This window comes from Schistocerca serialis, chromosome 3 (genome assembly GCF_023864345.2).
Source record: "Schistocerca serialis cubense isolate TAMUIC-IGC-003099 chromosome 3, iqSchSeri2.2, whole genome shotgun sequence".
Classification (NCBI taxonomy): Eukaryota; Metazoa; Arthropoda; class Insecta; order Orthoptera; family Acrididae; genus Schistocerca; species Schistocerca serialis.
The window spans coordinates 471989998-472134176 of NC_064640.1; positions in this window are offsets into that span (position 1 = coordinate 471989998).

The window sequence follows — 144179 nt, forward strand, 5'->3', positions numbered from 1 at the left end:
AACAGGGCTCCTGGCTCAGGCAGGAAGAGAGTGATCTCACAGCAGGAAGACAGGGACTTAGTGTCTAGGAGCAGAGAAAATCCCTTTCTGAACGCGAAGCAGTTGAGGCGGGAGACCAGCTTCCCCGGCTCCAGTGACACGATTCGCCGAAGGCTGAGGGACGCTGGACTGCATGCACGACGATCCGCCGTGAAACAAGAGTTCAGCGAAGACAACGTTTTATACCGGCTATCATTTGCGGAGCTCCATCTGAGAGTGTCGTGGGACAACGTCATTTTCACTGATGAGAAGGTGTTTTCCACCAATACCTGCTGGGGTTGGAAATTCGCAAGAGGGGCGAGATTTCTTCACACGATAGAAGGAACTTTGGACAGCGCGCAGTATGCCCACATATTGGAAATTGTGATACTTCTGTCAGAGCGAATGCTGTACGCAGAAGGGGACGTCACACTGGAAGAGGACCATTCTCGCATTCACAAGTCTGCATTTGTTCAGCAGCGGCTCTCCACAACTGGCGTCAACGTCATGGACTGGACGCCACGGGTGGCTGATATGAACTCCATGGAAAACATGTGGGCTGAGGTCGCCAGAACATTAACAGAGAACTGGCCACGAAACCAACCAACTACTGCGGATACTCTTTGGGACTGCGTCCTGGAAACCTGGGACGAAGTTGCTTCTTCAGGCTGTTACGTCCGACGGTTTATACGTTCTATGCCAAGACGCATGATAGAAGTACAAAATAATGAAGGATTATGGATAAAATATTAGAGTTCTTAAAATGTTTTGTTATGTCTTATTTTTCGTCATGTTTCCTCATTGGGAGCTAGTGGAAGATCGCGTGGCAACAGAAAAGATACAATTTGGGTTAGCTTTCCTTTGAGTTGCTCTTTTAATTCAAGTGGGTTTCTTTTGAATATACAGTTTGTTAAGTATTCTATTTTGATTTCATTTACACGCTGTCTACATACTTATAAACTAATCAGTGTAGATGGACTCTGCCACAGTAGTTTTTGTTATTTCAAATACATGTCTCTCTTCCCCTCCACCCATGAATACACCCTCCGTCCTCCACACAATACGCCCACGATATCATATTATGTTTACTCGCCGCCCGGGATTAGCCGAGCGGTCTAAGGCGCTGCAGTCATGGTCTGTGAGGCTGGTCCTTACGGAGGTTCGAGACCTCTCTCGGGCATGGGTGTGTATGTTTGTCCTTAGGATAATTTAGGTTAAGTAGTGTGTAAGATTAGGGACTGATGACCTTAGCAATTAAGTCCCATAAGATTTCACACACATTTGAACATGTATGTTTACTCGTTGTTAATATCTCTTCTATTCTCTCTCACACTCTCTCTCTCTGACACTATCGCTGGAAACGCCCTTCTGTTACACTCCCCCAAAACTTTGTAAACAAATCTAGCGGTTTCCAATGACGTTACATTTTCTCTTTTAATTGCTGCTATCTTTACTCTCGATCATTCCTCTTACCGCCTATGAAACCGTATTCTTTGATCTCCCCTTCCCTATAACCCATTCTTCGTTCTGAGAAGAGTCCTTCCTTATCTCTCGGTCCTAAGATAAAACGAACTGTGGCACACATCTAAGTAAGAAACACTTTGCAAGTATTTCACGCTTATACTCGTATTTTGCACTTCTGCTCTTCTATCCATTCCCAGATCCCGCCCTCTTTCCTCTTACGCGTCCCTTGACATCTGCATCTACATCTAAATGAATACTCTGCAATTCATAATTATGTGCTTGGCATGGGGTTCTGTGGTCTGGTGGATTAATCTTGTATTGATGTGTAAAACGTGTAGGTTCAAATCTCACGTCACGCGTAGGTTTTTAACACACACAAGTAGCTCTCCTTCACCCCTAGTAACGCCAAGTGCAGAACGCCAGTAAGCTTTGTAGTTCAATATCCGCAGTAAAGATAACATCCCTTCGCTGCCGACTGGGCATTCGGTTGAGCTGTGACAGATGCAGAAACCCCGTAAGGCAGAGACTCTGTCACCAGCAAGCCGTCGTAAACTTGAAAACGTATTTCATTTAATGAACCAATGACCATGTAAGTTCACAAGGCTCTTACTTTATTTGAAACTAAGACGTTGAAAATTGTGGTGCTGGACTGGGATTAGAATTCGATTTCACTGAGTTCCCGAAGATTGCAAACTCTTCTAGGCGTCTTCGAACGGCCCCTATCTGGTTTCGAATCCTGATCAGCACAAAATATTCATTATTTCATTTCAAGCCCTAGCATTTGCACTCCGAACTACTGGTGAAAAATAGTTGCATTTTAACGTCTCTTTGTGCGTTGTCAGCTGTAACATGTTTGTTTCAACTCACAGCCACATGATGAGCTTTTAATCACAACATTACAAGACCAAACGTTTCCTTACATCTTTTCAAGTTCAGACATTCCTCTCTATCCTACTGGTGAAAACGGATTTGGGTTTGACGTTGTGTTCGTTGTGATCACCAACGACGACATGTTGTGGATTCAACTTCGAGCCACAAGAGTATTTTCCATCTCATCATTGAAAGTACAAACATGCCATTCCCAGCTATTATTGGAAAAGAATTTGATAGTTAAAGTTTCTTCACGACCACGTGTGCGGGTTTTGAATTCTAGTCAGCACAGAACCTTTCGTCGCCTGATGTCTAGATAAACATGCGCCCATCTCGCTACTGGTGAACCAACAATATCTATTTATCGACTGTTCCTGGCTAGAAAACGACGGTGCTAGATGCTAGGTTCAAATCCCAGTCAGGCAAAAACATTTCTAACGTCAATTAAGGTTCCAGCATATCGCTATTGGTGAAAACATTTGATATTTAACTTCTGATTTTATGTACAGTCGCGCTCAATAGTATCCGAACGACCTGAACTGCATTTCAACTGATTCCCATGCGACCTATATAACGCAGCTGTCTAGCAGGTCCTCTAATCGCTCCTTGGTACAGTCGTTTGACTATTGAAAATGGTTCCAACAAATCACCACTAGAAAACACTACTCTGTATCGCAATAAATCAAGATGTAAAGTAATACCACTATACTACAAATATCAGGGAACACCTCATCACAGATAAGACTGTTCTTAAGGCTTGTAAGCTCACATTTATTGCAATAAATGTCATACCTGAAATGTTAGCACTCTCACTATTACGTCAGATAGGTAATGCACGTAGTAAGTTCGTCGTATTCATGATTTCCTCTTCAAAGTAACATACCAAACTTGTTATTTAACACAAAATGTCATTAAAAATTTAAGTTATTCACGAGCAGCTAGTTGAGAATATGTTGTTGTTGTTGTGGTCTTCAGTCCTGAGACTGGTTTGATGCAGCTCTCCATGCTACTCTATCCTGTGCAAGCTTTTTCATCTCCCAGTACCTACTGCAACCTACATCCTTCTGAATCTGCTTAGTGTATTCATCTCTTGGTCTCCCTCTACGATTTTTACCCTCCACGCTGCCCTCCAATACTAAATTGGTGATCCCTTGATGCCTCAGAACATGTCCTACCAACCGATCCCTTCTTCTGGTCAAGTTGTGCCACAAACTTCTCTTCTCCCCAATCCTATTCAATACTTCCTCATTAGTTATGTGATCTACCCATCTAATCTTCAGCATTCTTCTGTAGCACCACATTTCGAAAGCTTCTATTCTCTTCTTGTCCAAACTATTTATCGTCCATGTTTCACTTCCATACATGGCTACACTCCATACGAATACTTTCAGAAATGACTTCCTGACACTTAAATCAATACTGGATGTTAACAAATTTCTCTTCTTCAGAAACGCTTTCCTTGCCATTGCCAGCCTACATTTTATATCCTCTCTACTTCGACCATCATCAGTTATTTTGCTCCCCAAATAGCAAAACTCCTTTACTACTTTAAGTGCCTCATTTCCTAATCTAATTCCCTCAGCATCACCCGACTTAATTAGACTACATTCCATTATCCTTGTTTTGCTTTTGTTGATGTTCATCTTATATCCTCCTTTCAAGACACTGTCCATTCCATTCAACTGCTCTTCCAAGTCCTTTGCTGTCTCTGACAGAATTACAATGTCATCGGCGAACCTCAAAGTTTTTATTTCTTCTCCATGAATTTTAATACCTACTCCGAATTTTTCTTTTGTTTCCTTTACTGCTTGCTCAATATACAGATTGAACAACATCGGGGAGAGGCTACAACCCTGTCTTACTCCCTTCCCAACCACTGCTTCCCTTTCATGTCCCTCGACTCTTATAACTGCCATCTGGTTTCTGTACAAATTGTAAATAGCCTTTCGCTCCCTGTATTTTACCCCTGCCACCTTTAGAATTTGAAAGAGAGTATTCCAGTCAACATTGTCAAAAGCTTTCTCTAAGTCTACAAATGCTAGAAATGTAGGTTTGCCTTTCCTTAATCTTTCTTCTAAGATAAGTCGTAAGGTCAGTATTGCCTCACGTGTTCCAGTGTTTCTACGGAATCCAAACTGATCTTCCCCGAGGTTGGCTTCTACTAGTTTTTCCATTCGTCTGTAAAGAATTCGTGTTAGTATTTTGCAGCTGTGACTTATTAAACTGATAGTTCGGTAATTTTCACATCTGTCAACACCTGCTTTCTTTGGGATTGGAATTATTATATTCTTCTTGAAGTCTGAGGGAATTTCGCCTGTTTCATACATCTTGCTCACCAGATGGTAGAGTTTTGTCAGGACTGGCTCTCCCACGGCCGTCAGTAGTTCCAATGGAATATTGTCTACTCCGGGGGCCTTGTTTTGACTCAGGTCTTTCAGTGCTCTGTCAAACTCTTCACGCAGTATCGTATCTCCCATTTCATCCTCATCTACATCCTCTTCCATTTCCATAATATTGTCCTCAAGTACATTGCCCTTGTATAGACCCTCTATATGTATGTATGAATATGTATGAATTTCAAATGACACGACGAACCGACTCGTTCTGCATATGGATTCAAATCCAGGTCATGCAAAGTAAGATTTCGTGACTGCAGGAAATTAACGGTCATTCCTGACTATGCATAGAGAGAGTAATATACCTCGATTTTAGACAGTCATGCAGGCTAGGCTGCGGTGCACATGCGGTTCTAGGCACTTCAGTCCGGAACTGCGGGACTACTACGATCGCAGGTTCGAATCCTGCCTCGGGCATGAGTATGTGTGATGTCCTTCGGTTAGTTAGGTTTAAGTAGTTCTCGGTTCTAGGGGACTGATGACCTCAGATGTTGAGTCCCATAGTCCCTAGAGCCATTTGAACCAATCATGCCTGCTAAGATTTCGTTGCTCACAGAAATTAACAGTCATTCCTGACTAGGCATAAAGAGAGTGATATACCTCATTTTTGGACAGTATCAGTTAGCAAATATCAACTTTAAATTAAATAACGTAACATTTTTAACGGACGCGAATTCCTACCCATCATCTATTGTCCCTGTTAACGAACTACGAGAGATGTTAAACATTGCTACTTCACAAGTAACTTACTTGAAATACAGTGAGGTAAAGCTTTGTGTTGGACAGGGATTCGAACCCAGAACCTAATCGGATAGTTATCCAAGCAGAATCAGCTTTGACATATCGGATTTTCTCGGCAGTGGCTGGATGTATTAACTCAAATGACGAGACGAAACATTAATTTTTCCTTCCCAGGACTCGAACCCGGCACGTATCGCTGTTATATTCTAGAGAAAAGGAACGTTAAGAATGGGTTTGTTACACCAGCAGCGACATGTGAGCATGTTTGAATTAGAATTAATATAACGAATTGATATGTGCTGACTGATAATCGAACCCCAAATATATCGTTGTTGACTATACACAAAGGGACGACACTTACCGAATTTTTCTCCACCAGCAGCTCGGAATAATATCCTTGAACTTACAGTGATATCGCCAATAGTTCTGTGTCTCACTGGGAGTTAAAAACGTCAGATATCGTTAGTGTTGACAACGAATGAAAATGCATTACAAATAAAAATTATTATCCATCAGCAGATAGGTGTTCTCATGCTAGAGCTTGATAACACATAGTGAAAAGTTTAGTGCTGGGCCAGGATTCCAACCCATTCATGCGCAATATGTGGAGATGATGAGGAATCTGCAGTTTTGAACAAACAACAAGTTGTAGTCGAGCTGTATTGTCCCGAAGGGATCAAATTCTGCCTTAAGGGCGGCCTGAGTTGCATTCCCAGTTCAGAACCAATTTTATCGACATACAGAAGGTCAAATAAAAGATGAAATAAGTGTCCTGTGACCATACACAGCGTTTGTTTCGTCACTAGAAATAAGTAACTAGTATAAGAAAGGTTACTGGTGATAGAGTTCCTACATGTCGCCACTCCTTACTTTATTGTGGTTCCCCCTAACGTCTACTTGGTAGAGAAGGAATATCATGTTTAATGTGATTTTCAGACCACAATGCCATTATACCATCTTTACTTGGCGTAGCCAGAAGAGAATAGAATCTGCCTCTCCCTATCAAAAAACGTCGGCAGTTAGAATCGAACCGAGACCAACATCGTACGAAACTATCATCATTCCAACAGACAGCCAAACCCTCTTCTCTACTACTCATTTCTCTACCATAACACCGGCACACAAGATGAGAATTCTGACACACTGGCTGCCTGTTGTGGTTTGCTGGATGTTCTGTACATTCATTTACTTGGTTGACCGAATCGCCATGAACTAGCTGCCTTGGCTATCCAGTGCATACATTCGACTCTATTTTGTAATCGCCGAAATAAAATAACGTAACGGCCACCTACACAGAACTGCCAACAGTGTAGGATTCGGAAATTTAAATAGGAAATGTTCCTTTCCATTTGAGCTACTGTATTGCGCTATCTGTTTGTTGAAACCATCGTGCAGTGCAAAAGAAATGCTGTAACTGTCTGTCTCTCAGAAGTCTATATCCGGCCATATGCACTATCTCACATCACTGTAGAATGCCGAAGTTCTGGAGGATCTGTCGTTCACTTCCAGAGGTGCTGTAGCTACCTCGCAGCTAGTAGCGTAGCCGTAAGCGTCGCGCACAGTTCATAAGATGTCGCGTGTTCTATTACATTTGCTACTTCATTTTTGTAAAACGCAATTCTGCTGTCTGCTGAAGTTATCAATTTAATGGAACTTTGAACATAATTCTCTTCACTTCTCAACCCAAAATAGTTCCATGTGGAAAAAAGGCTAACTACTGCGTCATTTCGTTCTTTTCAGGTTTAATAGACGGCCAGGCAGCAGATGCGCTCGAAGCTTTTGTATTATGTATGGGGAGAGTGCATCGTGCCAAAATAGTCAGAAAAGTATTTTCTACATTAGCTGTAGTCTGGTATTGGCATTTTATTCGTCTTCTAACCTTGTTTGACAGCTTTAACCTAGAAAAAGTTTTCTACATGCGTGTAATCAATGAACTGCATGTGCATTGTCAAACGGTTATAGATAACATCAGAGAATTCGCATATATCGTTGATGATTAATTTCTCTCTCATGGTTAGTATTGTTTCAACAACACTAAAGGAAACCTTACGAGAACTGTGCACTGTATTGTAAGAAATGAAATAAAACTACCCACGATAACCTTACGACGAAAGTAAGTCTGTTTTGACAAAACTGAGTATCTGTACACAAGAGTGTCTCTATCTGCACGAATTAGTAAAATACTGCTCACTTAGATTTCGATTGGGTCTGTGTTTAAATGGTATGCTGTGTCATACTCAAAAGGTATGCAAACGTGTCATTTCATAAATAAAGTTACTTATTCCTAGAAACATAAAATTTGCTTGTCAGCAGCGGAAAGAGGAGTTACCTGTTGTGCAGCATTGTAAGTTTTTCACCATTGCACTTTGAGCTGAAAGTATTTTCTTGCGATTTGCTAATCAATTTGTTTCCTTAATACTTATCAACCTGGTATGGGAGTCTTAAGTGAAGAACATTATTGAATTTCGTATCGTTGACGGTCGATTCGAATTTCTTCAGAGACGATTTTATTGTATAGCAGCTTGACAGTCAGAAAGCCGAGATCTACGACCATTAACACAACTTACTGAGTCGAGTTGCCAGGAGGATTTGATGTGTATATGTTTTCTTCTGATTTTGTTACAGAATGTTTTCTGGGAATTCGCAGCTCCATGAAACAATACATAAAAAAAGCTCGCACGCTCTGTCCCTACCACAGGTAGGACTGACTATTTTCTTAACTGTTGGAACACGAGAGACGGGCGGTACCACGGGGCTACGGACACACTGCAGCTAGCATGCCACTCTCGTCATGGTATTGGTCGCTCAGCCTCATAACGCATCGTGAAAGATATTAAAAGTTGTCACTTATGTGAAGAATAGCATTTCTTTAGCCAAATAATTGAAATTTCGGTCTCAGTGTCTTAGTTTACGTGAGGATTATATACCACTAGTCATTCAGATGGAAAGGGAATATCAAGTGAATTTAGCGAGTCAGTTCAGTACCATACGCGGAAGTGATTGCACTGTCACAGTGTTACCAAATGTTTGTGACGATGTTGCCAATTCTCAGCTGTGCTAGGAACAGCTCTGCAGCGTTATAGGAGGAGAATCCTGTGCTCGTAACATAGTAGGACACGGAGAGAAGGCGCGGGTTTGGTTATAACGCAGCGTTTTCTCCTACCAGCTGTGTCAAACATTCAGGTGTGTAATCTTCCATCACGATTAGAGTTTCCCACAAAATATATACGAATAAAACACTTACCTTGTTACTTTGTTACAAAATGTTATTTCAGTACAATAAAAAGTCTTTTTAAATTAACTTTGCCAACCTGTCTCGAAAAGTAAGATAACAAACACTTTGCACCTCGAAATCGATTGCACCTATGTGCAGTCTTGTGATCATACAAGTAGAATTTCATGAATTGCACGAGAATGTAGAAAAATGTTGGTGCGAATGGAAGTTATAAGAAACACAATTACCTAATTATTCTGTACCACGTAATAATCAATTCATTTGATAATTCAGAAGAGAAGAAACTAAAAATTACGCCCGTTAAGGCAGAAGCTAAAGTGCAGATGCGGGCACTGTGCAGATCTGCGCTTTTTCATCTTCAGATCTATACAAATAATGTATACTAACCAGCGTATTCATTGCTTTCGAATAGTTTCCCTCTTGTTTAGTCTTCTTATGATGAACTGGATCCACACCCTTGAGTCTGATTTTTTCTTTGTATCCTTCCATCTACTATCTTTGTGTGTTATTGTTTGGTGTTGAAAAAGCAAAATATTATTCCTGCTCCCACGAGGTATTAAATTGAGGTGGCAAAAATGCTAACGAATTATAATCAATGCAGTGAGACGCCAATTTGTCTGTCGTCATGGTGTTAAGTGGACAGAAATAGTTGGGTGTTATTGTCGTCTTTTCTTATTGAGATTTTCATATTACCCTGACACAAGACGCCGAGATCAATGTGTATAATCTCCTTGACGGAACAGCCCACATCGGCGACAATGAGTGATAGGAAAGCTGTTGTGGGGTGACGAATAACAATAACAATGGTAGTAATTATAAATCAATAATCAAGGATGTTTACTGCATTACAGACGATTAACAAAATAACTAAGAATGGCTGAGTGTTTAATTGGCGCACTGAGTAGGTGTTCTTACCACTTTGATACTGAATTCTGTTCTAGTTGTTTGCAGAGAGAAAACAAAGAACGCTGTAGCCAAACATATCGCTAGTAGAACGAGATATTTCCTATCAAATATCCTTGCTTTACATCACGAGACGAACATGGCGTCATTGAGTTGATATTTGAAATACATTTCCGTTTTCTCTCTCTCTTTACTTTTATTTTCATTTTTTGAGGAAAGCATCGAGAAGCGCGATAATAAGCAAGTAGGCATATAACCTGTTTACAGTTACTTTCAGCTGGATACATAATGGAAAAATACAACTTTTAAGTCTGCTATTGCGTGATTCCAGTTATTGACAGTCTATTCGTGAGCTTGGTCGCATTTGGTGGGGTGAAACCTATCACAGAAGCAAGCAAAACACAAATATTTCTTGCACCATGCGCAACACATAAACGAAATCTCGCTGCACTTACGTGTTGTCCGATATATTGCACGGAAAACATAACTGATTCATGTTGCTAAATACACCTCTATCAGATATCAATTTGGAAGCGTACCAAGTGTATAAAAGTGTATCTAGAAATACGCAGAAAGGCCCATAGAGGTATTCGACTGAAACATAGTCATGACCAAAATTGTAACTGGGGTCGACAGCATCGTCGTCTACCACCTTGACAACTCAAACGGTGACAGTGCTCGGCCGGTTACTTACGTTTACTGGTATCAAAGCTACAGCATGAAAACACAAAAATGTTAATAACCCGAAGATCGTTAGTTTTGGAATCCATAGAAAGTAAAGCAGTCATCAGTCGCAAGAGTGGTTTGAACACCACAGTGCTTTAATAGGCACGGACTTGTTGGAGGTAGTATGCTGTTGCTTTCATCCGACCTTTGAGTTGACTTACCTAGCCAGTTAATAGGGGAACCTACAATTTTACGTGGCTTTCGGACCGCAGTGCAGCTCGGCATTTTTCACATCAACAAACACTGCCCCAGGGAAAATATGTGTAAAACGCCATATAAAAATCGTCGGACTGGTGAGGGATCGAACCTTAGACCTTCCCATCCATAGTCTTGCTCTTTACCACCTTGCCACCACACAGCCAACACTGTGGTTTCTACTTGCCATTAAAATTAAGGATCTCTCGTTGGTGCCTGTGTTTGCAGTTGCATGTCCCTTAGGAGACCTTACCTTTGGGATTACCCTCGTATACGTGTGTGTAAACGCCTTCCAATGCCCACTCACGGTAGACAAGGATACCTAGTCTAGCTTCAATATTACAATTACGCCTCTGTTTGTGGATGAACGCAGACTTAGGTTGATAATCATTTTGAATATTTATCAGTACTGTTCGCATTGGTGTGAAACTCGTTTTCTATCAATGATTCCCACAGCTACAGGAACACTACTTTAATACCTCTTACACAAAATACTTACGCAGTGCTATCAGACGAAAAGATCAACCTGACACAAACTGTGGGAAGTTTGTTTTACAACCTTCGTACCTGTGATAAAGAGCTTTTCCTATTTGAGATATCTGTGAACGTTGCTGCATAAGACGATTTAAGAAGAAACTAAATTCCTTCAGCTACGCCAATGTTTAAAGAAATCGTGTTAACGGCACTAAATCGTGGTTTGTAAATCGTTTACCAGCCGTACTCTGCCGCATTTCGCTGGTTCGAAGACAAAAAGCTTACTGACAAGTTTCAGAGAAGGAAAAGGGGGACGTAATGTCTCCCACTCGAAGGTCATGTTGTTTTACTTAAATGATTACAAAATCGGGTAAAATGAACAATGAGGTTGTCAGTATAAGCATATTACTGTTGTTAATATGATGTTGCACCGCCCAGGGCCTGTAATGATAAAGGGCCCGTTTAGGTCAGTCATATTGTATACAGAAGTGGAAGAGAGACCACCACTAAATTCTACAATCCGTATGCATTGCATACACACAGAAATTACTGTAACAGTGTACTTATGGAACTCAATGAGTGAATTGCATGTTTTCCGGTGAGAAACCGCACAGGCAAACAGTCTTCACTACATTAGGTTACTTAAACTGACGTCACTTTGAGCTAGAATTTATGGCCAGCGACTAAGTGTAAGGACAGTGAGTCGGATGCGGGTTTTGCAACTGTGAAATACTTTCCTTACGTTATGGAAGCGAATGTTAAATTTGAACTAATGTTGCGAAAATTTTGGACTTGGATAGCTTAGAATGAAAATATTTGTGTTTATTGCAAAGGAAAATAATTGATTTTCTAAAACAATCTGTGTCATACACAACTTGAGACGGGTCACGTCGACCAAATCATATGGAAGAACCGACAGCGACGTATATTGGAAGGCAGTAAGATCCCTCGGCTTTAGGTTTGGCAGCATTCGACGGCCATTTCTAGGCGCAAGTAAATGGAGGAAGGCAGCACGTTTTCTTTATCAAGTAACGTCTTCATCAATTACTTTAGTTTTAATGTGATCCACGAGTAATTGCTGATGTTTGATATTAACATGAAAAGAATTCCGTAGACAGGGAAAGAACTTGTTCTTGGGCAACTACTTCTATAATGACCAAAAGGACTTAAATGGTCTTCAGGCACATGTGTTCCAGCCCCCCCTCTCTCTCTCTCTCTCTCACACACACACACACATACAAACACCCACATTCTCTTTTTGTTTTTATAAGTTTGTTGTGCTCGACTATCGGCGAGGCACGAAAACGTCCGTGAATGAGTTACTTAGTTTTGAGTACAGTTACGAAAGAAATGTAAAAACAACTATGAGAGTTACTGATTTATGATGCTTAGTAGCAGTCAGTTCTGACTATTATTAGAAACTAAGCTCCAGTCCCTAAACCTAGTTACAGAAATGCGAATCAGACGCATTACGTACTCCAGGCCGTAGCAAGTCTTTGAGGCGCCAGCTATGGTCACTTCCCAGCCCGCTGTAGGATCACATCGGTTCGTCTTCTTCCTGCTGGTAAGGTAACTGAGATTTGGCAACAACACAAGGTATGTTTGACAACTCTGTGATCGACGAGTTACTTCCTGGTGTGCACGGAATTAAGCGTCAAAGTTCACTTGATTTCTCGTGTCATTTCCATTGATTAACTTGAGTTGTTATCGCTTGAGGTGTAACAGAAGATTGTAAATTTACGGTTTTCAACCCAGAAAAGTCATTGAACGTGGCAATCGCCACTAATCTTGTCCCGTAAATAACCGTTTTGAGTTCTAGCTACTATTGCTCTCGTAAGAGGAAGGCACAAACCATATCTATCCGCTAGCTATGTGTTGACGTGCTTACCTGTGAAAACGCGACTGTTATGGTTCGCGATTTTAGCCTCGCTGAATGCAACGTTTTTATCCCTTCTGTATAAGAACTGTAAGCAGTCAGATCAAACATCGATAAGCAAATCGTAACAAAATACTTTCAGCTCAAAGTGCAATGGTGAAAACTTACTATGCTGCACAACAGGTAACGCCTCTTTCCGCTGCTGACAAGCAAATTTTGGGTTTCTAGGAATACTTAACTTTATTTATGAAATGACACGTTTGCATACCTGTTGAGTATGACACAGCATACAATTTAAACGCAGACTCAATCGACATCTAAGTGAATAGTTTTTTTCTATTTCGTGCAGATAGAGGCACGCCTGTGTACAGATACTCAGTTTTTTTTAAAACAGACTTACTTTCGTCGTAAGGTTATCGTGGGTAGTTTTATTTCATTTCTTACAATACAGTGCACACTTTTCGTAAGGTTTCTTTCAGCGTTGTTAAATCAATACTAAACATGAGAGAGAAATCAATCATCAACGATATATGCGAATTCTCTGATGTTATCTATAACAGACTGACAGTGCACATGCAGTTTATTGATTACATTCATATAGGAAACTTGTTCTGAGTTAAAGCTGTCAAACAAGGTTTGAAGAAGAATAAAATGCCAATACCAGACGACAGCTAATGTAGAAAATACTTTTCTGACTATTCTGGCACGATGCACTCTCCCCATACATAATACAGAAGCTTCGAGCGCATCTGCTGCCTGGCCGTCTATTAAACCTGAAAAGAACAAAATGACGGAGAAGTTAGCCTTTTTTCCACATGGGACTATTTTGGGTTGAGAAGTGAAGAGAATTTATGTTCAAAATTCCATTAAATTGATAACTTCAGCAGACAGCAGAATTGCGTTTTACAAAAATGTTGTAGCAAATGTAATAGATCACGAGACGTCTTATCAACAGTGCGCAATGCTTACCGTTACGCTACTAGCTGTGACGTAGGTACGGTACCTCTGGATGTGAACAAGAGTTCCTCCAGAACTTCGGCGTTCCACAGTGACGTGAGATAGTGCATATGGCCGGATATAGACTTCTGAGAGACAGACAGTTATAGCAAATCTTTTGCACTGCACGATGGTTTCAACAAACAGATAGCGCAATAGAGTAGCTCAAATGGAAAGGAACATTTCCTATTTAAATTTCTGCATCCTACAGTGTTGGCAGTTCTGTGTAGGTGGCGGTTACATTATTTTGTTTCGGTGATTACAAAATAGAGTCGAATGTATGCATTGGGTAGCCAAGGCAGCTAGTTCATGGCGATTCGGTCAACCAAGTAAGTGAATGTACTGAACATCCAGCAAACCACTACAGGGAGCCTGTGTGTAAGAATTCTCATCTTGTGTGCCGCAACGGTGCTGTGATAGAGAATTGGATAGTAGAGAAGAGGAATTGGTGATCTGCTGGAATGATGATAGTTTCATACGATGTTGGTCTCGGTTCGATTCCAACTTCTGCCGATGTTTTTTGATAGGGAGAGGCAGATTCTATTCTCTTCTGGCTACGCCAAGTGAAGAAGGTAAAATGGCATTGTGGTCTGAAAATCACATTAAACATGATATTCCTTCTCTACCAAGTAGACGTTAGGTTGAACCACAATAAAGTAAGGAGTGGCGACATGTAGAAACTCTATCACCAGTAACCTGTCTTATACTAGTTACTTACTTCTAGGGACGAAACAAACCCTGTGTATGGTCACAGGACACTTATTCCATCTTTTATTTGACCTTCTGTATGTCGATAAACTTGGTTCTGAAATGGGATTGCAACTCAGACCGCCCTTAAGGCAGAATTTGATCCCTTCGGGACAATACAGCTCGACTACAACTTGTTGTTTGTCCAAAACCGCAGATTCATCAACATCTCCACATATTGCGCATGAATGGGTTGGAATCCTGGCCTAGCACTAAACTTTTCACTATGTATTATCAAGCTCTAGCATGAGAACACCTGTCTGCCGATGGATAATAATTTTTATTTTTAATGCATTTTCATTCGTTGTCAACACTAACGATATCTGACGTTTTTGACTCCCAGTGAGACACAAAACTATTTGCGAGATCACTGTAAGTTCAAGGATATTATTCCGAGTTGCTGGTGGAGAAAAAATCGGTAGCTGACGTCTCTTTGTGTGTAGTCAACAACGATATATTTGGGGTTCGATTCTCAGTCAGCACTGATCACTTCGACATATTATTTCTAGTTCAAACATGCTCACATGTCGCTGCTGGTAAACAAACCCATACTTAACGTTCCGTTTCTCTATAATACAACAGCGATACGTGAAGGGTTGGAGTCCTGGGAAGGAAAAAATTAATGTTTCGTCTCGTCATTTCAGTTAATACATTTAGCTACTTTCGAGAAAATGCGATATGTCAAGGTTGATTGTACTGGGATAACTACCCGATTAGGTTCTGGGTTCGAATCCCTGTCCAACACAAAGCTTTACCTCACTGTATTTCAAGTAACTAGTGAAGTAGCAATATTTAACCTCTCTCGTAGTTCGTTAACAGGGACAATAGATGCTGGGTAGGAATTCCCGATGGTTAAAACTGTTTACATTATGTAATTTAAAGTTGATATTTGTTAACTGGTACTGTCTAAAATCGAGATATATTACTCTCTCTATGCGTAGTCCGGAATGACTGTTAATTTCCCGCAGTCACGAAATCTTACTTTGCATGCCCTGGGTTTGAATCATATGCAGAACGAGTCGGTTCGTCGTGTTATTTGAAATTTATACATTTTCTCAACTAGCTGCTCGTGAATAACTTAAATTTTTAATGACATTTTGTGTTAAATAACAAGTATGATATGTTACTCTGAAGAGGAAATCATGAATACGACGAACTTACTACGTGTATTACCTATCTGACGTAATAATGAGAGTGCTAACATTTCAGGTATGTCAGTTATTGCAATAAATGCGAGCTTACAAGCCTTTAGGACAGTCTTATCTGTGATGAGGTGTTCTCTGAAATTTATAGTATCGTGGTATTACTTTACATCCTGAGTTATTGCGACACAGTGCAGTGTTTTCTAGTGGTGACTTGTTGGAACCATTTTCAATAGTCAAACGACTGTATGAAGGAGCAATTACAGGACCTGCTAGACAGCTGCGTAATGTGGGTTGCATGGGAATCAGGCGAAATGCAATCCAGGTCGTTCAGATAATTTTGAGCATAACTGTACTTTGTATACAATCCGATTAGGTGCTGGGTTCGCATCCCCGTCAAAAGCTTTATATGATGCCATTTCAATTTTAAACATGAGCATACCTTGTTCCTTGTGAATGACACCATATTAAACGTCGTTGGGTGTAGTTCCCAGGACGGTAACTGTTATGACAGGCTTGCAAATTCAGTACAAACATTTTCGTCATTTATTTTCAAGGTCTGAATTGATAACCGATAATGGTGCAAACGCCTATACTTCACGTCTCTTTATGCCTAGTGATCCGGTCTCAATAAGGCACAAACAAAGCTTAGCTTAGTTAGCAATGGCTATAGGTGCTGGGTTTGAATCTTGGTCCAGAAGGACGACGTTGCTCATGTCATTTAAAGTTCAAATTTGTGTACACGTAGCTGTTGATGTGTTACGAGAACAATGATATTACTGGTGATTCACTGTTAATGTAGAGATTTCCTTACAGTGCTTGTTGCCGTTAATCACGTTTTTCTACTGGTTCGTCCAATACCCAGTTTCCACAGCCACTCGCCGTTGAGCGACCTTCAGCACGTGGATGGAAAACCTTTTAGAGAGCGAAAAACTTCTTCCAATTGTCGTACAGCTTTGTAACTCCATACATTGTCTCCAGTATTTAATTTTGACTAATGATTACTGTACGATATATGTAAAATAATCAGTTTTCTCAGAACTTTTGGAATGCCACTTGTAATTGAGGTTAGTTTATGAGTGTTATGGGGTGTCTCATAGCTAAGAACGTGTTTTCTAATATGTTTTGTATGACGATATTAGTTGACGCTTAGAGTGACTGCCATAAAGACCTTTGGTCTCTTAGTAGTCTCTTGCGGTACCCATTGTGTGTAGTCAAACGACTGTACCCCATGGGGTTTTGGTGTTTAGAGGACCTGCAACACAGCTACGTTATGTTGGTTGTATTCGGCAGTGACCCACTTTTTTTGTTGTCAAGTGTACATCCTCAGATATTTGCTGTATATATTGCTATCTCTGGCCTCCTCTACAGGTTTTGCACTCTGCAGCTCCCTATAGTTCACGGAAGTCTTTCCCTGAGGTCTTAACTGATGTTCTATCATCCTGACCCTTCTCCTTGTCTGAGTTTTCCACATGTTCCTTTCATCTCAGATTCTGTGCAGAACTTCCTCATTCCATCTGATTTTCAAAATTCGTCTGTAGCATCACATCTCTGATTTAATGAGTTTAATTATTAGTGTATTAGTAATGTAGTAAATGAATATTGTTAAGTCTATTAACTGAATATACGCTAAGCTATGGCTGTTTAGTGAGACTGTCCAAATGGCTCTGAGCGCTATGCGACTTAACTTCTAAGGTCATCAGTCGCCGAGAACTTAGAACTAATTAAACCTAGCTAACCTAAGGACATCGCACACATCCATCCCCGAGGCAGGATTCAAACCTGCGACCGTAGCAGTCGCTCGGCTCCACACTGTAGCGCCTAGAACCGCACAGCCACTCCGGCCGACTAGTGAGACTGTATCGTAATATCAGAGGAACAGCGTAAATTACAGTTAGCAAGTTTTTGGTACTAAGAAACAACAAACATTTTACGATAAGTGAGTCATTTTTAAAGAGAAGATAGTTTGATGTTTGTGGATTTCTTGATTTTATTCATTTCATACATTGTTCATAGAACCTGTTAAGGTGCGACTGATCAAATGTAAAAGACGCAAGAATGGACGGTTTGATGCTGATATCGGGCTGATTATGATGCTCTCCAGATAATTAGACGACAGTACGTTCGCGCGTTTTTTTTTTGTTTTTTTTTTAGCTAAAGAGCTGCATTCTAAAAGTCTAAATTCAGTTTGGCGCTCAGTCATCGTCATGTTCTGACGTGCAAATGAGGGGCTCTAAACAGCTGTAACAATTTTGTGAAGTAGTGAGTTAAACCTGATGATAGGGTGCCATAAAGTAACGAGAACGTATGTGAATGACGAAAACGCGAGACTTCGATTTTTATGTGCAAGTTGTGACTTTTAAGTAACCGAAATTCACTCGGTGTACTGTGCACGTCCTGACCGCAAACTGAACGTTCCAAGCGATCACTTTGTATGATATTTGAACGAGCATCTGTCACTGACAGTTCTTTTTGTTACCTTTTAGAATGAAGGTGTGGTTAGTCTGGCGTGAAGTCGAATGAATTGAGCACGGGTGCAAGCCTTCAGGTCCTCAGTTGCTTAACGGTGCGCTTCGTGTGGGCCAGCCAGTCGCCGGCGCGCCGTAAGTCACGGAATCTATCACTAGGGAGTACCGCTTCTAGTCGGGCGTGCCCGCGACAGGCCTCACATATGGAAGTGATGCGTCATACATAGCCTCTCCTTCCCAAGTGGCTCTTTCCGCCTTCCCGTGGTGCCAGGCGTCAAGCTCGGCATTTCCCGAGCCCGCCCGGATGTTGCCTTGCGTCAAAAGGGAGAGCTGCGACCCTACCCGATGCGAAAGCGAAGGGTGTGTGGCACAGGGGGAGCTGTGTCCAGGGACCGGAGATCTGTCCCTTGTGGGGGAGGTTTGAGCGGGGCTGCTAGGCTACAGAGGGTGTTGCTCACTTAGTGTGCGACCCTTCTGCACTGGACAGCTGTTGCTCCTCTCCCTCTATCTGCACAGAGCACAGACCAACAGGTGCTCTTTAAGCCGGCGACCTCGTTTGTCGGCGTGGGATCTCGGCGCGAGTCGGCAAGGGCACTGCGCCGCGCCCGTGGGTAACCAGGGCGGATTCCGCCGAACCCAGAAGGTGATGACATCGCCTGGGCCAGGTTAAGTAAGTCCAGACCCCTGAACGACTGGGTGACCGGCCCACCACCTAAATAGATGTGGGTCCTTGGCCGAGAGGCGGAAGCTCGGGCTAGTAAGCGGCCAAGGACGAGAGGTGCATCAGCCTCTTCGGAGTGCGGGGTGCACTTACCGAGGAGCGATGAGTGAAATCATCGAGACGGGGCCACCGAGGGTGACCAGTACGTTGGCGACAGCGTGCTAAACCCGGCAGCTCAGGAGTTCAAAAACGGCTCTGAGCACTATGGGACTTAACATCTTAGGTCATCAGTCCCCTAGAACTTAGAACTACTTAAACCTAACTAACCGAAGGACATCACACACATCCATGCCCGAGGCAGGATTCGAACCTGCGACTGTAGCAGTCGCGCGGTTCCGGACTGAGCGCCTAGAACCGCGAGACCACCGCGGTCGGCAGCTGAGGAGTGCCCTTGGCCTTGGGGCGAGCCCGGTGGCCGACCAGCAGTCGCCCCCCCCCCCATCGCCCCGCCCCCCTCCTATGCCAGAGGAGCCGGTTAGAGGCAAGAGACGGGTTTCAATCTTTTTCACTCGTCTATACATCATAGCTGACCAAGAGGCGAGTGATTCGAGTTGATTTCGAGGACTTCTATGTCTACTGCTCCTACCTTACAAGAGAATCTGAGAAAGAAAAATGAAAATGATTTAGAGAGACATACTAGAATTAACCAGATACTGGACTCTAGTGTTAAGAATGGAAAAATAGGCCAGGCTGCAGTCCTGGCAATGAAAAATGAACTTGTTGCCTGATCTATAGCCAGCGCGGAGCTCGAGGGGCAATTAGATGATTTGAAGAAAAGGAATTAAGGACTCCGTCAGCAACCGGTCAAAACATGGGCTGCAGTGGCCGCGCTAGCAGCCACGAAAACATAGACCACCAAAGAGACTATTGCCAAAATTTCGAAAAGAGTGGACACGGCCATCTTCCTGAGACCCCTGCCCAGTCAGAGCATTAAGAAGGTCCAGGAGATCTTCACTATTACTACAGACCCGGCGAAGGATAGAAACAAAATTAATGAAGTAAAGGCGACAAAAAACGTTGTCATTGTAGATGTAGCCTCTGAGGATGACAGGAACAAAATTCTGAACAATACAGAACTAAACAAGGCAAGATCCAAGAATTACTCTCCGAAATAAACAGTAGCAATGCCAATATTGTATTAGGTACCGAAAGCTGGTTAAAACCCGACATAAATAGCTGTAAAGTCTTGAACACGGATTGGACAATGTTTAGGAAGTTTAGGAATGATGCTATGGGAGGTGGTGTGTTCACTGCAGTTAAAAGTTGCTTAAACGCAGTTGAGATCGATACTGGGTCGCACTGTGAAATAGTCGGGATAAAGTTGTCAATCAGACAACGGTTGACCATTGTATTAGGATGTTTTTATAGACCGCCAGCATCCGGCACAAATGCCGCAGAACGTTTCAAGGAAAGTCTTGGGAACATGGGAAATAAAGTTCCAAATTATCCAGTAGTTATGGGTGGAGACTTTAATCTGGCATCCATTGACTGGGAAAATTACACGTTTATCTCAGGGTGCAGAAGCAAAAACTCGTGTGAAGCTATTCTGCGAGCGCTCTCAACATACAACCTTGAGCAATTGGTTAGAAAACCAACTGGAGACCAGAACACATTAGATATCTTTGCGACAAACAGACCCGATCTTTTTGAGGAAGTTAATCTAGAAGAAGGTATTAGCGTCCATAATGTCAGTGGAAGTTGCAAACAAACCAAAGAAACAGCTTAGCGTTTTCTTATTTGGGAAGGCAAATAAAAGTGTCATTAATGGATATCTACATAGTCAGCTCCTACAGGGTGTTTCAAAAATGACCGGTATATTTGAAATGGCAATAAAAACTAAACGAGCAGCGATAGAAATACACCGTTTGTTGCAATATGCTTGGGACAACAGTACATTTTCAGGCGGACAAACTTTCGAAATTACAGTAGTTACAATTTTCAACAACAGATGGCGCTGCAAGTGATGTGAAAGATATGGAAGACAACGCAGTCTTTGGGTGCGCCATTCTGTACGTCGTCTTTCTGCTGTAAGCGTGTGCTGTTCACAACGTGCAAGTGTGCTGTAGACAACATGGTTTATTCCTCAGAACAGAGGATTTTTCTGGTGTTGGAATTCCACCGCCTAGAACACAGTGTTGTTGCAACAAGACGAAGTTTTCAACGGAGGTTTAATGTAACCACAGGACCGAAAAGCGATACAATAAAGGATCTGTTTGAAAAATTTCAACGGACTGGGAACGTGACGGATGGACGTGCTGGAAAGGTAGGGCGACCGCGTACGGCAGCCACAGAGGGCAACGCGCAGCTTGTGCAGCAGGTGATCCAACAGCGGCCTCGGGTTTCCGTTCGCCGTGTTGCAGCTGCGGTCAAAATGACGCCAACGTCCACGTATCGTCTCATGCGCCAGAGTTTACACTCCTATCCATACAAAATTCAAACGCGGCAACCCCTCAGCGCCGATACCATTGCTGCACGAGAGACATTCGCTAATGATATAGTACACAGGATTGATGACGGCGATATGCATGTGGGCAGCATTTGGTTTACTGACGAAGCTTATTTTTACCTGGACGGCTTCGTCAATAAACAGAACTGGCGCATATGGGGAACCGAAAAGCCCCATGTTGCAGTCCCATCGTCCCTGCATCCTCAAAAAGTACTGGTCTGGGCCGCCATTTCTTCCAAAGGAATCATTGGCCCATTTTTCAGATCCGAAAGGATTACTGCATCACGCTATCTGGACATTCTTCGTGAATTTGTGGCGGTACAAACTGCCTTAGACGACACTGCGAACACCTCGTGGTTTATGCAAGATGGTGCCCGGCCACATCGCACGGCCGACGTCTTTAATTTCCTGAATGAATATTTCGATGATCGTGTGATTGCTTTGGGCTATCCGAAACATACAGGAGGCGGCGTGGATTGGCCTCCCTATTCGCCAGACATGAACCCCTGTGACTTCTTTCTGTGGGGACACTTGAAAGACCAGGTGTGCCGCCAGAATCCAGAAACAATTGAACAGCTGAAGCAGTACATCTCATCTGCATGTGAAGCCATTCCGCCAGACACGTTGTCAAAGGTTTCGGGTAATTTCATTCAGAGACTACGCCATATTATTGCTACGCATGGTGGATATGTGGAAAATATCGTACTATAGAGTTTCCCAGACCGCAGCGCCATCTGTTGTTGAAAATTGTAATTACTTTAATTTCGAAAGTTTGTCTGCCTGAAAATGTATTGTTATCCCAAGTATATTGCAACAAACGGTGTATTTCTATCGCTGCTCGTTTAGTTTTTATTGCCGTTTCAAATATACCGGTCATTTTTGAAACACCCTGTAGCATTCACTGCGGAATTCGAAATATTGAGCATCTTTGGTCGGAGTTTAGAGGAATTGCCCACCACGTGCTAGATAAGTATGTGCCTAGCTAAAATATAGCGGAGGGAAAGGATCCGCCTTGGTACAACAAACATATTAGGAAGTTGTTGAGATAGTAGAGAACTCTGCATAGTTTCTTTAAGCGTCGTCACTGCCCCGTTGACAAACCGAAATTATGCGATATGAAAGCAGCTGTTAAAAGGTCAGTGAGACATTCTTTTAACGAATTTGAAAGCAATATTTTATCTGCAGATTCTAAAAATAACCCCAAAAAATTCTGTTTGTACGTAAATTCTATGAAACCTACAAACAAACCAATACCTTCTCTTGCTGAGAGTACGGAAATGTAACGGATGATGATCAACAGAAGGCCGAAATCCTAAACCTAGCTTTCAAAAACTCGTTTACGGTAGAGGACTGCAGCACCATTCCCCCTTTCAATTATCGAACAAACCCAAGGAAGGCTGATATAGTGGCTAGTGTATCGAGGATTGTTAAACAGTTAATATCCTTGGACGGCAGGAAAGCATCTGGCCCACACGGTATCGCCGTTAGATTATATGTTGACTATACTACAAATATAGCAGCATTTTTATCCATCATCTATCAGAGATCAGTGGAGCAGCAGCAAGTTCCACGGGACAGGATGAAGACCCTGTTAATAGCAATCTATAAAAAGGGTAGAAAATCGGATACACATAATTACTGCCCAATTTCACCGACGTCGATTTGTTGTACAATCATGGAACATATTTTCGGTTCAGACATAATGACCTTTCTTGACTCTGAGAAGCTGATCTGCAGAAACCAGCACGGTTTTAGGAAACAACGGTCATGGGAGACACAGCTGGCCCTCTTTGTGCGTGATATACAACCGGTTCTAGATACCGGCTCCCAGGTTGTTGCCATATATCTCGACTTTCGAAAGGCGTTCGACTCAGTTCAGCAGGCCGCGGTGGCCGAGAGGTTCTAGGCGCTACAGGCTGGAACCGCGTGAACGCTACGGTCGCAGTTTCGAATCCTGCCTCGGGCATGGATGTGTGTGATGTCCTTAGGTTAGTTAGGTTTAAGTAGTTCTAAGTTCTAGGGGACTGATGACCTCAGAAATTAAGTCCCATAGTGCTCAGAGCCATTTGAACCATTTGAACTCAGTTCAGTACTGTCGCTTCCTCCAAAAAGTGCTCGCTTACGGTCTATCCGATGACATTTGCAGTTGGATAGAAAGATTTCTAACAGAGAGCATTATGTCGTCCTGAATTGGGTGACTTCAATAGAAACAAGCTTAACTTCAGGTGTGCCCCATGGCAGCGTAATAGATCCGCTACTTTTTACGAATTACGTAAACGATCTAGTAGATGGTATTGACAGCGGCATTAGACTGTTCGCGGATGATGCTGTGGCCTACAGGAAAGCAGTATCACACGAAAGTTGTGAACAAATCAATGAGGATTAGCAGAAAATAAATGCATGGTGTAGTTATCTCTCAATATTAATAAGTGTAACCTACCGCGTATAACAAGACGAAAATCCCCATTGATGTACGAGTACAAAATAAATGACCAGTGTTTGCTAGCGGTAACGTCCGTCAAGTATTTGGGCGTGACTGTTCGAAATGATCTCGAATGGAATGATCAGATTACACAAGTAACGGCAAGGCGAACTCTAGATTGCGGGATTGGTAGGATACTGAAGCAATGCAGTTCTTCAACAAAGGAATTTGCTTACAATACGTTACTTTGTCCAGTCTTAGAGTATTGTTCGTCAGTATGGGACCCTTACCAGTTGGGTCTGATTCAAGAGATTGAGAAGGTCCAAAGAAGAGTGGTAAGATTCGTGATTGGTACATTTAGCCATCGCGAGAGCGTTACAAATCTCATTGAAAGTGTGAAGTGGGACACACTTGCAGATAGACGACGCGCTAAGCGGAAGGGGCTGCTCACTAAATTCCGAAATCCAATGTTCGCCGAGGATGTAGAGCATATATTATTACCACCAAAGCATATATTATTACCACCAACTTTCAAATCACGCAATGATCACCATTCAAAGATAAGGGAAATTAGAGCTCGCACTGAGGCGTTCTGACAATCGTTTTTCCCTCGTGCGATCCGCCAGTGGAACAGGGAAGGGGGAGTATGACTCTGGCGCGAATTGTGCCCTCCGCCACACACCACTTGGTGGCTAGCTGAATATAAATATAGATGCAGATGTAGAAAATGCGAACCAAAACAAGCGAAAGCCTCTGGTGATGCTCTGTGAAGTACCAGTCGCATTGAAAGATTACGATATTTATGAGACAATGTATCATCAAAAGTTTGATTACATGGATTGTGATACTTTTTAAAATGAGTTCAAGATACGCTTTAAAACTGGGCCCCGGGATCGCGATGTAGTACATGACGTTGCCGAGGTCTCTGGAAAAATGTGGCGTAGGCTCACCACTATCGGCAGAATCTATATAGGCTTCCATGCCATCAACGTTCGAGATTACTTAGTGGTTCCCCGATGCCCCAACTGTGGCGACTAGGACCACGTGCATAAGCACTATGAACGACAGCCGGCTTGCTTCAGTTGTGGCGCTGAGGATCACGTTAGGAAAAACTGTGGCAAAGCTGGTATTAGCATCCACTGCACAAGGAGAGGAAAGGAAACCTGTAACACCACCGGAAGAAACTGCCCTACATACAGAATGTTAGAGCAAAGGCTTATTGCCCGAACTGAGACATGGGGATGGAAATACTGTTTCATTACAACAAGACCGACTGGGACCGCTTATCGAGGAAGTTCGACATACCGATGTTGCCAGAGGGTGATGAGAATGTAGAGGGGTACGCCGAAGAACTGATGAAAGCGGTTACCAGGGCGGTGAGAGCAGCTATACCAACCAGGGGGAGAGCCGTTGCTGCCTCCCATTTAGCATGGTCAGCCGAACTGGGACAGATGCGCCAGTCTGTAAGGAGGACGAGGAGATGTTACCAGTGAAGTGTCGTCTGGGAAAAAAAAGCAACGATGGCTGCAAGCGTACAGAGAAGCCAAAGAACAGTTCCAACAGGAGATCAGGGCAGTCAGGCTGAGGAGCTGGGACAAGCACGTACAAAGCCAGTTAGCTACTGACCCTTGGGGTATCCCGTACAAGTTAGTACGGGAAAAAATAAGGTCGACTATGGTGTTACCTACCGTCAGGGACGGGGACCGGTTGACTGGGACATGGCGGGAAACTGCCAAGGTCCTCCTCCGGGTCCTGGTGCCTAACGATAGAGAGCAAGACGACTCAGATGAACAACAAAGGATCAGGAATGAAAACCAACGGGTCTACGTAAATAGTAACATGGTTTATCCCTTCTCCAAAGAGGAGGTACGTGCCCAAATAAAGGCCTTAAGAAGGGCAAGGCTTCTCGCCCAGACGGCATTACAGTGGAGGTGGTGCAATTCCTGGCCCCCCAGCTGGTGGCACCTCTCACTAAGTTATACAATGAGTGTCTACGGCTTAAAAAATTTCACTCTGTTTGGAAAAAAGCAAATGTGGTAATAATCAAAAAAAGTCCGGATAAATACACTAAAGAAATGAAATCTTACAGACCCATCTGCTCACTGGACCTGTTGGGCAAACTTTTTGAGAGGTTGCTAGTAGACAGACTGACAGCATACCGCGTGCTTTATGGGGTGAGTGACAGACAATTCGGCTTCCAGTCGGTGCGATCAGCGTCTGACGCAATCGCCCTGGCTGCGGATGTCTGTTAATCTGTCCCGCACAAGTACATTGTCGGCATCGTGGTGGACATCAGTGGTGCCTTTGACAACCTGTGGTGGTCTGCGCTCTTCTCCTGCTTGAACTGTCCAGGGCCGCTATATGGCTCTCTTAGGAGCTATTATGAAGACAGGAAGGTCTAGATATCGGCCCTTAACGGAAGAATTAGCAAGAAAATAACAAAGATGTGTTCTCAGGGCTCTGTCCTGGGGCCTCTCTTTTGGAATATCGACATGGAACCGCTTCTGGATGAGTTAAAGAGCAGTGACGATGTGCTAGAGGTCATAGGCTACGAAGATGGCCTCCTCCAGGTGATGGGCGGCCAAAGCCGCGAGGACTTAGAGCCTAAATTAGAAGGAGCTATCTATTTTGACTGGATGGTGCCACAAGGCCAAAATGACAATTGCGCCAAGCAAGTCCACATACTTGCTATTAAAAGGACTATTTGTTAGGAATCCAACAATTAGAAATAACTGGTCACCAGTTCTTCGGCGCCGTGAGGCCCGATATCTAGATGTAGTCATCGACGAGAGGTTGAACTGTGCATCATACATTGTCACCGTAACACAAAGATCATTAGAAACGCAAAACAGTCTAACAGGAATTGGTCACAAACGCTTCTGTCTCCCACCCTACCTAGTTAAATTGTACCATAACAGCATCCTAACCTCAATCATAGGTTACGGGTCAGGAGTCTGGGCACACAGGCTCACAAGGGTTATACCTACCACAGCCATGAGAAGGGTGTAACGAAACATGCTCCTGAGCTCGGTAGGGGCATACAGAACAACACCTGGGGCGGGGGGGGGGGGGCTTCTCGTTCTCGTGCTAATGGGGATCGGTCCCCTTTGAAGCAAAAATCAGGGAACAGGCCGCCTGGTACTGGGTGAAGAAGGAAAGGAGGGAAGATAGTGGAAATAATGGGGGTATACGCTGGGGATAAGCCTGGAATAAAAAGAAGGAGGGAAGAAGTTTGGCAAGAGCGGTGGGACAATGATGAAACAGGGCGAAGAACGTATGAGTTGCTGCCACACACTGAGGAACGATTACAGCTTACATACCTTAAACCAATCAGAGGACTTCAGCACTTTCTTAGTGGACATGGACCCTACCCGACTTACCTATGTCTGTATGGGAAGCGAGCTACACCAACATGTCACTGTGGTGCCTTGCAAGGCACTCTAGACTAAGTGGTGTATGAGTGCCTCCTCTTCGACGACGCTGCAGATCAACTTAGACAACAACTTCCTAACCATGACACGCATAACCTGTTCAGGCATTAAAAAACCTTTCACATCCTGAACAAACTCTCAGATGCAATACCCAGTAAAGTTCTTAAAGAATTTTTAAGGAACAATCGATTATAATTAATACCCAAATTAGACTCCGTGCAACTATCCTGTTCCGCTGGGGCGTGGACTTGGCCAGACGCTTCACGGCTGGGATCCACCGTGTCTCGGACTGAGGGGGGGGGGGGGAGTACACCTACATCGATCGTTACACGCACCGACCATGGCAGTATAAATACGAAATAGGTTGGTTGTAGGATAAGGTCGGAAAATCCCTTAGGATAGGACTGCGGTGATTAACGTCTCTGGCCAGCCCAGTGCCAGGGGCACGCCCACTGGGGTTAGCTCGTTGAGCAATGCCACCAACAACATAGGTTTGTTAAACGCAGGTACATCTGTTACGCTGCAGGTAGTTTAGATAAGTTAGGTACAGATAAAGTTGCATATACATCATACAATATTAACTGTAGAGAAGCACTCACAATCAACCAGCAATCAAGATATACGTACAACAGAGTAATAGTAGAATAGAAATGCCTGTAGTGGTGAAATAATAGTACGAGCAGCATTAACATACCTGTGGTGTTAGCAATTAAGCTTCAGTAATTGTAATATGATTGTAAATTAGGACTCATTAATGTAGTAAGGTACTGGGTTGATATGTATCTTTGTAGTTAACTCTGAATACAGAATTTTCTTTACATAAAATAAGGTTTGGTTAAGTACCATGAGCTGACTGTTATGAGTGTAATTGTGAGTGTTGTATGTGTGTGTGTGTGTGTGTGTGTGTGTGTGTGTGTGTGTGTGTGTGTGAGTGTGTGTGTGTGTGGGTGTGTGTGTGTGTGTGTGTGTGCCGAAATCGTAACTTCAATTAACACGGAAGTGGCGGTGTTATGTATAAAAAAAGGTTCAAATGGCTCTGAGCACTATGGGACCTAACATCTGAGGTCATCAGTCCCCTAGAACTTAGTACTACTTAAACCTAACTAACCTAAGGACATCACACACATCCATGCCCGAGGCAGGATTCGAACCTGCTACCGTAGCGGTCGCGCGGTTCCAGACTGAAGCCTCTAGAACCGTTCGGCCTCAGGTGCCGGCGTTATGTATAAGGGAAGTGATAGTATAAGTAAGTTTTCATTCACTGACTGCCTTTCATTTAATATCTCAGTAATCATGAAACTGGAAAAATATTAATGCAACCTAACCTTCAGGTACAGTTAGTGCGACTGGGTCTACTACAGCCCAATTAATCACTGAAAAGTAATTGTTCTGTAACAGGTCAGGTGTGTGAACGAGCTGCAGAAGAGGAGAACATCACTAGGTAAATGGAACAGTTTCTTGTGGGCAGAACGATTAAAAACGCACCGTGGCAGGTACATAACATGTGCAGGCCTCTATTGTAGCACAGAGATATAAGAGTGTGAGTTAACTCCGTCAAAACCTTTCAGCAACGGACAAAAAATTATATGATAAGCTGCATGCATTTTAGTATATTTGCACCTGTTGTCCTGTGCACAATGTGTTCAAAACTGCTGCGAATGACTGTTACAATTAAACAGAGTTATACGTAAATTGAAGGGTGAGGGGGCAGAAAGGAAAGGAAACTGATTATTGATGTACACAAGTATTCAGTGGAATTGCAGGGACAGTCTCGGCACATCTCTCGGCCGACCCAAATTCTGCTCATGCCTTCCATGATCGCTTGTTCGAGATTCCCGCAGGAGGTCCGTCGAGGAAAATCAATTATACGAATGCGTTATGTCTGTTTCTTCCGACATGTACGTGTCAGCTGCATCGGAAATTTGTGCCGAAACTGCGGTGACGAGTGAGACTTGTGCCGGATAGGAATTCGAACCCGGGATTTCCTGCTTACTAGGCAGTTGGGTTAACCACGTCCGATAGAACAGACTCAATGCATGAATATAATTGAATCGTTTCGATGGGCAATGAATCCACCACCATCAGTGGGATAATCCTTTCTTTCGGTTCTTCTCGACTAGTTTCGAACACCTCTAAAACTTCGCGACATCTTTAAGGAGCTGTGATGCCGTAAGAAAGTTATGTAATTTGCACTAAGATTGTATGCTGTTTAATTTGTAGCACATAAAACTCGAAGGTTGCGTCCAACGCCAAGTTTTAAATCTAATATTATACGTTAATAACGACATTCCGGTTGCATATAGATTCTAAGGGTGAAGGAAGGAAAATTAGGTTTTGACGTCCCGTCGACATCCAGATCACTAAAGATGGAACCCAAACTCGGACTGTGTTAAGGACGTGGAACAATCCTGGAATTTTCATGGAACTATTGTGGGAACTAATGGAAAACCTAAAACTGGATCACCAGACGTGAATTGTAACTGTCGTCCTCCGGACTGAGAGTCCAGTGTGCTGTCCACTATGCAGCACATTAATTTCAAATACATGGTGGCTTGCTGCTTTGGTTATTGTTTGCTTTATGAGATTTAGCTGTAGATAAAAAAAGCGTAAGTGCGTGGAAGATGATAATGAAACGAAGTGTCATGTTGTATGGACATTAATTACAGTTAGCTTCAAATTACTTGTCATTGTGTCGCTCTTTCCGCCAGCTGGTTCAGGGGCGTATTTTGCAGTCCATTTCAGTGACAATATGGATGTAACATCGTAAAATTTCCACGATAACAAGAGCAAAGTTGGTAGCGATTACTATTTAACACGTCATTATATCGGAAATGTAAGAATTATATAAGAGTGCAAATGTCTTTATAGACGATTTCGAGAAAACATTGTTTTATGAATTCGGAACTCTCTGTACGATACACACCACATAAACGCCGTAGTTGAAAAACGAAGGAATAACCGTTTGATTGTAGTACTGCAGATATTGCGTGAAATTTTAAATTGTCTGTTGAGTGAAATTACCACTGTACCAGAATAACTAAAATATATTTAAGAAAAGCGACTAACAAAAATGCATCTATCTGTTTCATACATTCCGTTGAAAATAAGGCTTTTCTTGCTGTGGCTGTGTGGCTAGGGCCTTCGTCTGCTAGACCGTTCCCTGGTGCAAGTCTTCCATGTTGACGCCACTTCGGTGACTTGCGTGTCGATGGGGATGAAATGATTATCACAACGACAACACAACACCCAGTCCCTGACCAGAGAAAATCTCCGACCCAGCCGGGAATCGAACCCGGGCCGTTAGGTATGACATTCTGTTGCGCTGACCACTCAGCTACCAGGAGCGAACTCTTGGTCTTTATTAATACAATTAAAATGGTTCAAATGGCTCTGAGTACTATTGGACTTAACTACTGAGGTCATCAGTCCCCTAGAACTTAGAACTACTTAAACCTAACTAACCTAAGGACGTCACACACATCCATGCCCGAGGCAGGATTCGAACATGCGACCGTAGTGGTCACGCGGTTCCAGACGATAGCGCCTAGAACCGCACGGCCACACCGGCCGGCAGGACAATAATAAATAACTGAATATCATTACATTCATAGAACATAAACGATTTAGGCAATGCGCCTCAAGAATTTTCGCAGAAGGTATGAACACTATCTGTTCTATATTTAATCGGAGATATCTACGAGCTATTGCCTGCTTGGTCAATCTGCAGTGCCACTTCAGTGCAGACTGCTGCCACTTGCTGGCGCGGGACAATACAATGCTGTCACTGCCGTAGCTCTGATTATTCTTCGTTTTTTTGCTTTACCTGTTAATATCGAGTACATATATCGATGAAAGGATTATCGCGCTAACTAATGAACTATTGCTCTATCGAATGGAAACATAAAATCCTGCCGGCTGGAGTGGCCTAGCGGTTGTAGGCGCTACAGTCTGGAACCGTGCGTCTGCTGCGGTCGCAGGTTCGAATCCTGCCTCGGGCATGGATGTGTGTGATGTCCTTAGGTTAGTAAGGTTTAAGTAGTTCTAAGTTCTAGGGGACTGATGACCTCAGAAGTTAAGTCCCATAGTGCTCAGAACCATTTCAACCAACCATAAAATTCTGCTTTAGAAATATTCTGTGCATGTGAATGTATGTATGTGTGTGTGTGTGTGTGTGTGTGTGTGTGTGTGTGTGTGTGTGTGTGTGTGTGAGACCGCGCGCGCACGCACGTCTGTGTGTCTAACGGAAAACAAACTAACGCTCTCCGTCGACATTAGACGTCACACGAGAGACATGATGGGTAGAATTTGTTTCGGGTGACACTAGCTACACATAGCATAAAGAAATACGTATATCTGCCGAAACAACAGACAAAATGCTCCTAACGAGTCTTGGTAGGAACTCCCTGAGTACTAAGTACTAGGGGACTCCTCATGTCGATGGCCTTACTCTGTTGCTCACAATAGAACGAGAACAGCTCAGGATCGGTGGACATTTCGTTTCTGGGAAAACTATCCGTTCTTCAATGCACGACAAATTCAATAAGCTTTGAGCTTCGCTGTTAGCAGCAGGTCTGTCATTAGTCGTTTAAGGGAAGGTGGACAGAGAGTAAGAAATGCTGTTGTGAAAGAGACATTATCTGTTTCTTACATGGAAGTCCACCTAGCTTTAGCTGCTGCAAATTTGACAGAAATCTCCCCTTTTCGAGACGACTGATTTTCACTAGTGAAAAGTTTTCTGTACGGCATCAACAGGGAGAGTACTTGTTTACCGTCCAAAAGGTTCTAGGTATGATACAAAATAAATTTATAGTTACCGAACAAGTGAGAGGGAATTTTTAAAGGTATGGGTACAGATTTCGGCCGAATGGTGCGGACTCCTATGGGAAGTGGAAGTAAGACTTGATTTGCGCAACTACATTAGAAGCTTGGAGAATGTCATGTTACGTTTCTGTGAGAACGAGATTTTTCGAGGAGCAGGTCAAGTTGTAACATGATTGCTTGCCCATTATGGATGACATAGATAACATGTGGTTAGATGACCACATTAATGTTACTTCAGTGGAATGACAATCTAAAGGAGCAATTCCATCTAGAATTTTTTGCAGAAACGGTCAGAATGCTGAAGGAAAAGGGGCATTCACTGTATACTGGTCGCGTGCTTTCGGATGTAATTCATGACGCTTGGAAAGAGTTGCTTAGATGTGCAAGTTATGTGCTTGAGTTGCTGGCTCAATCCCCAACAGACTTACGGATGATGAATGCCAAGTCGAATCCGAACAGCGTCTGCAAGAGTGATTTTTTTTTGTCGGTCTAGTTTGTGACGTCTAAGCAGTGATGCTACGTAAGATTCACATTTCCGCCACCGGGGAAACAGCACTCACGTCAAGTTTCTCGAGAAGTGGTGGAGTTCTCGGAAAGTGGGATGAGTTTTCCACAAGATAAGTCTTGATTTTTAGTTCATTTCATACAAAGCGTTCCTGTTGTCACATAGTTTGTGTTTTGACATTGTAATCTACAGTTTCATTTAATTGTTATTTTTTTAAGTCTCCGCTCCTCTTTCGGTAGAAACGGACCCTAATACGGTAACGTCGTTGTCCTTCTGTATTTGTCACTATTTCTCAGGGGCGGATAGACGTATTAAGTTGAAACTTGTGCCACTTACTAACGTATACGGTCTCTTGGCGGTGTAAGGAATGTAAGTGTCTAAGGCAGCACAGTCAAAAGGACGTTTGTGTGATACTTTGATACTCGCAAACTCGCTCGTCAAAACCTATAGGGTTCTTACCGGTGATCTAGAATCATGTAGTTAGGCAACAAACGGGGATTCACAGTGTAAGTACGGAAAAAAGTCAAAAATTGTAAATATGTAACCATATAATAGAAAAAAGTTTTTTCATTTGTTGTCAGACTGTCCGTCTTTTACGACCCACTTTTTTATACAAAAAATTAAAACTTAAAAATTAACGTTATTTAGAACTTCTCATAAATTACACCGGGTACACAGCCCACTTTTTGTGAATGAAATAGTTTAATATCATGTTTCAAGATATAAGGAACCAATGAAAAGTATTAAGCCACAGCAGACGGCTGTCGCCACACCTCACAACGTGGTATTACTGCAACCTTCTTCGACCATTACGCATGACTTCATTCTGCTCAGTGTTCCGACCCGACGACGGTGACAGTTGTCTCACGACTGGTTTATGGCACTGTTCCACAGGACCTCCTGACTTACTTACTGCACAAAATTCCGGAAGACAATGTCATCGACGCCGTAGTTAAAGTCCCCTAGCGCCGAAGGACTCCCTGTGGATTTTTACAGAACTTTTCAGTATTTACTGGCTCCCAGATTGATACACATCTGTCGGGAGATTACGCCCCCGCGGCGCCGTTCCCCGCAGCCTTCTTACAAGGAATGATTATACCGGTTCACAAACCGACAGGTGGCGCTCAAATACGTCATTACTGCCCGCAGACACTAGTCAACTGTGACATGAATGTATTCACCAGACTATTTTCAGACCGTATTCAGCCAATCCTGCCTCACGTTATCTCACCAGATCAGGCTTCCACCAACAACATCCACGAAGTACTATATCAATACAGTGACATAATCGTCCTAGCGAGGGCACGCCGCATGGCGGGAGCGCTGGCATCATTAGATTTTAGCCAAGCTTTGGATCAAGAGGATCATGTGTACATAACGTAATTTGTCCAAAACATGCAGTATCCATAGCAATTCATACACGTCATGATGCGCATCCTAAGAGGGGCGACGTCTGAGGTGTTTGTTGACAGGCGTCTCACGCAGTCCCACTCGATTTACAGATCGGTGAGGCGAGGCCGGCCCCTGTCGACCTTAATCTACGCACTGGTACTGGAACTGCTCCTCTGTGGCATCTGTCAACGCCTCACTGGACTCACCTTACGTGGCGTCACATTTCGCTGTACAGCATAAGCAGATGACCTGTTTCTCAAGCTCCGAAACCACGACGATGTAACCAATGCATTGGAATGGATAGCCAGATACGGTGTGGCTTCCGGCAGTTGACTCATCGTCACCAAATCAGTTACCATGAACATAGCAGACGGGTTGACACCAGCGTGTGTCGACCCCCTACAGTTTAGTAGTACTATCAGATGTCTCGGAGCAGAGTTTCACAACGACATACGGTGCGATGCGGCCATTAATTACCGCCGCGTATTACTACTAATTCGGGTCCATATTTCCAACTTTCGTCTGCGGACCCTCGACATTGTTCAAAGGACACACTCCGTCAATGTTTACCTAGCGTCGTCCCTTCCACACATAGTGTGTTCTCCCAATACCGTGTCTGATGGCTAGACATATATTAGCGACATTTGGTGCCTACGTCAGTACAGGCATGGTCTTCAAAGTCAGCTATGAATCACTGACCTTTCCCCGGAGGTCTTGGTCTAGTTCACGTCCGCGACAGAGCGGTGGCCCTGTTTTGTAGCTTACACATCAAGCTGTGGAGCCACCGCACGGGAAGTTTGATGGGTTTCCTCACCGACTCCTTAGATCCTCCCTCCATTAGGCCCCCACTCACGACACAACACTTACCCCCACCTTTCTACTACTCCAGTCACTTTTACGTTCAACAAAGTACCGCCGATGAAAGAGGCGATTGCGCAGAAAATATATCGCTTCCTTCAACAGAGGTGTCCCCCAAACGTCGTCGACATCAATGGCCGTCATGTAAGTTGGAAGGTGGTGTGGCGGACGATACATGCGGTTACACTGGATACAGAGTCCGATGAACAGTGTACATCACAGTCAACGGTAAACAAATCACCCGGTCACTCCTCTACAACATAAACATTGCGGACTCGTCTCTACGTGCAGACAGCGGAGTACCAGACGCGGTCGAGCAGGGTCTCGGATATGGCGCGGGAGAAGACGTATGGTATTTGGTTCTACAAATTTTGTTCTGGTGGCCCCGGAACATGTCACAACTGGGCCTCTACTTTTTTCTGATGAAGTGCATTTCCTGTGCACCGAAACTAACGCAGTTAAGTGGGTCAGTGGGCACTCGGTGCAATATTTATTTCACGATGGATCTAAAGATGTATTGAAATTTTGGAGCTACCTACAAGAACTTCATTGCAAGATTGTACGGAACTGAAAGTATAGACAATATTCATCTAATAACTTAGGAGTACCGTATGCGACCCTCCACGCAGCTGTATCATCAACACTTAGGAGAAGATACCCACTGACAGGGCTGACAAGAACACAACTGATTACCAGTAGAATAATGTACAACATGCGGGGAGGCATACCTAGATGATGAATCGTAAGGTGAGTAGCGGCGCATCCTTCCGCATCATGAATGAAGTACATCTTCCATTTCCTTTTATACAGCGTGAGTCGCTAACTATTGTCACCTAGAATAACTCCGAAAGTATGATAGTAACTGAAAAGTTTGTTGGACAAATGTTGCAAGGAACAGTGGGTGCCATAACATGACGTCGGTTTTTTGTTGCTAGGTGGGGTTGCGTCAGAGGTATGAAGGTCAACTTTACAGGTGGTATAAAGAAATATAAATTTCCCACTATTAATATCCTCTTAGCATTATTAATACATTACCAACGGCCTTGCCACATTGGTAACACCGGCTCCCGTCAGATCACCGAAGTTAAGCGCTGTCGGGCTGGGCTAGCACTTGGATGTGTGACCATCTGGTCTGTCAAGCCCTGTTAGCAACGGGGTGCACTCAGCCCTTGTTAGGAAAATTGAGGAGCTACTTGACTGAGAAGTAGCGGTTCCTGTCTCGTAAACTGACATACGGCCAGGAGAGTGCGTGTGCTGACCACATGCCCCTCCATATATGCATCGAGTGATGCCTATGGGCTGAGGATAACACGGCGGCCGGTCGGTAAAGTTGGGCCTTCCAAGGCCTGTTCGGACGGAGTTTAGTCAGTTTTATTTTTTTAATACCATGACGACGGACGACGCCGAGGGGACACTATGTCCAGACCTCGGGCAACCACTCTGACTCCTACCCACTCTGCCCTACCCGTCCTCCCTGCCCTCTCGTCCATGCCACCTTTCCGAGCAACAAATTTTAAAAGTGACAAATTCTTGAGACTTGGAGACACCCCATCAATGTCTTCAAGATAGAAATCTTCTGTCATTATGTTATGCATATAGACTGAAGCGGCGAAAGATAATTTGTACCAAGGCCGGGAATCGATTCTGGGTCTCCTGCTTATTAGGCAGGTGTACAAACCACTAAGCCACCATGGTGCAGCGGTTCACACAAATGCACAGATTACTCTGGCAGGCCTACCTCAAGTCTCATCACTGCCGCCCCAGTTCACTTTAAATTCCCCTTTTCACATGAATACATCATTTGTTTAAGTATCTGAAGCTAGGTTTCCGGCTGTATCAGTCACTTGCATTCGATGCTGAGATGCTATTCCAGAACATGGAGTGCCTCGGAAATTCTGTTCGTATGTAAGGGGGCATTTAAAGTAGACTGGGGTTGCAGCGAGAATTTGGATCAAGGATGGAGGCGTGCCAGTGTAATGTGTGCAGTTGTGCGAACTACTGTGCCAAGGTGGCTTAGTGGCTAGGGCACCTGCCAACCAAGCAGGAGACCTCGGTTCGATTTCCAGCCTTGGCATAAATTTTCACTCACCACTTCACTCTACATACATAAAATCATACTTGTATCAGGCAAGTAAGGTCTCTGAAATTGTGCCATTTCATTTCTACTGTTGTTAGTTGTTACACTCAACTCTGAGTTCAGGACCTATATTTCTATAATGTCGGTAAATGTAAAGGGTTCAGGAACTTATATCAGGATATTTTAGACATAGGTGCATAGTACACAAAATCAGACCACATAAATGTCAACGAGGTCCTTCCTTATCTGTCAATGAATTCACAAAATATTTCTGTAACAACTGAAAAAAACCAGAGCAGATATCCAACAATAAATCAATGTTTGCTTAGCAGCCAATGCACCTGCCTATAAAGAGGATTTGTGGTCTGGTAAAAGTACTAGAACGTAATACGTCACCATTGTTGTCATTATACGACGAAATACTGGTTGGAGTAATTATTTTATTAGTGGTCTTCCGACTCGTGTGTGCGTATGTGAGAGGCAACAACACTCCCATCAAGTTGAATGTATGATAGGCCCTCTCAAGGATCATAAAATCTCATCTAAACGAATCAATATGACCCTATGACATTCATTTTGAGATGCAGTATTTAGCACAAATTACTCCTGCTCCCAATTATTTTCAATAACGCATCTAACTTACATGAACTGATTTTGGTACTTATTTCAATCTGCATTCATAACATACACTCCTGGAAATTGAAATACGAACACCGTGAATTCATTGTTCCAGGAAGGGGAAACTTTATTGACACATTCCTGGGGTCAGATACATCACATGATCGCACTGACAGAACCACAGGCACATAGACACAGGCAACAGAGCATGCACAATGTCGGCACTAGTACAGTGTGTATCCACCTTTCGCAGCAATGCAGGCTGCTATTCTCCCATGGAGACGATCGTAGAGATGCTGGATGTAGTCCTGTGGAACGGCTTGCCATGCCATTTCCACCTGGCGCCTCAGTTGGACCAGCGTTCGTGCTGGACGTGCAGACCGCATGAGACGACGCTTCATCCAGTCCCAAACATGCTCATTGGGGGACAGATCCGGAGATCTTGCTGGCCAGGGTAGTTGACTTACACCCTCTAGAGCACGTTGGGTGGCACGGGATACATGCGGACGTGCATTGTCCTGTTGGAACAGCAAGTTCCCTTGCCGGTCTAGGAATGGTAGAACGATGGGTTCGATGACGGTTTGGATGTACCGTGCACTATTCAGTGTCCCCTCGACGATCGCCAGTGGTGTACGGCCAGTGTAGGAGATCGCTCCCCACACCATGATGCCGGGTGTTGGCCCTGTGTGCCTCGGTCGTATGCAGTCCTGATTGTGGCGCTCACCTGCACGGCGCCAAACACGCATAAGACCATCATTGGCACCAAGGCAGAAGCGACTCTCATCGCTGAAGACGACACGTCTCCATTCGTCCCTCCATTCACGCCTGTCGCGACACCACTGGAGGCGGGCTGCACGATGTTGGGGCGTGAGCGGAAGACGGCCTAACGGTGTGCGGGACCGTAGCCCAGCTTCATGGAGACGGTTGCGAATGGTCCTCGCCGATACCCCAGGAGCAACAGTGTCCCTAATTTGCTGGGAAGTGGCGGTGCGGTCCCCTACGGCACTGCGTAGGATCCTACGGTCTTGGCGTGTATCCGTGCGACGCTGCGGTCCGGTCCCAGGTCGACGGGCATGTGCACCTTCCGCCGACCACTGGCGACAACATCGATGTACTGTGGAGACCTCACGCCCCACGTGTTGAGCAATTCGGCGGTACGTCCACCCGGCCTCCCGCATGCCCACTATACGCCCTCGCTCAAAGTCCGTCAACTGCACATACGGTTCACGTCCACGCTGTCGCGGCATGCTACCAGTGTTAAAGACTGCGATGGAGCTCCGTATGCCACGGCAAACTGGCTGACACTGACGGCGGCGGTGCACAAATGCTGCGCAGCTAGCGCCATTCGACGGCCAACACCGCGGTTCCTGGTGTGTCCGCTGTGCCGTGCGTGTGATCATTGCTTGTACAGCCCTCTCGCAGTGTCCGGAGCAAGTATGGTGGGTCTGACACACCGGTGTCAATGTGTTCTTTTTTCCATTTCCAGGAGTGTATAAATTTTAAGGCTGAATGGTGTTATCACTTGAACCAATGGTATTACATTCAATGAATACCATTTGCTTCCACCTTATTAAAATGGACATTGAACATTATATAAACAACTGGTGATGACATTAAATATGAACCAAAATCCCCATCAAAATAACAAGAACGAATTTAATTATTTTATGTGTGTGTGGATACGGCAAAAGGGGAAGTAACCCAAAATTCCTACTTCTCATTCAAGGGACTAATTGTCCTTTTCGAATAACATGAATGTGCATTGCAGATGTTAATGAAAAACTGTGCTTGCACTAAAGAGGGAAAACAGTATTGAGCAGAAAGAAATTTGCCTATGCCTTGCTACCTGACATACATACCATGCCAGTGTTGAACGGGTCTTGGTCGTACCGAGTGACTCTACTCTGGCATTGTGGCCGCAGCAACTGGCACTGGTCAGTGTACCTTCTGTGTACCTGGTCTGTACTCTTAGACTCGTCCGGTAGTGGTCGAATCGCAACTAAACCTGTTATATGCTGAAATAAAAAGCTACATTTAGACTTTAAAAATTCGAAAGAAAGTGGAAAAATATTTTACCGAAAAGGTGAAACACATGATACTGCGTGAAGCTCCTGAATAGAGCGTCAATTAGAGCCAAATCTACTCTAATGTTTTAGAGAGGACAAAGTTACCCTCTCACCTATTTCTCGCATACACAAAATTATTAAAGACTTTATTGCAACCTGACATAATTTGAGTGATACTCCAGAAATTTAACGTCCTGAGCCAATGTTGATGGAATCTTGGCAGCCCCTCGCCAATACAGGTCTCCGGCAGAACAATGCCATAATACCTACAGCGGCGCCAGCAGAAGCCTGGGCTGGGACGATGGTCTAAAGGAACGTGTCTATACAGTGGAGTCTTAAACCAGTTGCTGTCTGCAGAGCCACACGTAATAAAACTTCACATGTTTTCATGTTTTCTGACAGTGCAAATAGGCTAGTGAACCACTTGCCCCAGCTTCCTTCGTTGCATAAGTGAACTCCGGCGTCTGAGAAACGTTTAGAGAGAATCTTTATTACACTTCGTAGCTAGGGCTAACAAGCCCTATGACACAGGTGATTTAGATAAAGGTCTTTGTGATTGTATCTGTTTGCTTCTTGCTGTGGGAAGAGACATGACTTCGGTAAATATCAACACTTCCCCCTCCGCAAAAACTTAGAAAAGCCTGTAATGGTGGTTTCCTTTTTTTTAGAGACGCATGTTTCTTAACTTTTGCCCTGGTTCGACATGAGTTTGTGCTGTCGCGTGGGACGGTAAATTTAGAGTCTGTAGAGCCCTTTGATTGGTTCAAGACGGGCTGAAGGTGGCGTCGTTCGTGCACTTTTCGGGAAAATGGATTTTTTTTTTCTGGAGAGGTGTGATGAACTCAGGTGCGGAACTTTGATCTGGCAAGCAGTTCTGGTCGAAGCTCTGTCATGTGTGGTTGTTACTTGTGACCTGTCCTGAGAATGACTTCACTTGAGAGTAGTTTAGACTGAGGATCCTGTGGTGAAGTTCCTACTGTGCCGAGAGAGTGACTTCAAACATCTCCGACTACCGTTTGTCGAGGGCACATTTATTCCTTTTCGTTTTATCAGTCTTGACATTTTGTATCCTTGTGCGCTCTAGCGTATAACTGAGCCAAATTGGTCCTCGGTACGATCAGTGAACTGATGTGTCACACACTGAAATCTACCGTGATTTCAGGGCTCTGGTACAGAGTGAATAGCTATACGTCTGCCTGATCGCTAGACCGTGAGACTTTTGCATTTCTTTCGTGGTCGCGGTCGATTCACAGGTGCCGCCTCCACGTCTCACCTCCTCCGCACACATCTCGCCAGCTGCAAGTTACGCCGCCGCACGAAGCAAACTCGGTAACGTACTGCCGCTCTAACATTGTCAGGGCGTACATATCTCAATCGCCACTTGCTCTTAGCTGCACATCTGTAGAGTAACTTCAGTAGATTTCATCAATCAAAGTTTGCTCAGCGTGAGATCAATTCAGCTTGCGTTATCCACATTTTTAGGGAGAGAGTACTTGAATTACTGATCACCTAGTTAAACTGACTTTGCCAACCAGGATCCACCCAGTGGAGTGGTAAATAACCTATTACTTGTATTGAGTATTAGTAGAATTTATGTCTTTTTTAAAAAATATATATTATTAGTACACTAAATTTTGCCAACATTCTCAGTCATTTAAATAGCACCTCCAGATTTACCTTTCATTGTGGCGTCCCATGCCAGGATTGAGGTTTGATAGCATCATCTGTGACAGTCAAATCGCGTTGCCTAGTTGAGTCACTCAATTTGACGTCTCTTGCGCAGGATTCTGAATTGATGATACCTTCTGTGAGCGTCAGATCGTAGATAGTGTTGCCTAGTGAAGTTTCTGTTTCCCATGTTTAATGTTGTGCACTGTCTAAAGCAGATTCGCGTTGATGGCGCATAGACATAGCACTAATATTTAATTATTTTATGTGTGTATTTTCACGTTGTGGTTGTGACTTCTATGTCACTTGATTGTTTGTTTCTGATGGCGAACTTCGTTGTGCTGATTAGTTAGATCTGATTGAATATTTCGTTTGTGAGCATAGTGAAGCGTGCTGTTATTGGAATTCTTTGTCAGGAACTAGGAATCAGTAGCTCACGGGAGCGCAATTTAGAGTAGAATCTGTGTGGCATAGGAATGTGTAGTATTTAAATTCGTTTGGTTCAGAATTGGAGTGCATGCTTACAAGTTGCTAGGCACGTTTGCTACAGAGTAGCGGAAGTAATTGTGTTTTGTTAACCTTGGATCCATGTCAGATTATTAGCGGGGAACAGGAAGATATTACACGAGATTCTCAGGTAAATGCAGTTGCCGTCCGGACAGAAATGTAGAACGTAGAACCTGCAGAGTTGCGACATGTCTCAGTCAGGTGACGAAAGTGAATGGGAGATCGCAGCAGAATGACATGTAGGCGCTGCTGGTACCAGACGCGCCATCAGTGAGACTAGCAGACCAGAATCATGAACGAAACGTCACACAATGATGGAATCTTGTTCATCTAATCCGGAAGGTGTTAGCGGTGGATCTCAGTTTGAAACTCTCATGCACTTCATGCAACAGGCAGAATGGAAGAGGCAAGAGACAGGTAGGAAGAGAACAGGCAGAGAAAAAGGCATGGGAGTAAGAGGAGGAGAGAGAGAAATTAGTCATAAGAAAGGTCACAGGCGGCATAGATGGAGTCAACAAAGAGATTTCAGGAATACAAGAACAGTTAGAGAATTAAAAGAAAATGACAGCACAAACGCATGAGGTCGCGGACCAGGCGAATCGCGATGCCAAAACAGCGCGATTGGTAGTGCAAGTAGCAAGACAGGACGCATCAGTGGCCAAAGAACAAGCTAAACTGGCAAGAACTGAGGTGTGTAAGACAAACAAGGCACTTGTAACTCTCCAAAAGCAAGGCAAAAAAATAGTTCAAGAAATGCAGGGAAATAATGAGTGAGGCTGCGAAGCGAAATGAATAGACAGAAATCAGAAGGAAGGTCAGCATTGGACGTAATATTCATGGTTTATTGATAGCAAAATAAATCGATTTTCAGTCACATATTAATCATCTTCAGTGCTGTGGTGCACAAATTAAACTCTTAGGTACAGGTATCAAGTTATTAACAGTAACCAAAGCTAAATAAGATATTGTGATCGTTTCTTCGCTTTGGTTACTGATTATAACTTCATACCAGTGCCTATGAGTTTAATTTGTACACCACAGCACTGAAGATGCTCACTATGTGATTGAAAATCGATTTTGCTGTCAATAAACCATCAATATAACGGCCAACGCTGACCTTCCTTCTAATTTCCGTATATTGTCGTTGTGCACACAGCACTCCATGGAGTCGCCAATCAATAAGATAGAAATCAAACAGGCCGAAATCGCTGAGGTTAAAGATCAGCACACCCAAATCTCCACGCAACAAAACGAGTTTGCTAAGGACGTTTGGCGGGCACATGAGCGGGTCGCCCAATTGCAAACACAATCACTTCCGGTAGAGCGCCTTCGAGAGCATCACAGAGGTGAAGAAAATGTTTTGCCACTCTCCGAACCGCTATATGAGGACACACACCGTGCACATGGGCGAATGCAGTAGGAATATACTCCTGCCACGGCGAAACGCGTAATAGAACACGCTCCGTCGGTAACATGTAGCATGTCAGAGACCGAGCCGGAAAACAATTGTACACGTCTACGGAGATCAGAAACGTTATTACGTGAATCCGAGAACACGAAAGGATACCATGACACTGCACGAGGATCGTTTGGACACGGATACATGGAATCACGCGCTGCAGACGAGAGGGAAATTCGTACGGCGGATACGTCGAACCTTTCGACCACAAACTTTTCTTGACGATTCAGAATTTTCAAGTCAACAAGGAGGCAAACAACGCATTACATCCAAAGACCTGGATGACACAGTACCATCACGTGCTACCATTATCTTGGCCAATGAAGTACAAGCTCCAGTTTATCTATGGTTTCTTAGAAGGGTCGATTGCAGAATATATGCACGTAGTTGCGGAGAGTTGTCGCTCCTACCAAGAATTTAAGGACGCATTCCTGAGCAGATACTGGTCGCAAGACACACAGGAAAAGATAAAACAGGAGTTCATTTTAGGAAAGGACTGTCAAAGTCTTAGAATCCATGGCCTGAAATAAGTATTCGTACGACCCATCAAACTGCGTCCCGCGAGGCTCATGCGGCCTGAAATAATTATTCGTTCGACCCACGGTTCTCAGCCGTATTTTGTAACAATAGGTACTTAGGAACTAATACCTGAACCCAAAAGACCTCAGCTAAAATTAAGAGCTCCTTAAGAGTGCAGCTGTCCGGCTCAGTAAGAAGGAAAAGTACTTACAGAAACAGTAATATTTTAAAATGTACTTAATTGTAATTGATGCTGGCGAATTCAGTTTTGAGCTAAGTAAAATTGGTCTTCCTTGCCTGCAAGGTTACAGGTTGTGAGAGAGGGAATATTGTAGCATTTGTCTTCAATTACTGGAAACTTACAGGCATGCGTGACTCCTACCTACCGTCTACTAATGTATACATTCTAACACACACGTAAGACGGATTTGTGAATATGCATTACAGAGACGGTTATCTTCAAATGCGGCACTTATTTGTAGCAAATGACGATAAATTAATTACGGCTGTTCTAATACAATACAGTGAGTATAAAAATGCTGGTATTCCATTTATCTAACTTTGTAAGGACAATTACTGTCATTAATCCAAGTCATTCGCACATATGGTGAAACCAGTATCACTTCACTACGCAGCTGTACTTTCCTAACTGTTAGACTGCTCAGGTTGGCAAGAAGCTGAAGTAGACCACAATCATCACGAAGTATTCCGAATGGCAGAGACATGTAGTGATCAGTACTTTGGGGCGCCCAAACAACTTATCGCGTGTCTACTATAAAATGGTTCTATCAGTAGCAAAAGCGTTGAATAATTATAGAAGAACAGTTTCCGAGTGCTCTTCGATTTACAAAGAACTGTGAAGTCAAACTTTTATTTAATGTTTTCTCAACGTGCTCACCACCGCATAAATGGTTTAATACAGTCAGAGTCTACCCAACGGGTTGTAGATGTTAACTGCAACTACAGTGCGATTAACATTATATTTCATTTGACAGCAAAGAGCACGTATTACTTGTATCTGACTGGGCCAATCACGTCTAGCATTCTAGCTTACGAACTCTGCATATTGGCTATTTTCCCAACGTTACAACTGTCGGTGCGCCATTAGAGGTGGCAACACAGTCCATCCCTTTCGTCGTCTGCCAATTACAAAGTCATTTTAATCGCATTGTAGTGAACACGTTCTCTAATGTGATAGTCAAAGATCTAGCCTTTAGAAGGTGGAATATGGATTGTTTACTTTTCAATAAGCACAAAAATGGACAAGAAAGCCAATAACTTACATCAATAAATTAAGTAATTAACTATTTTAATACATAATTTACCGTTAAAGAACCAGTACTTATTATTTAAAATTTTTTCGCTGTACGTGACTCCGTCTTTAAATCAAAAATGTACTGCAGAAATTATAGTAGGTATGCGAAAAATGGCCCTGTCACCTCTATCCAGTCCATACACATGGTCTTTATCTGCCGAAAAGTTTACTCCGCTTCAGAGTGAAAATTCATTCTGGTAACGATCAATACACAAAAAACACGTGAGCAGTATGTCCCATGATTCAGTCTGAAGATTCACAGCCAGATTTCCGTAAGAGGAGAAGAAGTTTTTTGGTTGCATTCACAGATCTTCATGGATCAATAAAATACAATTGTGTTTAAATTAAATTAAAAAAAATATTAGAATAAGCTCAAAACAAGTGTAATGCCATCCATTAGACGCTGATTGACTGTTTAACAGGAATAATATGAGACGAAAGAGGACTAACAATGAATAAGGAAGTAGGATTGAAGTTAGGTTACTATGAACTGCTGTAATAATCGCATTATTGAAACTAAAGCAGATACTCGCCACAGTCAGAAAGACGTGGTGTTTTACCCGCCTAGAGCCGTTGTAAATATTCTTTACTCAACAACCACTTTCGATCCAAGGACCATAATCAAGTACAGAAAACACATCATAATAGGCCATATAAAATGAATGACTTCAATCAAATCCATAAATTCGTCACTGCTGTGAAATAGTAATATAAATTACATCGTCACTCATAAAAATGTGCCAGAAGTACACTGATTCATATTATGTAGTCAGCCTTAACATCAAGGAGGCATTCTACATACTATAACATTGACGAAATCATGGATTTCGTTACTTGACGTAATTGGTCGTCAGGAAGAGCAAACTCCATGAGATTTATATAGCTTCCTACACGTGGTTGTAACAGCAAATAAATTATTGAAGAGGAGCCTCGTGGAGGTAAGCAAAAAGTAACTTGATGGTTCATTAAGGATCTGTACGAAAATAATTCAGCATGTAACTGCAGACACTGTAAATACACTTGGCTTTACCGTTACGTCAAAATATCCGTCCATTACTTCTGCAGGTCTTAGAAATAATTGTTCTGAACACCAAAACATTCACGTAGGGAAGTTCCAACTCATACTGAACCCTTTGCTTTGAAAGTGGTATAAAAGTGCAATTGTATTCTGTAGCTGGTCCGCCCCTAATATGACTTTCTCTGAACAGCAAATGACATTGAGCGGCAGGCCGCTCCGCCTGAATTGCCTCCCGATAATGCTTTCAGCAAAACATTAACGTATAACGTATCATCTATGAGTCAGACAGTGAATGCAGTCAGTTTCTGTGAGCCTACAACGAGAGACCTTTCTGAAGAAATCGGATATCGCGCGATTTGTGGTTATTTCAGTAAAGGTCAATCTATTTAAACTGTAGCCTCGGGTATTTCAGTGCGACCTCCGCCCCACGACGACATGAAGGAAAAGCAACGCCGCCCCACGGCGAGAAGCACATCAGCGCCAGCGTGAACGTGTTAAATGTAAGTACAATTACTTTTATTAATAAATTTACCATGTGCTCAAACAGACAACTCGACAACACGTCTTCAGGCAACTACAGTGTCACAACTTTGGGTCACTGAGTATGGCAGCAATCTGAAACAAAGAACAGTTGAAACGAAGTGTGGGGAATGGTGTTGACTTTTAACGGTCAGTATTTGGGAGAGTGTTTTCATTTCAAATAATCGTATGTGTTATGAGCAGACCGCAATAAGCTATCTTATGGCTTATCATTAACTGTTTGAAGTTACCGACTTTGGTTGAATTAGCTGCAACTGAACTGCAACGAGAATAGCACCAGTGTCAACATTTTTAGTTTCGGATGCTAACTTAGAAGTGGACTTAAGTGGACTTAAATTTGACACTCTTACATGCGAAATTAGAAATTTCGTTTGTCTGTAACGTGTGAAATTAAGACATACTAGTAATAAAATTATCGCTCAATCTCTTGTTTCGAGACCGATCCAAGACGCCCGGTAGATTATTATATTAATAACATATCTGCAGACAGAACTGACATAATTGTTTAAAGCTAGTTTATATTTGATAAATTTACATTAAAATTTTAGTTACAACGTCGACTGTAAGTGTTAAAACCAGTGGAGACGACAATTAGAAAAAAATTTTCACCCTCGAGAATAGCACCAGTGATCCACCACGCTAAATAGTTGTCGCCATTCCAGCGCTTGGCAGATCCGGTCAGCGAAAACTGACACACGACTGGTCCCAACATCCTGGTACAGTGTAGCTCCTAGCGATTCCTAAGAACAGATGTAGAACGGGATTCGTTTTATTTGTCCTGTTAACGAACGAATGTTGTTCCATAGGTGCCGGTAGCACTCACCAAAATCTTGTCCATTAGATCTGGTGTGATCAAGGTTACTTTAGGTACTAGTTCCTGTCAATAATTTGTTTCCCCTCATATGTTCACAAAATTCCATGTCATGTAAGCACCTTTCCCTTTATAATGTGTCGTAAATGCCTGAATAATGTTCCAGATGTGCAGTCTCAATTGTTACGCTAGATTCGTTCACAGAAAATCTAATAAAAGTTGTAGATAAAATAATGTGGTACTTGGGAATAGCTCAAAACAATGTGGGAAAGAAAATGGAAAGCAGTTTGAACATGCGTCCATTTCATGTCGCAGAAAAATGCGCGTGAATTGTTACTACTGTCTTTGATGCTCAGAAATAACTGTTTTCCCCTCAGCTTTCGTTTCGTGTAAGATACAGTAGGACATGGAAGTGGCGGTATTTTGGTAGCACTGTGTCTCGTAGCATGCTATGCTCTTGATCAGATAGAAAAGCTTTGCAGTTATGCGTAACAAATAGGCAAGGGTCTCGCTCATTCTGTCATCGACTGTACCTCTCATTACAGCTCGTCACGGGGCATAGCGATTAGAACGAACGCATGGCATAGAATGGTTACCTTGATCAGTTGCGAGCCCTGTTCATACTGACGGCTACGTCAGAATAGGTCGAAAATCACGTAAGGAAATACATCCCGCCTGCAAATATCGCGTACATCAAGCAGCTGCAGGAGATATTCTCTTGAGAGAAATGTCTGTAAGGGATGAAGTGGAGCCCCTGGTAAGTCTGACGTCGCCACTCTCCGGCGAAACATACAGAAACAGCACCAACCGACGACCTGTGCCTTCTGATAGAGAATGGACGACACCGACGTTGCCGAATTGGTACAGAATGGCGCGAGGAACACTCCTCGGACATGATTGTGCTTATACAGTCCCCGTGGTAATCTGACCTCAATGCTATTCAACAAATCACAGACACCGGATATCATAATGGGCTAATCTTGAACTCATTTTCAACCATTCTCTGCGAATTTTAGGCTGCGGTTAACAGCACATTGATGACAATAGTTTCCCAGTTATTGACGCTTTGTTTAGTCCATGCCATGACTGCGTCGCCGATGACCTCATGGGATCTGCTTCTGCTACTATTGCTGTCTTACTATAGATGGACATTTTTCACAAATTTTTGTTTCACAAAGTAGCTTCTTTGAAAGAAAAAAATAATATATAATAAAATGCAATCTTTTATATATCTCAAAGAAAAGACACCACGCATTCACGTACTAGGTTCGTCTCTATGGGCAGTGATTCCACCACTGACGGTGCGGATGCGCATTATGTTCGCCCTCCTGCTGGAATCTCAAAGTAGTGAGCATGGAGAACATGGACGGAGATTGCGGATAGGTAGGAAGTTGGGTCAGCCGGGAGGCGTACTGAGGTAGTCTGTGTAACTGCGATAAACAACGCGAAAACACACTTGACCTCTTAGCAACAAATAATCCTGAAATAATCACGAGCATCAAAACCGATACAGATATTAGTGAACACAGGGTTGTCGTAGCGAGATTGAATGTTGTAATCCCCAAATCCTTCAAAATTAAGCGAAAAATATACCTATTGAAAAAAAGCAGATAACAATTCACTTGACGCCATCCTAAGAGACAATCTCCACCCATTTCAAATTAATAATGTAAGTGTAAACCAGATGTGGCTTGAATTCAAAGAAATAGTATCGGCAGCAATTGAGAGATTCATACCTAATAAATTAACAAACGACGGAGCTGACCCTCCTTGGTACACAAAACGGGTTAGAACACTGTTGCAGAAAAAACGAAACAAACATGCTAAATTTAAAAAGACGCAAAATCCCCAAGATTAGTGACCTTTTACACAACCACGAAATTTTGCGTGGACTACAATGCGAGATTCTTATAACTGTTTTTACAACGAAACTTAGTCTCGAAACCTGGCGGAGAATCCAAAGAGATTCTGGTCGTATGTGAAGTATGTTACCGGCAAGATATAATCAATACCTTCTCAGCGCTATAGCAATGGAGATACTATCGAAGGCAGTGCTGCCAAAGCAGAGTTACTAAACACAACCTTCCGAAATGCCATCAGAAAAGAAGACAAAGTAAATATTCCAGAATTCGAATCGAGAACAGCTGCCAACAAGAGTAACGTAGAAGTAAATATCCTCGTAGTAGTAAAGCAACTTTAATAACCTACTAAAGGCAAGTCTTCTGGTATAGACTGTATACCAATTAGGTTCCTTTCGGAGTGTGCTGATGCATTAGCTCCATACTTAACAATCACATACAACCGTTCGCTCGACGAAAGATCGGTAGCCAAGGACTGGAAAGTTGCACAGGTCACACCAATATTCAAGAAAGGTAGTAGGAGTAATCAACTAAATTACAGGCCCATATCATTAACGTCTATATGCGGCAGGATTTTGGAACATATATTGTGTTCAAACACTAGGAATTACCTCGAAGAAAACTGTCTATTGACACACAGTCCACATGGGTTTAGAAAACATTGTTCCTTTGAAACACAACTAGCTCTTTATTCACATTAAGTGTTTAGTACTATTGACAAGGGATTTCAGATCGATTCCGTATTTCTGGATTTCCGGAAGGCTTTTCACACTGTACCACACAAGCGGCTTGTAGTGAAATTGCGTGCTTATGGAATATCGTCTCAGTTAAGTGACTGGATTTGTGATTTCCTGTCAGAGAGGTCACAGTTCGTAGTAATTGACGGAAAGTCCTCGACTAAAATAGAAGTGATTTCTGGCGTTATAGGCCCTTTGCTGTTCCTTATCTATATAAACGATTTGGGAGACAATCTGAGCAGCCGTTTTAGGTTGTTTGCAGATGACGCTGTCGTTTATCGACTAATAAAGTCTACAGAAGATCAAAAGAAATTGCAAAACGATTTAGAAAAGATATATGAATGGTGCGAAAATTGGCCGTTGACCCTAAATAACGAAAAGTGTGAGGTCACCCACATGAGTCATAAAAGTAATTCGTTAAACTTCGGTTACACTATAAATTAGTCTAATCTAAAAGCCTTAAATTCCACCAAACACATAGGTATTACAATTACGAACAACTTAAATTGGAAGGAACACACAGAAATTGTTGTGGGGAAAGCTAAAGAAAGACTGCGTTTTATTGGCAGGACACTTGGAAAATGTAACAGATCTACTAAGGAGACTGCCTACACTACGCTTGTCCGTCCTCTTCTAGAATACTGCTGGGGGATCCCTACCGGATAGGACGGATGTAGTATATCGAAAAAGTTGAAAGAAAGGCAGCACGTTTTGTATAATCGCGAAATATGGGGGAGAGTGTCTCAGAAATGATACAGGATTTGGGATGAATATCATTTCTTTGCGACAAAATCTTCTCACGAAATTCCAATCACCAACTTTCTCCTCTGAATGCGAAAATATTTTTTTGACACCGACCTTCATAGGGAGAAACGACCACGATGATAAAATAAGAGAAATAAGAGCTCGTACGGAAAGATATAGGTGTTCTCTATTTCCTCGCTATTTCCTTGGTTGGAATAATAGAGAATTTCGAAGGTGGTTCGATGAACCCTCTGCCTGGCACGTAAATGTGATTTGCAGAGTATCCATGCAGATGTAGACGAACGTGTCTCTGTGGCGTAGTAGTTAAAGCAGTTGCCTGGTAAGCAAGAGACCATGGGTTCGAATTCCGGTCCGGCAAATATACACTACTGGCCATTAAATTGCTACACCACGAAGATGACGTGCTAAAGACGCGAAATTTAACTGACAGCCAGAAGATGCTGTGAGGTGCAAATGATTAACTTTTCAGAGCATTCACACAAGTTTGGCGCCGATGCCGACATCTACAACGTGATGACATGGGGAAAGTTTCCAAGCGATTTCTCGTACACAAACAGCAGTTGACCGGCGTTGCCTGGTGAAACGTTGTTGTGAGGCGTCGTGTCAGGAGGGGAAATACGTACCATCACGTTTCCGACTTTGATAAAGGTCGGATTGTAGCCTATCGCGATTGCGGTTTATCGTATCGCAACATTGATGCTCGCGTTGGTTGAGATCCAATGACTGTTAGCAGAATATGGAATCGGTGGGTTCAGGAGGCTAATACGGAACGCTGTGCTGGATCCCAACGGCCTCGTATCACTAACAGTTGAGATGACAGGCATCTCATCCGCATGGCTGTAACGGATCGTTCAGCCACGCCTCGATCCCTGAGTCAACAGATGGGGACGTTTGCAAGACAACAACCATCTGCACGAATAGTTCGACGACGTTTGCAGCAGCATGGACTATCAGCTTGGAGACCATGGCAGCGATTACCCTTGATAGTTCGACGACGTTTGCAGCAGCATGGACTATCAGCTTGGAGACCATGGCTGCGATTACCCTTGACGCTGCATCACATACAGGAGCACCTGCGATGGTGTACTCGACGACGAACCTGGGTGCAGGAATGGCAAAACGTAATTTTTTCGGATGAATTCAGGATCTGTTTGCTGCATCATGATGGTTGCGTCTGTGTTTGGCGACATCGCGGTGAACGTACATTGGAAGTGTGTATTCGTCATCGCCATACTGGAGTATCACCCGGCGTGATGGTATAGGGTGCCATTAGTTACACGTCTCGGTCACCTCTTGTTCGTATTGACGGCACTTTGAACAGTGGACGTTACATTTCATATGTGTTACTGCCCGTGGCTCTACCCTTCATTCGATCCCTGTGAAACCCTATATTTCAGCAGGATAATGCACGACCTCATGTTGCAGGTCCTGTACGGGTCTTTCTGGATACAGAAAATGTTCGAATGCTGCCCTGACCAGCACATTCTCCAGATCTCTCACTAACTGAAAACATCTGGTCAATGGTGGCCGAGCAAGTGGCTTTGCACAATACGCCAGTCACTACTCTTGATGATCTGTGGTATCGTGTTGAAGCTGCATGGGCAGCTGCACCTGTACACGTCATCCAAGCTCTGTTTGACTCAATGCCCAGGCGTATCAAGGCCGTTATTACGGCCAGAAGTGGTTGTTCAGGGTACTGATTTCTCAGGATCTACGCACCCAAATTGCGTGAAAATGTAATCACGTGTCAGTTCTAGTATAATATATTTGTCCAATGAATAACCGTTTATCATCTGCATTTCTTCTTGGTGTAAAAATTTTAATGGCCAGTAGTGTACTTGCTCGTCGCCACTGATTCAACACAAAGTCAGATGCAGTTGACATCAATTGTTCATTTCCTTTCCTTTCTCCCCCCCCCCCCCCCCCTTCCAACTCTGTTTGTGCAAACCGAAAACTTATTCAGTTTGGACGGTGGTTTTCATTGAGTCCTCCAGAGGAATGAAAGGAATATTTATCGACACCATTCAACTTCCAAGACGTGCTGAAACTTCACTACAGAAGAGACTTTCTTAATACATGTAGGTTTGCGAAAACCGTAATAGAAATTACTTCAAAAGCTGTAGGAGTTTAAGTGAAGGCACACATAATTAGAATGTTCCAAATCTTGGCATATACAGCTTTAACGATTATCGCTATTATCTATCTAGTTAACAATACTTATACACCTAAATGAGAAACAGGCTTCAAGCAGCCTGTTATTATTATGGTCTTCAGTCCGAGGACTTGTTTTTTACTCTTCTACATGCTAGTCTAACCTATAGAAACTTCTTCGTCTCTGCATAACTACCGCAACATCCATTCATGTGAACCTGCTTGCATTGTTCAAGGTGTAGTACCATTCCACAAGTTTTGCCCATCCACGCGTCCTTAATTTACCAAAATGACAATACCCTGATACCTCAGAATGAGTCTTCCTACCGATAACTTATTTCAGTAGAGTTGCGTAATAAATTCCTCTTAACCCCATTACGCCTCATTACCTCTTTATTTATTATAAAATCTATACATTTAATCTTCAGCATTTGTTTTCTTTAGCACCACATTTCAAAGCCTTCTATTCTTTTCTTGTTTGAATTGCTTATCATCTACGTTTCACTTCCATGCTAGCCTACAGTCCAGAAAAATACATACTGAAGAAACTTCCAAACAGTTAAATTTAGCTTTTGCACTGAATAACAAAACCCACCATTATGTCTCAATTCGCACTTCAATGGTACTGAAAAGTCCAAATTTTCGAGTCAATGGCCTTCTTTGGGGGCCAAGGTCAACGGCATTTCACCTTTCTCCTGACCTTCACCTTGGTCTCAGGACGTAATCATATCTATCTCTCTCTCCTGTGCTCTCACATTTAGACGCGGAAACATGTTGCAACATCGACCACTATATAGGCTGTTCACGTCAACATGTGTGATAAAGATTTATCGATATTTCCGTCTAATCATATATGAATATCTTTTTGACAGCTACATGTCCGCTGATCAGTGAACAATTGTGCCTCCAACGCTTGTTTTGAGATAATGGAGTCGTTCTCTATCGGTTTTTAGCTGCAACTTGTCTTTGTTAGTTCTCAGCAGAGCATCCCACGCTAAACTAGTTGCGGTGATGTGATGTGTAGGGTCCAGTTCACACGTCTTAAGGCAAAGACAGCGAAAATTTTCGAAGATGTCATCAAGGATCAGCACATCAATTTTTAAACATAAATTGTAATATCCTCCAAGCGCCTTTGTTATTGTTTCACCTGTTAACAAACTCTTAAACTTATCGACTGAAGGCAAGTGATCTTCCAGAATAGTCGATTCATTGCTTACCTTCTGGCACAGCAAAATTCTCTTCTTCTTAACCAAATAAAAGTCAAGATCTTTATGAAAATATAGCCACATTACGTTGAGTTCTTCTAGTTTTAAATAAATGCACACTTTTCGAGGGAACACATCAAAAAATCTAATAAGTCAATAAATCGGATATTTATGTTGCATCACATCTACTGAGGTATTACGGTAATGACCTTTGGAAAGATTTGTGTTTTTTCGTATTGATACTATAATGGAAACGTGATCCGGAGTTAAGGTAATTTCTTGATCATCATTTGTGGTCTGTTGTTCATAAAGGTTTATGATTAAGAACTGCCCGCCGTAACTGCACAAATTGTGGGAAACGACGGGCACAGTACAGTGGTGTCTATGATTCACATTGTCGACTAGATGTGCTGCGCCTCGGTAAACACCTGTGAAACGACAATGATCGCTGTGCTTCACATCATCTTCTGAAAAAGCTGGCTCCCACGAGCGAATTTAAAATGCAGTCCACGGATAATTCCGACGGATTGTGGAATACCAGCAGTCCCCACCTATGCGTTAGTAAAGCCACGACCTATAGTTCGTTACTCGCAGTTCCCGGAACCAGTGATCCGGCCTCCTTGCAGGTACATACACTCTAACATTTCTGTGACGGGCCTCGTTCAGGAAGTTCGTGAGTTTTCGGCGAACCGGCGGGTAACGAGCTACTCCGGCAGAACGGCGCGCTCGCGTTGGCTACCCTGCAACCTCTGCCACACGGCTTTAAAAGAGGTATTCGGTAAAAAAGCGTTTTTGGGTTGGTTGTAGCTTTATATTTCAGCTTCATGATGGATTAACTATAATATCGTTAATGATCATAGTTGTTGTGACAATTTGCATATAACTATTACACTACATATAATTCAAATGCATTGCAATGAGAAGTAGAGATCAATACGAATATGTGTCTGGTGCACATTAGACCACATATTGCTACTTACGAAATTTAGTAGGATACTGAATTTTTCTTTAGACTAGGCGAGAGGTCTCTATCTATCACCATTCTCACGCAAAATGATTTCATGTGACGCACTCATTTCCGAACATCTACTCCTTAAAGCTAGAACGAAATACTCATAACATCTCTAATGTCTCATAAATAGTTTGAGATCTCGAAATGAGCACACAATGAGACTTCCTTATGTGCATCAACACACGAGTAACTATAGACTTTTGCGGTGGAGTGATGTAATTATTTTAGAGTCGTCAATAGCAGCTGAAATGAGAATTAGTGTAGCCGTGCTGCAGCTGGGTAAAGGAAGGATTACACGTTAATTCTTATACCATGAACGTGCTATTTCATGAGATTTTGACCTCATTTGTCCTCAGTTCCTTTGTTTAGTAAACCATTGTTTCATGATTCTGCCGCAATTGCAACTGCATATAGATGTCTGAGAAGCTACAATGTGTAAACTCCGCTTTGTTTTACCAAAGAAGCAAATTTTAACACGACGACAAGAGAAATATAGGTGATATTCGAAATTCTCCACTGAGGAATGAGTGGTTAGCAGGGGACAGCAAGGTTTAAATCCTACAAGTGTAGTGAAGGGCTCGACCAATGTGCATATCGAAAGAATTATACAACTGTACCATGAAATACCTGTTTTTTTATATCTGAGACATGAACACAATACAAAAGTGAATGTAAAGAATAGGGCGTAGAAAGAGATGTCTGAAACATCTCGCGGCAGTGTTCTATCTTTGGACCAAGGTGTTATAAAAAGTAGCTCAGTGCCACACTAGTAGAAGCAGATGGCATTGCCTGATGTGAGAGAAAATCGGGCATAATGTATCGTAAGTAACATAAAAATGTTTTGAAACGCACTATTTTTAGACGTAGAAAGCATACCAGATTGTATATGTCTTTAATTACAGGTCACTGATGAAGTTTTATTTCTATAAAACGAAACGCATTTGGTGACAAAAACACTCATCTTCCTGTAGTTGCTATAAATTTATAAAATACCTTAAATAATATCAGAAATAAGATCAGTAAATGGTAGAGCTCTTGAAATAATAGAGTAAAAGGAGGAGATGAATTGTATAAACCAACATTATAGCGAATGCCAATAAAATCTTGCTTGTGCTAGGTTCATTATTGTTGTAGGCCATAATTCGTAACTGATTTATGTCCATTGTTTTACAGGTATTACAAATCACAATACTTTGCAAAGGCTCAGAAAAGACCTCTTCCTAACGTAATCAATCATCATGCTACTCGGAGGCGTGCCTGTGACTCTGAATCAGATCTGTATATCAGGAATGTTGCCTTTCGGTCATCCATTTTCTGACCCATTTGGTACGATTTTGTTTTCTAGAAATATATGTGTACATTGCGCACAAACCGCCAGTGACTACCACAATCTTATGCCTAGCAAAGTCTATGCTTGAAATACTTTCAAAGTGGGAAAATGTACTACGAGAAAATATCTGCCTATGAGACACCACATTGTACAACGTACTTGTGGTGAGACACTCCTGAAAACCGTCGGCCGTTGGCTCTAGTCTGTTGAGCACACACTTCAGTCCTGGGTCCGAGAAAGATACAAAAATACGCTGAGTTGCCCATACACATGAAGGGACCCGGCGTGCGGGCAGATGGGAGAGACTAGCTCAGACACGTGCATATTAGTGGGAAACGACGGGCCTCAGATGGGCAGACCAGACACGTCAGAGATACTGGTGGAACTGGCCCGCGATCCTGGCCCGTCACGGATATCCGCACGCGTGTGTGGCCACCTGAACAGTTTCTCAAAAATTTGACAGACGTTAGCAGAGAAATACGCTGGTTCTCCTTCAGAACTAAATATGACGGTTTTATTTTGTACTAAAAAGCCATTCACGTTCTAGGTGATCGCATAGATTTACTGAGTAAACCGATCCATGTAATCACTGCTATTGCAATCGCTGCCTCTATATAATTTAAATTGGGTATATTCCTGGTTATAGTTGAGGCGTACGTAGTAGGCAACATTGCATGGTCTACGCAAATGTGCGTGATCTGAATATGAACCATAGTATGCACTACGGCTGCAAGCAGCGACTTCTTCTTCTTCATCCGTATCCGGATGCACCAGTTATATCTTTCCTTCCCAGTAATTAGCAACGTAGTTTGCTTTGTCATTGACTTTCAAAATATCATCTTTAGTGCATGTTATAGACATATCTGGGAAAATCAGTAGGTGGTCCAAGTCCTGTATTGCTCCGCATTCACACCTATCGCTGTCACTGTAACCCCATTTAAATAGGTTTGATTTCTATCCAGTTACTCCAGTGCGCAGCCGGTTTAATGACCTCCAAGTTGTAAAAGATGATTGAAATCCTGCAGATCCCTCCTCAAGTAGTGCCATTGTGGAGTGTGACCCCATTTCTTCCCAAAGAGATAGCCGCCTTTCGACGGGCTTGGTGGCGAGCTCTTCAGTAGTTTCAATGAAACTCCTGCAGGATTTCAGCCGGACACGTTGTTTTCGGTGCATATGCATCGGGTGTCGAGGATCATTCTTTTGTTTTGATCTTTCGATCTCGGCGGCTACTTGTCAGCGGACAGTGGGTGGTGCTATGCCTATGATGGGATAAATGATGTCTGTGGGAGTTGGTTTGAGGCATCCTGTGGCAATACGTACAGTTTCGTTTACGGCGACGTCAACTTGCTTAGTGTGAGCAGAGTTCCTCCAAACTGGCGCCGCATATTCCGCTGCTGAGATACACAGCACCAGACCCGTGGTGCGCAAAACATGTGGTTGAGCTCCCCACGATGAACCCGTTAGCTTCCGCAGTATGTTGTTCCTGGCACAGACCTTTTTTTTAGTGTTGTGACAGTGCTGCTTAAAAATAAGTGCTCTGTCCAATGTTACTCCCAGGTATTTTGGGCTGTTTATATGTTTCAGCTCTTCCCCTTGGCGCAGTGGTTAGCACACTTGACTCGCATTCGGGAGGACGACGGTTCAATCCCGTCTCCGGCCATCCTGATTTAGGTTTTCCGTGATTTCCCTAAATCGTTTCAGGCAAATGCCGGGATGGTTCCTTTGAAAGGGCATGGCCGATTTCCTTCCCAATCCTTCCCTAACCCGAGCTTGCGCTCCGTCTCTAATGACCTCGTTGTCGACGGGACGTTAAACACTAACCACCACCACCATCACCATCTTCCCCTTGCCACATGACTCGGAGTTTCCGTTTGGCTTGTTTGTTCCTAAGATGGAAGGCGGATACTTGAGATTTACCAGGGTTTGGTTTGAGATTATTGCCGTCGTAGTACGTGGCAAGTTCTGTTAAGGCTCCTGTAAGATTCTCCTCCACTTGTTCAAAGGTTTTATCCTGTGCGGCCACTGCTGCATCATCAGCATATATGAACATTCGTGTCTGGTGGCTGATGGGAAGATCATTGGTATAGATGTTAAATAATATTGGAACCAAGACACTACCCTGTGCAAGTCCATTTTTCTGTGTCCTCCATCGGCTGATTTTAGATTGTAAGGTTACATAGTAGCGTCTCTACTGTAGCATGCATTGCACGAATATTGAAAGGGTGTAGTCCTTAGTGACATTATACACTTTCTGGGTAAGCAACTTATGGTTAACTGTGTATGCAGCACTGAGATCCAGGAATGCGACCCCAGTTACTTCTCTCTGATAGCCATCTTCAATGTACTGTGTGAGATTAAGGATTTGGCCACAGGCCTGGTCGAAATCCAGCTTGTTCGTTAATGAGGACTTTGTCCACATAATCAGCTATGCGTTCGAGGATAATTCGCTCCAGCACTTTAAATAAATGACAAAGCAGTGAGACAGGCCGGAAATATTTAGCTTCAGTTGGGTCTTTCCCTGGTTTTAGTAACGCAATAACCCGAGCTTTCCTCCACAGTTTTGGAATTTGCATTGTTGTAATACAGTTATTCATTAGCTCTAGGATCCATGCTTGTACTCCCGGTCCAAAATGTTTAATTTGCTCAGATCTCAGATCGTCGAGGTCAGCGGCCTTATTGTTTTTCAAATCGTTGATGGCATCTTGTAGCTCCTGAATGAAGAACGGGCGAGCTAGGAAGCTAATCTCCTCGTTCAATTTTCTTTTAATTTTGCCATTCCTGATCTTCGTTTTAGTTTTTCCGTTCATGCGTAGTTGGGGATCTATCTGATCAGGTGTAACTTCACTGTAATTTGGTTGTTGTTCTGTTGGGTCGTTGTTGAGACTTTTGACCAGTTTCCATGCCTTTCTACTGCTGTGCTTCATGTCCGTCTCTTGTAGGAGGTTACACCACTTTTCCTTTCTCGCTTCGGAGATACCAGACATCAGTACCTCACCTGCGTGGATCGTTTCCTCTGAGAAGAGGTCCTTATTGTACAGTTCTTCATACTTTTTCAGAGCTTCCTTGCTGCTACCATTGAGTCCAGCGATATACTGGGTGCGACACCCTCTAGGTATGCGCCGTCGAGAGATTTTCTTAACAAGGTCTATAAAAGTTTCGTATGATGTTCCCAATGAGCTTTTTTGAAATTGAAGCGTCTCTTGAAGGGCATTATAACTGATTTGATTACTGCAGTAATGCAGCAAGTTATTGCTCTGTGTTGCGATCTTGGAATTGGGTCCTCGATTTGCTTTACAATTTGCAGGGATATCTTTTCGGAGACAAAGATGTTACCTGGATTATATCCTCGTTTCCATCTTCCGCTGTTAAATGATGCAGGCAACTTTGGGTCATGTATCAATATCAGTTTAGCCTCGTCTGCCCAGATCTCCAGCATTTCGCCATAGTCATTTGTCTCTTTATAACCCCATGCGAGACCGTGAGAGTTAAAATCTCCTACTACAACTTTAATGTTTTTTGAATGGAAATTTCCATGCTCCGTAAATTTGAACCTCGCACTGGGTGGTTTGTACACGGATGTTACAGTACATGAATGTAGCTCAATAGTTAAAATTTCTATATTTTCTTCGCAGATCAGAGCACAGGAGCATACGTCTAAGTTCGGTTTCACAAATATAGCACTTCCGTACCTTTCGTGTGGTCTCTCAAGAACTGATTTCATGCCCTGTACTTTTGGTCTATGGCTAGTTGGTGCTCTGTGTGTTTCTTGTATCACTAAAACATCACAGTTGTTTCGTTTGCACATGTCAGATAATAAAATTTCTTTATTCACAGCGACTGATTCCAATAAGCATTCTGTATCAGCATACTCGTAAATCACTACAGATCATTAACAATTTTTTTTTAATTTCACAAACTCTTTTTTACCCATAGGTATTATACTGGTGGCAGGTTTAATCTGAATGCATTCAACAGAGTGTGTATCTAATCTTTCCTTGGAAGGAAAATAGCAGAGGCACCGTTCTCATACTACAAATGGATGGTTTTGACGAGTAATCCTACTGTGTGCTGACATCGACAAAACTTTTATACAATAGAAATGACATATTTCTCTATTGTCTTCCGCCTTCAACATTAATAGAATTACTTGCCCGTTATGACAATATTTTGTAATACACAGTGATGCAATTCTAATTTCTTTGTCTTTCCTCTCATATTCTGCAGTCATCCACCCATAATATGAATACTCGATGCCGTAGATGTTTATAGACAAGTTCTCTTTCTGTTTTTCCAAAACACGACCAAAACACCACCATGTTTGGGCTTTGCAAGGAATGTTATATTTTTAAACTTAAATTTTTTTGCAAGTAGAATACATTTACACACGCGTTCTGTGTTCTTACTTACAGGACACAATACTGCTAAAATATATTATTTGAAGCATGCACTGTCCTATGATTTGACGTTTATCAGTACATGTTTGTCTTTTTCCTCCTGTTATCTTAAAAGTTTTGTATATCCTCCTGCGTTAAATCCTTTATTTTCATTAATGTTGACACGTAACTGAATCAGTTCCTTCAGTTCCTTGCCAGAATCCCGACCTTGGGTAGTTTCGAGTCTTCTCTGAAGTCGCTCTGTGCCATTGGTTAAGTGCCATTCACTGAAGTGAGCATCAGACAGTAATAGAGACACATTCTTTGTAATGAGTACGTCAGCTATTCCTCGCTTGTCGCTGGCAAGACACAGTTGAAGAATAGCAAACAATTAATTTTAATAAGTTGATTAATTTGACGATATAGACTCTCGAAAATGTGACAACAAGTGTCCAAGAAATATCTGTGGTCCTTAAATCCAAATTTATTAACAATAATACCAATACATATACATCCTCTAAATGTAGATTCGGCATCAAGACATTAAAGAGTATCATCAAATTTAATACGTTCTGCTGTTGATTCAGCAGTAATAATAATAATAATAATAATAAGAGTAATAATAAGCCCCGTGGAGGCCCGGGAAAAGAATAGGCCTCTGGTATGTTCTGCCAGTCGTAAAAGGCGACGAAAAGAACAAACCACTAATAGGGCTAACCCCCCTTTTAGTATGATTAGTTGGTTCAGGACAGAACTAAAGAAGCCTCGGACAAGGGCCGTCATGGTCAGGGACGACGCTTGAACTCTATGCCCGCCCACAATGGTAACGACACTGCTAGCCAACTGGAAAATGATTTAAATCCCCATATACGTGTATTGCAGGATATGCTTCCTGCAAACACCCTAGAAGGAAAACAAAGACAGAGGATGAGATGGTCAGATGAAGTTAATCGACACCTCATGTTCTGTTATTACCAAGCAACAGACCTAGGAACCAACACAACTGGATACAGATCACAAGTATACACAACATTTATAACCAGATACCTAGAATTAAAATTTTTAACAGAACAACGACTAGCTGATCAGATCCGTGTAATAATCAAAAATAACAGGATACCCAAGTCAGAATTAGAAAACATCAAACAACAAGTACAACAAACACTGGAACAAAATAATGTGCAATCAGAAGAAGAAGAAAATACAGTAATGGACTCAAACATCCCAGAGCAAACAAACAAAGAACAACACACGTCAATTAAACAATCAGAGGAAAACGAAATCTTAAAACAGCCACCAGAACAAGCACAAATAGAACACGAAGTGACACACATGTTAGGTATAGAAGAAAAATTTCAGCTGATATATATAGAATACAAAGACACAATTACAGACATTAGACCATTCTTGCATAGACCGCCAAATAACCCACTAGTCGAAACAACAATAAAAACTATCAACACAGTCATACACAACAAAATAAATGAAAACACAACTATGGAAGAGTTACAACTACTGTTTTATATAGGAGCACTCACTACACTAAATATACACACTAGATCAGAACCAACCAACACACAACCAGCATGGCAACACAGGCTACAGGTCAGAATAGAAAAACTGAGAAAAGTAATCGGACAGCTAACACAATTTGTAAGAAATGAAAGGTCAGAAAAAAAACTTAAAATTTAGGTAAAATCTCACAACAAGAAGCGATAGAGCAATTAGATCAAAAGAAGCAGCAATTACAATCATTGAGCAAACGACTTAGAAGATACAAAAAAAGTGAAAATAGAAGGAAACAGAACCAAAGATTCAACACAAAACAAGAGAAATTTTACCTGACAATAGATAACACACACATTAAAATAGACAATCCACCAAACATAACAGGCATGGAACACTTCTGGAGCAACATATGGTCAAACCTGGTACAACAAAACAGGCATGCACGGTGGATACAAGCAGAAACAGACACATACAAGATTATACCACAAGTGCCTGAAGTGATAATATTGCAACATGAAGTCACCCAAGCAATTAATTCTACTCACGATTCGAAAGCCTCTGGAAAAGATAAAATAGCAGACTTCTGGATAAAGAAGTGCACCTCAACACATTCACATCTAACTAAACTATTTAACAGTTACATTGCAGACCCATACACATTCCCTGATACACTTACACATGGAATAACTTATCTGAAACCTAAAGATGAAGCAGACACAACAAACCGAGCTACATATCGCCCCATAACATGCCTACCAACAATATACAAAATATTAACTTCAGTCATTACACAGAAATTAATGACACATACGACACAGAAGAAAATTATAAATGAAGAACAAACTGGCTGTTGCAAAGGACCACGAGGATGTAAAGAGCAACTGATAATAGATGCAGAGGTGACACATCAAGCTAAAACTAAACAAAAGTCTCTACACTACGCATACATTGCTAAAAGCTTTTGATAGTGTGCCCTACTCATGGTTACTACAAATATTGGAAAATACAAAGTAGATCCTAAATTGATACAGTTCCTAAACATACTAATGAAAAATTGGAAAACCACACTTAATAGCCAAACAAATTCAAATAATATCACATCACAGCCAATACAGATTAAGCGTGGAATATACCAAGGATACTCATTAAGTCCTTTCTGGTTCTGCATTGCTCTGAACCCACTATCCAACATGCTAAATAATACAAATTATGGATGAAATATTACTGGAACACACCCACACAAACTCACACATTTGCTATACATGGATGATCTAAAACTACTGGCTGCAACAAATCAACAACTCAACCAATTACTAAAGATAACAGAAGTATTCAGCAATGATATAAATATGGCTTTTGGGACAGACAAATGTAAGAAAATTAGCATAGTCAAGGAAAAACACACTAAACAAAAAGATTACGTATTGGATAACAACAGCGACTGCATAGAAGCGATGGAAAAAACAGATGGCTATAAATATCTAGGATATAGACAAAAAATAGGAGTAGATAATACAAATATTAAAGAAGAACTAAAAGAAAAATATAGACAAAGACTAACAAAAATACTGAAAACAGAATTGACAGCAAGAAATGAGACAATAGCTATAAATACTTATGCTGTACCAATACTGACCTACTCATTTAGAGTGGTGAAATGAAGTAACAAAGACTTAGAAGCACTCAATAAACTTACACGATCACAATGCCACAAATATATAATACGTCACATACATTCAGCTACAGAAAGATTCACATTAAGCAGAAAGTAAGGAGGAAGGGGATCTATCGACATAAAAACCTATATTATGGACAGGTAGACAATTTAAGAAAATTCTTTCTAGAACGAGCAGAAACTAGCAAAATACACAAAGCAATCACTCACATAAATACATCGGCTACACCACTGCAATTTCATAACCACTTCTACAACCCTTTAGATCACATAACATGAACAGATACGAAGAAAGTAAATTGGAAAAAGAAAACACTACATGGCAAGCACCTGTATCATCTAACACAGCCACACATCGATCAAGACGCATCCAACACATGGCTAAGAAAAGGCAATATAAACAGTGAGACGGACGGATTCATGATTGCAATACAGAATCAAACAATAAACACCAGCATATTATTAAAGATCTACAACAGATAAATGCAGACTTTGCAAACAACAAATAGAAACAGTAGATCACATCACAAGCGGATGTACAATACTAGCAGATACATAATACCCCAGAAGACATGACAATGTAGCAAAAATTATACATCAACAACTTGCCATACAACATAAACTAATAAAACAACACGTTCCCACATACAAGTATGCACCACAAAATGTACTGGAGAATCATGAATACAAATTATATTGGAACAGAACCACAATAACAGATAAAACAACACCACATTACAAACCTGACATCACACTCATCAATAAAAAGAAGGAATTAACACAACTCATCGAAATATCCATACCCAATACAACAAATATACAGAAGAAAACAGGAGAAAAAATTGAAAAATACATCCAACTTGCTGAGGAAGTCAAGGACATGTGGCATCAGGATAAAGTTGACATTATACCAATTATACTATCAACTACAGGAGTCATACCACACAATATCCACCAGTACATCAATGCAATACAGCTACATCCAAACTTATAAATACAATTACAGTAATCTGTAATTATTGATACATGCTCAATTACCCGAAAGTTCCTAAATGCAATGCAACATATACCATACAGTTAAAAGGAAGTCACGCTTGATCAAGGTCCGCGTCACTTTCCATTTTTGACCAGACGCGGCGTCTGAGAGGGGAGAGAAGTAATAATAATAATATGAATAGGATAGTCGGTGAGAGTTGTGGCATTCCTCCTGTAGGTTCCCTTCTGCCACAGCCTCCTACAGATAATTTTTTTCCTCCTCAGCTGTTCGATCAGATGGCTGCTAGATCAGTATGGCTGCAAATTCTCTTCACTGCTCGGTCAGGAAGACTGCAGATTCTTTAACATTAAATGAGAGAACATGCTCCCGTCTTTAAGGCGATACAGAATGGTTGAATGATATTACTCCAACTTCTGACTCCCAACCGCTGCGGAAAATTTCTTTACTGTTTCTTTTTCTTAAATATTTCCTAGCTACTCCAGTAGCTCATGACAGGTATTCACAGCTCCAAGGATGAAGAAAGAATGACTTCCACAACTTGGAATCTCTGCTTTTTATACAGTATGAATACTTCCAAATATTTACGAGAGAACTTTCCTGCTATCCGGAGGACCGCAGATTCTACCAAATTAAAAAAAACATTTATGTATAGATATGGCAAATAAGCTGTATTCACAGTTATGACAAACAAAATGTTTCAATGATAGACTAGACAAGCCGAGAGGAAGGCTTACACTGTTTATATGTCGAATTTCAAACTCTCTATTTCCTCTGAACTCACAATTGATCTTCTACGAGGATGCTAACTGTTCCCCAAACTGTTCAGTGTCATCTGGAAAGCTGTCAAAGCGAGTCTTCCAGCTTTTGCACCCAAACGTCCCTGCTGAATCTTTCATCTCTTATTCAGAATCAGGGCTTCTCTAAGCATATGTCCATGAAATGCCAGTGACCCACAAACATAGGAAGCCGATAGCAACATGGGAAAGCTTCTTTTCCCCGAGATATGGGAAACAGGCATCTGGGGCTTTATTCTGGATTAAATTTATGACATTAACATTTATCTGTATATACCAACCACAACGAAATCCAATACTGCCACAGAAATAATTCCAGGGAAGCATGGAAAGACAATGACTGTATCAAGAGGTACCACATATAGATCTTAACTTTTACTATCTGTTCCATTAATTCCACTCTCTTTTTAACGCCCTTTTCGTAATGATTCCATACTCAGGCAACACACTGTATATGTATGACACCAATCAGCTGTGTCCTTCCGAAAAGGTTAGTTGATATGCGCCTGCCTTTGAAGACAGTGAAAGCACCGTATGCGCCGCTCCTGGTTGTAAAATTAGAATGCGCCCAAACGTCTGCTTCACTGTTTGCAAGTAGAGGAACAAAGTAACATCTCACTAAAAGTCATACGTCTTTCAGACTCAGAGGTGTAATGCTGATATACGGTAGCTACAATGACTACAAAACCAGATTTCCACAGCAGCCTTATGTTTAACAAAAACGTTGTCTTCAGCAAACCAAGTCGGACTAGGAATGACGATTTCGGATAATTTCGTGACGTTTCCTTTTTCTACTAATCACCAATATTGTAGAGAATATATGCCTTAATCCTCTGAGTGAGATGTATTAACAGATTCTCTCTCAAGCGGGGAATGAAGGTGAAAAAGGCCCTTTGCCTCCAATGGAATCTGGTTATTTGTGTAACGTCTGATGTAAAGTGATTCGAGAATTGAGGAGCTGAAATCAGAAACGAGGCTAGGCATAGATACATATTTCACTTCAGTCAATGTTAGTGTTCAACCAGTGTTAGTGTTCAATCAATGTTAGTGTCCAATCAATGTTAGTGTTCAATCAATGTTAGTGTTACAATATTCTTAACCATCATAGATACATATTTCACTTCAGTGTTAGTGTTCGATCAATGTTAGTGTTCGAACAATGTTAGTGTTACAATATTCGTAACCATTATAGATACATATTTCACTTCAGACTGCACATTATCATCAGATTTAAGCTCGCTACCACTTACAAGAACACCTACATAAAAGGGATTAGTCTGAAAAACAGTATTTCTAGCACCGCACTTTTTTAATATTTCTCATTTGATTGTTTTTTCTTTTCCTTTCTCCCCCTCCCCAAACTCCTCCACTACCTATTTACATAGAGCGGTTGCCCCGGTCCTTACGGCAGCTAAGGAATTTCTGCACTGGAACGTGTACCTGGCAGTCGATGTATTCTTGCAAGAAAAATTTTAGTTCCTCATATTGGATGGCATGCGACTGAAGTTCAGGTTTCATTGCTGAAGAAGGCAGTAGACATCCCGTCCGGCATTGACGAGAGAGAATATCCTACGATGAGCGTCGCCCAAGATACCATAAGGCAGGAAATGCTGCTCTATGCAATACATATAATTTGCCCAACTTTCTAGTTTCGTGTAGAAGTCCGGATATGGCGAAGGAGCTACACGGGGGCTTTTAGGCATGGAGTCCGTTCGAGAAGAGCGTTGCGATCCATCAGTGGATCCTGCTGTCATATCCGCCATCCTATTTGCAAGCTCCTGCATGACGAGCTGTATAGCTCGTTGGATGAGCAACTTCCTTTGCGTCACATCGACGGGATCAGAAATCGGATGTTCGGCCGAAGGGAAGCAACAAGATCTGACCTACCTGTTGACCTGGAGGGAGTAAAGAACAAAAGAACATACGTGTGACCACCTGGGTGTAAAGAATTCCTCCTCGTCAAACTGCTATATCTCACGAAAGAAGGTACTTGAGAAACAACACGTTCCAGATCGACAAGAGATAAGTTTAATGCAACACAACAGGGTATCACCTAGACAAAACACTCTTTCTTACAATATCTAATACCAAACTCTCATAGAAATAAATAAGGCGTTCGCCTTGAAAACAACATAATTAATTAATTAAATCCCAATGGAAGGAAGGAGAGTCGTTGGTAGCTCAGCGGAGTAAGTAGAACCCGAGCAAGGAGGATTCTCGTTGCGCTTGCCCGGCCGTTTATCGGTCAGTTGCCAAGTGATATTTGCCGTCAGCCGAAGTCCTTGTAGGCGACGCCTTGGAGGTATGCATGTATGTGATGCCTCTCCCTCCGCAAAGTGGCCGGTCCATCAGGCGCACTGCTGCCATACGACAGCATTCTACTAGTTTTTCCGATTTTCGGCAAATAATTCATGTCGCGACTTAGTAAGCTGTAGGGTTGGGTAGTACCAACAACTATCAGCTCATGCCTTCTCTGAAATTGGAATCACATTCTTGCAGAGGTCTGAAGATACTTCGTGTGTCTCATATATCTAGGACATCAGGTAGAATAATTTTGACATGTTCGCCTCTTCCAAGGATCTCAGTAATTCTGAGTGAAAGTTGTATACTCCGTTGGTCTTGTTTCCAATTAGGTCTTCCAGTGCCGTTCTAAAATCATCTTGCTGTGTGTTATCTCCTATCCCATCAGCACAAACCTCGTTTCCTTTCTGTACTACTGTCGTCAAGTTTGTTTCTCTTACATGAATCATCTACATATTTCCTCCACTTTTCAGCTTTCACTTCTTTACTTAGTACTGACTTCACACCATAGCTCTTAATACTCATACAGCTGCTTCTTTCTTCTTCATCGAGAGCCTCTTTAATTTTCTTATAGGCATCATGTGCAAACTTCGGGCCACCCATTCGTCATCCAGCCATTCCTGCTTAACCTTTTTGCACTTTCGGTCGATCTCGTTTTTGACGTCTATATTCTCTTTCAACTGCTGAAGTTTCTGTATTTTTATGTTTTCTCATTTAGTCAGTTAAAATCAATGTTTTCTGTGGTATCCAGGGTCTAGTCTAGGCCTTGGTTTTTGCGTATGTGATCCTTGGCTGCCTTCTCCATTTCATCTATCAAAACTACCCATTGGTCTTCTGTTGTCTTCCTCTCCCCAGTTTCCGTCCATCGTTGTCTAATGCACCTTCTGAAATGCACAACCTCCAGTTCCTTAAAATTTTTCACGTCCTATGTCCTTAATTTGCAACCTTTTTGTAATTTCTTCAGTTTCAACCTGCAGTTCATTATCACTAATTTATCATCAGAGTCCTAATATTCCCCAGGAAATTTGTTAGAATTTAAAGGTTAGTTTCGGACGTTCCGTCTTACCGCTGTATAATCAATTTGAAACATTCCAGTATACGCAGGTCTCTTCCATGTATGCAGCCTTCTTTCATGGTTCTAAAAAAATGTGTTTAGTGATAATTAAATTATGTTCTGTGCAAAGTACTGATAGGTGAGTTCCCATTCCATTACTTTCTGCCAGCGCATGTAATTCAACTATTTATCTTTCTCATCTTTTCGTATTATTGAATTACGGTCTCCCATCATACAAAATTTTCGAATCCCGCAACTACCTGAATAATTTCCTTTACCTGACAACACAGTCTTTCAATCTCTACTTCAGCTACGGATTTAGTTGGTGTATAAACTAGTACTATCTACTGCAATAAGGGAACTAGCATTAGACTTCCGACTTTTAGAAGGCCAGTTTTGGTTTTGAAATGACGATATCCTCCTGAGTAGTATCCACACGAAGATCCCAATGGGGGTCTTTCTCAGATTTGGAGTAGTTTACCAAAGAAGATGCCACAGTCAGCTCTAGTTTTCCGTTGCTTTGAGCCATTCACAATACCAACACAACAAGGCCATGTAGCCTAATGTTACAAGACCAGATCAGTCAATAATCCTGAATGTTGAACGTGCCACTACTGAAAAGGCTGCTGCCGCTCTTCAGGAACCACGGCTTTCTCTGACATCTCCACAGACGCCCCACTGCGGTTGTCTCTATGGTACAGCCACCGGCATCGTTGAGGCACGGAGACCGCCCCACATTGGTAAGGTATATACCTAATAATAAAACGCAGATTAAGAAGCAAGCTACACGTTGGCGAAGAGGTATTCAGATGTTGACTAGTATGGGTGTAACGGATTAAGTTGCGCAGCACTGCCGTCGTGGTACACGCAAGGCTGCTCCCGCCTAGGCACCGACTGTCCTTCGATCATTCTCAGGACGTCCAAAAAGTTCAAGGCAGAAATATCAACATAATACATGGAATTTGTGTAGCTGTATGTTCTAGACGTGATGAATTTAATTTTGCGTTTGTCTCAATTCCATGATAAAAGACTATGTAAATTTGCCTCCTTTTGGTTTGTATGTCAGACTCTGAGACTATTAAAGTTTTCAGTATGATAGTTCGTTTTTTATATGTGATTGATTGCAGCTGAAATACACTGCATCCTATAGTAAATGCATTAGCTGGAATTATAGTTAACGATAAAATTTTACTAATGTGCGAGTACAGTATAGTTGGAAGAATGATTGATTAAACTGAAATGTTGTTTGAGGGCATACGGGGTGGAAAGCTAAGTACACAATGCTGTCACCACTGGCAGCAAAATCCTGGAACCCTCTGCCAGCTGCAGCTAACTATCGACCGGTTTCCAGGGCAAACAACACTTTGATTTTCAGAATTTCGAGTAATTATTGACCGAATTTAAAAACTTTAAATGATTTATAATCTACTCCATATAAGTTATAATCTTATGTTAAAAGATGAACACAATAAGACAAGTACTACACGGTGTGTCTCTCTTCAGGCATCATAAATGACGTCACGCTAAAACTCGAATTTTCTTTACCCAATATATGAGAACGACAGGACTTTGTGACCTCCACCAAACCTTACATTTAATTCTGAATCTTAACGAAACATTCACTCGTTGATCCCGCCCTCAAAATAATGAAAGTAAAAAAGTAATCGCTTACCAGCTTACTAGATTTGCGTTGTCCATCAGTCAAATGTCACCCTCTGGTATAACTTTTCATTTCATTATTTGTTTATTAATGACTCTATTCGCAACACAATTCGCTGACAGTATCCCCTTTTGCACTCATAGTACCTGCAAAATTGTATCAATGAATGATACGTAGTTCAAAGTGTATTACATCATCAACATTGAGATGCGTGATAAATTAGCTTTTGCTTAAAATTGAGTGCAAATTACCTGTACTATACAGGGTAAGTCACTAACTATTGCAACCAAGAATAACCGCGAAAGTATGATAGGAGCTGAAACCTTTGTGGGGCAAAAGTTGCTTGGGACAACGGGGCCATGATGTGAGGTCGCTTCAGAGATATGAAGGTCAATTAGCTTTTTTAAAAAGATACTATAGTTTGGTACTTATTTCCTGATAGCGGATATCGAGACGAATCCAATGATGTGTAACAGTAAGGTCTTTGAAGGTCAACAAAAGTCACAACACGAAATTATTTCAGACAACCTAAACTCAAAAGAGGTTTTTGAATGAGAAACGTACTGCGTAATAATTCCTTATACACTGAATGGAGATCGCGTTATTCACAGTTACCTTGTGCGTTGAACGGGAATGCAGATCATTCGCGTTTCCAAGTTGTGGGGTTGTGGTAGACTTCATGGCAATTTTACGTTGTTGCATGCTGCCTTCATGATACTCTAATTTCAGAGGTCTGCAGGGTATTTGATTTATTCCTCTTTAGAGCCAAAACATGTTCTTAGCACCTGATTCCGAATGATATGCCAGCTGCCGTGAATCACAGTAGTAAGCAGCGATTTTTAGTCTTAACACAACACTTTATTTACAATTCAGAGTTCAATAATGTAACAAAGAGTTAATAGCATGTTATGTCTTACAAAGAGTTTCATTATTCAGTGATATAAATGACCCAACAAAGAGCATCATTATTCAAAGATATAAATGTCCCGATGACTTCCATTCCAGACACCAGTCTGACTAATACAATAGGAGTCACAATCCATTAAGTCGGACAAACGTAGCAGCAATCCAGGTGTAATCACATCGGAAGGGATTCGATTTAGAGGCCAGACAAAAAATTCTAGGAAAAGGGGCAGTAGCACTTAAATTTTTACAGAGGCAACAGCCTGGATGATTGACAGTTGTTCTGGGCTACAATATAGATAATATACGTTTGCGATATTGACACTGCAATACTGGGTCACGGTTGCAAGCAAGGGGTACCTGCAGATGTAACGTTTCCCGAGGACATGAAACGCTGCTTTCTGGTTCAATGACGGTGGCAGTCTCTTGGGTAAAATATTCCGCAGCTAAATTTGTTCCCATCAAAATGAAATATATGTGTTTCAGGAGTAGATTTAATAATGAACAAGGAGCCTTAAATGGGGGTAAGCCGCTACGAACACGATATTGGAAATATTAGCATAGCCAATATATATACAAAGACGGGACCGAATACCGTTGTCCAAATAAATGTGGCCCCAACTCGGCAGATGATGAAGCGGTCGGAAAAAAGTGGGATGACATACATTAAGTTATTCAGTCCGTTAGGGAGACGACAATTTATTCGTGGCGGGAGAGCGGAATTCAGTAACGAATAAGGAAATGAAAGTAAAAATAGTAGGAAAAAAATACAGTGGTGGAAACGATTGAAAGCGAATTTTACGTTCAGCACCAATTTACCTTTGTTAGAAATCTGTTAGAGACACAAGACAAACGTACGTACGCGTGTGAGAATGGTGGAGACAAAGCTGTTTCCGATAAATTATTAATGGTAAGATAAAATTTTTTTAAAAAACCTTTTAAGCTAAGATACGTTTACAGAAGCATATTTGGACTCGGGCCAATGATATCTATTTGATATGAAAAGCAGATTACAGCTGAAGAAACTGCGGAAGGGCTGGAAACTAAGGAGATGGGCCCTGGGTAAGTTGATACTAGCAGAGGCTATTGACTGTTACAAAGAAAGCATCAACCAATGTCTGAGTGAAATGGGTACTAGAATTGTAATAGAAGATAAATGGTTAACTTTGAAAATTAAGAGAGGAAATATAAAGAATGCAACAAACGAGGCTGCCAAAAGACAACACAAAATTCTAGAAATGAGAGTGATAGACTATGAAAATGAGTAAAGAAGAACTGGCTTGAACAAAAATACAAGTACAAAAAAACATATCTCAGTGACTCTGGATTCTGTTTCTGAATCTATATATTTTGTGTAGTAGCTAGTTTACCAGATTTTCTGGTTAAATTGCTGCACGAACACAAAGCTCATACTAGTGTTAGTGCTGTAGTTCTACCTCACATGTGAACGGAATATTACGTACAAACTCTGTACTTCTTAGAATCTGACACTGTACTATGTTTGGTTTTGTAGTATTACTAACTAAATACCCGGCGTTCCCCAGGTATGTATTTATTCCAAACTGCTATCAGTCGATCACCTCCTTCCCCTGTCTGTGCATCTCCTGCTTCCCACTCCCTCTGTCCATTTCCTCAAACTCCATCACCTGTCCATCTCCAGTTGCCCTATCTCCGTCCACCTGCTCTTCACCTCTCTCTGTCCATCTGACCCTTCCTCCTCTCTGTGTCCATCTGCTCCTACCCTTCTCCCTGTCCATCTGCTCATTCACCCTCCATCCATCTCCTCCTCCCCGTCTTTCTTTTCCTCACCCCTTTTAAGTTGATCTTCTTCTCCCGTGGTAGTTGTTCATCTCCACTTCCCCTCTCTCTCTTCACCTACCCCAGCCCCTCTCCCTGTCCATCTCTTTCTCCACCCTGTCTCAGTCCAAATCATCCTCATCCCTTTCTCTATCAATTACCTACTTTTCCTTTCCTCTCAACGTCATGACTCGAATCACAATAGGTGTTTCTTGGTTCTTACCACCCCTTTCCCGCAGTATTTGTTTCCAGACGGTAAGTAATATGTGTACCAAGTATGGCTGAAATCGATCCAGGAGCATAGGAGGAGCAGAAAATCGATCAACAGACAATTTTTGGATCAGGAGGTTGTTGGAATGCTAAAAAAGTGGGATGATCAGAAAAAAATGAAAAAAAAACCACTTGCAGAGTTTAAAAAGATGTAACAAATAAAATATATACGAAGACAGTACCTTTTTCTCGAAAGAACAGTTACTGTTGATGACCGTGCAGCTTTTCCCTGGAATAAATGATGACTAACTGACAACCTCAGCTGCCGACAGGTGTTGTTGATATACCTCGATGTGGACAGCTGAAAATGTATGCCCCGACCGGGACTCGAAACCAGGATCTCCTGCTTACATGGCAGACGCTCTATCCATCTGAGCCACCGAGGACACAGACAAACAGCGCGACTCCAGGGACTTATCCCTTGCACGCTTCCCGTGAGACTCACACTCCCAACTGTCCACATTTCTAAATATGTATTGTGCCTGATAGACATTTGCCCACTCACTCATTACTCGCGCACGCTTTGGCGATTCCCGTAAGAGTTTGGGCAACCAGTGCGCATTCGCAAAGACGGTGAAAGGCTGGGTAGCCTTTAACTATATATACGAAGACAGTAACTTATTCTCGAAAGAACACATTTTCAGCTGTCCACATCGAGGTATATCAACCACACCTGTCGGCAGCTGAGGTTGTCAGTTAGTCATCATTTATTCCAGGGAAAAGCTGCACGGTCATCAACAGTAACTGTTCTTTCGAGAACAAGTTACTGTCTTCGTATATGTAGTTAAAGGCTACCCAGCCATTGACCTTCGTCTGTGCGAATGCGCACAGGTTGCCCAAACTCTTACGGGAATCGCCAAAGCGTGCGCGAGTAATGAGTGAGTGGGCAAATGTCTATCAGGCACAATACATATGTAGAATTATGGACAATTGGGAATGTGAGCCTCACGGGAAGCGTGCAAGGGATAAGTCCCTGCAGTCGTGCTATTCATCTGTGTCCTCGGGGCTCAGATGGATAGAGCGTCTGCCATGTAAGCAGGAGATCACGGGTTCGAGTCGCAGTCGGAGCACAAATTTTCAGCTGTCTACATCGAGGTATATCAACAACGCCTGTCGGTAGCTGAGGTTGTCAGTCAGTCAACATTTAACATGTCAAAATTAAGCAAAAAAAATTACTATTCTAATAAAGAGAAAGGAAACGGAAAATTTTAGATACTGAAAGTCTATTTAACAAAAGGAAAATGGTTTTTTGTTTCAATTATTTATATCTTGATTTTGCTGTTACATGACGCCACACCTTTGCTTACGATATGTCGTAGCTGTAGCGATTGGCTGTTGTTCCAAATATTAGAGGGAAGTCTCAAACGCATCCCTTGCTGCTGAGTGGCTGAGCTTTTCGTCTTCTTCCTTCCCTTCAACATTTAATTCCTCTTGCTTAACACTATACGGTTGCGAAACAAGATCGACGAGTCTGATCATCTTCAAGTCCTTCATTTGTAACAGCAACAACGTAACTTTCTGCTAGCCATTCATCTACATGAGCAAGCTGTATATCATTCTGAAGCGGTTGTATGTCAATTACTAAATCAGCCATGTCTGACTCATTTCTTCACTGAAGTTCTTTCTCTTGGTTTAGGTTAGGACAATCCTTCCAGGTTTTTTGTACAGTGGTTTCCTTAAGTTTTTCACAAGCTTCAGCAACTGCGTAAACTGCATTTTCTATGTTGAGGCTTGTCGTTTGAAAACGTCACAACCGCCTCCTGTTTTCTCTAACGAAGCACTGATGTATTTTCTCCCGTAACATCGTTTCAGCCACTCAATAACTCCCTAATCCATTAGTTGGATTACTGAAGGCACTTGGATAAGGAGGGTGGAGGAGAATAAATATTTTTGAAATGTGTGGTAAGTTCCAATGGAACCAAACTGCTAAGGTCATCGTTCCCTAGGCTTACAAACTACTTAATCTTACTTAAACTAACTTACTCTAAGGGCAACACACACACCCATGCCAGAGGGAGGACTCCAACCTCCGACGGGGGTAGCTGCCGCACCGTGGCAAGGCGCCGTAGATCGCACGGCTACCCAATGGCCAACGGTTCCAATGGCTCTGAGCACTATGGGACTTAACATCTATGGTCATCAGTCGCCTAGAACTTAGAACCACTTAAACCTAACTAACCTAAGGACATCACACAACACCCAGTCATCACGAGGCAGAGAAAATCCCTGACCCCGCCGGGAATTGAACCCGGGAACCCGGGCGTAGGAAGTGAGAACGCTACCGCACGACCACGAGCTGCGGGCGGCTACCCAGTGCGGCAGGAGGAGAAGACATAGCTTTTATGGGACCTTGTAGAAGGTCGGACTCAGGTCGCTGTCAAGCAATAAAATTGCACAGTGCGGTGGATTGTTTGATTTAAAGTATTTTTTAACAATCAGAACAAATGCATCAAAAACCATTCTTAGGGAAATTACCATTCATCTAAGTACTCTTTTGAGCTTTATAACAGACATTAAGTGCTGACATGCTTAGGTTCTTGAAGGCTCTTGTTTTCCTACATTTACCGGTTACAAGCAACGGTAATGTAAGGTCACTAGTTCCGTTCCTGCTTGTTTCAATTGTCAGCCTATCCTTAGTTAGCTTCACGCCTGTGATTGTTTCCTTCGTTGAGGCAAGGATTTTTTGAGGGAGTATTTTATAGTTCAGCCCTGTGTCGTCAATGCTGTATAATTTATCAGCTATTAATTTATTTTCTGAGCCATTTTTTTTAATTTTTCAACAAACTGACTATGTATATAATCACCAGCAGGAAGTTTTTCACCTGAAATAGCATGTTGTCTAACGCCGTGACCGTTTCTCCATACGTGAAGCCAAATTTCAGTAACCTAAAAATCGTCTTCTTCACCTCCCCGGTTTTTGGTGTAACTGAAAAACTTCTTCTTTTATGATAGGATCTGAAAGGGGAGTCCCCATGTATTTCTCGTGACAATATCAATCACCACATCGTCAGCCAAGAGCTGAAACTTTGAATTTTCCAATGTATTTCTTGTTTTTCTTTTAAATTTTCACATCTTCCAGTTAACGATAAGTCTTCAGAATGTGTTCGGTCCTTTTTTCCAATCTTTAATTTTTGACACTCCAACACATCATTTCAGAGGCTAGTTTAGTAACTGACTCACTTTTTCAGATATTTGCAGAACACTTAGTTTCTTTTCGATTTCGCATATAACACATGTCCTTTTATGATCTATAACCATTTTTAGCCTTTCAGAATCCCTTACACACCTTAAACAATACTTAACACTGCAATTCTAAAATTAAAAGCAGTACAGTAATAAACTTAGAAAGCGCAGAGATAAAACACCAGATTTAAGAACACTGTAAAGCGGACAGTCCGGCAGTTCAGCAGCCGGTCAAATGAGCTCGTGGGAGGAGCGTGACTCAGACGGACACCTGTTGTAACGGCAGTATAGCCGATGGATAACGCTGGCACGACGCTGTCAGGCGCGAAGCACAAACGGATGGTCCGAGAAGTCCGTTAATTGAAGGTCGCCTAATAAAGGTTCGACTGAATATTTAACATATATCACACATATATGAACATATTTCATCTGTACCTCTAGCGAATTTCATCCAGTAGTTCCGATTTCATGGAGTTCGACGTTTATGACGCCATATTTCCTGAACTGAGTGTCCTGCCATTAAATAATTTAGCTGTTACATCCAGTGGTACACTTGGACACAATCTGCGAAACGTGCTGCGAATAGAATTAGTCATAAGGAAGTGGTAATTTAAAAGTCATGCATTATGCTGCAGTATTTCACGCATCTCAGTGTCTATGACGTCATAGTTCTTGAACTACGTGTCGTAGAGAACAAACAAGTGCACTCAGTGGTGTGTGTGAATCCTGTCTGCTTTAAGTGTTACAAATAAAGTTATTAGTAAACAAGTGATAAATTAAAACGTCTTGCACGAACAGCGAAATTGTAGACAGGGAAAAAGTTAGTCTCTTACATCATTTTGTAGGGGTGTCAGCGTGAAAATGTCTCGTAAAAGCTTGAAGTTATCTGTAAAGTTGGTTAAAGGTAACTAAGTCTTCTCATTCTCATATACTTGCTGGATATATTTCGACTATTTGTGTATCATGAGCTATGGGCTGCTGGCCGTGGTGGCCGTGCGGTTCTAGGCGCTGCAGTCCGGAACCGCGGGCCTGCTACAGTCACAGGTTCGAATCCTGTCTCGGGCATGGATGTGTGTGATGTCCTTAGGTTAGTTAGGCTTAAGTAGTTGTAAGTTCTAGGGGACTGATGACCTAAGATGTTAAGTCCCATAGTGCTCAGAGCCATTTGAACCATTTTAGCTATGGACTACTGTTGTTTTTGGACCTCAATTAGATGTTTCTTACCCCCACAGTGGTTCATTCCAGATAGTGATGATACGTGCAAGGCGTTTGTCTGAAATTGAACAAATTGTTTCGGAGAAGATATGGAACATAAAGACATCCATTTTTATAATATGTATGGATGTCTCTCGTTCCGTTACTGACGTTTCAGCACGTCACTGAGTGAGAAGCAAATGAAATATCCGGCAAAGTAATTTGTAATTTCTAAAACAGGAAAACATGAATTTCATGTAAGACCATGTTGACGCAACGCAAGTACGTGTAAGCAAAATTTTTTTCTCATGGTTCTCTGATATATGTGTGTTTAATGTTGGGGGTAAAGCTTTTGTTTCGAAATTTTCGTGGGTAAGGAAGGCTTATAATTTTATTGTGGCGGACGGCAATTCTGATGCCGAGGGGCTGTGTAATCTATTAAGAGAAAGACCACCGTGGATGACAGCTCCCACCTAGAATATCGACCGGCCTTTCCCTAGTAATGTCGCACGGAGTGGCACCGAACACGTTCTTGGTGGGAACGACTGACACAGTCTGTCTCCTGCGGCTACTAAACAACCACTGCTTACTCTGTCCACTATGCTAATCAAACACGTTTTCGTTGATCGCTCCAGAAGTAAGGGCAGCACTAGTTCGCATTACGGTTGTCCATGTATGTGTCGTATGTCATATTCTATAGACTGTGTGGCTGCCGTAATTACCGTTATTGGCTTCTTCAAATTGTGTGTAATTGACAGGCATTGGGAGTGTACCTGATAGAAATCAATCGTGACATTGGTTACTTGCTGGCAAATTAACACTGCTTGTCGGATCTAGAGGGGTCCTCAGTTCGTTGGCACACTGCAGATTGCACAAGCCGAAATCTTCGGTCTGTTCTAACACATATTTTTAATCTCCTGTTAAATTTGCTCATTTACCCTTTTTTAATCAACTGCGTTGTCATTCTTCTCCAGTTATTTCTCATGACTATAAAAGCGGTGAATGATGCACCTATTTTCAAAATTCATTCGAGGGAAATGATACATCAGTTGATAATGGATAATATTTTTCATTTCAGTACGCTAGTTTTCAGAACTTTTAAGCACTTCTTATCAGACGGGGCACCTTTGGAACCTACCATTTGATGGACGTATGATGTTTCCGCAAAATGTTTTTTTAAAGTAGAGTCGTTCTGTGTGTGTTAAGGTTATTAGTACGCTGTATTTTATAAGTTCATGACATGATAATTATTTGATTTCTAGTTGACATTCAATTACAATAATTTCTTTCTTTGTGTTATTAATTTCTCCAGATGTAACAGATTTTTATACCCTTTCCTTTCAGAGATATTTAATAGAAAACCAAAATCACTTCAGTGTGTTATCATTCAGTGCAACTGAAGTGGAGTATGAAGTTCGTCGTTGAACGTAAATGAGGAATTTCTATAATCTATGCATTTTCCATTTCCTTTTCGTCAGTCTTTAGTATCTAAAACTGTCTGTTTCTAAACCCTTCCTTACTGCGGCCATTTCCTTTTCGTAAGTCCTCAGTACCTAAAACATTTTTTTTCTAAACCCTTTCTTATTCTGCCAGAATACTCAATTAAGAACCATAGCTTTGATCGCCTAAAACAAGTGTCTTGATAACTGCTCACCAAAGTGTTGTTTTGTAAACGTGCTACTATTATTTATGAAGACTTATTAAGGTATTCTCATACTTCTTTAAAGATAGAAGAGTACGCAGAGCATGATGTACGTGGGAAACATGACATTGTTTCGTCGGTACTTCTGTCTCCTCACAGATTTTAGAATTACGTGAAGGAATGCGCACTACAGCCGACCATAACCCATATTCGTCTTTTCATACAGTTGCTACAGATGAGGTTGTGTTTTGCGCAATGTTCGTAACTACTTAGAGTTCTACACATTTAAGTGCTGTACATTGCACCTTCGTTGCCATAAATTAGTTTAACTATCAAGATGAGCTAATTTACTTGGTTTTCAGTTCTATTTCCTATGTTAATATTGGCTGTCACGTCGTATCAGAAGACTTTGTCTTAAAACTATCTAATTTTCTGTTTATATTTATTCGTAACATTGTAACCGAAAGATCTTAGATAAAGTACATTAATTTATCTGAATCGTCCAAGATCACTCCATCGGCAAATCCAATGCAGTATATTAATTCATTCTTACCACTTATATGTTTTGTTCCACTTTTTACCACTTCTATTGATAATTTTCTTCTTTAACCCTAAAATATTTGGGTAGAATAATAAAAAATTATGTCTCTCACTGTTGTAGTCCTTTAATAACTCGTAGCATATTTACGCATCATGGAACGTTAAGTAATTCTTCATTTCTTATTAAGAACGAACGTCTTCAGATGGTCATTGATCCCCTTCCTGTTACATGGTGTCTCATTTCTCCTACACGGTGAAGGCACTGGAACATTTGCAAGATAGGTATTTACTGACTCTCCGAGTGGTACTGAATCAATGCGATTTACTCTCTCACAGTCCACAGGCTTGCGACAACAAAGAGAGAGAGAGAGAGGGAGAATATAACATAACCATTATTCATTAAAATCGACAGCTGCTTTTAAGAAACGTACAAAATGCATTAAGAAAGTAAAGAGCACTAATTTCAAACATATCCATCACTTATTCAAACAATTACACATGTTTTCAACTCAACTAAAATAGTGAGATGCAGTGTTTTCATGGCTATGCCCATGTTCAGTAGAAATTAATGCCTGTCGTATTTCTTTGCATGTTCGTCTAGGTACTTTATATTCAGTTCAGCAGAGAGCAGGAGATACATCTCAGCAATCATTTCCTTCCTCTGGGATCTGGACCTTTGTTTATCTGTTCTTATCTGTTCAGAAGCTGTATGTTATTCTAAAAGATTTGATGAAATTCGTATATCTGTCTCGTCTTAGGGTCTTCCAGACAAAGTAATGTGGATTTAATTTCTGTGCTGCCTCTGTAATCAGTGACAACGTTTGAAACAATACTGTCGGCCCTTTCTTCTGACTCTAACATTGAAATATTGGAAACAGAACTGCAACAAAATATTTCTTTTTGTAGTTTGTGAACTGTGTCAGTATATTGTTTACGGAAAGTTTATAATCACATCTAAATGTAACTGTATCCGCATGTGTTCTTAAAGTAACAACAATTCACTCATTGTGTTACATGATGTTCTTAGATATCTGAATTGCGAATTTATAGCTACAATTTTTTTGCTATGGCTTAATAGGTTTCGAAAACTGATGTTTTCTTGTTTATATAAACAGCTAAAAATCATGTTCTTTCGACTAATATATTTTCATTCTTTAAAACTGCTGGATCATCTTCTTCGAAAGTAATAATGCCGTTCATATTGCCATAGAGATCACAAATATAATGATAAAACGTGAAAAATGTCCTGCTCATTTGGTCTCCTCTCAGACAAACCTTTTCTCTCCTGTAAACTCTGTGGTAGAATTGGTCGGTTTCCTTCTTTGGTAACTACAGATTACTAACACTTAGATCAGGGCCGGCCAGAAATTCTGCACGCGTGCGGTGCTCCTGCACATGTGCAACTTCCGAGTTACAGCGTGCACCCCGCAGCCATCAGTGTTCATGTTGTGCATATTTCTACGCACAGGTATCGCTTTATCCACTTGCTGGGATACTCTGTACCGGCGCATTCTAGTGTTCTTTCCACAGCTTGCAAGCTAACCATGGGAAGGTATTTCGCGTATTAAACATTTAAAATACTGTCACAGTCTACTCATTGAGACGTCTACTTTTATGTTAACAGTTTAACCCAGTAAGACAAGTAATACAGTTAACAACCGTGGGTTTTTATTAAGGTAGCTTCACTGACGGCACGTAAACACGCGTAATGCTTTTCATCTAGTATTTAAGAAAGAGAGCAGTTATTCATGATTTCAAATAACATTAAACTAATGCAAGGTTTCCTGTAAGTAATTCTTGGTGCCCTCAGCTACACCCACATAATTTCTGTCTCACTGACCTCTGAACAGAATGATAACCGCAGACCTCTCGATGATCACCTGTTATTTCAATACTATTATTGTTACATCTTTCATCAGTTACGTCTGAAATCTGCATAATAACCGAAAATTAGATGAATGTTATGATGCTTTATCGACTTCAGCTGAGCGTAGCCTTTCACACATTTTAAAAAAAAGAACCCTAAATGTAAGTATAAATTGGAACAATCGGTTTAATGACCAACTTTCCTGATGATAATGTAACATGGAGCAGAATGAGGCTATAATGCACAGTTAGTAAACAATTTTTAATTATGAAAGGAATAAATCCAAACACGTTTATCACTGGTCATGAGAAATGATAATCGCGTTGAAGTGTCTCATCCATTTTCTTAAGGACATTTAATTTTGCTTGCCGTTCTTCACTGTTGAGTACACTACACTCGTCTTTGTGTTATGTATCGTAGTGTCTTTCAATTGAAAACTTACGCTGGCCACCTATTATTCGGCGGCACAGCAAACATTGTGAGTTTTCACCAACGCCTACAAAAAAGAATTGCAGTTCCCAATCATTTTTAAACGACTGAGAACATAGATCTCCCGTCCATTGCTTTTTCACAGTAGCTGCTATTTCTCAGTACTTCTCTGTTAAGGTTGCGGTTACCAAGGGTAAACGAGACTGGATATATTGCGCTCTTGCTTGTACCACATAAACAGGGAAGTGGAGCCGCCGCCGTTCATTTGGGACACATGTCTAATAACAGATGTCGCTGTCGCTCGCTTGTGCAGCACTTCCGCACGTCTGCACACCGTGCAGCGTTTGGCCGGCCCTGACTTAGATGAATTGTGACTGTGCGTTTGCTTTCTCCGTGTGTTTTTGTGAGTGATACGCAGACGCAATAGGTCTAGATGTTTCATACCGGAGGTTATCACGGAACGAATGTGACCGATTATGCCACCGAATTTATTAGGGGAAAAAACTTTGTTTGAGAAGTGACCGAATGAGTAAGAACTTTTTCTCCAAGTTGTATCAGTATTTGTAAGTTTTCTGTGCTCTAATAAAACAGCAGTAAACATTTAGTAGCTGTAGGGCTAGCAGCTTTCGAGAAAGGTAACATTTCAGTTTGAAAACCGGGTTTTTTAGATCTGTTTGTAGAACGGAGAAACATTTTCTCCAAAGGCATTAGAGATACAGCTGTGAAATTTTAACTGCAAATACATAATCTAGGTGTCTAGTAACATCATACAAATTATTGCCTGAAATGCTGTTACTTTAAGGAAACAGTCGATTCAACGAAATTAAACTTTCTGCATGCATTGTAAGAGGTAAAATTTATTATTCCCAAAGGTAAAGAAGCAAAGAAGTGGGACCTTTTCGCAGGTGGAAGCAGTATACTTAAAATCAACAAATTTACTTATTACTTTTCGTGATGGACTGTGTGCAGGAATGCCATGTGACGATACGTAACCCATTTCTTGGTTTCGCTGAAACATTTGATGCTGTTAGCAGCTTTCTTTCGCTTGTATTTCTCCGCCATGAGTCCCTAACGTTTCTCCATATGTTCTTGAAAATATCACTTGAAATTCCATGATATACGGGTTTATTAAAAATAAGAGCATATTAGCTTAGTTATAATTTTTTCAGGTTCTTTGCATCAGGAGAATCTTACCCATCTCTTGTATTTTCAGTTTAGAATTTTTTAAACATTTCAACTTGTTCCTATAGGTATGTCAGTGGTAGGTTAAAAATTTTTATGTAATAAAACAGTCACAACCGCATAACCGTATATATTTATTTACTGGAGACCGATTTCGACCACTGTTCTGGTCATCATCAGACCACTTACTCTGTGAAAAGAGTAACATGAATGTCCTTCGAGAAACGCAAATTACAAGCGGATAAATAAATAAAGCATATCAACAAATACGTAAAATCATCAGACCAATTACTCTGTGAAAAGAGTAAAATGAATGTCCTTCGAGAAACGCAATTTACAAGCGGATAAATAAATAAAGCATATCAACAAATACGTAAAAGAAAGACAGCTATATCCATGGGAGTGTGAGAAAGCTGGCGAGGAGCGGGCGCCACTCTAGGAGGCATATAACCACTGCTGCATGACGTACAATTTACGTTGCTTAAGTAGCGGAAGCTCCACCCACCGTTTCCAGCGTTACACAATAAAGAAAGACTAAATATTATTATTTTTGTACAATATTTACATACAGACCGTAAGTATATCTAAAAATAAAAATAAGCTTTATCAAATCATAATATAAAACTTAAAGTTAAAGAAAAAGGAAGAAAATAATCTATTAATGTATAAGAATAAGAATGGCGTCCTATAGAGAACCCCGAGTGTAACAATCATAAGGCAAAGATGTTTAGCAGGGGCACCACCAGTAACAATAGTAACGTTCTGAAGGTCGATGCATTACGATTGCACAACAAAGATACATAACTATTGGCTTACAGTCTTTGGTTTCGCAGTAATCCAGGTACTATCATCATAATCGATATGTTGCTGCTACGGATCAGAAAACAATATATCAACTATACGTTCAAAATTATTTCCATCACGGTCATATTCAATAATGAACGTGGCCTGGAACTACTAAAAGGAGTTACGAGCAAACAATATTAACATATAAAACATTAGCGCTCTTTTATAGGGCACAAGCGCATAGCATATTTCAGGTATAGATGGTGAGAAAGTATTACGTATATTCATGGCAATCGTGAGAAGATCAGTATGTTCCTATTCATAATATTACGCACAACATTAGATGTGAGGCATTAATCACCCCGAGATTTGACAATTATGTTTCAAACATTATAACCATTAAAGAATCCCAATGGAATAAACAACAATAAATTGAAATATCCCTTTGACACTGAAATATTTATTTTACAAAACAGGGTGTAACATTTACATTAACCAACATGTAATAGCATGTCGGTGTTTACTGTATGGGGATACAATGTTGTTTTTATTGTTACCAGAGAACCGGTACGCACTTTCCTAATCGTCTTTGCCTTACCTCTTTGTTGTAGCACACACGGCCCTGTATAGGGCACCATGCGTATTCTTATTCCTTTTCACTCAGTTCTACGTTTTGTATTATGGTTTTTGCAGGGTTATTTCAATTTTCGACTCCCAAGGGTATACGTTTATCCCTTTTACGTATTTGTTGATGTGCTTTGTTTATTTTTGTGCCTGTGATTTACATTCCTCTATATTCACACCTCAATAAAGTTTTGGATCACCTCGGTTCCGAGATTTCCGGAACCTCTACGGAAAATTGGAATAATGATCAACATAATCATTTCCGCCATTTTTATTGCTCATGAAAACCACACATTGCATGTTGTGCCACCATACAGCGAGACCCTCAGAGGTGGTGGTCCACATTGCTGTACACAACGGTACCTCCAATACCGGGTAGGATGTCCTTTTGCATTGATGCATGCCTGTATTCATTGTGGCAAACTATCCACAAGTTCATCAAGTCACTGTTGGTCCATATTGTGCCACTCCTCGAAGGCGATTCGGCTTAGATATCTCAGAGTGGTTGGTGGGTCACGTCGTCCATAAACAGACCTTTTCAGTGTATCCCAGGCGTGTTCCATAGGGTTCATGTCTGGAGAACTTGCTGGCCACTCTAGTCGAGCGATGGGGTTATCCAGAAGGAAGTCGTTCACAAAATGTGGTCGATGAGGGGAGCGCGAATTATCATCCATGAAAACGAATGCCTCGCTAATATCCTGCCGATTAGGTTGCACTATCAGTCGGAGGATGCCATTCACGTACAGTACAGCCGTTCCGGCTCATTCCATGACCACCAGCGATGTACGTCGGCCCCACATAATACCACCCCAAAACCTCAGGTAACCTACACCTCGCTGCACAGTGTACTTAAGGCATTCAGTCTGACTGGGTTGCCTCAAAACGCGTCTCCGAAGATTGTCTGGTTGAAGGCATATGAGACATTCATCGGCGATGCCAATCCTGAGCGGTCCATTCGGGATGTTGTTGAACCCATCTGTACCGCGCTGCAAGGTATCGTGGATGCAATGATGGACCACGCCATGGACGTCAGGAGTGAAGTTGCGCATCGTGCTACCTATTCCGCACAGTTTCAGTAGTAACACGACGTCCTGTGGCCGCACGAAAAGCATTATTCAACTTGGTGGCGTTGCTGTCAGGCTTTCTCCGAGCCTTAATATGTAGGTAGCGCTCATCGACTGCAGTAGTAGCCCTTGGACGGCCTGAACGAGGCATGTGATCGACAGTTCCCGTCTCTCTGTATCTCCTCCATGACCGAACAACATCGCTTTGGTTCACTCCGAGACGCCTGGACACTTCCCTTGTTGAGAGTCCTTCCTGGTTCAAAATAGCAATGCGGACATGATCGAACCGAGGTATTGACCATCTTGGCATGGTTGAACTACAGACAGCATTAACCGTGTACTTCTATCCCGGTGAAATGACTGGAACTGATCGACTATCGGTCCCCTACGTCTAAGAAGCACTGCTCATGCGTGGTTGTTTACTTCTTTGGGCGGGTTTAGTGACATATCTGAACAGTCAAAGGGACTGTATCTGTGATTCAGTACCACAGTTGACGTCTATCTTCAGGAGTTCTGGAAACCGTGGTGATGAGAAACTTTTTTTAATGTGTGTACATTCATGTTAAGAAATCAAGTGTTTTCTTTCCTAATCACTATAGGGTACGTCAGAAGAATTGCGGATGAAGTACTGGGCGGTGTTGTTCATAAACTGTCTTCCCAGTTCCTTGAATACAAAAACCTTTCGGACAAGCAAATCAATTTTTGTCCAAAATGGTAATTTTACAGCAATGACATCACTGGAACGAAACGCCCTTCAACTTAGGATGTTTTAAATCATAAATACTCTGATGCTGAGAGACTAACTCACTGAATATTGATCTCTGTGCACGTCTCATCGCACTTGTCTTTGGCTAGACATCACGCGAAAACAATACATAGAAGTTTCACAATTACACGGCTTCCATCGCAGCAATGTTCATTCGGGCAACGCTGCGGCGTCATCCACGCAAATGTATACAAATTCTCCTTCTATTCTGCCTCCCCTATCTCCTCCGCTACCATTAGAGCGGATAAGCCTACCGCAACGGAAACAAAAGAGTGCTTGTACACTAAAGCACTGTAGTTAAAGCAAGCCAACTTAGTTTTCCGCAAACCTGGCAAACTTTAAGGGACCCATTCACTCTACTACACCTAAGAACGGGTTGTGCTATCAATCCAACGTGACTACAGAATAGCCAGGTATGTCTTCTTCGATTTTTTCTCGGAAGCTCATATATTAAAACGGTGGCAGCAGCAAAATGAAGATACAAAATTTAAAGGAGATTGAGGAGGAGTTAAGAATTGGGAAATATATAACAGTTACGAAACAGGATACAAGTGCCACAGTGGAAAAGTTGTCATATGTTTATGAGCAGCTTCAAATAGATCGGTAGGTGTCTCCCAACGCAAATTGTCACTCCTTTGTGAACCTCAAGTAGGTTACGGCATGTTCGTAAAAAAAATTTGCCAGTAGTTTCCTCACTCCAGAAATATTTTCGAAGAGGACAAAGACACAGCGACTGAGAAATGTGTGGAAATGTGTGCTAATTACTTGAGGCCATTTAGCAGTTCAAAAAATGGTTCAGATGGCTCTGAGCACTATGGGACTTAACTACTGAGGTCATCAGTCCCCTAGAACTTAGAACTACTGAAACCTAACTAACCTAAGGACATCACACACATCCATGCCCGAGGCAGTATTCGAACCTGCGACCGTAGCGGTCACGCGGTTCCAAACTGACGCGCTTAGAACCGCACACCGGCCGGCGCCATTTAGCAGTGTATAGGCTTTCTAAATTAAGGGTAAACACTGAATGAGACAGGAAAAAATATGGCTTAGAGGATATTTAAAATCAGGGTGGTACGCAACGTGGTGTAAAGATGAATATAATGTGAGAAACGAACTTCTTGTTTATTAAACAGCATTTGGGAAATTTATAGTGAATTATTTTTGCCACTTACATTGAATTCATCCCGCCTCAATACACATCTTATAAGAAGTATTTAAAATTGATAGAACTGGGGTCACATTTGCCTGCAACATACGCACATTACAGCAGCTAGATTTCCAAAACCTTACTTTAGTTGGCATTGTAGTATGACATACATCATAAGAGTCTTAGGAGCAAAGGCTCTCGAATTCCGCAGATGGTTCAGCTTACTACAGAAAAAAATGTATTAGAGGTGATCCGATGAAGCGAACTGAGAACACTGAGTTCTAGCAGATGAGAATGAAGTTACAGAGATAACCGTTCACGTCGAAATGGATTAATAAGGCTGAAACACGCCGAAAACGAAAAAAAGACAAATAAAATCCTCCATTTTCTGGCCTACGAAGACCAAAACTGGATATATATTTTGTCAACCTTCATCTTTTGATACGTAAAAAAATAATTTTCTTCAACTTCCGAAAGCTACTCACAAAACTACTCTGCAGGCGTATAGAATAAACTGCTACATACGGCAGTACAGCGTGAATACGGGCAGGCAAGCAGGATTCCCTCAGCCTGCTCTTGTTGGGCATAGCTTGGTTTGGATGCAAGTAAAGCAGCTTGCCTCTTGTGCTGATCAAGTGCGGCAGCTTGCCGGCCTGTCTAACAAGCAAGCATGAGCGGATCAAAAGCGGAATGTGTACTCCACGGCATCCCCACTAGCCGCGCGTAGCAACCCACACAAACTGCTCATGTGCGGACAGGCAGCTCCTCCCTGCACGTGCTGTCCTGTCGTAAACGTAGGCCACTGATGCACCTTGGACAACGCACTTGTGTTCACACTGCGCGACGCGGCGGCCCGGGATTGTAGGTAATGGCCCAGCACAAGCCGCCGTCCTGACTGTTCCCACAAAGAGCGTACAAGACTACATCACATCGTTTTATAAACTTGATTTTCCTTAAAAGCCTTACTTTCCTTGTGAAGAAAGAAACAGCCTACTTTTCGTGTCGCGTGAATTTTTAGTTCAACAACGTTTCTCAATTGATTTTGAAGAATGTATGCGGTTAAAAGATCTGGTTTTTGTACACTTTGTTATGTAACATCTTGGATTCGTAATAAGCCAATTACCTTTCCTTAATTCGTAACATCCTCAGTGAAATGACACTATTCATCAAACACGCGGACTTAATTTGCAAACGTTGTAGTGAAAAAGTGATAGCACGTAACTTACTGTTAGATCCGTTTTAGGCCAAATATAATTGCGAGTCAAACATACCTGAAAATGCAATAACGTTTCTGAACTGGTGATGACATTTATATCTGCGTCCGTTCAGAAGCAAACGCTAGTTACTGAGTGGCATCAATGCCACGACCACAAGCCCACGGAGCTCGCGCGTGTTTAGCGTAGTGACAGACACTGCAGGAAGGAAAAAACGAATTAGTGCCGATGCATGCAGGCTTAGTTTCGGTCTCTCGTGTTGTTTTAATGATTCAACTCCACAAAACTCTAGATATACGGGATGTTTGCTTTAACTTGAACCATCTAAAGATTCGGAAAACGGAACAGAAAACTACGTTACCATACGAGTAACTTATTTGCCACAAATGTCAATATCAGGTCATTTTATTTGAACTATAGAATCACATCTGCAGCACTCAAGTAATGTTTGAAAATCAATATCAGTCATTAGTACACCAGTATACAAATACGACGGTACTCAACTGCAAGACCAGGCACACTCGATATTTGTGGATTACAGCGCCAAGTACCTAGAGTCAGAAAAAATGATTTGGATAAGTTGTACGTTTTTTGCGGCGTAGAATCCGAATATGCAACAAAATTAGAGAGTAGAGGTGATTCCCGTTTGAAAATACAAAGTTCATCCCACCCACGCGGTAGAAGTGGTTAAGAGGTGGTCAGTTGTTGCACAGAGAAATGTCCCCTTTACCGATATTAACTTTTCAACTAGAATATTTTTTTTTTTTTTTGTACGATGCTTCGCTATCGAGATATTTAGTTGGCTCAAGTTAAAACAAACACCCTGTATTCTAATTTATCCCCGGGCGTTCACCGATTACACTGGCTATGGTTTTGCAATAGGCCACACTTGTCACTATAAAAGGCAAGCAATTATTATTGCTCAACATACGACAATTAGTAAAATTTACATGTAGGATTTTGAAATAGAAGATAAGAAAAAATTGATCTGAGACTTTTCTGTAAATGGACTGTATTAAAAACTTGCAACATTCAACTTCATTGCTTTCTTGTTGAAGATGTATACCGGCGGAGGCCAAAAACAAAAATTACTTTTACAGAAATTTCTACGTCTGTGTTGACTAATGCGCAAGAAGTTTCGTTTTTTACTTTTCACTTTCGTATTTCTGTGGGAGCGTAGTACAACAAGTTCTAAATAATTGAAACTCATTTCCGTCCCTAAGGTTTTCCGATTTCGGTTTTTCTATTTTGACATAAGGACAGAAGTAAGTTCAGAATTTTTTAGCCTTTTAATGGTTCAAATGGTTCAAATGGCTCTGAGCACTATGGGACTTAACATCTATGGTCATCAGTCCCCTAGAACTTAGAACTACTTAAACCTAACTAACCTAAGGACAGCACACAACACCCAGCCATCACGAGGCGGAGAAAATCCCTGACCCCGACGGGAATCGAACTCGGGAACCCGGGCGTGGGAAGCGAGAACGCTACCGCACGACCACGAGATGCGGGCAGCCTTTTAATATCGAAATCATTAGAGACGGTTAACAAAAAGAATGATGGGTAGGTAGAGCATACGGTCAAACAGTCTATGGCAGGTAGACTAATTCAGCCAATCGATGCAGGTGTGCGCGACATATTTTTTCCTAGGCGAGCCGAGCTGCAGCCGGATGGGGCAGCTGATATACAATGTCGTAGGTAACTAGATAACGTAGGTGCAGCCATCAGTCTGTTCTGTCATATGGAATATTCGCTTATTTACCTTAGTGGTATTGTTTTGACGGTGTGGTGACTCGTCAAGCTTTTATGCACTGAAGAAATAGGAGGCTGTGGACTCATCTCTTGAGCAGCAACAGATATTTAGGAGACGCTTTTACTACGCATAAAGAAGTAAAAACTTTCTTGAAAATTTTAATTCGTATTACAGAATGAATCATAGTACATTTCAGAATGTGTTGCGTAACACTGAAGACCTGACACATCTAGAAGTGTTGTCATCTGCTGTTATATCTTGTTGTGCCTTCATCAAAAGTGTCTTGTCCATTTCAAGTTGCAAAAATTCAATATTTTTCCCACCCTGTTTTTCTCTTCTCTTTTCTTGATATTGCGGTAGTCGGCAGAGGGGAGTTTTCATCGATTGGAGCCAAAGTCACCACTCAGAATGATTTTTGTCTTGTGCCATAAATCGAAAAGAGAAAATTCTTGAGATAATGCAAAATGACTCATTTGTTCTGTTTCCACTGGCAAGGAACTGTGCATAGCTCTTGGAATTAAGGTAGTTATTAAGAAACTGTGATGGAACTTGAGCCAAGTGGAACTACTTTTCGATAGGATTTTCCCTGGATCGCCAGAAATGATTTTGCCAAGTTGTTCTAGTTTATCTCTGTAACCGTACTTAAGGTGTTTCCATTTGAATTTTACCATTTTTATTTAAATAATAATAAAATTATGTGAAGAATGTGGCCTGTTTTGTTTCCTACTGTTCCACATACATGAAAATACACACATCAAAAGAAGTTTAGCATCAGCCCGGCTCCTAGAACTCCAGAAGATAGGTGTTGACTGTGGATGTTCTGTCACAGACCCAGTCTCTTTGACTGTTCAGAGATGTCACTTAACCCTACCAAAGATATAAACAACCATGCATGAGCTGTGCCTATTAGACGGTGGAGTCTGACAGCCGATCAGTTCCCGTCATTCCACCAGGAAGGAGGTACACAGCTCATGTTGTCTGTAGTTCAATCACGCCTAGACGGTCAATACTACTGTTCGATCGCATCTGCATTGCTACTTTGTGCCAGGAAGGGCTCTCAGCAAGGGAAGTGTCCAGATGTCAAGCAGTGAACCAAACCGATGTTCTTCGCACATGGAGGAGATACAGAGAGACAGGAGATATCGATCACATGCCTCCTTCAGCCCGCCCAAGGTCTACTACTGCAGTCGATGACACCTAACTACGGAGTAAGGCTCGGAGGAAGCCTGACAGTAACGCCACAATGTTGAATTATGCTTTTCGTGCAGCCACAGGATATCGTGTATCGACTCAAACGGCACGCAATAGCCTGCATGCTACGCAACTTCACTCCTGACGTCCATGGCGAGGTCCATCTTTGCAACCACGACACCATGCAGCGCGGTACGGATGGGTCCAACAACATGCCGAATGCGCTGCTAAGGAATGGGATCACGTTCTCTTCACCGATGAGTGTCGGATATGCCTTCACCAGAAAATCTTCGGGGACCTGCTTGGTGGCAACCCAGTCAGGCTGAACGCCTTAGGCACACTATCCAGCGAGTGCAGCAAGGTGGAGGTTCCCTGATGTTTTAAGGTAGCATTATGATGGGCCGACTTACGCCGCTGGTGGTCATGGAAGGTGCCGTAACGGCTGTACGATATGGCAGGATATTGACGAGGCATTCGTTTTCATGGACGACTATTCGCCCCCCCCCCCCCCCCCATCGACCACATCTTGTGAATGACTTCCTTCAGGATAACGACATCGCTCCACTAGAGTGGTCAGCATGTTCTCCAGACATGAATCTTAGGGAACATACCCGAGATATATTTAAAAGGGCTGTTTAAGGACGACGTGACCAACCAACCACACTAAGAGATCTAAGCCGAGTTGAGTAGTGGGACAATCTGGACCAACATGAACTTGTAGATAGCATGCCACGCCGAATACAGGCTTGCATCAGTTCAAGAGCACGTGCTACAGAGTATTAGAGCTACCGGTGTGTACAGCATTATGGACCACCTCCTCTGAAGGTCTCGCTGTAAAGTGCTTCAACATGCAGTGTGTGGTTTTCATTAGAAACAAAAGGGCGGAAATGATGTTTATGTTGATCTCTTTTCCAATTTTCTCTACACTTTGCGGAACTCTCTGATGCAAAGTTTTTTTGATGTGTGTAGTTGGACTAAGTAAATGTAAATGGACAAGGTAACTTTGGATGTTCATTATAACACTTGTAATTCTTCTTCAATGACTGTCACATGTGAAATAAATTCTTCTTTATCACTTGTGCATTGACACTTTTGATAAAGGCAGACTGGAGATATGTGTTACTTGTACTGCAGAAGCTGAAGGGTAGCTCAGTGACTTGGCCGGCCGCTAATTCGAGCCGGAAACATTAAATACTAGCTGAGTACCCGGAGTTGCACGGATAGTTATTTATTCCTAACTTCTATTAGTCCACCCCCTTCTCACCCCTCTCTCTGCACATCTCCACCAACCCCTCTCCCTGCCCACCTCTTCCACACTCCCTACGTCTTCCCATCTTCTGCCTACCCTGTCCCTGACCATCCCCTCCCTCCCTGCTATCTATCAACCAGTTCCTTACTCTCTGTCCATCTCCTCCTCCCCCTGTCAGAAAGAAATTTCCAAAATATAACTAATATGTGTACCCAATTCGGATGAAATCGTTCCCAGGATTTAGAAAGTGCTTTCTACCTATGGCCACTGTCTGTGAAATGTATTTTGACTAGAGATAGTAGTAAAAAAGTAATAAATTAAAATCTCATACGTGATGCGGCAGTTTTTCACGCATGGCAGTGTTTATGACGTCACATCTCCTGAATTATGTGTCATACAATGACATATTTCTCTAGGTACATTCTTCGGCAGGTGTGAATACTGTTGGCGAAAACATTGCGAACAGAGTTAGCAGTAACAAAGTAATAGATTTATAGCCCACCTGGCTAGCCATGCGGTCTAAAGCATTGCTTCCCGAGCGGGAAGGCGTGTCGGCCCCTGGCACGATTCCGCCTTGCGGATTAGTGTTAACGTCCGGTGTGCCGGCCAGCCTGTGGATGGTTTTTAAGGCGGTTTTCCATCTACTTCGACGAATGCGGGCTGGCTCATTTAACTCCCTCTCAGTTACACTATGTCGGCGATTGCTGTGCAGACACTGTCTCCACATAAGCGTACACCATACTTACACTACCACGCAGACATTGGGGTTACACTCGTCTGGAATGAGACAATAACCATAGGTTCGGTGTAGGGCGGCGGTGGCGTGAGTGGACTGCTGTAGCCTGCTGTGGGGTTGTGTACCACTGAGGGCTACGGCGGGGACGAAGCCTCTCCGTCGTTTCTAGGTCCCTAGGTCAATACATGCACATATGCATACTATAGATTTATATGTCTTGCATGACGCGGCAGTTTTTCACGAATGTCAATGTTTACAGTGTTATATTTCCTGAACTGTGTCGTAAAATGGTGCAAGTTTGTGTCACATTCAGTAGTATATGTGAATGCTGTCTGAAATTTATGTCACGAACACATTTAGAAGTAAAGTAGCTATAAATAAAAACATCAGTCTTCATGCAGCAGTTTTACTGAATTAACAGTGTGTGGTGTGAGTACTGTAAGACCTTTGGCACACACACCATCAGATTATTTGACTGGTCGCTCTAACGAAGTAGGCGAGTGTCAGCAATATGTCTCGTGGTCTTATTGTGGCGTGTTTATCTTCTGCCGTTAGGTCAGACGATAGAAATGCCACTTGCAAGTTTAGAGTAGCAGATTGATGGTGACCAACTTTAAACAGAACTTGATTAATTTTCACACACATTTATTAAAATAATAAAAAGCACTCCGTCTTCAGGCCACAAGTGGCCCATCGGGACCATCCGATCGCCGTGTCATCCTCAGTTGGGGATGCGGATAGGAGGGGCGTGTGCTCAGCACACCGCTCTCCCGGTCGTTACGATGGTTTTCTTTGACCGGAGCCGCTACTATTCGGTCGAGTAGCTCCTCAATTGGCATCAAGAGGCTGAGTGCACCCCGAAAAATGGCAACAGCGCATGGCGGCTAGATGGTCACCCATGCAAGTGCCGGCCACGCCCGACAGCGCTTAACTTCGGTGATCTCACGCGAACCGGTGTACCTTATTAAAATAATAACAAGCATAAAAATAACTTAACTTAGTTCTGGATGCTATTTATAATTGACAATCTGAAGTTCCTTTGGTCTTGGTACGTTAATCTTATTCTCACATATCTCTGATACTTGACAAAGTGTCTATACATTTCTCTTCATGGCTATGTACAGGAATATGATAATCTTATTACGCGCAGACTGAAACTTGACTATAGACTAGTACAGACAAATGCAGACTAATGCAGACTAATACAGACTCGTACAGACGAATGCCGACTCGTACAGACTAATGCAGACCGACTAATCGGAGCTCTGTACACTCGTTGTAATACCTCGTGCGTTCAGTGTGATCCCCGAGGAGAAAAGGTTCTATGTTAGCAGCAATCTCATTGGCTGCGTTACATATTATTACGCGGATCGGCGGAAGCAGAATTTGGTCCGTCTCTAAGACAGCGCCACCTCGTAGTGCAGAGACGGACGAGTGCTGCACCTGCGCTGTTGTGCTTAGCGGGGTGCGCTCTATTGGGACAGTTGTGTACGCGCTGACTACGCGTAACTATGTACACAACACAGTGCAAACGTTCACACTCGTCGTCAGCGAGAAAAAGTTTCGTAAAGGTCTGAAATTATGTTTAAAGGCTGGTGTATGTCTCTAAACGCTCTCATTCTCAAATACTGGATGATTAAAGTATGGGTATTCGTGGGTCATCGACTACACTGCTTTTTCTCCCCCCACTTCCACCCCCTTGATTAGCAGGTGGCCCTTATGACAGGGATTCCTTGCTAAATGCGGTCCAGTGGCTTATGACGATATGAGGAGCATACCTACATACATATATACGTAAATTCATTTTTATAACATGTATGGATACTGGAAGTTGCCTTCACGGCCTGGCTACCAGTGTGAACACCACAATGCAAAACAAGGGTTTGATATCGGGGCCCATGACGCCCTGCTCGGCACGTCTTTGCCCAGTGCGCAGTTTGAATACACGCTTACTTTTCAGCACACTCATGCTCGCAACTGGGAAAGGCTTGTAAAAGACAGCCCGCCGGTGTGGCCGAGCGGTTCTAGGCGCTACAGTCTGTAACCGCGAGACCGCTACGGTCGCAGGTTCGAATCCTGCCTCAAGCATGGATGTGTGTGATGTCCTTAGGTTAGTTAGGTTTAAGTAGTTCTAAGTTCTAGGGGACTGATGACCTCAGAAGTTCAGTCCCATAGTGGTCAGAGCCATTTGAACCATTTATAAAAGACAAGAATATCACAACTGGAGGACGAACTTCTTTAAGCAATTGACGACAGCCCTAGAGTTAGCATAAAAAATTAGCTGCTACAACTAACGTTAACCACATGACTTGTGAGTACTACATGATACAGTGCCATGTGCTGTGTGTGAAGGCGCTATCACCAGCAGATTTTCCTGCATGGGTGCATTTCTGCGAATGGTTTATTCAACAATGTGTCAATCATCATTTTAGTGCATATGTGCTGTTCACTGGTGAGGCTTTGTTTCAAATTAGTTAGATTGTAAATTTTTATAATCAGCTGGTATGAGATGTAAATGCTCACAGAATTATGAAGTCCCGCCATCAACAAAGATTTTCTGTTAAAGTTTGTGCCGCCGCGCGTGATCAGCCGTGCGGCCTCAGGCGCTGCAGTCATGGACTGTACGGCTGATCCCGGCTGAGGTTCGAGTCCTCCCTCGGGCATGGGGGTGTGTGTTCAAATGGCTCTGAGCACTATGGGACTTAACGTCTATGGTCATCAGTCCCCTGTAACTTAGAACTACTTAAACCTAACTAACCTAAGGACATCACACAACACCCAGTCATCACGAGGCAGAGAAAAATCCCTGACCCCGCCGGGAATCGAACCCCGGAACCCGGTCGTGGGAAGCGAGAACGCTACCGCACGACCACGAGCTGCGGACGTCTGTCCTTAGGATAATTTATATTAAGTATTGTGTAAGCTTAGCGACTGATGACCTTAGCAGTTAAGCCCCATAAGATTTGAAACACATTTGAACATTTTGAAAGTTTGTGCCAGCATCTCTAGTTACTGTTTGTTAAGACCTCACGTTCTTCTACTCAGGCTCAACGGAGAAACTTACCAAGCTTTCTTAGAGGGTAATTTACCCGTTCTTCTCAAACATGCTCCTTTACAAGAGCGTAAAAGCATTTACTTCGTGGAAGATGGCGCCCCTCCGTATTTCATTCGTTATGTTCGTAGGTTTCTAAATAACAGTTTCAGTGAGAGACTGATAGTTCGATTTGGGTCAATTCCTTAGCCTTCACACTGTCAGAAAATAAATCTATGAGACATTTATTTGTGGGATAATCTGAAAGCTGTTGTGTGCGGAACCCCGGTGCAAGATGTACAGAATCTCGCTTCCCGTATTTTGAAGGCGTGTAAAAAATACGCTATTCTTCAGGGAGACATCAGCACATGTAGTTTTTAGTGAGACAGCTTTTTGATATATGTGTCGTCGCTAAAGGAAGGCAGTTTGAATAGTTCATATAGTAAAGTGTTTAACGCTGTGCTGATACGTTCTTCTCCTGTGTTTTTCCAAATAGTTCCAATGGCTTTGAGCACTATGGGACTTAACATCTATAAATGGCTCTGAGCACTATGGGACTCAACTGCTGAGGTCATTAGTCCCCTAGAACTTAGAACTAGTTAAACCTAACTAACCTAAGGACATCACAAACACCCATGCCCGAGGCAGGATTCGCACCTGCGACCGTAGTGGTCTTGCGGTTCCAGACTGCAGCGCCGTTAACCGCACGGCCACTTCGGCCGGCTTAACATCTATAGTCATCAGTCACCTAGAACTTAGAACTACTTGAACGTAACTAACCTAAGGACATCACACAACACCCAGTCATCACAAGGCAGAGAAAATCCCTGACACCACCGGGAATCGAACCCGGGAACCCGGGCGCGGGAAGCGAGAATGCTACCGCACGACCACGAGCTGCGGACTTCAAATACACTCCTGGAAATGGAAAAAAGAACACATTGACACCGGTGTGTCAGACCCACCATACTTGCTCCGGACACTGCGAGAGGGCTGTACAAGCAATGATCACACGCACGGCACAGCGGACACACCAGTAACCGCGGTGTTGGCCGTCGAATGGCGCTAGCTGCGCAGCATTTGTGCACCGCCGCCGTCAGTGTCAGCCAGTTTGCCGTGGCATACGGAGCTCCATCGCAGTCTTTAACACTGGTAGCATGCCGCGACAGCGTGGACGTGAACCGTATGTGCAGTTGACGGATTTTGAGCGAGGGCGTATAGTGGGCATGCGGGAGGCCGGGTGGACATACCGCCGAATTGATCAACACGTGGGGCGTGAGGTCTCCACAGTACATCGATGTTGTCGCCAGTGGTCGGCGGAAGGTGCACGTGCCCGTCGACCTGGGACCGGACTGCAGCGACGCACGGATGCACGCCAAGACCGTAGGATCCTACGCAGTGCCGTAGGGGACCGCACCGCCACTTCCCAGCAAATTAGGGACACTGTTGCTCCTGGGGTATCGGCGAGGACCATTCGCAACCGTCTCCATGAAGCTGGGCTACGGTCCCGCACACCGTTAGGCCGTCTTCCGCTCACGCCCCAACATCGTGCAGCCCGCCTCCAGTGGTGTCGCGACAGGCGTGAATGGAGGGACGAATGGAGACGTGTCGTCTTCAGCGATGAGAGTCGCTTCTGCCTTGGTGCCAATGATGGTCGTATGCGTGTTTGGCGCCGTGCAGGTGAGCGCCACAATCAGGACTGCATACGACCGAGGCACACAGGGCCAACACCCGGCATCATGGTGTGGCGAACGATCTCCTACACTGGCCGTACACCACTGGTGATCGTCGAGGGGACACTGAATAGTGTACGGTACATCCAAACCGTCATCGAACCCATCGTTCTACCATTCCTAGACCGGGAAGGGAACTTGCTGTTCCAACAGGACAATGCACGTCCGCATGTAACCCGTGCCTCCCAACGTGCTCTAGAAGGTGTAAGTCAACTACCTTGGCCAGCAATATCTCCGGATCTGTCCCCCATTGAGCATGTTTGGGACTGGATGAAGCGTCGTCTCACGCGGTCTGCACGTCCAGCACGAACGCTGGTCCAACTGAGGCGCCAGGTGGAAATGGCATGGCAAGCCGTTCCACAGGACTACATCCAGCATCTCTACGATAGTCTCCATGGGAGAATAGCAGCCTACATTGCTGCGAAAGGTGGATATACACTGTACTAGTGCCGACATTGTGCATGCTCTGTTGCCTGTGCCTATGTGCCTGTGGTTCTGTCAGTGTGATCATGTGATGTATCTGTGCCCAGGAATGTGTCAATAAAGTTTTCCCTTCCTGGGACGATGAATTCACGGTGTTCTTATTTCAATTTCCAGGAGTGTAGTTATGTGATGATGAGTTATACAGGGGGTTCCAGTTAGAGCGTGCCAAAATGTAACAGGACATAGGGAATGCTCAACTGAAAAGTATGAGATAGGGTACCTGGGATAGAAGAAGCCAGTTTAAGGAAATATGGACGTAAAAGTGTCTACCGCTTCATCTAGCATAACTGATTTCCAGGTTATTTACAACCAACATGAGTGCAAGCTTACACGAACTGTGTTGTTTACTTTCATGCACATTCTTTATTTCCTGCAAGGAAATGAATAGGACGAGCATGATTACAAGGAAGCATTCTTGGTCGCTTGACTGGAACGAAGTTCCTGTTCTATGGCCTGCGAGGTCATCTGATCTGAATCGTCTTGATTATTTTCTATGGGGACATCTAAAGTCACTTGTGTATGAGACCCCAGTGGATACGAAGACGGAATTATCAGCATTGTAGGTTTGTGTGATGTGATTCGAAACACACCAGGGACATTTGTCAGGATGCGTCAGAATCGTGTTCGCCGATGTCATGCTTGCATTGAAGTTGATTGTCGTCACTGTCAGCACATTTTGTAGGTACAGTACAAATGGTACTTCACTGTGTTAATCGCTATATTTATAGTTAACTGTAATTAATTGAAATAAAAAAGAACACAGTACCGTGATGTTAATCCTATTATCTCTGTAAGCGGGCTTCTCCCACTCCAGGTTCTCTACATCAAATTGTTCAGTGGAGCGTCCTCTGTGTCCTGTTAATGTGTTTGCACACTCTTACGGGAACACCCTGTAGAAACGGAGCTCTAACATGGAAATGAACAGTTTCCGGCTATATACTCACGTAACATGTTTTCTTCCTCTATTTTTGATTAATGTTTCCTGACAGTTTGGCCACATCTTTTTATTACATATTGTATAAGAAACTCGTTTGCCAGATAATAAATTAAAAGGCAAAATTCGTGTAAAGGATCGATGCTTGACTCATATATTTCCATGGACTCACTAGAAACAGTACTCACTATAGAACATCTTAGAGTACGGAATACCTAGGTCTATGCTTCTGGCCTGACTTGAAGTGGAACGACCACATAAAACGCGTTGTAGGAAGAACAAGTGCAAAACTGAGATTCACTGGAAGAAACATAAGGAAATGTAATTCATCCAGGGAAGTGGCAGCTAACAAAATCCTCGTTCACCCGTTCTAGACTAATGCTCATTATTGAGGGACTTTTACGAGTTGAGGTGGACATCAACCTCCAGTGGCAAATGCTACAGGTGGGCGCACGAGGAGTAGGAGGAGATTAATGTTTAACGTCCCGCCGTCAACGAGGTCATTAGATACGGAGCACAAGCTCGGATTAGGGAAGGATGGAGAGGAAGGAGAAGGAAAGCGGCCGTGCCCTTTCGAAGGAACTATTCCGGCATTTGCCATAAGCTATTTAGGGAAATCACGGAAAACGTAAATCAGGATGGCTGAACGTGGATCCGAGCCGTCATCCTCCCGAGTGCGAGTCCAGTGTGCTAACCCATTGCGCTACCCCGCTCGGTTGGTTGGCGCAGTAAACCAGTGGGAAGTTTGCTGTTCAAGTCGTCGATAGAAGAGTAAGTCAATATACTACTTCGTTGCATATACTCGTACATATCGCATAATGACCATGACAGTAAAATTAGAGAAAGTATAGCTCGTATGGAAACTTACTGACACTTATTCCTTTCACACACTATTCTAAAATGGAACCGGTAAATGGGAATTAACAGCGGTACTCGATGAACCATCAGTAAGGTGTCTTGCGAAATATACAGGGGGGATTTGAATTCCAAACATTTTCGCAAGTTGTTCAGGGATAATTTTTCAATAAATTCTAATAAGAGATCCATGGTTTTCCGTATATCGTTACAGAGTTATTACGTTTAGTTCGACATCAAACCCTCCTTTCTCTTTGACCTAAAGTTTGCTGGATATTTTCAGTATATATAACGAAAGTATAATCTGTGTTTCTTTCTTGTAAACAAACTTATTTCATTCACTCATGGTACTTACTATTGACAACGTTATAAATGTAAATGGCTCATAGAAGTGTTGGCTGGGAAATCTCATCGGGTGGGTTCAGACACTTAGTCGGAAAGAGTGTTGTTCCTCCGCGCACATTGGCTCCTTCCATTTCGGATGTGTGACGGGTGCTCCGTATATCTATCTGTGGAGTGTGAGAGACTGTAATGGATGCGTGTATAGTCTAGTGTTATCACAGTGACGATGATGAGAGAAGGTAGAGGGTGGAACCTGGTGCCAGCACGTAGCCTATTCCTTTTGAATAGCACCAAGGGGCTGCAAAGCTTAACGTTCCCCACCCGCTGGGTGGATAACCATCAACAGTGCCTCATGCCCTCACATCATGATACACGGCAGACAGGTTTCCAATTTAATCCAGGACATTGTTGCAACGACTGGTGGTCAGGAACTTGATGACACCATCTCGTCTCCCCTTACCGGCCAAAAACTGTCAATGATAATTTCATTCAGCTAGATCAATCCATCGAGCGTTTAGTGTCCTGTGTTCGGCAGGAAAGAACTAACAATCAAGTTTGAACAAGCTTTATTATAACTAAAGCGTCTTCATGGCGTGCAGTAATTACCAAAGACAGGAACAACAAGAAGCACAACAATTCTTGTCATGGCAAAGCCAGATAAGAATACAAGACAGTGAAAAGAAGTAATAACCAAAATACTACGCTACAAAATTGCAAAGTGGCGTTACGCCCAACAAGACAAATTTCTACTGAATGCTACGACGAGTGTCTACTAGGCTAGAGTCGGCGTAGGTATTGGCCAGAGCTGTCCTAACTGTAGGTACTTACTACCAGTCTGACCCTGCTGGCTTGCTTATGATATCGATTCGGCAGAGTGCTACACGTAGTCACATTAATTCCAGATGGTGGATCTCAGTTACATGCCTTTTCACGAAGTAGTGCCGTGTTTATGCGGAAAATCTGTTGATGTTTACATCCACTGGCGATGTTTTGTTTTGATCTGAGCTCTTGCAGGGAGGTCGGCAGCACACCTTGCTTGTATGTTGTGTGGGCCCTCTAACTGATAAGGCGCCGCTATGACAGCTACTGTATAAGAGGTCCTTCTCATTGTACTGTTGCATTCCACCAGTGACAGTATGAGGAAGTAGTCCATCAGGGCCGGCCGTAGTGGCCGTGCGGCTCTAGGCGCTACAGTCTGGAGCCGAGCGACTGCTACAGTCGCAGGTTGGAATCCTGCCTCGGGCATGGATGTGTGTGATGTTCTTAGTTAGTTAGGTTTCATTAGTTCCAAGTTCTAGGCAAATGATGACCTCAGAAGTTAAGTCAAATAGTACTCAGAGCCATTTGAACCATTTAGTCCATGAGGAATCAATATCCCCCTCCATACATCACCCCAAACTTCTATCGTTAACTAAAGGACAAACTGAGTAATTCTCAATAAAACCTTTTGAACTAAGTGTATGGAATAAATTTTAGTATCACAACTATTTAATACATAAAATACTAGGATATATGAATCCACACAGAGAATATACTGACAAACACGTTAGCCATACCTTAACTTTGGACGCATCATTCCCACACAATGCCCTAACATATGCAATATTTGGTCCTAGCCTTAACATTCAAAAGTGACCATTTACCATAGGCGTATCTTAATTAAAAAAGGAAATTCACTTCACATTTTTTTTCTTATTCCTTTATTAGTTACCCATTTGTGGCCCCCCCCCCCTATAATAGCTCCTTCTTCATTTCATTAGTCATTTTGTAACCCCTCCCCCATCCCTCCTTCTACACGTTCTACACCTCCCCTTACACTTACACTCCATATGCCTACAGTCTTCAATGAATGATTCATAGTATTCTTGACCTTGTGTTTCTTCTAAATTGTTTATTACCTCTCTAAGAAGTAACTATGATTAATAATGTTACATTTTTCTTTGTTGTTAAGAAATAGGAATTAGCCTACTTGGGGCTTTCATATGTGGTAGCTGATTAAGTTGTTAACATTACTGTGTCATCTTTACATCATATAAGTAAGATGTCACTACTATAACATGTAAATAAGGTTTATAGCACTAAGATTGCAACCATATGTATCAATATCACGGTGCACTCACGTTTGTAATTCTATCTTATTAACCATTAACAAATACTAGGATATCCCTAGTCCTTATATTATGTAAAATCTAAATGTATTGTTTAATATGAGATCATTTGGTTCTTTTATTTGCTTAAATGCTTTTATGTACAATACATGTTTCACATACCTGTCTTATTTGCACTTATTCTTAAGTAATGTTGTACCACATATAACGGGATTTACATGCCTGATGATATGTACACCATAAATATCGCTTCAAACCTCACTGATTAATTAATGAGTGAATAGAAATAAGTAATTGCACTGTATTGTATTAATTCTGAATTGAGACAAAATTACACAACTTAGGGCTGTGTATTTACCTACTAAAATGTACTTTAAACAACGTCGATGATCAGCTGCACTGTTATATTTGTGGATGCAGCCAATATTATCGAGAGGTTTGTTACTGTTTATGTTAATGAGCAGTCAACTTCATTGTATACTAAGATAAACAGGTACTGCAAAGATGTATCAATTACCAAAGAAAATAAATTTCTCCTAACCTTTTCTATCCCACTGGACACCGAGTTCGAAGATTAAAATAAAAAGTCACATGATTATAACAGGAATTTCTTTGACCAAGACAATTCGATACTTAGCCAACTGTCATTCAATCAAGATGGTACACTCAGTGATGAAACAAATCAGTAGGCTCTGCCAAAACATCGATTCTTAGCCACACACCGTCAGGTGGCTTGCGGAGTATGGATGTAGATGTAGATGGATGTAGAATGTGTCTAATAGCGTATTTTAATACGACAGTATGCCATCTTAGGCAATGTATAACACTTGTAAGTAAGCATTATAAATATGGATTCTTATATGGTTATACCACTTGCTACGTATTTCACTGTTATTTTCTAATCTGCTTTATGAAATGACTTGATAATGGCACTCTGAAGCCGAAATCATTATTGTGTAAGTGTATGTAACACTGTAAATAAACAACAGTCTCATGGCGGTACTGACTTTAAAGAAATGTGACAATAAGGTTGGTCCATTCCATTACTAGTAAGACAAATCTAGACTTTGACCATTTAGTAATAAGATACTCTATTTATCTCCGAAATACTGCTATTAAACTTAAGAATCCCTTCAAAAATGTTTCACATGAATAACCTTATAACTATCCTAATATATCCTAATGTATGTTCTGATGGATGATTAACTGGTAAGAAGTCAGAGAGCAAACACATTTGTTGATGCCAGTATGAAGTGACGTATCAAAGTCTGATAACGGATAAATAGGTCCCCAGTCAGAAAAACGGAGATGTAGGACAGACAAATGAGTGGTCTATTGTACAGGTTTGCTTAGTGGTCAATGGGCAGTGACGGATAACGGGAAATCACAGGTGATAGTTGACGTAGGTTAGTAGGGTGTAACTCTACTTCCAATTCGTGGTGGTTGTGGACGGCCCGTGAATGGCGAGTTACACAGGGTAGCCGAGTGGACTCAGAATGGCGGTTAAAGGAATCAAAGGCGACGGAGTAAGGAGGGTACGAAATTATCAGACAAAAAGTCCGTGTAAAGTAGGCAGTAGGCTAAGTTGAAAATGCGACAGCTCATATACGTGACTGGTGTATAATTTCATATCGCGAAGACACCAAACATGGCATAGCATCAATCGGCTGTGGCTAAAACACTGGAAAAAGAGGTGGTTACAATGTATCAATCTCGTTTCTAAACAAGATGGAAATATAAAAGGTGTATGAGGACGTTTGACGGAAAAGGGTTGCAGAAGGACCTGTTGTGGCTGCGTTAAAATTTTTATGAAGTCTTATAGCAATTTTTGCAGCAAATGTGTTTCTTGCGGCGTCACAGTTCACAACAACGGCGTCCAGTGTTGTAATAGTTGCAGGAATTCAGATTTCGAGTGCCCCTAACGGCGTAAGCAAAATCACAAGAAGAGCACAGAAGTTCTCGATCACAATAAGTGAATGGAATTGTATGGGGTAGATAGTGGCCTTTCAGCCATGACAGGTAACGCGACTGAAGATTCTCCAATACGGGAACGAGTTCGTTCCCAGAAAAATAAGAGACCTGTAGTGACAGTGGACTGAAGAGGGGCTGAGCAATGGCATTAACATTATAGTAAAACAATATTTTAGGTTGGGCATGATTAAATCAAGCAGTTCAAATGAAATAGGTATAAAAATCATCGAGGCAACAGTAAAATTTAACTAAACAGGTATTTTGAATGGTTATCCTGGAAACATATAAATTAATATGACAGTATAAAGTTAATAAAAAAACACTAATAAGCACAGTATAAATCATTAATGAAAATAAATACAAGCGCGCAGAGGCTGTGCATTAGTGCATCAGAGTGACTAAAACGTTCTTCCTGAATATTACATTAGAGGACACAAATTTTGTGTCAGGATGGCAATTACACTGCCAGAAACAAAATTAGTATACCTGAAAAGGCGAAGTCGATTTTGATCAGATGGTGGCGTATGCTGCATGGGAGACAGATGTATTTGATAATGGTTTCAACGTCGCCGCACAACAGATAACCTAGTGGGATAGCCACCAGAGAACCATCTCTGTCTACCCTTTATTAGGGAATGTTCATAACGAGAAGGCTCAGTATGGAGCAAACGTGTGAAGCAAGCAGCCGACCATGCCACAGAGATGAACTTGTGCTTCCTACAGCCAAATTCGCAAGTCTGAAAGGTCTCAAATTGTGGTCCTCCGGCTGGCGGGATGATCCTTTCGGAGAACTGCCACGTAAGTTGGAGGTGCTGCCTAAAGTGTTCAACGGTTCTGGTATCAGTTCTCACGTGAACTTTCTCACACCTGTAGAGGAGGTTCTGGACGTCCGCGCAGCACAGACACCCACCAGGATCCTTGTATTGTAAGGGCAGCAGAAGCAATCGTACACTACCACAGCTTGTGAGCCCAGATGTGTAAACACCAGCTATTGCGAACCGGTTGTTAGCAGTGGGACTACCAGCATGCACACATCTATCCCGTCTTCTACTCACGCCACAGTATCGACGTGCTCGGCTCGACTGGTGCTATCAAAGGATCATTTGGAAGCTGGAATTGCGCACCTTGGTCTTCAACGATGAAAGCAGATTCTGCCTGCAGGTAAGAAACCTGGTGAGCGCTGTTCCTACAGTGCATTCGTCCAAGACACACTGGCCCAACCCAGGCCTTGTGGTCTGGGGTCCGATAAGCTACAAATATCGTTCACTTTTGGTGTTTCTGGAGGGGACCCTAACCAGCGCTCGGTATGTGCAGATTGTTGTTATACATGTTCTTTTGCCTTTCTTTCAGCAGCAAGGTGATGTGTGGTTCTAACAGGATGATGCTCCCCCACACATCGCCCGTGAAGCTCAATGTGCCCTGCAAGACGTGGTGCAACTATTACGGCCAGCACGATCTCCGGACTTGTCGCCAATACCTAAGTGTAGGATGTAATGGGACGAGAATTGACTCGTGCAGCTCGTCAGCCAAGAGTCCTTACAGAACTACAGGTCGAGCAAGACTGGCAAACGCATCCCACGACTGTATTCCCCATCTGTGCGATCGAATGGATGCCATAGTCAGCGCCTGCATTGCCAGCTGTGGAGGGTACACCAGGCACTAATATACTTTATTGGTATGGTGTCTGTTCTTTCGGACACGTCCGAAAGAACAGACACCATTGTTGACCTGCTGCTATCCATTTGCACTGTTGCGGCAGTAAATTTTGAGTGAACTGGAAGCCCTTAAATGGGTATACTAATTTTTTTCCGGTAATGTATTTCGGGACCGCATCTGTTTATTTGGACTTGAAAGCGAATACGTAGCATTCACTAAGGAAATTATTGATGAACTGACAAAAGCATATGGCTTATAGCTAGGCACTCGTGTGGAGAGGGTTGGGCAGGGGTACAGTGTAGACCCTGTCTCTTCGGACAGTGCCCAAGCCACGGTGTTTGTTTAGATATCTGTCAGCAGTAAAACTCACCTCCCTGGTGTGATGGCGTGACTTGATCACTTTCACTGGTAGTGGATCTCGGGGAGGGATGGGATATTTAATGTTTAACAATCAATAGAGGAGCAAAAGAAAACACTTTTTAAAGGTATCGCCACGTAGAATCTTACTTGAAAATTACTTAAAACTGTATGTTATATATTTATTTTTACATTTTTCAAAGAAATACTTTCATGTTTCACGCTCTACCCCACCGACGGGGAGGAATAGGATAACGCACCTTTTTTGTGAAATTATTGCGTAAACGTATAAACTATTAGGAAGATCATCTTAATACCATTATATAAAGTTGGTTAATGAACAATTTATAGCCGGCCGCTGTGGCCGAGCGGTTCTAGGCGCTTCGGTTTGGAACCGTGCGACCCCTACGATCGCAGATTCGAATCTTACCTCGTGCATGTATGTATGTGATGTGCTTATGATAATTAGGTTTAAGTAGTTCTAAGTTCTAGGGGACTGACGACCTCAGATGTTACGTCCCACAGTGCTCATTGCCAACTGAACCATTGTGAACAATTTAAACCAAGGAGTATCAAAACTTCAATAACTTTGTGAAGAATAATTTAAATATTTTAATGCCATATTCAGAATTTAGCAATTATCTTTAATGCTTAAAAGAAAATTACTGCTATTTTATTGAATACCATCGCTCCTGCGCCATATGCATTCTATGGTTCGCCAATAGGCGACATAGAATTCCCGCCAGTAAATCCTATAATCCAACCGTGCACTGCTCGAAAAGTTTCTTTGTCAAATCTGTGTGGTAATCCTTTTCTTTCCGCTAGCTAGTTGATAGGCTAATGATATGACAATGACATGTTTCATTGTTGGACTATAAAAACTGCTGCCCACTGACGTTAAATATGCTAGCAGCTCGTCTTTTTATTCTGCTGTGAACACGTTTTTAAGCGTCCCATTCGATTTGTCAACTCTGTAGTTAAGATTATTCCCCAGCTTTGCGGTCGTGTCTTCCATCGTTGGTAAGGATACGTTGAACACCTTGGATGCTTATTAAACTCCCATTTCAGAAGATAAAACGACTGAAAGTGCAATTTCCATCCGTTTAATATCCAATTACTGTGATAATACTCTTTCTAATGCAAGTTAGCGGCATTTGAAAAAGTAAGGAGAAAGGAATAAGTAAATAGACAAAATGCATGACCTCTCTGCATGATAGCAATGGAAAGCCTATCGATGACTGCTCCGCTAAAGCAGATTTACAAAACACATCCTTCCTAAATTCCTTCTCGAAAGAAGACGAAGTAAATATTACAGAATTCGAATCAAAATCATCTGCCACCATGAGTAATATAGAAGTAAATGTACTCGGAGTACTGAAAGAACTTAAATCTCTTAATACAACCAAGTCTTTCGATCAAGAATGTATACCAACTAGGTTCCTTTCAGAATTGGCTGATGCAATAGATCCACACTTAACGATCATATACAACCGCTCGCTCGACAAAGATCCGTACCCAAAGACTGGAAAGCTGTACAGGTGACACCAATATTCAAGAAGGGCAGTAGGAATAATCCACTAAATTACAGGCCCATATTACTAACTTCGATTTGCAACAGGGTTTTGGAACATATATTATGTTCCAGCGTAATGAATGATCTCGAAGACAAGGGTCTATTAACACACAGTCAACACAGATTTGGAAAACATCATCCTCGCGAAACACAACTAGCTCTTTACCCACAGAAAGTGTTGAGTGCAACTGACAAGAGATTTGAAATTGATTCTGTGTTCCTAAATATCCAGAAAGCGTTTGACACTGTACCCCACGAGCGGTTTGCAGACAAGTTGCGTGATTGTGGAATATCGTCTCAGGTATGTGATGTGATTCGTGATTCCATGTCAGAGAGGTCATAGTTCGAGTAACTGACCGAAAGTCATCCAATAAAACAGAAGTGATTTTCAGTGTTCTCCAAGGTAATTTTATAGGCCTTCCGCTTTTCCTTATCTGTATAATTGTTTTAGGAGGCAGTCTGAGCAGCCGTCATAGGATTTTCTGCAGGGAATGTTGTCCTTTATCGTCTACTTAAGTCATCAGAAGATTAAAACATACTGTAACATGACTTAGATAAAATATCTGTATGGTATAAAATTGACAGGTGACAATAAATAATGAAAAGTGTGAGTTCATCCACATGAGTGGTAAAATGAATCCCGCTTCGGTTACACGATAAGTCTGTCAAATTTAAATTCTGTAAAGTCAACAAAATACCTAGGAATTACAATCACGAACAACTTAAATTGGAAGTAATACGTAGACAATGTTGTGGGGAAGGCGAATGATCGACTGTGATTTATTGGCAGAACACGATCTACTAAAGAGACTGCCTACACTAAGCTTGTCCGTCCTCAATAGAGTACTGCCAATCGGCGTGGAATTCTTACCAGACAATATTAACGGAGTACACCGAAAAAGTTCGAATAAAATCAGCACGTTTTGCACCATAGAGAAATAGGGGACACAGTGTTACTAACATCATACAGGAACTGGGGTGGACATAATTAAAATAAAGGCGATTTCCATTGCCGCGAAATCTTCTCACGAAATTTCGATCACCGACTTTCTCTTCTGAATGAGAAAATATTTTGTTGACGCCACCTTACATAGGGAGAAACGATCATCATAATAAAATAAGCCTCACGGAAAGATATAGGTGTTCGTTTTTTCAGCGCGCTGATCGAGATTGGAATCATAGGGAATTATTGTGAAGGTGGTTCGATAAAGACTCTGGCACTTCAATGTGACTTGAAGAACATGCATGTAAATGTAGAGGTAGTTTAAAATATAGTTGCATCAAAAAATGTTGAGACATGATGGGACATTATGTATTTGTGTCTTGTCCCGTTCCACCCCAGGAGCAGATTACACGTTAACTGGTTTTATAGGACGTAATACTTGAGGGAATTGATTGTATTATATAACTAACGTACAGCGAGTTGCATGCACTTTAAGACTGTGTGCCATTTAAGGGAGTACAATTACCAATCAACAGCTTATTATGCTCTTAAATTCACATGAAGCTATGAAAAGGAAATTGGAAAAATGAAGGGCAAACGTTCACTTGCAACTCGCAATCCAAACCAAGCCAAAATGGGTGTCACTCCTTCCATTCAGAGACATAGTTACATGTCGCTATAATAGGTTGCAACATTCACTAGTCTAGAAAACCGCACAATCCTGTTTTGCCCTGTATCCCGTTCCGCCTCTAGTTCCTTCCTGGTTACTAAGGTTTGCAAACAAACATGGTAGTATTTTATGATTTTGCCTTGCTTCAGTTCAAATAGCAGGCGTAATAGCGTGCTGTAACTTCGGTACTATCCCTACCCTAAGGTGTTTCGAACCATATGATATTTGTGTGTAACAGAAAAAATAATATTTTCTACTTGTATCTTCCCAGGATTGAATTCGAGATGGTTGTACTTTTGCTGACCGAACTTTGTCTTACATAACGAGTGTGGAACAGAATCTTAAGGAGCTCCTAAACAGTGTCTTATAAATTCGTGCAGTGTACTGGAAATGCTAAAGGATAGTTGTATTTCTGTTGCTTGCAATAAAATTGTAGTAAGATGCGGGGGTGGTATTTTGCAGGGGACTCGGAACAGTTAGAAATAAGTTTTTGTATCATATGGGAAAATACGTTGAGACATTGATTGAAAATATGTGTAACATATAACTAACTGATAGGCAGACCTGGCGGGTATTAAGCGTCCTGGCAGAGTCTGTATGGAATTATGTAATACAGCAGCTCGTTAGATCTGTAGGGACAGAAAAGTGCCACCACATACAGTTTGTGCTTTCTACGCAGGATGTCAGTACAGGCTGTACGCCATTCTTAAGCCTATAAATCAGCCTGAAATGTGAAAAGCTGCATTGCAAATGAATGCTTAATGCGTGAAACAATGCTGAAAGGTTACGCAAATACAAGTAACGTCATGTGTGAAGTGAGGTGAGTGATAATTTTTAAGTAGCAACCTGTATACATACTAATGTTAATTTTGATAAAAAAATTCAACATATACTCATAAAGTAAAATGGTATTGGCACTTAGCACTCCCGTTAGGTTCAGGCCAGAGATTTAACAAGGTGAGGTTACACTGACTTCCGGTTGCTTTGCTTTGATGTCTATAGCTTTCCCTGTTTTCAAGACCTTTCGTAAACAAAAATCTAACCTTACCGGAAAGAATATGGCATTTCATTTTATGAAAAACAATAGAAATAAGGTTCAAATGGCTCTGAGCACTATGGGACTTACCTTCTGAGGTCATCAGTCGCCTAGAACATAGAACTATGTGCACCTATCCAACCCAAAAACATCACACACATCCATTCCCGAGGCAAGATTCGAACGTGCGTCGGTAGCAGTCGCGCGGTTCCAGACTGTAGCGCCTAGAACCGCGCGGCCACTTCGGCCAGCCAAAATAAATAATGCTTGACTTGTAAGACATTAGTGAACTTAGCAAGATTTTGTTTTAGTTTCAGGCTATGACTACCTATTACAGAAGACGTCTTACAGACGAAGAAATTCGTGCTCAAGTAGAAAATTTTCCAAGTGGTACTGATACGCTATCTCAATGCAGTGACGGCAATGAAGAGCATATGATGCGTAGTACTCCGCGGAATAATAATGCCGGAACTCCTCTGTCATGTAGTATTACTTCACAAAATTTAACATAACGTGCAATATGTGGTAACGAGGAAGAAGATAAGTTCAAATTCTATCTCTTCGGGTATATGATAGTTCGTCACTGAATCTGGGTGGGCAACAGTGCAGTTCACTTTCTTTCTTATTATCATGAAAATGAAGTACGCAGTGTGTCCAGTACCCAGAAACATGGGACAAAGGTTGAAGTGAGGGTACTGACTATTGTACACGATTGTTGTGAACTCATGGGTGTCGTAGATAAAACTGCCGTGGTGAGATCTCTTTATGAAATGGACAGAAAGTGAAAATATTAGTTACATAGACTGTTTTATGAAATGGTGGAAATAACTGTTCTGAATTCCCAAATTTCACAGTATGATGTAAAAGGTACGCTTCCATTCATTAATATCAAAGGTAAAACTGCACTTAATCCACTCACAATTGGAAAAGAAATGTCCAAAATTCAAGGACAGCCGCAAAAGTATCAAAATTTTTCAGTTACAACTTCAAGGAGGAGAAATACAGTATTTTGGCATCAAACGACGTACGTTTGCAGAATAGAGGACCTTACTGGCTAACATTCGTCAGTTGTTAATCTATAAAGATATCGAGCGAGGTGGTCCAGTAGTTACCGTACTGGACTTGCATTTGGGACGACGGTTCAAACCCGCGAAAATAGAGGACCTTACTGGCTAACATTCGTCAGTTGTTAATCTATGAAGATATCGAGCGAGGTGGTCCAGTAGTTACCGTACTGGACTTGCATTTGGGACGACGGTTCAAACCCGCGTCCGGCTATCCCAATCTCAGTTTTACGTGATTTTCCTAAATCGCTTCAGGTAAATGTCCGAATTCCTGAAAGCGAACACGCAAATTACTCCATCCAAGAAGATGTCAAAAAATCCTTAGCGTTTGAGTAATTAATTAACGTTTACGTCAACGCGTTTCGAGATAAAACGTAACCAATTTATAACTAATAGCAAAAAGTTCGTTCTGTTAAGTAAAAGAGTGTAACTATCGATAAAATTCAGTTTGCTGATACCCTCGCTGTATCTTCGGCATCAGTAAGTTCATACAGAGTGTTCAGATGTGACATTTTTATACATTTGTAGGTAGTTCCTCTTTAACCCTTAACTGCTGTAGTGAGGTCCCAGAGAACCCCAGAAGATAGAATACAATAAATAGTACGTGAACGGAACAACAGATAGCACATGTGTTCTTGGAAATCCTTAGTGAAGTGCTGCCTTTTAACGCGGAGTGTTGAATGCGGTGTTTCCAGTATTATTGTATGAGATATAGAAAAAGAGGTCTCAGAATACCCCACCAGAGTATTAACGTAAGTTGTTTTTGACTATCTCAATTAGTGTTTTACGCAACTGAAATCTTAAAGTACTTCGAAAACAGCACACGTTACGTGATAACGTTAATTGTTAAGGTTGTGTGACTATGAATGCATTATTTTTCAGAATGGCATCATCGCAGTCATTAACAGATGACGAGTTGGAAAGAATAGTGAATGATCCTGCGTTTTTGCAACCTGATGAGGAAACCACAGCAGATGAGGATGAATTTATACTAAGTGATCATGACCAGAAAGTAGTTGTGAAGAATCAGATGCTGAGGCGTGTAATAGACCTTGCGCTGACCAATATTCTTTTGGAGAAAAACAGTGCTACATGTGGTCAAAAGAAGCTCCTCCTCTAACTCGTACCCGTGCTCGCAATATAGTTTGTCATCTTCCAGGTGGTAAAAGTGAAGCAAAAACTATTGATTCAACTGAAATATTATCTGCTTGGGAACTGTTCATTAGTGAAGATTTATTGCAACTAATACTCACCAATACAAATGTCAAGATACATGACATGTCAAACAAATACAGAACTCCTAAGCCAGCGTTCGTAAAGCCGCTAGATATAATAGAACAGAGAGCATTTCTGGGTCTGCTTTATTTATCTGGAGTAATGAAATCCAATCACGAAAATGTTGTAGGACTTTTTGCTAATGATGGAACTGGTCGTGATGCGTTTCGCGCCACTATGAGCGTTCAGAGATTTTTATTCATTTTGCCTTGTTTGCGATTCGATTGTGCTGCTACAAGAGATGCTAGGAACGCTGATGAAGACTTGCTGCTATTAGAGATGTGTGGGAACTCTTTATAAACAAATTTCAAAAGTATTATGCTCCAGGAGCGTACGTGACAATCGATGAAATGTTAGTACCCTTTCGTTGTAGGTGCAAATTTCGCATGTATATGCCCAAGAAGCCAGCCAAATACGGCCTCAAAGTTATGTGCCTTCGTGACTCACGAACATTCTATTTATGCAATGCATGTGTTTACACAGGAAAATGGAGAAATAAAAGCACATTATCAATTCCAACACAGGATGTTTTGAAATTAATAACACCAATTGAGGGAAGCAATTGACATGTGACAGTAGACAATTGGTTCATGTCACTTGAACTCTGTGATCAACTAGAAGCCAAAAAGTTGACTGTCTTAGGCACTCTAAAGCAAAGTAAACCGCAGATCCCAGAAGAATTCAAACCAAACAGACGGCGCCCAGTAGAATCTGCATTATTAGGGCATAGCGAAGGAAAGACAATTTGTTCTTATGTTCCTCGGAAAGGTCGAGCTGTTGTGTTGCTTTCATCTATGCATCACGATCAGAAAATTAGTAATCAACAGAAAAAACCTGAAATGATCATTGATTACAATGCCACATAAGGAGGAGTGGACGCACTGGTCCAAATGTGCGCCAATTATTCGTTATCACGGCGAACACGCAGATGGCCAATGTCTATATTTTATGCCATTCTAAACATATTAGGAGTCAATGCTGCTGTCTTGCTTCAGTGCACCAAACAACGTGATGAAACAAATGATTTAAAAAGAAGAGAATTGCTACAAAAGCTTGGAATGGATTTAGTGGAGCTGCATATACAACGTCGAGATGTCCGACCCCTTTCTCGTTAACTGAGAGACGTTGTTGTTAAACTTGGTGGTACTCCTCTTACCTCATCATCTTCAGAGCCAGAACCCATGAGGAAAGCAAGATGCTACATGTGCACAAGAAATGTGGACAAGAAAACCAAAAGAGTGTGTGCAAAATGCTCAAAACATGTTTGCCCCAACCATAGATTTTCAGTGTGCCAAAATTGTTTGTAATCATATCTGAAATATGTAAAAAAGTTTATCATATTCAGCGATAAAAGTGCAATTCAAAATAAAATTTCCTTAAATTATAGTTTCGTTTTTCTTATTGGGGTACTCCGAGACCCCACAAGATTATTAGTGTATGAGCATTTCACTAGAGTAGTTAAGGGTTAATTTTTCGTCTGCGTTGGACTTACGAGGTACCTGAATGGAGTATTCTTTTCATGAACATAGCCGCATGAATATTAATGGACTTCATCACGGCTTTAGGAAAACGTGTTTCCAGACAAATAAATGAGGCCATTTTTGCAAGAGACAAAATGGCAAATTTTCTTAGACAGCATGTATTTAAATCAAATTCATGGTATTTCAGGTTACACACCAGCAGAGGTGTAAGCTTAATGTGTGGATAGGAAGTGTGCGTAACTGTCCTTTCAACATCTCTTATAGATGCTTTCTACCAAGACTTCACTAACAGTACTCTTCCATTGTTGCTACAGGATGTTTCCCAGCAAATAAATAGGAAGAATGTGGAATGAACCTGCTGGAGCTTCAGTATATTATAGTCTTATTATGTGAGATGGAGCATACTCTGTGTAATGTTTACCATGCGAAATGAACAGAGAGGGAAAGACCATTTTCATGGCCTTCACGATGCCATAAATTCAGTCCTTTGGATTACAATCTGTGGTGACATCTGAAACATATTTTTTTAACGCATCAGACATTCCTTCTTGGACATATGGAAGAGATCGCTTCTACAAACTTATCTGTACCCTGCTGCGTTTTTCTGTCTGAATGTAAAGGCCAGGGAGTATTCTACGGTTTCCACTAATATATGGACAGTTTCAGGAGAAAGGTATGTGACGCAGCTAACGCCAATATGTACGTGCATTTCAGTGACGTCGCTTCTGGAGCGGCCAGGAAGGCACGATAACAACCCGCTTTAAAAGTTGTGGCGGGCTGCCTATTGAAAGGCTCGAACTATACGAAGCAGATGAATTGTCTAAATTTTCTGACACGCCTGCCGCCTAGTGAAACTATGCTAGAGGGCATATCACGGATCGAAATTTGGACAGATGCTCTATCAACCGAAATTTGTCATTTTTCCGTATATCTTGTAATTTTGACGCAACGGTCTTCTGACACGCAGGATATATTCACTTACAGCACAAATCATTATGACTACTACCCACCGTGAAATTGGAAGCCTCCTTGTGGCTTTTCTGGCACGTGACCCGGTAATAAAAGTATGTCAACGGAGCAGACACGGACGGAGCATGACCCCAGTGAAGATATTGGCCGCCAACGGTGAGATCCATTGAGAAAAGTGTCTATGACAGAGGGCAGATTATTGCACAGAGCCAGTTAAATAGCATCTCGGAAACGACGAAACTGGTCGAATGTTCACTTGCTGCTGTCATGACCCTCTACGGAAAAATATAGAAGGACTGTGAAGCTACCACTAGGCGCTAATGGACGTCCACGACTCTTCACACAACGTGGGTTTCGAAGGCTTGTCTGCTCTGTAAAGTAGGACAGATGGTGATCTGTCGCACCTCTGCCGATAGTGCCCAATTCTGGTGCACACGTAAGTGTTTCGGAGCACACCGTTCGTCGCACGTTGAAGAACTTGGCACTCCGCAGCAGACCACACCTACGAGTTCTTACGTTCATCCAACGACATCGTCAGTTACGATTGCAGTGAGCAAGAGACCATCAGGTTTCGACCGTCGCTCAATGAAAACGTGTCGTCTCTTCAGGTGAATCACATTTTTCTTACACTACGTCGATGGTCGTCTCCACAAATACCATCATCGAGGTGAACTGCGGATCAAAACGTGCAGCGTGCCATGGTCGCAGACTGGTGCGAGCAGTATTATGCTGTGCGAGACATTATCCTGTGCTTGCATGAGACCTGTGGCAGTAATCAAAGACCGAGCGGGGTGGCACAGTGGTTAGACACTGGACTCGCATTCGGGAGGACGACGGTTCAATCCCGCGTCCGGCCATCCTGATTTAGGTTTTCCGTGATTTACCTAAATCACTCCAGACAAATGCCGGGATGGTTCTTCTGAAAGGGCACGGCCGACTTCCTTCCCAATCCTTCCCTAATCCAAAGAGACCGATGACCACGCTGTCTGGTCTCCTTCCCCAAACCAACCAACCAACCAACCAGTAATCAAAGACACGCTGACAGCTGCAAACCACGTGCATTCTTCATGCTTGAAGTCTTCCCCGACGCCGATGTCATCATACAGCAGTATTATTGTCGTGGTCTCGGAGCTAGAAGCGTGCTACAGCGTTTTGAGGAGCATTACAGTGAACTCACGTTGATTACTCTACGACCAAATGCACCTGATGTAGATCCTGTGGAATCTATCTGGGTTGGTATAGGGTGCCATCACGTTGTACGCAAATCATCGAATTACATGACCTGTGCATACAAATCCAGTACCATATACCTCCACAAACCTTCCAACTAACTGTGAGATGCCTGATACCCAGAACCAGTGACGATTTCGTCCCAAAGACGGACAAACAAGCTATTAAGTTGGTGATCATAATGTCAAGCCGCCTCAGATTAATGTAACCACTGCATATGTTTGACGTCAACGTGCAATAATCACTCATAGAATTCAGGGGACAACACGACAAGAGTAGGGTATATAAATCGTATCGGTAGAGGGGAAGGGGGGGGGGGGGTCGAACGAAGGAAAGCAATCGTTGTCGAAGTGCAGAACAGGAGCGATTTATCTGACTTCCAAAAGGGGATGATCATTGGCTTTCAGGCGAAGGTCGGAAACATTTCCGAAACGTCTAAGTTTGTGAATTGTCGACGTGCCGCCGTGATTAAAGTATAGCGTGCGTGGCAAAACGGCGCTACCCAAAACCGACGCCGTAACAACAGGGGTGCACAACGGGTAATAGACGGCAGGGGTGAAAGACGGCTGAGGAGATGGCTAGTAAACGTGCATCTGACAGCCCAGATCAACCAAGGGTGACGAACGGTGTCTACTCAATGCCGTTTACCGAACGTTGCTGCGGACGCACCTCCACAGCAGGCACCTGGTTCAAGTACCAGTGCTGACGGCTATTCATCGGTGATGAAGGCTGGAATTTACACACCAACACTCCAGCTGGACGTCCAATGAGTGGCGACAGGTGGCCTTTTCAAATGTATTATGATTAATGCTCCATCGGACAAACGACTATTAGCGTATATGGCGGGACGCATCTGAAAACAATTACCGGCGATTACAAACAATATCCGGAAGGGTCAATGCCAGAGCATATTCCCTGGGTGCCATCGTCATTATAGAAGCCCCAGTGGATCATCACAAGCATACATCTATCTTTTGGAACCATGTCCACCCCTACATTCTTTTTGTTTTTACCCTGTGCAATGGCATCCACCAGCAGGACAATGCAACATGTCACACAGTTCACAGTGTACGTGCGTGATTCGAAGAGCACCGAGATGACTTAACCGTATTTCTCTGGTCAAAAAAGTGTCCGAATTTAATGGGCAGACCTGACGACAACCCGCTAAGAACAGATGGGTCGTGGGTTTGAGACGTAGAACACGAAGCCAAGAGAAACGCCACAACTAACTAATATATAAGTTTAGACCAGTTGTGGCTTTTCAAAGAAATAGTATCTGAGGCGATAGACTTATACAATATAAATAAATAGAAGAAGGTACTGATCCCCTATAGTACACAAAACAGGCTAGCTCACTGTTGCGGAAGCAACTAAAAAAGTATGACAAATTGGAAATGACATATTCGCGATATTTTACTGAAGCTCGAAACTTTGCACGAACTTTAATGCGAGATGCTTGAGAATCTGTGTGCTCATCTCGATCGGGTGCCCACCTCGAACGGGCAGATGTGAAATGTAATTAGAAATTTCACTAAAACATTTCTCCGAAAATTATTTCTGGCCCCCAGGCATCACTGGATGCCGATATGGAGGGGAATGTCATCAGCACTCCGCTCTCGCGGCCATATGTCAATTTACGAGGCCGTAGCCGCTACTTCTCAATCAAGTAGCTCCTCCGTTTGCCTCACAAGGGCTGAGTGCACCCCACGTGCCAACAGCGCTCGGCAGACCAGATGGTCACCCATCCAAGTGCTAGCCCAGCCCGTCAGCGCATAATTCTGTGATCTGACGGGAACCTGTGTTACCACTGCGGCAAGGCCATTGGCAAGTGTAGGCCAGATGTGCCTTAAATTCAAATAAATAGTATTTGAGACCGTTAAGAGATTCATACCAAATAAATTAATAAAAGATGGTACTGATCCCCCATGGTACAAAAAACAGGCCAGCACACTGTTGCAGAAGCAACGAAAAAAGTTGCCAGTGGAGACACTCGAAGAATGATATATGGCATAATTTCTCCTTCCTACTAACTCTGGCAGTACGTAATTTTATGGTGACTGTTTGTCCTTTGCAGTTCTCCTTTATCATGAACTGTTTCACCAGGTCGTAGCGTCGGTCCCTGCAAAATATGCCGTCACAAGTATTAGTATACCACGCTTCCCCACACCGTAATCTAATTTCCCACTATGTTGACTTGCGTTTTTTGTGTTCACCCAGGCCCTCCTGGTCAAAAATTGCGCTTTTGGTCACCATTGGCTACTGTTAGTTCGGATTATCATTCTCAATAAAAATTAAATTATCACATTATGCTTAGCTCAGATCACAAATCGATTTTCACTAGTATCACTTTTATACAATTAAACATCCATCTACATCTGTTTCCGTGTGATTTCTTCTCCCCATCATTATTTTAATCTACAATCTTATTAACTCAGAGGTGGACGTTCACGGTGAGATTTCATACTACTGCCTTGCCTCAACTTGAGGTGGGCATTAAGAAGCTGTAGCATCTATTATTAGGGCTATTCGGAACGCAAGTTCCGATTGATCGCGAAATGGAATCCACTGTGATAATCAGAAATATTTTATCTACAACAGTTAGCTACAGCTTCCAGCCACTGCTCTACATAGTCACCACTCCGATTTAGACATTTGTCGTAGCGTTGTATCAACTTTCAAATACCCTCGTCAGAGAAGGCAGCCGCCTGTGATTCCCGCCAATTCTCTCTAAGCTCATCTATAGCTCGTCGTCTATGCGAAAATGTTGTCTCCATAGCCAATTACCGGATGTAGTGTGGGTGATCAAATACTTCCCGACCAGTTTCATTACCCCTGCAGACTGCGACCGAGAATTGTCATGAAGTAGGAACCGTATGACAATGCTGTAGTTTTGGCTGCATAACATTAGGTGAAATGTCTCACCAGGACCTCATACTTGGCGGGAGACACTATTTTCTATGCGTCTTTATGTGTCCACCATGCGCTCAGAACTGAAAAGAGCGAAGTGATGCAACCGACAGGCATACTAGACACACTACCGAACACATATGTGCAAAGCTTTATTAGATTTTCACAGTGGTTTCCATTTCTTGACCGATCGGAACCTACTTACCGAATATCCCTCGTAATATCAGTAATATCGCATTGCACTGACATAATTATACAATACTCGATTCTTCAGACGCCGCTGCAGGGAATATTGTCGCTACTGTATATTTACCTGAGCGGGGTTAAGTCTTTCTCGGAATATGCGAGCATCAATATCTATTTCTCAGTGAGTTATCTGAGAATAAAGGTCGTCTTTTTCATTACTTTCTCACTCTCTAAACATACTGTGACGATTGTAAAGTATATAGGGATATTTTCTCCTTTTTTGAAAACATGGGGCTGTACACCCACTTGGTCCTTGAGAGAATATTTGTATTTGCTGTTCATTGATTTTCGTGTCTGTTTTCTGAATAGTAACTGATGTTGATTGAAACTCTATCTGAATTATGTTCCTGCGGGTGCGATTTTTCAATCTTTGGTATTTTCATTCTCATTGGCACATATGAGCACTTACTTTTTATTCATTACTTAAAATAAAGTGCTGTCAGGAGACGTAGTATTATGTTCTTATTTATGCAATTCTCAACCGACAAGATAAGAAAACTCCAGGATACCAACGCCAGCAACAGATACGTTGAGACTTGGTATTTCAGTGAATCATGTTTTTGTAATTAGGCATTTGTACTTTCATTTGCATGACACTCGGATTTCCCACAAAGAAATACACACTGACACTGATAGATTTCATTAGGATGGTTGACCGTCTTTATTCCCGTTTGTCTTCCTTTAATTTATAGTAAAGGCCCCTTTCATGTTTCGTAACACTATGAAAGTTAGCTTTCTGCCTTATATTTCATTTAGTCAGATCACGTTGTTGTTTAATACACTAGTGTATTTAATAGACTGAGGAATACTTTTAGGTAATTAAGATCATAGTCATACCTTGCAATGCACCAAGGCTAAATTAGAACAGGTATTACCGGCTTTCAGCCTCCTCTTCAGAGACTGATTTCAGTGCAACAGAAAGAAGTATCGAATACTACAGCAAGTCCAAGAAATATTACTTAGGTTTCACCTAATAGTTTAAACTGGTGCTATGCATTACACACACTCACTCACACACACACACACACACACACACACACACACACACACATACACACACACAAATCGGAATTTAGAATCATGTTCAAAATAATCCGTATGATCTGAATTTTGCGCCATGTGCTAAAACATCTTAAAACTCAGGATGTTTAGCGTGTACAAAAGAATCCAAACGATCTGATTTGTGCACACTGTTCAACAATACGTAAAAATATTGACAATAATACAGTACGTCTATGAGTAAAACACATAAGCTTCATATGAACTGTGTTAATTGATACCATGTTCATAAGCATGCGAACGAGATTAATTACTTTTCAAAAAAACAGTTACAAAATGTAGCCTACAGTATTTTCAGTTGTTAATGGGACGTTTCACCGTAACATTACTCTCTTCGTTCTTTGTCGGTCCGCAACATTTAATCGTTTTCCTAACATAGAGCTGGCTGTGGTGGGCTAGCAGGTAGAGAAATGCACTCCTGTCCTGGAGATCCCAAATGGTTCAAATGGCTCTGAGCACTATGGGACTTAACATCTGAGGTTATCAGTCCGCTAGAACTTAGAAATACTTAAACCTAACTAACCTAAGGACATCACACACATCCATGCCCGAGGCAGGATTCGAACCTGCGACCGTAGCGGTCTCGCGGTTCGAGACTGAAGCGCCTAGGACCGGTCGGCCACACTGGCCGTCCTGGAGATCCCATGTTTATTTCCGGTTAGGTGCGGTCACAGGCTTTCGCCACAGACTACACCTTTCTCACTTAACACGTAGTCACCCTAATCACTCCCTTAAGTGTCTAACTTGCCAAGCGAGTGAAAAGAAACCATTCACATAAATTTTTTAACTAATTGTGAACGAAACCAAATGAGGTTTATGAACGCAAACTGGCGACAAATGTCCAAATAAATAAGTTTCAGCTGTAGGAAAGTTAGAGGAACGCTTTTTGAAGACTTACTTCTTTGCATTTCCACTTCCTTCTATTATCAGTTTAATTAATACTTTATCAAACAATAAGGAAGAAGCCACACACTACTCCAGTATAAGGAGCCCCTCACGTTGAAGTGCCTAATGCTACCTCCGAAACGTAAGGCGATAAAAAGAAGTAAAGAACACGTAGAAATCTCTTATAGTACCAAGAACTTATTTCATAACATGTGATGACACGATAACATTTTCTCCTCCCGACAACCTGAAACATTAACATTGTTTAGAACAGGCCTGTTTTCTATATTAACGTTTCCACTACATTAAAGTGGATTTGCTGTATCGGATACAGCTTGGTGGACAACGAATTCTCCCCTTGCGTGCGTACAACGGGCGGCCGTGTTTCCTTTTATTTTTGTCATTTATCGCAGTAAGAACTCTCAGTTATCAAATTTGAACGTTTTCATCAACAAACTATAAAGGACTCTCTTTATTACAAATAAATTGCGTTAATGCTCTTAAATGCAACACTAAAATCATAAACATAACAATTTTACCCAAAACGGATTACGGTGCGAGGACGTGACTGCTAAATAAAATGAAAACTTTATGATACTTCATTGGTTAGAAAGCAAAAATCATTCATTGAGGCAGTTAAAACACAAAACTAAGCACGTTATTTTAACAAAGAGGAGAACTGGGGATGGATATCGTGTCAACGACATGATCAATACTGACGCAACATATATTACGTACTAGGAGTAAAACTGTACAACATGACATGTGACAAGATATTACAGCCAGAAAACTGATACAAACACTAATTCACCTAGTCAAAGAACTATCAAATGTTTCTAATGAAAAATTTAACTGATACTTTGTGAGAATTGAACAATTTTCAGTTCGTGCACGACTATACCATGTGCCGCTCGTTATCTTTTCGTAGTACTATAAGAGACAATATTTCTCCAGGATTCACATTATCACATTCGCTTAACGTCTTTTGCTTTATCATAACTCACTGTTTGTGTGAAGGTAAAAAAAGACCAAATGTCGTTCTGCAAATTGTTCACCTTCAGAACTTAATAGTTTTAGATTAGATAATACGAGTGGGTTAGACCAGCACGTAACATTTTTAATGTTGGGCTCCATAAGGTTCCCTTTCTGTGCAGCAACCGTGGAATATAAAATTATTTCGTCGCTACAAGATACATAAATCAATTGTTTCCACGACTGGTTGCTATATTCTTTATGATTTTAACCACGTAATATGTCCGACGATCAAGACGACGACGTCGGCGGGGTCATAGGAGACGGAGTAGAATCTTAGTTTTGGGTTTGATTGATAAAGACGTTGTCCTAGCGCTTTCAAAAAGAAGCATTCCCACATTAGTTTTAAGTTGTTAGAAAAATCACACCTTGCCATTTGTGTTAGAGCCATATAGTTGATCATGATCCAAATTATCTACATCTACATCTACATCTACATTGATACTCCGCAAGCCACCCAACGGTGTGTGGCGGAGGGCACTTTACGTGCCACTGTCATTACCTCCCTTTCCTGTTCCAGTCGCGTATGGTTCGCGGGAAGAACGACTGTCTGAAAGCCTCCGTGCGCGCTCTAATCTCTCTAATTTTACATTCGTGATCTCCTCGGGAGGTATAAGTAGGGGGAAGCAATATATTCGATACCTCATCCAGAAACGCACCCTCTCGAAACCTGGCGAGCAAGCTACACCGCGATGCAGAGCGCCTCTCTTGCAGAGTCTGCCACTTGAGTTTATTAAACATCTCCGTAACGCTATCACGGTTACCAAATAACCCGGTGACGAAACGCGCCGCTCTTCTTTGGATCTTTTCTATCTCCTCCGTCAACCCGACCTGGTACGGATCCCACACTGATGAGCAATACTTAAGTATAGGTCGAACGAGTGTTTTGTAAGCCACCTCCTTTGTTGATGGACTACATTTTCTAAGCACTCTCCCAATGAATCTCAACCTGGTACCCGCCTTACCAACAATTAATTTTATATGATCATTCCACTTCAAATCGTTCCGTACGCATACTCCCAGATATTTTACAGAAGTAACTGCTACCAGTGTTTGTTCCGCTATCATATAATCATACAATAAAGGATCCTTCTTTCTATGTATTCGCAATACATTACATTTGTCTATGTTAAGGGTCAGTTGCCACTCCCTGCACCAAGTGCCTATCCGCTGCAGATCTTCCTGTATTTCGCTACAATTTTCTAATGCAGCAACTTCTCTGTATACTACAGCATCATCCGCGAAAAGCCGCATGGAACTTCCGACACTATCTGCTAAGTCATTTATATATATTGTGAAAAGCAATAGTCCCATAACACTCCCCTGTGGCACGCCAGAGGTTACTTTAACGTCTGTAGACGTCTCTCCATTGATAACAACATGCTGTGTTCTGTTTGCTAAAAACTCTTCAATCCAGCCACACAGCTGGTCTGATATTCCGTAGGCTCTTACTTTGTTTATCAGGCGACAGTGCGGAACTGTATCGAACGCCTTCCGGAAGTCAAGAAAAATAGCATCTACCTGGGAGCCTGTATCTAATATTTTCTGGGTCTCATGAACAAATAAGGCGAGTTGGGTCTCACACGATCGCTGTTTCCGGAATCCATGTTGATTCCTACATAGTAGATTCTGGGTTTGCAGAAATGACATGATACGCGAGCAAAAAAATGTTCTAAAATTCTACAAGAGATCGACGTAAGAGATATAGGTCTATAGTTTTGCGCATCTGCTCGATGACCCTTCTTGAAGACTGGGACTATCTGTGCTCTTTTCCAATCATTTGGAACCCTCCGTTCCTCTAGAGACTTGCGGTACACGGCTGTTAGAAGGGGGGCAAGTTCTTTCGCGTACTCTGTGTAGAATCGAATGCTGCGAATTATGCTGCAGCGTTTGCTTTAATTGACTTCATGTCCTCTAGAACCGCGATACTTTCGTCCGTAAATGCAAATTTTCTACAATGTCTTTCCTCCAAGCGATGTAAACAATGATGATATGTGGTATTGCGCGATACACTTTTTTTTGGTCGACACATAAACGGTGTTAAGACTCCAGGCTTACAGACACTGATTCCGTGACTATGTTACAAACTTTCCGAGATGACGCAGTCAGGTAACTGCATAAGTTTGAGGTAAAGGACCATGGTCCGGAAACGACCGATTCGAAAATTATAAACGAGAATCGTTCTGATACCTCTGACAGAGGACCTGTTCTACTGCAGTTTCTTTGCTTCCGATATTTTGGGAGGATGGGTCATAGACCAAGAAAAAAAAACTGTAGTTAAAATTGGCTCTAAAATCAACACCTTAAGAACTATAAGCACTTGATCAGTGGAACAGTTGTTTCACAGAAGCAAAGATGAAAAAAGTGCTCATAGATCTTAATGTGAGCACTTTAGAGCCCATACTCACTGTGCACTTTTCTTATTTTGGTGTGTACTAAATCCTTCAAAAATGTGGAAAGTAAAGGGCTTTCAGGATAAGGGCTCCACTGTTAGAGGTATAAGAACGATTTCCACTTATAACTTACGACTCCGTCATTTGCGGCCTAGGGTCCCACACATTACATTGACACGTTTACCATTCTTCACCATCTCTGAAAGTTCGTAACATGATCACGGAATCACCATGGATACTCAGAATTACGCCGAGATATCATCCGAAATCTAACAGGACACTCTCGGACTTACAAACTGAAATACACAGTTAACGCCAACCACGATAGTGGTACAGGAAACATTGTAGTAACCGACAGTTCAACTTGGTAAACTATAGATACTTAAGATAACGTTAGCTTCAAGGGGGCGATGGCGCATAAACTATAGTATTTATTTTTTGTAATGTTTGAATACGCGCCTTTTTGGCTATAATTGTGGCACTTTAACTGTTGAAAATCATTAGTCCCGATAACAGATTACTGTTACAGCAGGCATTACAGTAATTAATATTTTTAAGAGATTCATTCAATGAAATTTCGGCAACAGAAATTATTGTAATGAAATTCTTTTGCATGTGAGAGGGACAGTAGAGGGAAGAACAGTTTGCAAGCAGTGGCCGTTACAGTAACATTAGTGCAAGTAGTAGGCTATATTCCTCTCGGAGAGTATAAAACAGATGCAGCCAGTTTTAACATTCCAGAAGGAAACAGCAGCGTGTTGAGTGATATAAAACACGAAGAAAAATTTGAAATTTTTCGCTAATTTATTAGAAATTTTTCTGTCATTGAATGCTACGATTTCTCTTTTCAATAGCGCTATAAATCTAATACATAGGTCTGTCAAATGGAAAGTGTCCCCGTAGCTTTTGACAATGGACTGAAAAAGTCACAAGAAATCATTGTGAATTTTCGCTATTAAATGCATAAAAAAAGCTCAGAAATGACGTCGCTTCTTATGGACATTGAAAGCAGGCTACAATGAATACAATAATATCGTTTAAACCTCAAGGATTGGTGCCAGATGGAAGAGATGGCTTCGTATGTAAACTTCTCAAAAACGTTTTAGAAAACCTAAATACCTGCAAACGTGTTTGACTTTAGAGTCAAGAGGAGCAGGGAATGAAAAAATGAGCATCAAAAACTTAAAGATAACTTTGCTGTAACATAAAAATCCAATAACCAAATTATAGGCACTGGGTTCGAAAGTGCATGTCGTTACACACATTCGAAAGCATTATCTGCTGCCGGGTAATATTTGGTATCGTGTTAGTCAACTCAGTCCACTATAACGCGCTTGAATCCCCCTTGCCATAATGTCCACAAGGTGATCGAGATGTCACAGGTCAAGCCTGTCCCACTCTTCAACAGTGTCCCTCGTAAGGTCACCCAGATCGTGGAAAGGGCTCTTGTGACTATGACTACGCGTTACAAGTACCATACGGCGACAAGTGTGCTCAGTTGGGATCATGTCGGAAGGAAGTCTTCAAATACGAAATTTTGACTGCAAGGGCTGCATTATAAAATACCAGGATCCAATCCCGATACGGTACTACTCTAAGATTACCATCGACAGCGAAGAGAGGCTTCCACCATCCAGACGTGATACAAGTCCAAAATGATCTGGACTGACCGTTTTACATTCAAAACCTAGGGCTCCAGGCACTGATACCTGGCCTCCTGCAAACTCTTCTATAACCATCATTAGTTGTCCGACGTATTGTGTTCACTTGTGCAGACAGAGTCCGGCGCCATTGGTCAGTGTCTATTTCCAGAAGTTCCGTTCCTTTCACTGGGCCGTGGGTAAGTTTCACTGTTATTCATAAAAGATAGGCAGAGTCTAAATTTATCCTGAGGACAAGATTTCGTACTGATTCGATCGAGGTAGCCTCCCTAACTGCGTTGAAAAAGGCAGTCCGTAGTACTGTTGCATTCTCCTCGGATGCCTACGAACCGCAGTTCGCCGATAGCAGTTATCAGAAATTGTTGTTAGCAGCACGTACCTACTGCGAGACAGATTTTCTCTCTCTACTTTCTCACGATAGAAGTTGATCGTTCCCATGACGCCAGTGTGCTGCATGCCTACATGGTGTAAGCTTGAACTGATCCTTCTACATACGTAGAAACGCTGACCAGTGCTCGAGTACATGATCCAAAACGACCCGTTCTCAGCTTGAGAGATGCCGCTCTGCTGACGTACACTAGATGCAGAAATACGCTGGATGTCCAAGAGAAACCTACAAATCCAGAATGATATGTACTTGCATATTATCCTAGTGAATTATCGTAGCAATTTCCTGTGGTTAAAAAGCGTTGGCAAAGAGGTTTTCTATAAAAAAGACAGAGAGAAAGGAAGTAATGACGAAGCTGGAAAGCAACACTGCAGGAGAAAGTAGTACGCCTAGAAAGACGACGTCGATTTTGATCCGAAGATGGCTTATGCCTTCCGGGGGATTGCTGATGTACTGACAACGATTTGAACGTCGTTCACCAGTACATAGTGTAGTAGCATAGCAACCAGAGCGCCATGTGTGTCTACCCTGTAGTAGGAAATGTTCACAGCCAGAAGGCTCAGAGTGAAACAAGCAGGCAACCATTTGACGGAGACGCACTCGTGCTTTCTGCATCCAGCTGAGGATGTTTGAAAGGGGTAAAATTATGGCCTTCCGAGTGGCGGGATGGTCCTTTCGCGGAACTGCTACAAAAGTTAGACGTGATGCATCAGTTGGGCAACGATGCAGATATCAGTGGTCATTTGATCATTCTCACACACGTGGACGTGGTTCTGGACGTCCACGCAGCACACGCGAACGCTAGGATCATCGCATTATAAGGGCAGCAGTGGCAGATCGTAGAGAGCACAGCACAGGTAAGACGGCTTGTGAGCCCAGTCGTGTTGACGTGCTAACACGAATTGTTACAAACATGTTATCCGCGGTGGACTAAGAGCATCCACACCTCTAGCCCGTCTCCCACTCACGCCACAGCTTCCACGAGCACAGCGTGACTGTTGCCGTCAGAGGATCACTTCGAAGATGGAATGGGGTGCCGGGGTCTTCAGTGATGAAAGCAGATTCTACTTGCACGCAAGTGATGGTCGTCTGCACCTACGAAGTGGACCTGGTGAGCGCTGTCTCGTAGACTGAATTCGTCCAAGACACACTGAGACCACCACACGCCTTATGGTCTGGGGTGCGGTAAGCTACAACTCTCGTTCACCTGCGGTGTTTCTTGAAAGGACGCTAACCAGCGCTCGGTACGTGAAGAACGTACTTTTGTCACTCTAGCAACATAAAGTTAATGTCTGATTTCCAAGAGGATAATGCTCGTCCATAAACTGCCCGTGAAACTCAACATGCTGTGCAAGGCGCGCAGCAACTCTCCTGGCTAGCACGATCTCCGGATTTGTGTCCAGACGAATACGTGTGGAACATAATGGGACGAGAAGTGACTCGTGCGACTCGTTAATCAAAACCTCTTACAGATCTTAGTGAACAGGCCGAGCAGGTGTGGAATACCGTATCTCAGAACAGTATTGGCCACATGTAGCGTCGACTGGATGCCAGAGTCAGCGTCTGCATTGCCACCCGTGGAGGTTACACTATAAATTAATGTGGGTGCTCCAGCACGGGTCGATACCATGTGCCTCAGAACCGCCTGTGCTATTACTCTGTAAATGTAATGATTTCAGGTGCTGTATATGCACCGTTGCAGCAACAAATTTTGATGAAATGGAAACATCTGAAGCAGTGTACAATTTTTTTCGGTACTGTATTTTAAGCTTTCTTTACAGTTTTTTCTACCATTCAGCTCCATTCTGTGCCAGATGTACGCATTTATATGTGCCGAAAAAGATTAGTGTATGAACTCCAGGCGACGATATCGTTAGGGATAAATGATATTCCCTCGGATCGTGCATGCGTGGGGAATGGAATTGAGTTCTTAAAAAAGGAAACTTTTTAACTTTTAGCTGTCATGATTTATGAAATCTGTTTCTAGCGTTTCTTAATGTTAACAATCACAGCATAATTGTTAACTGATTACTTTTTCAACTTCATGCGATAATAATAACAGGGTAATATGGGGCTAAGCAAATCACTTAAAATTTTTGAGCCCCTAATGGGTAGTACATATTTTATTACGCTTATTAAAATGTAATGGCGAGCAGCTCATAGTTACAAGTTTTCTATGATAAAGGTAGTCTGCTTCCAGATCTGTTGCTCTTCATTGTAAACAAAGAAACTAAGTAATTAAAAAATTGTAGGGTTTTTTGAGTCGTAAATGGGGCTACGTGAATCATTGTAAACTGTCACGCAACTATACACAATACGGAAGACTACAATTTTAACTTTTCCAGTATTTGTCACATGCGTTTCCCACAGCTGAATCGACTACGACCAGCAGCCGCCATACAAATTTCGTGAAGCCACACCCTGCTCTTACCACATCTGATCCCTTACCCTTTTTTCACATGTCTAGGTTCGTAATATTTGGTGTTTTTGGTAAGGCACTAGTTATTCCTCCGACTCAGCTCAAGTTAATGATGAGGATGGAGCCTTTCCTGACCGGCCACTGTGGCCGAGCTGTTCTAGGCGCTTCAGTCCGGAACCGCGCTGCTGCTACGGTCACAGGTTCGAATCCTGCCTCGGGCATGGATGTGTGTAATGTCCTTACGTTAGTTAGGTTTAAGTAGTAGTAGTTCTAAGTCTAGGGGACTGATGACCTCAGATGTTAAGTCCCATAGTGCTTAGAGCCATTTGAATTTTTTAAGCTGTACCTGGATTTGAAGGTTTCTCCTAAACACCTAGCGCATTCCTGCACGTCTCCGATCATTCTTTGCAAGTTTTCAATATACTATTTTCTGTTCCCTTTTGTAAGACTAAGGTGAACTGGTGAAGTCAGACTATTTGTCTCATCTCGCACGTGTGGTGCATGTGGTTTTCGTTGAGGCTGGAAAAACAGAAGAGGTAAATGAAGAAGATGATGTTGCTGAGCTCTGATGTTCCGAATTTCTTGGAGGATGACAAGGAGCTGCAGGGCCTGGATATACTTCTGATCTGTGGTAAGAGAGTGTTACTCATCATTCAGGAATGTGGACGAAGGAAGGAATTTGTGTGATGATATTGTGCTGGGACTGAAGAGCAAAATTCCCGTGCACAGCATTTCCTACATTAGCTCCACGTATCCATGCAACATTGAAAACTATACCAAAAACAATTTCGTAGTGGAGGTTGTGTGATTATTGTGTATAATTCGGCTGCATAAATGCTTTAATAATGACGAAATATTATATATTATATTCTGATTCATAAATCCACATTGAGACTGATCCACGTAGACCACATGAGAGGGGGGGGACGTCTCCCTCTTGCCCCCATGTATGGGCCCTATCGGGTTTGGCAGCACATCGGCCCTCACCATTAATCCTCCACGCGCGGGTGACTAAATGGAGGAAATGAAATAATAAAGGTGTTTAAATGAAAATGGTAGAAGACAAACACGTCCAATTTAGTAGTAAATATTATGTACGTTTAATCCTTCAAAATTACTCAATTACACTCTAAATTTCAATATTACCGTACGGTTCTGTGTCGATCACAGTAAAACTGAAGTCATGGCAGCTTCTATAACATGGTCATAAAAGGTTGTAAGGGTGATTCTACGTTGGTTGTTGTGAGAAATACTTATTAAAAAGAAATGGATACATTGCCCGCTTTCTGAATATCTTAGAATTGAAGTTTGCCAATCAGGCAATTACGGAAAATATTCAAGCGGACCGCCAGATGCAGTTAGTGTCAGTTGTTCTCACAGCGTAGATAACAGCGCACGAAGATGCTCAGCCTTTCTCTCGAGTTCGATCCTTACTACCGTCGCATCTCCTATTTTTCTATCTCTCTCCTGTTCAGTTTTAAAGGACCATAGAAAACCAAACTAAGTACACATTTGGCAACACCGTCTCTGGCGGGCCGCTGTAATTAGCTCGTGGAACTCGGAAAAGTCGCAACGTATCGAATTACTTCTTAACAATTACACTCATATTCAGAAAAAACAGAACACCTGGAATCAGTAGAGATTGGAGGTTTATATTCACAGCACATGTACATTAGTATGTTCTGCAGAAATGACTAGCATTTCAGTCACCTTGGTGCAGGTTATGTCCTGTGGCCTAGTAGGCACAGGTTCCGCCATGGCCCTGGTAACTAGTTCCATTTGTGATGTCATCGATGCGTAGAAGGTGCGAACGACGTTCTGTGGTACAGCCCTTCATACTGCATTCACCTGGCTCCAAAGTTTCTATGTGTGGTGGTTGGCTCTGGGTCACAGCGCTGCACCCGTCGTTTAACGATATGTCCCACTTTTTCGGTTGGTGACAAGTCTGGTGATCTGCCGGACCAGGGTAAAAGGCTGACATCCTGTGGCACCAAGAGGGCACGTGTTCGTGCAGCAGATTCGGTCGTGCGTTGTCTTTCTGAAAAATAGCGTCTGGGGTGTAGCGCAGAAAGGGTATTGCTATGGGTTGCATGATGTCATTCATGTGGGTCCCACTATCCACAGTGTCCTGGACTCGCACCAACTGTGATTTGTGGTTGTGGCCTATAGCATCCCACAACATAAGACCTTGAAGTGGCGCTGTATGTCTTGTGAGAATGTAGTCATTGTGATTCCACTCTCCACGTTTGCGGCGAACCAAAATGCGGCCATCATTTTGAAGCAAATAGAAACTGGAATTGTCTGGAAATACCATCTGATTGTGTTCCTGTCCCCCGTGACGTTGTTCAATACACCACTGCCGCCTATCATGTTTCTGCAGCAGGCCAGTGTGGCCGTGCGATTCTAGGTGCTTCATTCTGGGACCGCGTGACCGCTATGGTCGCAGGTTCTAATCCTGCCTCGGGAATGGATGTGTGTAATGTCCTTAGGTTACTTAGGTTTAAGTAGTTCTAAGTTCTAGGGAACTGATGACCTCAGAAGTTGGGTCCCATAGTGTTCAGATCCATTTTGTCTCTGCACCTTAGCCGCAGGTAGGCGGAAAAGTGGGCGACGCACCAGTAACCCATGCCATAATAAACGGCCACGGACTGTTACCCCTGACAGTGTACGATGAGTTAGTCTGTTCCACTGTTGCGCCAGAGCCAAAGAGGATGCACATTTGTCCTGCAATGCCATTCGGATGAGATGCCACTATTCTCGGGGTGTGGTCTGGGTGGTGCGACCTGACACATCTCGATGTGTTCTACGGCATTCTGTGAACCATTCGATACCCACACACTGCACTGCCAAACACTACCTCCCACATGAGTAGCAATTACCCAGAATGCTGCATCACATTCTTTCATGCCAATAATGCGTCCCTCTTTAAACTTATTGATTTCACGGTACAGTTCACGTATATTTTTGCGAGGCATCCTGCACCTCTGTTCAAGTGACTCTGATCCTTTAAACTAGATCTATAGCGACAACGAGAGCGGCGGGCACATTTTAACGGTGGGTGGTATTGTGCCGCGAGGTCGATATTGACCTCGAACCCGCGGGCTGACATGATTCAAATTCTAATAATCTCTACGGAAAACACTAATGTATATGTCCTCTGAATTGGAGCTTCCTATCTCTAGTCGTTCATGGTGTTCTGTTTTTTTTCTGAACATGACTGTATTTCTCAGCACAACCTCCCTGCAACCGAGCGAGGTGGCACAGTGGTTAGCACAGTCGCATTCGGGAGGACGATGGTTCAATCCCACGTCCGACCATCCTGATTTAGGTTTTCCGTGAATACCGTAAATCGTTTCAGGCAAATGCCGAGATGGTTGCTTTGACAGGGCACAGCCGATTACCTTCCTCATCCTTCCCTAATCCGATGAGACCGACGACCTCGCTGTTTGGTCTCTTCCCTCCATATCCATCCAACATCCCTGCAACACCTTTACAACCTTTTCAGACGTTTTCTGACCACCCTGTATACTACTTCACCGCTATTTATGGTTTCTAAACGATGTACAATACCTTTCAGGAATTTGGTATAGTTCAAGTCACTGCATCTTTAGTAGGCAAACAGTTGTGACATGGGGGAAGGGGGATCACGGTTTGCTGTTCTGAAGTCCCCATCCACCTGCACCCACCCCCAAACTGATCTTGCTATCACAACCATTTTAACGTTGTAAGATGGCAAGAACGATGCCCCTTACATGAAGTCGTTAAAGATCACCTAACTCACATTGAGCAAACAGTAGGGTTGAACAAAAATGACTGACAAGGCTCAATGCATCTTGTAGACAGTATAGTATGGATGTATTGGCATAATTAATATTGGGTGATGGTTTTAAAGTAATTCACATAACATGAAAACTTTGTGGAAACACGTCAATTTACTGGAGGCTAATATATCCCAGGGAAGTATTCAGAGTTGACCGTGTTCGGCTGGGGAGCAGTGAAGGTAAGCGACAATAGGCAGCTTAGGGTGGCTAAAGCTCTGAGAAAGCAGTAATGGAGCATGGCCCCCAGCTGCCTTAAGATGAGTGACAGTGAGTGGGTGGTTGACCCCATGCTGGTGTACGAGGAAGCAGACGGAGAACTTTTGCGCTGTCGTCCTGTTTTCAGTGAGTGACGGATTGAAATACGCTGGCCTCCAATGGGAACGTAGGACCAAGGAATTTGAAGTACTCTCGTGGGAGTCAGAATCACGGAAAAAGTGGAGTTTTGTGCAGATGCTAACCTTGATGGGTGGCCTGGGAGGAGCTAAATAGCGGAAGTTAAGAGGAAGGGAAATTTTGTGGGAATTTGTTCACTTCCAGATCAGGCATTGGTCAGCGCTGGGTAGCGACGCATAATTCACGCGACTTGCAGTGCAATTGGCCTCAGTGATTTTGCTGGAGGGGAAACCAAGGCAAAGAGCGGACTGGGAGAAGTCTCCGTAGTGGTCTTCTGTTCCCAGCTTTCCTAGAGTATGGACATGGCGTTCTTTACTCAGCTTGCCTGAGAGAGAGTGAGCATCTCTGCAGTTTAGGACATAGCAAACGGAACGATTGAGCTTGGAGTTTTGGTTCAGCTATGTACTGAGCAAGATAGTTACTAGTGAATAGACGAGCACAGCCTTGCAGCAACACAAGGCCGGCCAACGTCCACACAACGACCACTCCCCGCCACGCTGAATTCGGTGATACTGCACCCGCTCCAGCTTCAGTTAGGCACTGATTAATTTTTTCGATCATGTCGCCAAAGTTTCCATGAAGGTTTCATGAGCCGTGTATTGTGGAATTCTTCTCCCACTTCGCATTACGCCTGGGTCAATCGATATGAATTAATTTTGATCTATCGCGCTTTACTCCATGTAAACGTAATTTATTACCAGTGCCTGTTAGGAGGGTCATGTAATGTAATGATTGAAGGTCAGGGGTTAAAATAAATTTCTGCTAATCGACTGCATCTGTTTTTAATCGAGTAGTAGAAATCCCAAGTCAGTTTCTTAATTAATTTTATGTTCAACATTTGCATATGGTGTTCAATAGCTGAATATAACATCAATGTGCACCCTTTTTTAATTAAAAGTGGTCAATTCTGAATCAATTAATGTCAACACTACCACCACAGTTCAATCAGGAATCACAGGGCCTTATTACTTTCTTTGCATTATCTGATATTGCGGCAGTTTTGCACTCTCTGTTGATCTGTTAGTCAACTAGCTGGGGTGAACACACGCCAAAACCAGATAAGTGGTGAGTGGGGTGTTACATATGGATGACCCATGCCAGGATACGATACTTCAGGATTTGCTAGGAAGTTGTCTTGAAAAAGGAAATTTTTCCACGTCATATATTGCTTATCCATTTTTAATTGAAAAACCGGTAGCTTTAGTTACAATAAGTTACATTGTCCTCTTCATGTGCTGTCCTTTCAAATTGACATTTATAGGTGCCTATACATTGTATTTGTGATTTGTTGGAGTACTTATAATTTGCAGTGCCGTAATCAGCCGATGCTGAGCACACAGAACACAATCATTGGTACTAGCCGTTTTGGGAGAATGCTTCATGAACTGTTTGTCAGGTCACTGCTCACACCTAGTGTATCAATTTGTGTCCTGATATATGTTTTGCGTTATCTAATTATTGAGTGTAAGGGGTACCTGGGTTTTGAGTTTTCATGTAACATAAGAGTGCAAATGATAACGAGGGAAAAACCCAAGACAACAGCAGATTGTTACCTGGGAGAACATGGGTGATAGCATGGAAAGCCCTACCGATGAGCGTGGCGAACGTGAGTTGGAACTGCGTGAAACCGGATTAGTCGGCTGAATAGCAAGGACGTTGATTCAGGCAATGATACTGAGGGCTCGCGGGACGCAGGGAGTACAGGATTAATCCATAAGTATGGAAGATCCAGCCTAAGAAGCCAGAGTGTGTTGGAACAAAACGGTGACCGACCATTATCAAATGATTCATTCACAAGTGATCCGACGGGGGCGCGGAAACGGTACTTGTCTAGATATCGAAGGGTTCCTCAGAACAGAGGAGAAGAGTCGCATTTCAACCACAAAAGAACGAGGATCAAAATGCGGCTACTCTCAAAAATATTACGGACCTGTTGCAACAGACGGTGAACGTAGAGCAGAGCGCCAAACTTAATGCCGAAATTAAAAAGGCGAATTCGGAGCTGAACTATAGGCTCACGGAAGTTCATAGGGAAGTAAAAGAGGAGGTAAAGAATCTCGGCGTCAAAATAGAGAGAGAGATAGCCATCATCAAACGAACGGCAATTGAAGCCAAATTAATTGCGAAAGGTGCAAGGAAAATCGTGAGAGAAACTCGGGACTCAACGCAAAGCACGGCAAAAGTACTAAGGGTCATAATATCAAGGCTAAAAAGTGGGATAAAACGTGTCGAAGAAAAGCAACAAGAGCAACCGGACATAGGGCCTAAGGAGATGTTGAAAGAGGAGGTGGCGATATTAAAAAGAAATTTAGAGGACGCGGTAAAACTGCCATTACAGAGACATCAGGAAAGGAAAAGTGTATAATTACTGCGTCGACTGATCCTTCACTTGCTGGAACATAGATACCCGCTTCAGGTTGTGTCAAAGTCGATGCTATAAGCAACGGGAGCCACGAATTGATTCACAAATCTAAGGCAACGACCGAGGTATCCACGGACGGCGCGCAGCAGTCCAGTGAGCACAATTGCTGTCGGCTGATTAGATGTACCGAACAACTGTCGAACATACAGAGGGGCAGAGATGACGATAGCGTGTCGGAAAGAATTATTTCACGCCCCAATGTCACACGAATCGTAAGAACGGGCGAAATGATAACTGGAATGATGGGTGGTTCGACTACAAGCATTTTGTTTCAGTCCGAAAGTTCCATCACTACAGGGACGAAGGTAATAGCTTGCATCCAAAAACGTTTATGGGCCAATTCGAGTTATCCTTGCCCCCACACTGGCCATTGATGTACCAGCTGGATTTTGTGTGCTCCCATATGGAGGGCGCGACCGCTGAGTACATGAGAAATGTAGCGAAGACGAGCGTCTCGTTCGAGGAATTCAAAAATTCTTTCTTGGGCAAGTATTGGTCTAAAGAAACCCAAGAAAGGATAAAACAAGAAATTACGATGTCCAGAGATAAGGAAGGGGCAGGGTACCGGAGTCCGGTAAATTTTTTTGAAAATATGACAAAAAGGAACGAGTACCTAGACAACCCATGTAGCGGTGCGGAATTCGTCGGATTATGCTACATGAAACTTCCCATTTCGTATCAACAATCACTTGCTGGTCGTTGTGGTAGCGATACTGAGGTATTTAACGGCATTTTGCGCGAACTGGAATTCGCATTTCAAGAGGAACAGGCGTGCGAGAAACGCCGACATCGTAAACAAAATAGCAACCGTCGCAATAATGGACCCCAGTGGGATAGGAGGCCAGTACCGAACTACAACGGCCACAATCAAGGTATGAGTAATGGAAACTCGAAAAGAAGGTGCCGGCCGAAGTGACCGTGCGGTTAAAGGCGCTGCAGTCTGGAACCGCAAGACCGCTACGGTCGCAGGTTCGAATCCTGCCTCGGGTATGGATGTTTGTGATGTCCTTAGGTTAGTTAGGTTTAACTAGTTCTAAGTTCTAGGGGACTAATGACCTCAGCAGTTGAGTCCCATAGTGCTCAGAGCCATTTGAACCATTTGAAAAGAAGGTACACGGAAGAATAGCGACACTCTCAGGAGCAACATAAAAAATCACAAAAGACTTGCGGCGTTAATCAGCAATCGGGAAGGAACAGGAATAATGGTTACCGGAATAACAACCTGGAAGAGGTCGAAGTCCGCCCTCCGAAGCCTGGTACATCCAACCTTAACTGGCAAGATTACGACTGACTAGATCAGACCCCGGACGTAGTAAATATAGGCTTAGAATAAGGATTTTTGCTGAAGTGTCTTGTTTGCTTGTGTATGTACTGATCTTAGTGGTAGAATGTCTCGTTTATATGTGGCTATATTTTGTGTTTTTATTATTAATAATGATATCTCGCCTCTCGGTGTTGTGAAAGTGAAATGCACTAGATTATTTTGTAAAAACACGTGAATAAAGAATAGAAAACAAGTATTTCTGGGCGTTCCCCTAGAAAAAGACAAATTAGGGACTCTGTAAGTTATAGGAAGGTTCACCGTAATTGTATCTCCGTCATTGGAGAACACATTTAAGGTGGCCAGTCCCGTAGGTCGTTACGAGAACGCACCGACGCATCTCGTATGCCCCTGACTACGTAAGAGGTGGACAGCTATGCCCAGTTGCGTGAATTAGCGCACCCAGTGCATGTTAAAATGAACCGGATGTAATCATCTACAGAACGAACAGCAGCATTAATACGCCAGAAATACTTGTTGATACCAAGATAGTGTAACAACTGCGAGCGTGAGCAGTGAGCTATATTAAAGTGCGCGTATAGAAAGTTTGGAAAAAGCATTCTTTATACCAATTGCTTCATATTCTATTAATTAATTAAACCAGACAAGCAATAAGCCTCCTAATTCAGGCGATAGCAAGGAAAGGGGTTTGTATCATTCTCGCTAACCGCTTTATCGCAATAAAGAACAGCGGTAATTGTTTATTTTCTATTGTACTTCGACGGAGCGTGAGTAATTCATAATCAAACCAACAGTGTTTGTCGATATTTTGCGTGATATTTTGAAGTCCTCCGGGAAATGTAATTGAATGAGGAGCTGCGTTAGCGTAATGGTTAAAGTGTCGCCGGCACGGTAGCTCAGCGTGCAGCTGGTTTGCCTCTGTAATAAAAAACTGAGTGGAAGGATCAACCACCGAACTTGAGCAGGATGTCTTGCGACGTCCGCAACGACCAAACACACACTCACACACAAAAGCGTGTTCGGTCAGAGGGTTAGCGCCCCTCTGTAATAAAAAAACTGAACTAATCGATCAACAACGAACTTAAACAGATGTCTTACGACGTCCGCCCCGAGCAGATGCAACGAACAAAAGCGAACAAAATGAGATTAAGAAAAAAGGGTATGGCTGCTAAGCGAAAGGTTCTGAGTCAAACCTTGCTCGGTGCTTAATATTTTCTTTATTTAAAAACAGTATCGAAGTGGCTTACTTCTTGAATTTTATTCGTTTGACTGTAATTTTTTGAAATTTCTTGTGGCATCTAAAATCGACCATACGGAAAGTATACGCTATGGCCCTGAGATGAGTAGCCTTGGCCGATTTCTGGGTGCTTGCGGACCGGCAAACCCTTTGACACGCCACAGACTGTGAATGCCTATGAGCATGCGCTGGAGAAGCAGTGCAACGCTATCCACCTGTAGAGTGGGAAAGAGGTCGTCCGCGTGCAGGCACCTAGGAAGTGGTGAAGGGTTGTCACTGTACAGGCACATTTTGCTCAACAAACGTTTGTGGTTGGCATTGAGCGTGTTGCCGAACTGGATTATTTTAGACGGACTCGAGTTGAGCTCCTACAAACTGTCGTATTTGAATGTGAAACGTCCAGACTTCTTTTTGTATGTGGCGGCACCTTGCTGTCTGAAGCATCACTAAGCTCGAGAATGACATCACAGTACGTCACGTTTTTACGCGGTTACTGAGCATTTTTGCACACACATTTGAGCCGAATTTTAATTTCGTAGGCCGCAATTTGGGAAAATGAAGGGGCTGTAAAAACGTGATCCTTTAACTATTTTGCTCAGAGTATGTTCCTGACGTTACGTAGCGACACAGCTTATAACCTCTGCGTAGACTTCGGCTGTTGCCATCTGTCTATTCGTCAGATTTGTTTGTGCCCTACCATCTTCTCGTGGTGTAGTCCTTTTGAAACCAGCAGAGTCTGCTCTCCTTGACACTTTACTGTTGCGTACTTCTCCCGTCAGCACTTGCTCTGTAGTCACTCAACCTCTACTAACGAACTGTGACATCAGTCAGTAAGATACTACCAAGACTCCCACGCTAATTAATGGATATGTCTCAAAGTATGAAAGATGGTGACCAGCATCACAAGCATATGTCTTAGGTGTGTTTGGTAGCTTTCTTCATATGAAAGGTTCCAGGAACGTTATAAACACTAATTTACCGCATGCAGTTACACCATTTATCATCTGTAGGAATGGATTTTTCTGTTCTGAAAATACCATAAACCCACATGAGGAAGTATTTTAGTAAACGTGTCGTAGAGGCATGGAAATACTTAACTATCACTTTTGAGGCATGTTGTGAAGACCGTCTTACAACAATTTCCCGTTCCGTCGGTGCATGCAAGTCTTCAACATGATAGGTAACAATAACTGGGTTCAGTGATGTATGATGTATGATGAAAGTAACTGACATAATGTGAGATGTGTTTGACGCTGCAGCTGTATGCATTTGTTTGTGCCCTGTACCTTAACAGTTTCCCGTTAGATATTTCAATGTAAAATTGGCCTATAGTTTATCAGGAACGCTTAGCGCAGGTCAGTACCAGGATATGGCTATCCCCTAATGTCACAGTTGAGAGAATAGAATAATATAATTTAAGATGGTGCACAAAACCGTCTACATTCGTAGCTATCCATACCTTGGAGACACCGACCTGTCGCTTTATCTGGTAGTGATGCCACGTGCAACATGTTGATGCCGACGACAAATTCGGACAGCTAAGCTGCGTTGACGGACGAAAGTTGAACTGGGACGTTTATCGATGCTTTAATTCATTTTTTAAACCATTCTATTTTTTGACATCCGTAGTCTCCTCTGAGACGTATTCTAACATTCGCAGCTGAGTTATTAATATTTAGAACGAGGAACAGTGCTGCGTTTTTGTTGTTCTGATAATTACGATTAGAGTAAGAAGGTTAACATTGCCAACCAGTCAGTAAACAGAGATATGTATGTCAAGTGGATATGAGTACAGATAACACTACTCCTAGCAAACTATTCTGTTGGAAGGAGATGTCCGTGGGTTGACGAAAGTAAGTATGTCGCAAAAGTTTGATACACCGTACAAATTTCTCTATGAATAATACCACTTAATTTTGTTAATTTCGAAGGTTTGTTAAAGCGCATACAATAGATTAGAATCCTGGAAACACAGTAACTGCACGTATACTCAAATGACAACTCTGAAAAAGTGCTGTAACCTGCAATCTGCCTTACTACTCTTCGTGTCATTCCAAATCAATGAGAATGTTTGATGTGAAGCAGCAGATTAATTCTTTATTATATTATGGCCAATAATGAGTTTTTGATTGTGTCATATGACATTTATTAGCAGAATTGTCTAAATTCTTTTTGGGAACATACATCAACATGTTACTTCATCACTACTGCGGAATAAAAAGTGACAACGTCGATAGATTGCTTTAAACAAGATAAAACTGTTAGAGACGGATATATTTGAACAGAGAAACTGAGAAGGGTTGTGCATAAATGCAGTTAATACAGGATCTATACTTCGTGTAAGACATTAACACTTACCTAGGCATATTTATACCTAATTTGGTTACAACGCTCAGAATGTAGTCTACCTATGTTTCGGAATTTGGATTTTAGTTGTGCACACGTGGCTTATGTCTTCTTCATCTTCTTGTTCCTAGCGCCGTGCCGGTTCTCTAAAAGGCCGGCGTTGTTATACAGGGCTTGGCAATGTTAGTGCTTACTGGTGGTCGGATGTCCCTCCTGACGGCACCATTCCCCCGAGAGGGAATTCATGTACCCCATCTGCTTGCATCTCGAGTAAATTACTGTTCAAACCTGAGAACGTCTTCTGAATTTTTGCCTAGGTTGTATCTATGACGGGACATTGGTACTAGCCAAGTGTTCACCCAATGGACGTGGGAAACCGTCTAAAAATCACATCCACGCTGGCCAGCTCACCAGGCCTTTTAGTTAATCTGCTAGCCGGATGCGATACGGAACAGGTCGCCTCGGCGAACCATAGTACCGGCACTTTAACGCTCTCGGCTGAACGGCCGGTTGTAGTAAGTTATTACTCTGTGCCAATTTTCCAAAAGAATAAGGTATCTTCTTGTACCAGTTCTGATTATTTACAAATGTTTAATGTTGGCAGTTGATGTATTTCCTGTACATGATCTACTGGTGTCAAATTCGCTATAATGTACTTTCATTTTCCGATATGTTCTTTGTACAATACGTTAAACGTTATGCTGATTGTTTCAAGATATACGTGTTATAGTTTTGTTACACTGTGTGTTCATAGTTGACCTGGATGTAAGGTTTTAGAGATGACTACTGGGTTAATAAGATTGCTCTAATTTTTCCTTATTCATATTGGGGAACTGCTAGGTAAGCCTCCTCCTTCGCAGAATTCAAAATCGTTATGTCTTTAATGTCTTTAATTTGGCCAAAATTGTTGTTAGTGTAAGCTTGTCAGCTGGTTGTATATTCTCTAGCTGAAATGTATAGCATCATACAAAATATTTTCTCTCAGCAGTAAGTTTTAGAAGTTCTTCTGAATATATGATGACATATTTTCGCGTGACACTAGCTAAATATGATGTTTGCTACTTTACCGTTGTATAGGAGGTCGTGCTGAAAAGTAATTACTCCGAACACATTTTCTGAAAACTCTATGTGCTTTTTATATAAAACAAATTTTAAAACATTCTATATTTGGTTGTTCACTTCGATTTATTTAGAGGATGGGGTGAAGTCGGTACTGTATGGAGAATTATCGACGACAATGCGCACAATGCGCCGGTTATTCTGCAGATGTCGCAAGGCTCATGTGTGGTCTGGCATTGCCGTGGTGAAAGAAACGTAGCTCCATGTGTGAATGAACTCTTCGAATTTGTGCTTTTAGCTTTCTCAGTGTGTGCTTCTCACGCACTGACGTAATAACTTCACATACCGGCATATTACAAGCTACATTTTAGAGCCGTCTAGTGAGAGTGTTTCAAGCTGTAATTTCCATGATATTCGCGTGGTACATGGGGGCTATTGGTATAATATGAAAGCCAAGGCAAAGCAAAGGGCAAGCTGTACAAAGGGATGGCTTTTCTCCACGACTACACTT